Here is a 144,179-nt window from a genome sequence, read left to right as displayed (position 1 = left end):
AAGATCATGGAGCGGTTGGTTTTTGAGGGTGCTCACGAGCCATGTGCGGGACAACCAGGGGATCAGGCCCAGCCAGCACGGGTTCATGGAAGGCAGGTCCTGCTTGACCAACCTGATCTCCTTCTATGTCCAGGTGACCCGCCTAGTGGATGAGGGAAAGGCTGTGGATGTGGTCTACTTGGACTTCAGTAAGGCCTTTGACACTGTCTCCCACAGCATTCTCCTAGAGAAGCTGGCGGCTCACGGCCTAGACAGGTGCACTCTTCGCTGGGTAAAAAACTGGCTGGATGGCCGAGCCCAGAGAGTTGTGGTCAACGGAGTTAAATCCAGTTGGCGGCCGGTCACGAGCGATGTTCCCCAGGGCTCAGTACTGGGGCCGGTCTTGTTCAATATCTTTATCAATGATCTGGACGAGGGGATCGAGTGCTCCCTCAGTAAGTTTGCAGATGACACCAAGTTGGGCGGGAGTGTTGATCTGCTCGAGGGTAGGAAGGCTCTGCAGAGGGACCTGGACAGGCTGGATCGATGGGCCGAGGCCAACTGTATGAGGTTCAACAAGGCCAAGTGCCGGGTCCTGCACTTGGGCCACAACAACCCCAGGCAACTCTACAGGCTTGGGGAAGAGTGGCTGGAAAGCTGCCCAGAGGAAAAGGACCTGGGGGTGCTGATTGACAGCCAGCTGAACATGAGCCGGCAGTGTGCCCAGGTGGCCAAGAAGGCCAACGGCATCCTGGCCTGTATCAGAAATAGTGTGGCCAGCAGGAGTAGGGAGGTGATCGTGCCCCTGTACTCGGCACTGGTGAGGCCGCACCTCGAATACTGTGTTCCGTTTTGGGCCCCTCACTACAAGAAGGACATGGAGGTGCTGGAGTGTGTCCAGAGGAGGGCAACGAAGCTGGTGAAGGGCCTGGAGCACAAGCCTTATGAGGAGCGGCTGAGGGAACTGGGACTGTTTAGCCTGGAGAAGAGGAGGCTGAGGGGAGACCTCATCGCGCTCTACAACTACCTGAAAGGAGGTTGTAGCGAGGTGGGTGTTGGTCTCTTCTGCCAAGTAACTAGCGATAGGACAAGAGGAAATGGCCTCAAGTTGCGCCAAGGGAAGTTTAGATTGAACATTAGGAGAAATTTCTTTACTGAAAGAGTGGTCAGGCCTTGGAACAGGCTGCCCAGGGAAGTGGTGGAGTCACCATCCCTGGAGGTATTTAAAAGACGTGTAGATGAGGCCCTTAGGGACATGGTGTAGTGGGCATGGTGTGTTGGGTTGACGGTTGGACACGATCTTAGAGGTCTTTTCCAACCTGTATGATTCTATGATTCTATGATTCTATGACTTATAGGCAGACCTCTGTTTTCTGTAAGATGCAGAACCCTGTTGGAAAACTGGTGATATATCAGGGGGGCTTATTGGCTCAAACTTCATGGCTTGAAATAAATATTAAAATATTTAGTATTTAAAATATTTGTTTTTAAACTGGTTTGTTTCTTATATTTTAACAAAAACACAGTCTCCAAAAAAATCCAATCCAACTGATCAAACTATAGTTGAATGAATTTAAGAGAGAGCTTTAAGGCCACTCAAATGAAATAGCTGTATGCTCATTTATAATTTTTACAAATCCTACAGTCATAAGAAACAGTTCTGTAATAAAACCTTAGCTGCACTGAGGGTCAGCTTTAAAGGATTGTGTTTAGGTGTGAAAACCTAATCTCTTCAATATTTTATGGACATAGGGAGCGTTGTTGTAGCCTTGTACCTACTTTAATTCTCATACTCAGAAGTCATCTGTATATGCCCAAGCCCTAAAGAAATAATCAAATTGTCGTGATTTATGTTTTATTGGATAAAGACACATCTTGGCTCAAGTGGTTGGAAAAACTTGGATTGCATGGAGAGAAGTGTGGTATTGGGATTTGCATTCTTGAGTGTTTTGGTTTGGTAGATACCAGAAATTTGGAAGCCAGGATATTGCCGAAGCATATGCAATATTATGCATAAGAGGCTGGGAAATGAGTAGACTCTTCTCCAGGAACCTTGCTCAAGAGGGATTACTGACAGAAATGGGAGTCAGTAGATTTAAAAAAAAACAGAAGGAGAAAATAGCTGTTGTGGTTTAACCCATCAGGCAGCCAAACACCACACAGCTGCTTGCTCACTCCCTCTCCCACCAGTGGAATGGGGGAGAGAATTGGGAAAAAAAAAGTAAAATTCATGGATTGAGATAAAGACAGTTTAATAGAACAGAAAAGGAAGGGAAAATAATAATAGCAAAAATAATGGTAGAATATACAAAAAAAACAAGTGAAGCAACCGCTCACCACCCGCCGACCGACGCCCAGCCCATCCCGAAGCAGCGATCACCCCTCCACGACCAACCCCCAGTTTATGTACTGAGCATGACGTCATATGGTATGGAATACCCCATTGGTCAGCTGGGTTAGGTGTCCTGACTATGCTCCCTCCCAGCTTCTTGTGCACCTGGCAGAGCATGGCAAGCTGAAAAGTCCTTGACTTTGTGTAAACGCTATTTAGTAACAACTAAAACATCAGTGTGTTATCAACATTCTTGTCATACTGAATCCAAAACACAGCACTAGGAAGAAATTTAACTCTATCCCAGCCGAAACCAGGACAATAGCTAAAACCTTAATCAAAGCTGAAATTCTCTTGAGATGTCTTGAAAGAGAGTCCAGATGATTTTAGGCCACAGACACACTGCTGGCCAAAGCTGAGCCAATCAGCGACGTTGGTAGCACCTCTGTGATAAGATATTTTTAAAAGGGCAAAAACCACCGTACAGCAGCTGGGAGAGAGATGAGTGAGAAAATGTGAGAGAAACAACTATGCAGACACCAAGGTCAGTGAAGAAGGAGGGGGAGGAGGTGCTCCAGGCGCCAGAGTAGAGATTCCCCTGCAGCCCATGGTGAAGACCATGGTGAGGCAGGCTGTCCCCCTGCAGCCCGTGGAGGACCACAGTGGAGCGGATATCCATCCTGCAGCCCATGGAGACCACACACCAGAGTAGGCTCCTGGCAGGAACTGTGGCCCATGGAGAGTAGCCCACGCAGGAGCAGGTTTTCTGGCAGGACCTGTGACCCTGCGGGGGACCCATGCTGGAGCAATACGATCCTGAAGGACTGCACCCTGTGGAAAGGACCAACACTGGAGCAGTTCTTAAAGAACTGAAGCCCGTGGGAAGGACCCACGTTGGAGAAGGTCGTGAAGGACTGTATCTCATGGGAGGGACCCCATGCTGGAGCAGGGGAAGAGTGTGAAGAGGAAGGAGCGGCAGAGATGAAGCGTTATGAAATGACTACAACCCCCATTCCCCATCTGCCCTGCACCACTCGGGAGGGAGGCGGTAGAAGACTTCGGAGTGAAGCTGAGCCTGGGAAAAAGGGAAGGGTGTGGGAAAGGTGTTTTTAATTTGGTTTTTATTTCTCACTATCCTACTGTCGTGGTTTAACCCCAGCCAGCAGCTAAACCCCACACAGCCACTCGATCACCCCCCCAGCTCCGGTGGGATGGGGGAGCAAATCGGGAAGGCACAGGTAGGAAAACTCGCAGGTTGAGATAAAAACAGTTTAATAATGGAAATAAAACAAAGTAGAAGAGTAATATAAGCAATGATAACAATAACAAAAATAGAATATACAAAGCAGGCGATGCACAATGCAAATGCTCACCGATCGCTGACCCCGTGTCATGAATGGGAGGTGAGCCCCCCATCACCCCTGGTTTTTATACTGAGCATGATGTCCCATGGTATAGAATACCCCATTGGCCAGCTGGGTCCACCACCCGGGCTATGGTCCCCCGCCCAGAGCTTCCCCCTGCTCTTGGAAGGGCATGGGAGGATGAAGAAGAAAAAAAAAGTCCCCGGTGCAAGCACCACCCAGCAACAACGGGCCATCAACTGTCCTCTCATACCAAACCCAAAACACAGCACACCCCCCAAGCTACTGGGAAGAAAGTTAACTCTATCCCAGCCGAAACGAGGACAGTAAGAAACAATCAGTGCAGCTTCTCCAACTGAAGAGAGAAAATAATAATGATAATGATAGAATATACAAAATGAGTGATGCACAATGCAATAGCTCACCACCCGTGCTGACCGATAACCAAGTAGCGATCGCTACTTCCTGGATCACGCCAACCATTCATATACTGAGCATGATGTCACATGGTATGGAATACCCCGTTGGCCAGCTGGGCTGACTGTCCTGATTATGTTCCCTCCCATCTTGTGTACTTATCTCAGTCAGTAGGCATGGGAGCTGTCCTTGGACTAGGAGGGCACTTAGCAACAACTGAAAACATCAGTGTGTTATCAACATTCTCCTCATACTAAATCCAAAACACAGCATTAGGAAGAAATTTAACCCTATCCCAGCCAAAACCAGGACAAAGATGTTAAATATCGCCCAGGCAAATGGACCACTATGGAGAGAAGTGTGCAGTACCTGAGAGAATTAGGCGTGCTGGAGGTGGTTTATAGTGACCTGGATAACAAGCAAGTACCCAAAGGTCCAGATGAAGTCCAGTACACCTGGAATCGACTGCCCCAGGGGTGGAAACACAGCCCTACCATTTGCCATGGACTGATCCACACCGCACTGGAACAGGGTGAGGCTCCAGAATACCTGCAATACATTGATGACATCATCGTATGGGGCAACACAGCACAAGAAGTTTTTGAGAAAGGGAAGAAAATAATTCAAATCCTTCTGAAGGCTGGTTTTGCCATAAAACAAAGTAAGGTCAAGGGACCTGCACAGGAGATCCAGTTCTTAGGAATAAAATGGCAAGATGGACGTCGTCAGATCCCAATGGATGTGATCAACAAAATAACAGCCATGTCCCCACCAACTAGCAAAAAGGAAACACAAGCTTTCTTAGGCGTTGTGGGTTTTTGGAGAATGCATATTCCAAATTACAGTCAGATCGTAAGCCCTCTCTATCAAGTGACCAGGAAGAAGAACGACTTCAAATGGGGCCCTGAGCAGCGGCAAGCCTTTGAACAAATTAAACAGGAGACAGTTCATGCCGTAGCCCTTGGGCCAGTCCGGGCAGGACAAGATGTAAAGAATGTGCCCTACACCGCAGCCGGGGAGAATGGCCCTACCTGGAGCCTCTGGCAGAAAGCACCAGGGGAGACTCGAGGTCGACCCTTAGGGTTCTGGAGTCGGGGATACAGAGGATCCGAGGCCCATTACACTCCAACTGAGAAGGAGATATTGGCAGCATATGAAGGGATTTGAGCTGCTTCGGAAGTGGTTGGTACTGAAGCACAGCTCCTCCTGGCACCCCGACTGCCGGTGCTGGGCTGGATGTGGGTTGCACTGATCACACAACAGGCCTGAATAGGAAACCCCAGTCGCCCAGGAATCTTGGAAGTGATCACGAACTGGCCAGAAGGCAACGATTTTGGAATATCCCCAGAGGGGGGGGGTGACGCGTGCTGAAGAATCCCCACTGTATAATAAACTACCAGAAAACGAGAAGCAATACGCCCTCTTCACTGATGGGTCCTGTTGCCTTGTGGGAAAGCATCAGAGATGGAAGGCTGCTGTATGGAGTCCTATACGCCAAGTTGCAGAAACTACTGAAGGAGAAGGTGAATTGAGTCAGTTTGCAAAGGTGAAAGCCATCCAGCTGGCCTTGGACATTGCTGAACGAGAAAAATGGCCAGTGCTTTATACTGACCCATGGATGGTGGCAAATGCCCTGTGGGGGTGGTTGCAGCAGTGGAAGCAGAACAACTGGCAGCGCAGAGGTAAACCCATCTGGGCTGCCGCGTTGTGGCAAGATATTGCTGCCCGAGTAGAGAACCTGGCTGTAAAAGTACGTCACGTAGATGCTCACGTGCCCAAGAGTCGGGCCACTGAAGAACATCAAAGCAACCAGCAGGTGGACCAGGCTGCTAAGATTGAAGTGGCTCAGGTGGATCTGGACTGGCAACAGAAGGGTGAATTATTTATAGCTCAGTGGGCCCATGACACCTCAGGCCATCAAGAAGAGACGCAACATATAGATGGGCTTGTGATCGAGGGGTGGACTTGACCATGGACGCTATTGCACAGGTTATCCATGAATGTGAAACATGCGCTGCCATCAAGCAAGCCAAGCGAGTAAAGCCTCTTTGGTATGGAGGACGATGGTTGAAATATAAATATGGGGAGGCCTGGCAGATTGATTATATCACACTCCCACAAACCCGGCACGGCAAGCGCTATGTGCTCACCATGGTGGCAGCAACCACCGGATGGCTGGAAACATATCCTGTGCCCCATGCCACCGCCTGGAACACCATCCTGGGCCTTGAAAAGCAAATCCTATGGCGACATGGCACCCCAGAAAGAATTGAGTCAGACAACGGGACTCATTTCCGAAACACCCTCATAGACACCTGGGCCAACGAGCATGGCATTGAGTGGGTCTATCACATCCCCTATCATGCACCAGCCTCGGGGAAAATCAAACGATACAACGGACTGCTAAAGACTACGCTGAGAGCAATGGGTGGTGGGACATTCAAGCATTGGGACACACATTTAGCAAAAGCCACCTGGTTAGTCAACACTAGGGGATCTGTTAATCGTGCTGGCCCTGCCCAATCCAAACCCTTACGTACTGTAGAGGGGGATAAAGTCCCTGTCGTGCACATAAGAAATATGCTGGGGAAGACAGTCTGGTTTACTCCTGCCTCGGGCAAGGGAAAACCCATTCGTGGGATTGCTTTTGCTCAAGGACTGGGTGCACTTGGTGGGTGATGCGAAAGGATGGGGAAGTCCAGTGTGTACCTCAAGGGGATTTGATTTTGGGTGAAAATAGCCAATGAACTGAATTTTATGATGTTAATTGTTATATGATATTGTATATCGTTATTTCTATGGTTGCTATCAATGGTATAGCAGTAAAAATCATCCAGTTTAATGAAGAATGAACTAACTCTGATGAAACCGAGCAAAGTGCAATGATGATAGAACTGGATGAGTGCAGCAGTACCGAAATGAGAACTGGCTTCAGGATGCAACAATCCAACACCACCCACCATCTCTTCTGCCCTGAAAGACTGTTATGACAGATGGAGCCCAAAGTCATGGACTAAATGAACTCAGGGGACATTTGTCCTGGTTCCGGCTGGGACAGAGTTAACTTTCTTCCCAGTAGCTTGGGGGTGTGCTGTGTTTTGGGTTTAGTGTGAAAGAGCGTTGATGGCCCATTGATGCTTTGGCTGTTGCTGGGTGATGCTTGCACCGGGAGGGGGGAGCACAGTCGGGGTGGTGGACCCAGCTGGCCAATGGGGTATTTTATACCATGTGACATCATGCTCAGTATAAAAACCAGGTGTGTGGGGGGGCTTGCCCCCCATTCGTGACACGCGGTCGGCGGTTAGTGAGCAGTTGCATTGCGCATTGCCTGCTTTGTGTATTCTGTTATTGTTGTTGTTCTCATTGTTACTATTACTGTTCTACTTAGTTTTATTTCAATTATTAAACTGTTTTTGTCTCAGCCCGGGAGCTTTCCTACTTGTGCCCTCCCGATTCTCTCCCCCATCCCACCGGGGGGGGTGATCGAGCGGCTGCGTGGCGTTTATTTTTGCTGGCTGGGGTTAAACCACAACAGTCCTTTTTGGCGCCCAACGTGGGGCAGCGAAGGGTTGAGATAACGACAGATTATTTAGAGCATATTAAGGAATTTATATCTGTTAACATATTAATTTATTCTGCACCATGCTCCTGTTTTTACTGTACCTGTTAAAGATTGGAGTTGGGTTTTGTAGTCTGTTGTGCTCTGCCGTGATTAATGATGTTTTGCCTGGGAGATTTGTTACTAAAACGCCGGCATTGGGGGTTATTTGGTATTTGGGATTCGTAATGAAGCCGTTTCTGCATTTTGGGTACCACCTCATGGAGACCATTAGCAATTATACCTTTTCCTCTGAGAGATTTTTTATGGAGGAAATAGAGAATGGCACCCTCGCTACCTTCCTCTATGATGTCATCTCCTTTGTTAAAATAACTTGCCAGTACCTTGAACGTCCCTGGGTAGTTAAGATACATCTATTGGTACTCCTTGGGAATATTGTTTTGGTTTTATCCAAGGTTAGTAAGCAATTCAAGAATGTCATCCAGAGATCTGCCCCAAGGCTGGATAGTTATGAGTGGCAGGGCAAGTGGGATAGCATGGGCAAATGCCTAGGACGGTGGGCACCCCCAGTGTTCTGGAACTTTACCCCTGAACAAGTGCAGAACCCTGAAAAATTAGTAGAATATTTGGAAGAAGTATGCTGTCACCCTGGCCATTCTAGGGAGACGCAAATCACTACAATGTGCTGGGGCCTGGCCCACGCCTACCGAGCCCTGTTCAACACCACTCAGAACCCCCAAGGGGAAGGAAACGTCTCTGCAGCTGATGACAAAGCAACAGGCCCTGTGGCTACCCCACCCCCCACGACAAGCACAGCGGCTACCCCACCCCCCAGGGCAGGCACGGCAGCTACTCCGCCCCCTGTGACAGAGAACCAACCTATGCCGGTATCAGTTGCCCCTATACAAAAAAGAAAATGCACAAGAAAATCAGCTCGTCTAGTAAGGGATGAAGATGAACCAGGGCCATCACGAGAACAGGAGGAGGAGGAGGCAGAACCCGTAAATGAGATGGTAACCACCCGATCCCTATCCCTGGGTGAGCTGCGAGATATGCGAAAAGACTTCAGCCGTCGTCCAGGCGAGCACATTGTCACCTGGCTGCTCTGATGCTGGGATAACGCGGCCAGTAGCCTGGAATTAGAGGGTAGGGAAGCCAAGCAGCTGGGATCCCTTTCTAGGGAAGGGGGCATTGACAAAGTGATTGGACAAGGGGCACAAGTCCTCAGCCTCTGGAGGCGACTCCTGTCAGGTGTGAAGGAAAGGTATCCCTTCAAGGAAGATGTTATATGCCACCCAGGCAAGTGGACCACGATGGAGAGAGGTATCCAGTACCTGAGGACTCATTTCCACTGAGAGCAATGGGTGGTGGAACATTCAAGCATTGGGATACATATTTAGCAAAAGCCATCTGGTTAGTCAACACCAGGGGATCTGCCTATCGAGCTGGCCCTGCCCAATCAGAACTCTTACGTACTGTAGATGGAGATAAAGTCTCTGTCGTGCACATAAGAAATATGCTGGGGAAGACAGTCTGGGTTACTCCTGCCTCGGGCAAGGGAAAACCCATCCGTGGGATTGCTTTTGCTCAAGGACCTGGGTGCACTTGGTGGGTGATGCGAAAGGATGGGGAGGTCTGGTGTGTACCTCAAGGGGATTTGATTTTGAGTATATGAACTTAATTGTATGATGTTAATTTCTGTATGATATTGTATATCATTATTTCTATGGTTGCTGTCAATGGTATAGCAGTAAAAATCACCCAGATTCATGAAGAATGAAATCCGATGAAACCGAGCAAAGTGCAATGATGATAGAACTGGACGAGCGCAGCAATAATGGAATCAGAACTGGCTTCAGGATGCAATAATCCAACACCACCCACCATCTCTCCTGCCCTGAAAGACTGTTATGACAGATGGAGCCCAAAGTCATGGACTAAATGAACTCAATGGACATTTTAGAGGGATGGTCCATAGACTAAGGGAATGATATCTGTGTGTATATATCAAAAGACAAGAAAGGTGGTGGTGATTAATTGGAATGTACTGGAAAATGTGAGACCTAGGCATCACGTAAATGGTATGGAATAAGGGGTGGATACTGTCCTGGTTTCGGCTTTGATAGAGTTAACTTTCTTCCTAGTGCTGTGTTTTGGATTTAGTGTGAGAAGAATGTTGATAACACACTGATGTTTTCAGTTGTTGCTACGTACCCTGCTAGTCAGGGAGTTTTCAGTTTCCCATGCTCTACCAAACGCACGAGAGGCTGGGAGGGAGCATAGCCAGGACAGGTGGCCCAGCTGGCCAACAGGGTATTCCATACCATGTGACGTCATGCTCAGTATATATAAATAGGAGGCATGTTCCAGGAAGTAGCGATCGCTACTTGGTTATCGGTCAGCTCGGGTGGTGAGCAATTGCATTGTGCATCACTCATTTTGTATATTCTATCATTATCATCATCATTATTATTATTATTATTATTATTATTATTGTTATTGTTATTATTTTCCCTTCCTTTTCTGTTCTTTTAAACTGTCTTTTTCTCAACCCATGAGTTTTTCTGACTCTTACCCTTCCGATTCTCTCCCCATCCCACTGTGGGGTGGGGGAGTGAGCGAGCGGCTGCCTGGTATTTGGCTGCCTGCCAGGTTAAACCACAACAAACAATCTGTTTTCTGATCAGGCAAAAAAATTCATGGAGAGACTACTGGAATAGTCAGAGCTGACCTTTTAAATTTTCCATACATCCCATGAGTCAACCCATCCAGATTTACCTTGTGCAGGATGTGTAATGCTAGAAGCCTGCAGATCCAGATAATCCAAGGCAGTAAAACATTTGGATCTCAGAGTCAAACTAAAGTCAAGCACTTCAGTGCTCTGTGATAATCACTGAAAGTCAAGAAATTTCTGGGACTATGGAGGAAAAGCGTGGAATAGATTATATTACTACAGACGTTTCCAAGTGCTGAGGAAGTCAGTCATATATGTACAGAGAATGACAGTGCTTAGATGAATTTTTCTTTCTAGAAATGGGCATTCTTGAAGAAGAAAATGAATGTGCGAGGTAACTGGAACAAGCTAATATTGTCAGAAGAAAATGTTACTATTAAAGGGAAAGTCTTGGATAAGTACATGGGAAGAAACTTGTTAGGCCTAAGATATATAGAATGACATGTGCGAGCTTTAAGAATAGGAAATTGATGTGCTTTGGGGAATAGGAAATTGTTGTGCTTTGCCAAGGGGACTTGGTTTTGGGTGAGAATAGCCAATGAATTGCATTGTATGATGTTAATTGCTATATAATACTGTATGTCATCACTTCTATGTTTGCTATATGTCATATCAACGGTATTGCAGTAAGAAGCACCCATTTTAATGAAGAATGAACCTTGATGAAAACCAAGCACAGTGCAGCAATGATAGAATTTGACAAGCACAGCAGTGATCAAACCAGAATTGGCTTCAGCATGCAACAATCCAACACCACACACCATCTCTCCTGTCCTGAAGGACTGTCGTGACTGATGGAGCCCAAAGTCATGGACTGAATGAACTCAATGGACATGTGTGGACATTTTAAAGACATTTTCCATGTTTGGTCCATAGGCTAAGGGAATGATATCTGTGTATTCAAGGATTACCATCAAAGGATGGTAAGGGGGGTGGTGGTTAATGAGGTTGTATTGGATAGTGTATTACCTGAGCGTGACGTAAATGGTATGGAATAAGAGGTGGAGAATGTGCTGGTTGTGGCTGGGATAGAGTTAATTTTGTTTGTAGTAGCTAGTATGGGGCTATGTTTTGGATTTTTGCTGAAATAGTGTTGATAATATAGAAATGTTTTAGTTATTGCTGAGCTGTGCTTACACAGAGTCAAGGCCTTTTCAGCTTCTCATGCTCTACCAACTGAGAAGGCTGGAGATACACAAGAAGCTGGGAGGGGGCACAGCCAGGACAGCTGACCCAAACTGACCAACGGGGTATTCCATACCATATGACGTCATGCTCAGTATATAAACTAGGGGAAAGCTAGCCAGGGGGGCGCTGCTCAGGGTCTGGCTGGGCATCGGTCAGTTGGTGGTGAGCATTTGTTTTTGTTTTTGTTTTTTTTTCATTTGCATCACTTGTCTTTCTTGGGTTTTATTTCTCTCTCTTTTTGTTATCTTTCTTTTCATTACTTCTTCTTCTTCTTTTTATTATTATTATTATTATATTTTATTTCCGTTATTAAACTGTTCTTATCTCAACCCATAAGTGTTCTCATTTTTACTCTTCCAATTCTCTCCCCCATCCCACTGGGAGTGAGCGAGTGGCTGTGTGGTGTTTAGCTGCCTGCCAGGTGAAACCACAGCATTCAGAAATGCAGAGAAAAACGCAAAAGCAGTGCGGGCAGGGGCTAGGAAGGGGGCTGCTGCCCAGCATCCGTGGTGAGCAGCAGGAGGGACAGGAGCATCTGATGCTGCACTAATCCAGAACCTAGAGGCAGAGCTAAGATTTAGTGGCCATTTGCCACCATGAGCAACCGGTGCTAAGAAGCAATTACTGGTCTTCCCTTCTCACTGTAGCTCTGGTGTTGTCTGTCCCAAGGGGAGCCCAGCACTCCCTGAAAGATAACAAAATGTGGCGTCTTCTACCAGCACTGCTGGTTTGAGGGGATAACCCGTGCAGCACAGACACAGACAAAGCAGGTACTGTACAAAGCCGCTCTGTTTGACCCCCACATTTAAGAGAGAGGCGCAGAGGTCAGTGCGACTCTCGAACAAGTCCTGCAGCAGTTTCACACAGGAGAAAGTCTTGACCAACACAGCCCTGAGCCACCTGGGCAGACATATATGTACAAAGATGTATATTACATATAGTTACATATTTATGGATAAAAGTGTATGCATATAGATATACATTATTCAAAATTCAGGGGATAACAAGTAAGCTGAAATAAATTTGCATAAAATGGAAAAAAACCATATTATATATAGATAGATACACCCAAAGCTCATATGCACAGATATGTCACATTTTATGCATCTCTAAGACTTGCAACTACCAGGAGATTGGCGTATTTATACTCATAGCTACCTCAAGACAACATTAAAACTTATGAATTAGGATGCCCGGTCTTCCTTTATATAAAAGAGAGACTGTTTGGTGCTCTCTGTTGTCCTGGTTTCGGCTGGGATAGGGTTAAATTTCTTCCTAGTGCTGTGTTTTGGATTTAGTATGAGGAGAATGTTGATAACACACTGATGTTTTCAGTTGTTGCTAAGTACCCTCCTAGTCCAAGGACAGCTCCCGTGCCTACCGACTGAGCTAGGTACACAAGATGGGAGGGAACATAATCAGGACAGCCAGCCCAGCTGGCTAATGGGGTATTCCATACCATGTGACGTCATGCTCAGTATATGAAGGGTAGGCGTGATCCAGGAAGTACCGATCGCTACTTGGTTATCGGTCAGCGCGGGTGGTGAGCAATTGCATTGTGCATCACTCATTTTGTATATATTTTATCATTATCATTATTATTTTCCCTTTTCTGTTCTATTAAACTGTCTTTATCTCAACCCACGAGTTTTTCTCACTCTTACCCTTCTGATTCTCTCCCCCCGTCCCGCTGAGGGGGACGGGGAGTGAGTGAGCGGCTGCGTGGTATTTGGCTGCCTGCCAGGTTAAACTACGACAGTCCTTTTTGGCGCCCAACGTGGGGCTCAAAGGGTTGAGATAACGACACATCTGACCCAAACGGGTTAAAACAAATTTGTTATAAGCATTCATTATATCAGTTTAGTACTCGATGTTCACAACGTTGGTTTATTTGCTCTCAGAGTTGTTGGATCTGTTTTTGGAGTTGTGGTATGTAGCACCTTACTGGCTGTCTATACTGCTGATTATCAGTTTGTATGTGGGGTTGGTCATCTCGGGGAAATGGATTAAGGTCATTGCTTTGCTATACCGTGTGACCTGGCTTTATGGTATGGTAAAATTATTGGTCACGAGGTGTCGGAGTGACCAGGGGTCGGAGTGGGAGGCGATCCCGGAGTAATGATGAGTCCCAATATGGGTATGATCATTCTCGTTTATTTCAAAATACTGCGCTACTTTTATAAGCCAGCCACACTAACACGCGCACCTACGAATCCTCTATTGGTTTACAGTCAGCAAGCACACGAATCTTAATATACACAGATTGGTCAAAAGCAGGTGTCCACGCGAACGCTTTCCCCGCCTGCATTCCGTTACCTAATCTACTGATAGTTACATTCCTCAGCCTGCTTCCCTATTCTGCTATCGCTTCAGAGACTCTAAAACTACAATTGCTCTTTAGCAACCCTTAGCCTTATACTATTACTAACAAATCCTCAGTGCTTGGAATGTTCATAGGATGTCCGTTATTTAATAAAAATCCTTCCACAAATCCCCCTTTTTGTTTTTGAACAATCCAAGCCTGATTTATTACTTTCGATACAGCCTTTTTTATACAACTAAAAGCAATACAAAAGCATACACACAATATTAAGATGATAATCAATATACGCAAGCCTTCTTTTATCAAAGCTATCAGCCATTGCGGCAACCCTTAAAAATATTCATGAGCCATTCATCTAAAATGCCATGATTTTGTGGTATCATGCTTGCATGGTTTTTTAACCATTGTAATTGTTTATGTATAGACTCACCATGATCGGATAGGTTCATGCAACACATAAACTTTTCTACCCGGAAACCAGGCACGCCCACCAAACAGGTTCTGAAAGGCTCTGTTGCCGTAGCAAGAGACAAACAAAACGCAGATTGATCTGTTTTGTTTGCCCAGGTAACCCACATATTTTCCCTAGGCTCTATGTGATGTATGGACATGGTCACGGGGACTACCATCACTACTACTAATGTTCCAATCACCAGGTTTCGTAGTTGTTTTGCTTTACTTTCCATGTGAACCGCTTTTGACTTTTTTCTTTTGTTGCAACCCATTGGTTAAAGGGTACTTTCCAGATCTCTGGCACCAGGGTATGTCGCTTACACTCAACACCTAAAATAATAGGCAAGCAAGCTCTTTCAGCAGTTAATCTAGTCCACTGGTTACAGCTGATCTGATATGAAAGTGTGTTAGTTATCTCATGCCCAGTAATCAACAATATTTTAGTCAAATCAATTTCTTTTGATAACAGTGATCACACCATCGATTAGCGTGATTAAGCCGAACCCATCATTTTTTTCCCACATTGATAACATTCACATAACACCCAGGGTTTACATCGGTGACAGTCTTCGCATCTGATTTTGCCTTTTTCTATTTCATAAGGAGAGTTCATAACAACATACAGTCTCGGTCGTTACAATTCCTTTGATACATCTTCCTCTTCTTGTGAGAGTGCAGGCTTCACCGCTCGGCTAGGCACCCATATTGGTCCCTTATCTGTGGAAACACACATGTATCCTCTCCCATTAAATATTACCGAAACTGGGCCCAGCCACATGCCAGTGATTGGGTCTCGATACATTACTTTTAGTTTTGGAAGCGTTGTATGAGAGTTAAACTTAAGGTTTTGGTGATGTATTATAATCGATGGCTCTTCTCTGTCTCCCATCAGACACAAATAATTTAGAGTAAATAGGACTTTATGCAGTCTCATTTGCGGGTCCTTTTCTTCCTCCTTTTGCTTTGCTAGATAGTCCTTCAATACCTGATGCATGCGTTCTACAAGGCTTTGCCCCGTCGGTGAGTGTGGGATGCCAGTAATATGCTTGACCCCCCATCTCATCAGAAAGGTTCTCAACTTCTGACTGGTGTAAGCAGGGCCATTGTCTGTTTTCAGTTGTTCTGGCACACCCAACACTGTGAAGCAAGCAAGGAGGTGCTTACACACATGATGAGCTTTCTCACCCGATAAAGCCGTGGCCCATATTACTTTAGAAAAGGTATCTATGGTGACATGTACATATTTGAGCTGCCCAAATTCAGCAATGTGAGTGACGTCAGTCTGCCAGAGCTCTAAAGCCTTGAGACCTTTTGGATTAACGCCCAGCCCTATTCCAGGTCCATGATTTCCACACTTGGGACAGGCCTGTATGATAGAGCGAGCTTCGTTTTCTGATAACCCATATTGCCTTCTTAAACCCTTTGAGTTTTGATGAAATATTTCATGACCCTGCCTAGCTTGTAAAAATTTATCTACAGGTGGTACATGACACGCTGGACTGACAAGATTGTCCGCTATCTGATTGCCTTGTCCTAAACCCAACTCCCATTGATGGCTACGGATATGAATGACACAACACGGAGCCGCTCGCTGAGAGATAGTTGATCTTAATTGAATAAACAGTTTCCCTAGCTGAGGATTATTTGTGTCCCTAATCAGTGCGTCTTGAATTCTTGGTATAAGCCCAGCTACATATAGAGAATCAGTCACCACATTCAAAGGATGATCAAGCCAGTTCCCTAATGCCCATACCACCGCCATTAATTCTAAAGTCTGTAAGGTATCTCCAGCTTGCCCTTGCAAAATCTTTTTGCACCATTGATCTGTTTCCCACCATACGCATGCAGCTTGTCTAGAGCGTTTTCCCGCATCTGTGTATACCGTCAACCCCTCGAGTATCGGGCTAACAATCACTTTAGGTTTTTCTAGCCACTGATTTCGTTTTAGAATCTGCCACAATTTCCCTTAAGGTTGCTGAGAATGCACCTTTCCGCTAAATCCTAACAGAGATTCTTGAATGGCCAGCATGTGACGTATCCACCGTTCTAAATCTACAGCGTTAACAGGAATACTGATGTCTGCTGGTTCCTGTCCTGTCAGCTCTATAATTCGCGTTCTCCCTTTTCGGATTAATTCCCCTACGGCTTCAGGACGAGTTTGTATACTGCAACGTGGTTGTACCCATAAGAAAACCCATTCCAAAATTTGAAAAAGGGAGGAATTTGGCAAGTTATCATTACTCTTGTTGTCAATGGCAGTCACGGAGTTCATTCCCTGTTGTCCCTTCATCTCCCCCTTCTTGTTTTGCCATTGACATATAACGGCAAAAGGTGATTCTTCGGTGTTACAGATAAGCAAAGAAAGTGGCAGTTCAAGGATTCTTCTTGCGGTCCAGGCTATAGCAAGTTTGTTTATAATGTGCTGTAAGGCTACGTGGTGTTTGTCCATCATATGAATTTCAGCTGCAGGCTGAGTGCCTCGCAGTAATTCAGTTAGTGGTTTAATGTCTGCATCGGTAATGCCAGCGCAATTGAGAACCCATTGGATGTCGCCTAAGACCGTTTGCACATCAGCCAATGTTTTAAGTGGAGTTTTTAATGCTATTTTTTGAGGACGAATTTTTGCCTGTTCAATGGTCCACCCTAGGTATTTCCAAGGTGGAGACCTCTGGATCTTTTCTGGTGCAATTACAAGTCCCTTGCCTGCTAGCATGGTTGTTAATTGTTGTATATGATGCACTTCAAAAGGAACTTGTTGACAACACAAAATATCATCCATATAATGATAGATGATAGTTTCAGGCCATTTTTCTCTTATCGGTTGCAGTGCCCAGGCGACATATAATTGACACAATGTAGGAGAGTTTTTCATCCCTTGTGGAAGTACCACCCACTCATACCGTTCTGCTGGTGCTGCTTTATTTATCGAGGGTATGGAAAAGGCAAATCTCTGAGTGTCCTGAGGGTGCAGTGGGATTGTGAAAAAGCAGTCCTTTAAATCAACTATAAGTATATGCCAATTTTCAGGTAACATATTAGGTGATGGCATTCCAGGTTGTAAGGCTCCCATAGGCAACATTTGGTCATTTATTTTCCTCAAATCATGTAGTAAACGCCACTTCCCACTTTTCTTAGGGATGACAAAAATAGGAGTATTCCATGGACTGACAGATGGTTTGATATGTCCCTCTATAAGTTGTTCGGATACCAGTTGTTTAGTTATTTGCAATCGCTCTTTAGTCATGGGCCACTGGTCAACCCAAACAGGGTCATTGGAGATCCATGTTAACGGTGGGTTGGGCGATTGCTCCCCAGTGCCCATGACTAAAAATGGTTTGTAGTCAGCATTGCCCCGATCTGACTGAGAACATCACGTCCAATTAATGCTTCCAAATTTCCAGGGAGCGACAAAACATGGACCTTCAGTGTTGCCCTCTGGCCTTCTGGGAAACTCACTTGAACCGGTTTACTACTTATATATGAGGCCGAGTTCCCTCCCACTCCTGCAATTAATGCCTTTGGGGTTTCTATTTCCCACTGCAACGGCCAATTTGCTCGATTTATAATAGTTATGTCGGCCCCAGTGTCTAACATTGCATTTATTCTTATTGAAAGGTTATCCTGACTCAAAGTCACAGTTTCGAGTGGGCGATGGTCTAATTTTGTAGTGAAACATACAGCAGGTCCAGTAGAACCAAATCCTTTACACCCACATTCTTCCCAATCTTGGTTTGATTGACTTAAAGGATTTTTAAAAGCTAATATCTGGGCTATCCGACTGCCTTTTGGGATGAAGAGAGGAGGACTTATTGTATAGGCCATAATATGAATTTGACCAGTATAGTCTGCATCAATGACTCCAGGAATTACAATCAATCCTTTTATTCCTGCAGATCGACCTAAAAGGATTCCACCTATCCTATTACTATCAGCTACTAAAGGCCCTACTGCATTGCTAGGGATTTTGCACACTTCTGTATTGGTTAAAGTGAAATCTATTGTTGTTTCCAGGTCGACCCCCAAACTTCCTTTGGTGGCAGCCGAGTGTTTTTGTAAAAACCCTGATTGCTGCTGTCGTTTTGAGGGGGCATTTGTGTCTGCACACGGCCTCTCCTCGCGCTCAATTTGAAGTTTCCCGAACAGACCTTAGTAGCATGGGTATTTTTTTGACACTTATCACACCATACGGGAGCACGACAATTTCGCCTGCTATGCCCCTGTTCCCCGCAACGATAGCAGATGCCTTTAAAGGGCTGGACTATTCCTGGAGAGTGTTTTTGCCTAACAACAGCTGCTAATGGTTGTACTACTTCTTTGACAGCACTTTGCAGCACAGCTGCCATCGACTCATTTTGTTGTTGAACTCCTGCTCTTTCCACCCGAGAAAGCATTTCTTCCACTCCTGCCCCTTTGGGCAGACTGGCTAGAATGGCCTTGGTAGTGTTATTGGCGTTATCAAAGGCCAAAATTCTAAACGTTTGTTGTTTATTGTGCTCTCCCAAATCTGGGTGGTTCATTACTGCATCCCAAAGCCTATCAATAAAGTTGCTATACTTCTCAGTTGCACCTTGCGTCACCGAGCTGAAAGAAGGGGCTGCCGATCCTGGTAAGGAAAGAAACGCATCTAAAGCAAGCTTAGAAGATAACTGTAACATATTGACAGGAAAAGTTAGTTGGACATTTATATCCGCATAACGTCCCCCACCAATGAGCATTTCTGCTGTGATCCCATATAATGGATCCCCTTGTTGTTGATGTTGGGCAGCAGCATTCACCGCCCTGTGAGACCATGACGATCCCCATAACAAAAACTGTGTAGGTGTCAACAGAAGCCTCATCAGACTTTGGCAATCATGGGGACACATCAAATCAGCAGAGAAAATCCAAATAACGATCTGTCGTGAGGCTTCCGATTTAACACCATACTGCGATATAGTATTTTTGGCTTGTTGTAGAATCTTCCAATCATGCGGTTCCCATTTTCCTTGACCGTTTTCCTGTACCACCGGAAAGGCCATGGGGCCAATGTTGGATGCAACCCCGCACTGTCCATCCAAAATAGCATCCCGAACAACTCCACTCCATCGGCCGGGACGGGTAGCTGCGGTAGGTCCGGAGAAACAGGGTGGCAAGTTGTCTCTCGAACCGGCGGTTGACCAAGGTTCTCCTTTTTGCTGAGTCTGTGTAGTTAATTCCTTTAGTTGTTGCACAACCTCTTTTAACAGCTGATTAATACTGTCTGTTGACTTTTTCTCTTTTCCGCTGGATGGCGGTGTGGCTGCGCCGGAGGAATCACTGTAGAGAGGAGGGGCAGTGGGAGGAGGGCGGCACCTTTCCCCGCCTTGAATTGGGGGGGTGGGTGGAGCTGGCCACTCCTCCCCCTTCATGCCCGGCGGTTGCTCTTCTGCTTTTGTCCCACACTGCTGCTTTGCTTTAGCCCCGGCAACTTCCGGCTTTTCTAGCAAAGACGACATTACGACATTGGGCGTTTTAACCTCAGAGTCCTGCTCAACTTTATCACGCAATTCGGCAACAGTCTTACAGGTGGACCCCGTCATACCCTTCACAGCAGGCAGCCCAAAAAATCATGCGATAGGTCCCACCTTGGATTCCATGCTCTTAGACTTTTCCGGTATGGGGTCCGGAGCCAGCATCTGAGCAGCCGCACACGCCACCTCCGGTTCAGCTTTCATAGCTTTTAAAGTTTCTAGTACGTCTCCCCACAATTCTCTCACAGACTTAATCTCCTTCTCCAATTTGTCATCACCTTCAATAATCTTCTGCCACATTAGTTTCCCCAGCTCCCGCCATTCAGGCAGAGAAAACAACGTGTGAGTGTCTTTAAAATGTCCCAAACGTTGTCCTAACTTAATTAGCTTGATAAGCTGTTTCACCGTTGTCTCGATCCCTGTCTTAGAGAGTATGCCTGCGAGCAACGTAGCAGCTGCCTCACTTTCCATGATGGCAGCTCACCCTCTGGGAGGCAGTTGGCCACTCTGCACCGATATCTATTCTATCTGTTTGAGCAATAGAATAGTACTTCTCCCAGTCGCTGGTTTCCCACTCCCCTTCTCTTGCTGCTCTTACCGCAGTCTTGAAGAATTGTAGCTTGTAACCATCGACCTCTGGGTTACGAGCCCAGCACGTTTCCGCATCCTCTGCTACCAGATGTCGGAGTGACCAGGGGTCGGAGTGGGAGGCGATCCCGGAGTAATGATGAGTCCCAATATGGGTATGATCATTCTCGTTTATTTCAAAATACTGCGCTACTTTTATAAGCCAGCCACACTAACACGCGCACCTACGAATCCTCTATTGGTTTACAGTCAGCAAGCACACGAATCTTAATATACACAGATTGGTCAAAAGCAGGTGTCCACGCGAACGCTTTCCCTGCCTGCATTCCGTTACCTAATCTACTGATAGTTACATTCCTCAGCCTGCTTCCCTATTCTGCTATCGCTTCAGAGACTCTAAAACTACAATTGCTCTTTAGCAACCCTTTGCCTTATACTGTTGTTAAATCCTCAGTGCTTGGAATGTTCATAGGATGTCCGTTATTTAATAAAAATCCTTCCACAACGAGCCTGTACTCAGCACTGCCGTCATTCCTGTTCTTCGGGAGCTATCTTTTGGAAACTATTAATACTTACACTTCTTACGTCTTCACCTCAGAGGATGAATTTAGGGGGGAGACAGGATGGGACACTTTCTCTCACTTGTTCACCTTCCCTTCCATATCTTCAGAAACTCCTTTTTCTTCTATCCTCTTCATGAAGACGTCCACAATATTCCCTGAGAATTTTGAATATCCTTGGAATGTTCAAACAAGCATGATCATATTGCTATGTCTCCTGAATGTGGTTCAGGCCTTGTTTAGAGTTAAACAACTATTCAGGAATACTGTCCGGAGATCAACCCCAGCAACAGATACAGTGACTACTCAAACCCCCACGACAGGCACTGTAGCTACTTCAACCCACACGACAACCACTGTGGCTACTCAAAACCCTGTGACATGCACTGTGGCTACTTCAACGCCCACGACAACCACTATGGCTACTCAGACCCCGGCAACAGTCACTACAGTTTCTTCAACCCCCGCAACAGGCACTGCAGCTACTCAAACTCCGCCAACAGTCACTGCAGTTACTCCAACCAGTGCGACAAGCACTGCAGCCACTCAAACCCCGGCAACTGTGACTACAAGTACTCCAACCCCCGTGACAGGCACTGCAGCTACCCAAACCCTCGCGACGGGTACTACAGCTGAACCAGAGGACCAACCGTCGCTGGTATCCATCGCCCCTGTACAGAAGAAGAAATCTTTGAAGCGGAAGTCAGGTCGTTTAGAAAAGGATGATGGAAAACCAGGGACATCACGAGGAGGGGAGGAGGAAGAGGAAGAACTCATAAATGAGATGGAAACCACCTGATCCTTATCCCTGAATGAGTTGCGAGATATGCGGAAAGATTTCAGCCGTCGTCCAGGCGAGCATATTGTTACCTGGCTGCTCCGATGCTGGGATGATGGGGCCAGTAGCCTGGAATTAGAGGGGAAGGAAGCCAAACAGCTGGGATCCCTTACTAGGGAAGCGGGTATTGACAAAGCAATTGGAAAAGGGACACAGGTCCTCAGCCTCTGGAGGCGACTGCTATCAGGCGTGAAGGAAAGGTATCCCTTCAAGGAAGATGTTATATATCGCCTAGGCAAGTGGACCACTATGGAGAGAGGTATCCAGTACCTGAGAGAATTAGGCGTGCTGGAGGTGGTTTATAGTGACCTGGACGATGTCCGAACACCAAAAGATCCAGATGACATCCAGTGCACGCGACCCATGTGGCGGAAGTTGGTACGGAGCGCACCAGCGTCGTATGCCAGTTCATTGGCAGTACTGTCATGGAAAGAGGAAGAAGCACCAATGGTGGATGTCTTAGCAGACTTCGGGATTTCGAAGAAACTGTCTCCTCCTCCCTTGTCTCGGCTGTGGAGAAGCTGTCCCGGAAGGTCCAGCAACTCAAAGAGGATATGTCCTATTCTCCACCTGTACGGACCAGTATCTCAGCCATTAGGAGTCAGCGTTTTTCTCCTCAAGAGAGAGGATATAGAAAGTACACACCATGGGGCACCCTGTGGTTTTACCTGCGTGACCACGGAGAGGACATGAGGCAGTGGGATGGAAAACCTACCTTGACCCTAGAGGCACGGGTATGTGAGTTGCAAGGAAAAAAAATCACACAAGGGGGTTTTCCCAGGAAAAATGCTGCTCCAGATGGCAGGAAAAACCTGTCTCACGACGGTCCAGTTTCCAGTGCACAGTTCCCCAGACAGAGTAGAAGGGCTGATCTTACTTTGGATTGTAATTGCGATGAAGAAATTCTTAACTCACGTTTGCAAGAAGTGAGAGATGGATACTATGACCAGGACTAGAGGGGCCCTGCCTCGGGCCAGGTGGAGGAAAGGGACAAACGGCTTTACTGGACTGTGTGGATTCGATGGCCTGGCACATCAGACCCACAGGAGTATGAGGCTCATTGACGACATCATCGTGTGGGGCAACACAGCAGAAGAAGTTTTTGAGAAAGGGGAGAGAATAATTCAAATCCTTCTGAAGGCCGGTTTTGCCATAAAACAAAGTAAGGTCAAGGGACCTGCACAGGAGATCCAGTTTTTAGGAATAAAATGGCAAGATGGACGTCATCAGATCCCAATGGATGTGATCAACAAAATAACAGCCATGTCCCCACCGACTAGCAAAAGGGAAACACAAGCTTTCTTAGGCGTTGTGGGTTTTTGGAGAATGCATATTCCAGATTACAGCCTGATTGTAAGCCCTCTCTATCAAGTGACCAGGAAGAAGGACTTCAAATGGGGCCCTGAGCAGCGGCAAGCCTTTGAACAAATTAAACGGGAGATAGTTCAGGCAGTAGCCCTTGGGCCAGTCCGGGCAGAACAAGATGTAAGGAATGTGCTCTACACCGCAGCCGGGGAGAATGGCCCTACCAGGAGCCTCTGGCAGAAAGCACCAGGGGAGACTCGAGGTCGACCCTTAGGGTTCTGGAGTCAGGGATACAGAGGATCGGAGGCTCGCTACACTCCAACTGAGAAAGAGATATTGGCAGCATATGAAGGGGTTCGAGCTGCTTTGGAAGTGGTTGGTACTGAAGCACAGCTCCTCCTGGCACCCCGACTGCCGGTGCTGGGCTGGACGTTCAAAGGGAGCGTCCCCTCTACACATCATGCAACCGATGCTACGTGGAGTAAGTGGGTCGCACTGATCACACAACGAGCCCGAATAGGAAACCCCAGTCGCCCAGGAATCCTGGAGGTGATCACGAACTGGCCAGAAGGCAAAGATTTCAGAATATCCCCAGAGGAGGAAGTGACACGTGCTGAAGAAGTCCCACTGTATAATAAACTACCAGAAAACAAGAAGCAATATGCCCTGTTCACTGATGGGTCCTGTCGCCTTGTGGGAAAACATAGGAGGTGGAAAGCTGCTGTATGGAGTCCTATAGGACAAGTTGCAGAAACTGCTGAAGGAGAAGGTGAATCGAGTCAGTTTGCAGAGGTGAAAGCCATCCAGCTGGCCTTGGACATTGCTGAACGAGAAAAATGGCCAGTCCTTTATCTCTATACTGACTCATGGATGGTGGCAAATGCCCTGTGGGGGTGGTTGCAGCAGTGGAAGCAGAACAACTGGCAGCGCAGAGGTAAACCCATCTGGGCTGCCGCATTGGGGCAAGATATTGCTGCCCGGGTAGAGAACCTGACTGTAAAAGTACGTCATGTAGATGCTCACGTACCCAAGAGTCAGGCCACTGAAGAACACCAAAACAACCAGCAGGTGGACCAGGCTGCTAAGATTGAAGTGGCCCAGGTGGATTTGGACTGGCAATATAAAGGTGAATTATTTATCGCTCGGTGGGCCCATGATGCCTCAGGCTACCAAGGAAGAGACGCAACATATAGATGGGCTCGTGATCGAGGGGTGGACTTAACCATGGACGCTATTGCACAGGTTATGCACGAATGTGAAACGTGCGCTGCAATCAAGCAAGCCAAGCGAGTAAAGCCTCTTTGGTATGGAGGACGATGGTTGAAATATAAATATGGGGAGGCCTGGCAGATTGATTATATCACACTCCCACAAACCCTACAAGGCAAGCGCTATGTGCTCACCATGGTGGCAGCAACCACCGGATGGCTGGAAACATACCCTGTGCCCCATGCCACCGCCTGGAACACCATCCTGGGCCTTGAAAAGCAAGTCCTATGGCGACATGGCACCCCAGAAAGAATTGAGTCAGACAACAGGACTCACTTCCGAAACACCCTCATAGACACCTGGACCAAAGAGCATGGCATTGAGTGGGTCTATCACATCCCCTATCATGCACCAGCCTCCGGGAAAATCGAACGATACAACGGACTGCTAAAGACAGCACTGAGGGCAATGGGTGGTGGGACATTCAAGCATTGGGATACACATTTAGCAAAAGCCACCTGGTTAGTCAATACCAGGGGATCTGCCAATCGAGCTGGCCCTGTCCAATCAAGACTCTTACGTACTGTAGATGGAGATAAAGTCCCTGTTGTTCACATAAGAAATATGCTGGGGAAGACAGTCTGGGTTACTCCTGCCTCTGGCAAGGGAAAACCCATCCGTGGGATTGCTTTTGCTCAAGGACCTGGGTGCACTTGGTGGGTGATGTGAAAGGATGGGGAGGTCCGGTGTGTACCTCAAGGGGATTTGATTTTGGGTGAAAATAGCCAATGAACTGAATTTTGATGTCAACTGTTACATGATATTGTATATCATTATTTCTGTGGTTGCTATCAATGGTATAGCAGTGAAAATCACCCAGATTAGTGAAGAATGAACTAACTCCGATGAAACCGAGCGAAGTGCAACGATGATAGAACTGAACAAGTGCAGCAGTACCGAAATGAGAACTGGCTTTAGGATGCAACAGCCCAACACCACACACCATCTCTTCGGCCCTGAAAGGCTGTTATAACAGATGGAGCCCAAAGTCATGGACTAAATGAACTCAGTGGACATTTTATAGGGATAGTCCATAGACCAAGGGAATGATATCTGTGCGTGCATATATATATATGTGTGTATATATAAAGAAAGATAGTGGTGGTTAATTGAAATGTATTAAAAAAAGATGTGAGACCTAAGCACGACGTAAATGGTATAGAATAAGGGGTGGATACTGTCCTGGTTTCGGCTGGGATAGGGTTAGATTTCTTCCTAGTGCTGTGTTTTGGATTTAGTATGAGGAGAATGTTGATAACACACTGATGTTTTCAGTTGTTGCTAAGTGCCCTCCTAGTCCAAGGACAGCTCCCATGCCTACTGACTGAGCTAGGTACACAAGATGGGAGGGAACATAATCAGGACAGCCAGCCCAGCTGGCTAATGGGGTATTCCATACCATGTGACGTCATGCTCAGTATATGAATGGTAGGCGTGATCCAGGAAGTACCGATCGCTACTTGGTTATCGGTCAGCGCGGGTGGTGAGCAATTGCATTGTGCATCACTCATTTTGTATATTTTATCATTATCATTATTATTTTCCCTTTTTCTGTTCTATTAAACTGTCTTTATCTCTACCCAGGAGTTTTTCTCACTCTTACCCTTCTGATTCTCTCCCCGTCCCGCTGAGGGGGGACGGGGAGTGAGTGAGCGTCTGTGTGGTATTTGGCTGCCTGCCAGGTTAAACCACGACACTGTATATAAAAACTACATATACCAGATTTCACATAAACACACAAAACTGATAAACATCATGTTAATAAATAGCATATCAAAAAAATCTTTCAGCTGTCCGCTACTGCTTTTCTGAAAAGTGAGAGAAATTTTAATTTATTCTCTATCTGTCTGACTGCAAAATCAAAAGAAAAAAAAAAGGTTTTGTCTTGCAGTTCAAACAGCCATTTAATGTTTAACCAGCATAGTGCACCTTTGGTGCCGGACTGGAAGGAAAGCTGACTTTACGTCTTTGACACTGACCTTTAACATCGTGATTACATGGTTCCATATTCATGGAAATAACATCCTAACCATAGAATATATGATAATTAAATCTCTCTACACAATAAAAAATTTGCAAGATTATAATTTTTTGCTTGAAAAGCCCAGACCAGACAGAGCCCTGAGCCTGGCTCTGCTGAAATCAAGGCAGGGCTTGAGATGGGGCGATTCTAGTTGGAGAAAATCTGCTCCTGTAGCTACAGTCATGGCAGGTCCTTCATAGAAATCGTTCTCTCTTGGATTTGGACAACACCCAGCAGAATGGTTCAAATCACAGCAGGAATCTCAAGAGACTTTACCAAGAGAAGAATGTTAGCCGAGGCTATGCACATGCTTCAGCTCTATGCTCTGAAGCCACCGGGACTAACCACAATGTGTTAAACCAAAGGCACCGATAAGCGCCTGCAGGATCAGTGACTGAATTTCCAAAGTCAATGAAGTGACCGTCTCCATGGACAGAGTCATGCAAAATCTCTAGTGCTGATGTGATTCAGGCAGAACTCCTTTTAATCACAACAGTTTTGATGTGGGTTGGTGTCATGGTTTAACCCTAGCCGGCAACTAAGCAACACACAGCTGCTCACTCACTCCCTCTTGGTGGGATGGGGGAGAGAATCGGAAGGGTAAAAGTTAGAAAATTCGTGGGTTGAGATAAAAAAAGTTTAATAATTGTAATGAAATAAATAATAACAACAATAGCAACAACAACAACAATAATAATAATAATAAATTGTAATGAAAAGGAAAATAAGAAAGAGAGAGAAATAAAACCCAAGAAAGACAAGTGATGCAAATGAATACAATTGCTCACAACCAACCAACCGATGCCCAGCCAGTCCCTGAGCAGTGACCCCCCCGCCAACCTCCCCTCTAGTTTTATTGCTGAGCATGACGTCATATGGTATGGAATATCCCTTTGGTCAGTTGGGGTCAGCTGTCCCATCTGTGTCCCCTCCCAACTTATTGTGCACCCCCAGCTTACTCGCTGGTGGGGTGGTGTGAGAAGCAGAAAAGGTCTTGACTCTGTGTAAGCAATAACTAAAATATCCCTGTATTGTCAACACTGTTTCCAGCACAAATCCAAAACATAGCCCCATACTAGCTTCTATGAAGAAAATTACCCCTATCCCAGCCACAACCAGCACATTCTCCACCCCTTATTCCATACCATTTACATCATGCTCAGGTCCCACACTACCCAATACATCCTCAGTAACCACCACCCCTCTTCTCATCCTTTGATATAATACACAGATATCATTCCTTTAGCCTATGGACCAGCCTCGTGAAATGTCCACAAATGTCCGCAAAATGTCCATTGAGTTCATTTAGACTTTCGGCTCCATCTCTTATGGTGGTCACTCAGGACAGGAGAGGAGGTGCGATGCACGGAGTTACTGGGCACCAAAGCCAACTCAGGTCAGGTCACTGCTGCACTTGCACTGCTTCTTGTACGACTTGTCCTCCATTGGTTCAGGTGGTTCCTTGAGGAGAAGAATTGTGGAGTTGGGAGTTTTGGCCAAGATAAGACAGGAATTCAGCCTGTGCGCTGAGAACTAGCAGACGCGCACATACGCCTGAGATAAGACCTGAACACCTGGCTTAGTTGTCTCCTCTGTAAGGAAACTGAAAACATCAAGAGAATTATGTAACTGGTTAACCGTGAGAATAAGCGGATCTGAGAGCAGTCGTGTGGATCATTGCCAAAAGGAAGAGAGACTGTTTTTCTTAGTTAATAAGGGATACGAATTGGGTGATGATTGGGGGAGACAGCGGGACCTCCCCGTTATGGTAAAGGATATATTCTCCTGTATTGTAACAATAAATGATTCTGCGCATGCTTATGTGAGAGTCCGTGCAATCATACACCACAAATGGCACCCAATGTGGGGCACGATTGAAAAAAAAAAAAGACGACAACGACCTGAAGAAAGAAAGAAGGTCTTGAAGAAAGGAAATAGAAATATCCGGTGGTGTACCCCTGTTGAGCTGGACGGAGGATAAACGGAGGATCAACATATCGAGCTCAATTCATCACCGGTCGCAGGACGATTCAGGTGAGCAGCCGCGGGGAAGTTATACGAACTTTATACATTAGTCATGGGGCAGTCGGCATCTCAGTCACAGAAGCTTCAACTTGAAATATTTCAACGTATTTTAAAGGAACAAGGTTTTAAGGTCGCTCCAATACAATTGGTGAGACTCCTTGCGTGGGTCCGGGATCACTGTCCTTGGTTCCCTTCTGTAGGAACAGCCGGGTGTTATGATTTAAAGCAATGGCAAAAAGTGGGTGAGGAATTACAGACTAAACAGATTTTGCAACTAGAAGTTCCAGAGGGAATATTGATTACCTGGCGAGTTGTGTATACGGCTCTGCAAAAGTTACGCCCTGCCGAACAGGTGTTGCAAAATGTGACTGATCCAGCAATACCGGGGGGAGAATCAAAAGATGGGGAAGATTCATTTGAACTGTTGGCTCCTGATGAAACTGTAATGCCTCAGGCAGAGCCCCTGCCTCTGAAGGATCATTCGGAGCCAGACGATCCCTTTGACATGGGCTCGATAGACCCCGAACGAGAGCCTGATTTGTACCCTCCACTCACGCCAGTTAAAGCAATGGCTGCATCCGCGCCAACGGCAGATGAAATTTTACAGCGACAGAGACAAAAGACACTTTCTCGGTTGTCCGTCATGAAACCACCACCATTTGCGCCTCCCCCCCCCGAGGAGATCCGCTGCGGGGATCCGCGCACCCTCCCCACATATCAGCCTTTAGGTATGGTAGCGCCAAGGCTGTCCTTTGATGAGTGTCGTACGGAGGCATTAAAAAAGGGGGATATAACGCTTCTCCAGGCAATGCCTGTAATTTATCGACCTGGCAGAGCGCCAGAGTATGCTCATTTACCATATGAGGTGATTGAGGAGGTGCGCAAATCGATAAAGGAGTACGGGTTACAGGCTTCATTTACTATAAACTTATTGCAAGCAATAGGGGAATCGTATACGATGACTCCTTTAGATTGGAAGTCTATATTACACCTTGTTTTGTCAGCGGTGCAGTATTCTGTGTGGTTTTTTGAGTATCGTGAACTTGTTATTGCGAAGGTAATGGACAATTTGGACAATTTGCAACTACCCTATGGGCGAGATGAAATGTTAGGCGAAGGGAATTGGGCGTCACCTGCTGCACAAGCCGCCTTGCCCCGTGAACTGCTTACACAGGCGGTTGATTTGGCTATGAAAGCATTAAGGCGAGTGCCGGATTCTGGCAAGCCGGAATCATCATTTGCTACGATCCGGCAAGGGGCGCAAGAACCCTATGTGCAATTTTTAGATCGATTACAAACTGCTATACAACGTCAGATAGAGTCTCCTGAAGCCGCCGAGTTGTTGCTTTTTCAGCTTGCAATTGAGAATGCTAATTCTGATTGTAGAAAAGCTATAGATCCCGTTCGGAATCGGGCAAAGACTTGAACTGATTTGATCGGAGCTTGTCAAAATGTGGGGTCAGAACAGTTTAAAGCGGAGATATTGGCAGCGGCGTTGGCTCAACGACTAACGGTGGCTCGAGCGGCGACTAAGTGTTTTGTATGTGGCCAGGAAGGTCATATTAAAAAAGATTGCCCCAGAGCAAGACGAGGAACAAAGGGCCAAATTAAAGGTCTCGCTCAGCTGTGTCCTCATTGTCAGAAGGGATATCACTGGGGTAACCAATGTCGATCCAAATTTGATAAGGATGGTAACCTGCTCCCAGGACTGATGCGGGGAAACGGGAGGAGGGGTGCGAGGTCCGGTGTCCCGAGAACCTTCAACAGGACCCCGATTTCAGGGCCGGTGGCTCAAGCCTCAACCTGGGGGGTGAATTCGCACGAAGTAAATGTGAACAATTGCCAACCGTCCATGCCCTTAAGCCAGCTACGTTCGGAAGCGCCGGGTTGGATCTGGCCACCAGCCAATCAACAGTAATACGAGATCAATCTGTTAACATACTCCCCACCGGAGTGTATGGTCCTTTACCAGCAGGGTTTTGTGCCTTATTGATAGGACGTTCCTCAACCTCCAAGGCAGGACTTTTTGTTCTTCCTGGGGTGATTGATACTGATTATACTGGGGAAATTAAAATTATGGCTTGGACTCCTACTCCTCCGTGTACTATTCCCGCAGGGGAGCGCATTGCTCAGCTAATTTTGTTACCTAATGTTCAAAGGGAGAAGGGAGATCCTATATTAGGCCAGCAGAGGGGGTCAGCAGGATTTGGAAGCACAGGTTTGCCTCAAATATTCTGGACTCGAAAGATAACTACGGGTCAGCCTATGTTGATGTGTAAAGTAAATGGCCGTGCTTTTACTGGACTGGTGGATACAGGGGCGGATGTCTTGATAATTCAGAGATCTGAATGGTCCTCTGATTGGCCATTAGTACAAGTTTTTGCTGCCGTTACCGGAGTTGGTGGTACCCAAATACCATGGCAGAGCTTGCATTCTTTACTGGTGGAAGGTCCGGAAAATAAACACGCCATGCTGAAACGCTATGTTTTAAATGTCCCATGTACCTTATGGGGACGTGATCTGTTGCAACAATGGAATGTAGCACTTATGACACATTTTTAATGAAGGCCACTGAAGTACAGCCGCGCCTGAAACTGACTTGGCTTACAGACAAGCCAGTGTGGGTTGATCAGTGGCCTTTGAAAGGTGAGCGGCTAGAAAAAGCTTGGGAATTAGTACAGGAGCAATTACAATTAGGACACATAGTGCCATCCACCAGTCCTTGGAACATGCCTATTTTTGTCATACCTAAAAAATCAGGAAAATGGAGATTGTTACAGGATTTGCGAGCTATTAATGCCGTTATGGTATCCATGGGGGCCTTACAGCCCGGGACCCCAAATCCTACCATGATCCCTGATGATTGGCATTTAAAAGTTATTGATCTCAAAGACTGCTTTTTTACAATTTATTTACACCCAGAGGATTGTATTCGGTTTGCCTTTTCTGTTCCTACAATTAACAATGATCGACCTATGCAACGGTTCCATTGGGTTGTTTTACCTCAAGGCATGAAGAATAGTCCTACCATTTGTCAAATAGTGGTGGGAGAGGCACTTTTGTCAATTCGTCAACGGTATAAAAATATTGTATTGTATCATTATATGGATGATATCTTGTTGGCAGCTGAGACAGAATCATCTCTCTCTCAAATTTTTGAGTGTTTGTCCACAGAATTGCATCGATATGGATTTCAGATAGCAGCAGAGAAGGTACAGTCAGTTTCTCCTTGGAAATACCTAGGCTGGAAACTCTTCGAGTCACATGTGTGTCCACAAGCCTTGCGGCTTGCTACTACTGTAAGTACTCTGAACGATCTACAGAAGTTGTTGGGCACAATCAATTGGGTGCAACCTCTATTGGGAATTACCACCCATGAACTGTCACCCTTGTTCTCGTTGCTGAAAGGGGATCCTGATTTGGCATCCCCCAGATCTCTTTCGGAACCAGCCCAAGAAGCATTGCAACAGGTAATGGATAAAATTAATGATACCTTCGCACATCGAATCCGGCTATTGTTGCCAGTTTGATTGTTCCTTATTTACCACTCTCTTCAGCCATTTGCCTTACTGGGACAATGGGATGCTAGGGTACAAACTGAAAAGGATGCCTTACGCATTCTGGAATGGCTGTTTTTACCTCACTCCTTTAGTAAGACATTGACCACTGCAATTGAAATGATCTCTCATTTGATATCACAAGGTCGACTACGATGTCAACAATTGACAGGTCGAGATCCAGATGTTATGCATTTGCCTTTCACAGGAGATGAATTTTGGACATTATTACAAAACAGCCTGAGTTTTCAGATTGCAATGGCGGATTACGTTAATTCCATAGAACACAACTTACCACGCCATCAACTTTTGAATTCCTTACAGTCTCTACCACTACAGCCACACATACTATTAAGTTCTGTGCCTATTCCACAGGCGCAAACTGTTTTCATTGATGGATCTGGAAAAACAGGTAAAGCTGCAGTGGTGTGGAAGACGCCGGGAGGACGGAAAACGTCTGAACACCAAGTGGAGGAGGCAGATCAGGCCTCCTGGTCTTCGGATGTTACTTCTCTACCCGGATCTACGCAGGTAGTTGAATTAGCAGCTGCTGTTCGCGCTTTTGAATTGTTTTCTCAAATACCACTTAATATAGTGGCAGACTCAGCTTATGTCACAGGCATAGTACAGCGCATAGAGACTGCATTTATTCGAGAAGTAGATAATAAGCAGCTATTTTCTTTACTAATACAGTTAGCACAGCTGCTGCGTGTTAGACGATTTCCGTATTTTATTATGCATATCCGATCTCATACTAATTTACCAGGACCGCTCATTTCCGGTAATGCTGCTGCGGATGCACTCACTCTGATGGCAGTCCTACCTCGCCGTTTGGAACAAGCAAAATTATCCCATGAATTTTTTCATCAGAATGCTCGCTCCTTACGGAAGCAGTTTTCTCTTACAGCTGAACAGGCCCAGGACGTCGTTCGTGCTTGCCCGGATTGTCAGCGGCTCACGCCAATGCCAGTATTATCTGCTGTGAATCCCAGGGGACTGACTTCCAATGAACTATGGCAGATGGATGTTACTCATCTTTCCTCCTTTGGTCGTTTGCGCTTTGTTCATGTGTCTGTTGATATATGGGTTTTTGGTCTGGGTTTTTGGTCACAACGGCTCATACGGGTGAACGTGCTCGTGATGTTATCAAACATCTTCTTCGATGCTTTGCAGTATTGGGGGTCCCCCGTAAACTCAAAACAGATAATGGACCTGCCTATGTCTCTAAACGGTTGTTATTATTCCTACAGGCATGGGGCGTGTATCATGTTACAGGTATTCCGCATTCCCCCACAGGTCAAGCAATTGTGGAACGTGCTCACTCTTCCTTAAAGCTGATTCTTGAAAAACAAAAAAGGGGGAATCCGCTGGGAACTACGCCTCAGGAGATGTTAGATAAAGCCACTTATGTATTAAATTTTTTAAATTTGTCAGGGTCAAAGCAGCAATATCATTCGGCTGCTGACCGGCGTTTTCGAACAGGAGAGGTTACTGAAGTGTATCCGAAGGTATTTTATAAACACTTAGAATCTGGTCTATGGAAAGGTCCGGTTCCCTTGCTTACCTGGGGACAGGGATACGCTTGTGTTTCTCTTCCTATAGGCCCATATTGGGTCCCTGCGAAGAATGTCAAGCCAGCGCAAGTGTTGGCAGATGGCCCAGAAAAAGGACCCGAGGAAAAACAACGAGAGGATGCTGCTCCTACGACGGTTCGGTAATGCAATCAGGTCAACATTAGCAATATGGTCTACAGTGCTGTTTTCTGTTCAATCTTATCCCACAATAATGCTATGGGGAATTGGCACTACCATGATGTTTCAGCCTGTGGAAGCTCACGTTTATTGGGCACATGTGGTGGACCGTCCTTTTTTCCGACCTTTGACATGGTGGGACGTGTCGTTGCCGATTAGCAATAGTGATACTTTATGGTCAGGTGGTATTTAGATGCTATTGATAATGATATGTTAATTGGTGACTTTGTTCCTGATTTTCCGCAATGCATTCTGCACAAACTCTCATCGATCACACAGTTTGGCTGGAAGCCATGCTTGGGAGAACGGCCTCGAGAACAAAATTTAACCGTTGGTCGTATTATAGATTGGGGCCCGTATGGGTCATTTTGGGATCCATCTTTGTATCAATCTGTTTTGCCTTTTCAGAAAGCCAATCATTCAATAGTCTGGCACAATGGTGGGTCTGCAGGACCCATCCTGCAGATGGAGTATAATGGTTCATTTTCCCCTCCACAACCGAATGTGTGGCGTTTAGCTTTGCCCTTTTTTACGAGGCAACTATCTCAAGTATGGATTGTCAACAAAACACAAGCTAATCTGAGTATAATACATGAAATTAATGTGACGGTATGTACTACTCATCCTTATCTTTTTGCTATGACTTCGCATGTAAACATTACTCGATGTAATCACTCCTTTTGTATTCAGCTTTATTCTCCTTCTTGTAGAAGTTGTATATCTAAACATGATTTTAATGAAACTGCTTATATTTTTCCCCTTCGACGTCGGGCAGAACTATGGATACCAGTTAATTTAACCAGACAGTGGGAAGGGGAGGATGGTTTGGGTAGATTTGTTAGAATTCTAGTAGAAGATATAGATAAGTCTAAGAAAAGAGCAAAACGATTCTTAGGTTGGTTAATTTTTGCAATTATTTCTGCTGTTATTATTTTAGCAAGTGCCACTGCAGCTATCGCTTCCTTGACACAATCTGTAAAAACTGCACATGAGGTAAGTGAGGCATTAACCAATGTTAATAAAGAATTCCAAATTCAAGAGAAAGTTGATGAGGAGGTATTATCTCGGCTACAAGCCCTAGAGGCTACTGTGATGTGGTTGGGGGATCGGCAGGAAGCGTTAAAAACGAGAGTTAGTCTGCCGTGTGATTGGGAACACGTACACAAATCTTTATGTGTAACCCCCTTACCATGGAATTCATCACAACATGATTGGACTTTTATTAAGCGACATTTGATGGGAGCATTCGATTTGTCATTGCAGCGAAATATTCAATCTTTACACGATCAGCTGCAGGATCAGATTCACAGATTACAGGAATTGACTAGCCAAAGTGTGTTTGACAGGTTACAGCAAGACTTGTCTTGGATAAATCCAAAAAATTGGTTTAATGGCCTCAATCTACGCTTGTGGGTGTTTATTGGCATAGGGGCAGGAATGTTTATTTTGTTCCTAGTGTTCCTGCAGGTCCTTCGGTCTGCGATCCGCAACGTGCGCAAAATGGAAGCTCGCGTCATGGTGACCCTACTTACCAATGGGGTGGTGATAAACAAAAAAGGGGGAGATGTGGAGAAGAATTGTGGAGTTGGGAGCTTTGGCCAAGATAAGACAGGAATTCAGCCTGTGCGCTGAGAACTAGCAGACGCGCACATACGCCTGAGATAAGACCTGAACACCTGGCTTAGTTGTCTCCTCTGTAAGGAAACTGAAAACATCAAGAGAATTATGTAACTGGTTAACCGTGAGAATAAGCGGATCTGAGAGCAGTCGTGTGGATCATTGCCAAAAGGAAGAGAGACTGTTTTTCTTAGTTAATAAGGGATACGAATTGGGTGATGATTGGGGGAGACAGCGGGACCTCCCCGTTATGGTAAAGGATATATTCTCCTATATTGTAACAACAAATGATTCTGCGCATGCTTATGTGAGAGTCTGTGCAATCATACACCACAGTTCCTGCTATAGTAATTCCTACAACATGCAACTCAAATCATGGGTTACAAGAATTTAAAGGTATATCCATTACATTCCCCACCCCTGGTCCCTTTGGACCAGGCCATAAGTTATAACATTGCAATGAATTCCTCCTCTAGCCTCTAGCTTGGCTAGCAGTGAGAGGTTCCTGCTATAATACCTTTGATATATGGCAATCACAGCAGTGGTGACATACAGCATTATGTAACACTGCCATCATACAGCTCAAATCATGGGTTATTTTCACCCAAAATCAAATCCCCTTGAGGTACACATCGGACTTCCCCATCCTTCCGCATTACCCACCAAGTGCACCCAGGTCCTTGAGCAAAAGCAATCCCACGAATGGGTTTTCCCTTGCCAGAGGCAGGAGTAACCCAGACTGTCTTCCCCAGCATATTTCTTATGTGCACGACAGGGACTTTATCCCCCTCTACAGTACGTAAGGGTTTGGATTGGGCAGGGCCAGCTCGATTAACAGATCCCCTAGTGTTGACTAACCAGGTGGCTTTTGCTAAATGTGTATCCCAATGCTTGAATGTCCCACCACACATTGCTCTCAGTGTTGTCTTTAGCAGTCCGTTGTATCGTTCGAGTTTCCCAGAGGCTGGTGCATGACAGGGGATGTGATAGACCCACTCAATGCCATGCTCTTTGGCCCAGGTGTCTATGAGGGTGTTTCGGAAGTGAGTCCCGTTGTCTGACTCAGTTCTTTCTGGGGTGCCATGTTGCCATAAGACTTGCTTTTCAAGGCCCAGGATGGTGTTCTGGGCAGTGGCATGGGGCACAGGATATGTTTCCAGCCATCCGGTGGTTGCTTCCACCATGGTGAGCACATAGCACTCGCCGTGGCGGGTTTGTGGGAGTGTGATATAATCAATCTGCCAGGCCTCCCCATATTTATATTTCAGCCATCATCCTCCATACAAAAAAGGCGTTAGCCACTTGGCTTGTTTGCTTATGGCGCGTTTCACATTCATGGATAACCTGGGCAATAGGGTCCATGGTCAAGTCCACCCCTCGTGATGAGCCCATTTGTATGTTGCATCCCTTCCTAAATGTCCTGATCTGTCATGGGCCCAGCAAGCTATAAATAATTCACCCTTATGTTGCCAGTCCAGATCCACCTGAGCCACTTCAATCTTAGCAGCCTGGTCCACCTGCTAGTTGTTTTGGTGTTCTTCAGTGGCCTGACTCTTGGGTATGTGAGCATCTACGTGATGTACTTTTACAACGAGGTTCTCTACCCGGGCAGCAATATTTTGCCACAATGTGGCAGCCCAGATGGGTTTACCTCTGCGCTGCCAGTTGTTCTGCTTCCACTGCTGCAACCACCCCCACAGGGCATTTGCCACCATCCATGAGTCTGTATAGAGATAAAGTACTGGCCATTTTTCTCGTTCAGCAATGTCCAAGGCCAGCTGGATGGCTTTCACCTCTGCAAACTGGATCGACTCACCTTCTCCTTCAGCAGTTTCTGCAACTTGTCGTGTAGGACTCCACACAGCAGCTTTCCACCTTCAATGTTGTCCTGGTTTCGGCTGGGATAGAGTTAATTTTCTTCCTAGTAGCTGGTATAGTGCTATGTTTTGGATTTAGTATGAGAAGAATGTTGATAATACAATGATGCTTTCGTTGTTGCTAAGTAGTGTTTACCTGAGTCAAGGACTTTTCAGCTTCCCATGCTTGGCCACGTGCACAAGAAGCTGGGAGGGAGCATAGCCAGGACAGCTGACCCCAACTGACCAACGGGGTATTCAATACCATATGACATCATGCTCAGCATATAAAGCTGGGGGAAGAAGAAGGAAGGGGGGGATGTTCAGAGTGATGGCGTTTGTCTTCCCAAGTAACTGCTATGTGTGATGGAGCCCTTCTGTCCTGGGGATGGCTGAACACCTGCCTGCCGATGGGAAGCAGTGAATTAATTCCTTGTTTTGCTTTGCTTGCGTGCATGGCTTTTGCTTTACCTGTTAAACTGTCTTTATCTCAACCCATGAGTTTTCTCACTTTTACCCTTCGATTCTCTCCCCCATCCCATTGTGGGGGGAGTGAGCGAGTGGCTGTGTGGTGCTTAGTTGCCGGCTGGGGTTAAACCACGACAGATGCTTTCCCACAATACGACAGGATCCATCTGTAAACAGGGTATATTTGCTTTTCATTTTCTGGTAATTTATTATACAGTGGGGCCTCTTCAGCACGAGTCACCTCCTCTGCGATACTCCAAAGTTTCGGCCCTCTGGCCAGTCCATGATCAATTCCAGAATTCCTGGGCTGTTGGGGTTTACCATTCGAGCCTGTTGCGTTATCATTGCCACCCACTTACTCCATGTAGCATCAGTTGCATTATGTGTACAGGTGACCCTCCCTTTCAACATCCAGCCAAGCACAGGCAATCGAGGTGCCAAGAGGAGCTCTGCTTCAGTACCAACTACTTCTGAAGCGGCTCAAATTCCTTCATGTGCTGCTAATATTTCTGTTTCAGTTGGAGTGTAATGGGCTTCAGATCCTCTATCCCTTGCTCCAAAACCCTAGAGGTCGACCTCGAGTATCTCCAGGCTCTTTCTGCCAGGTGGGGCCGTTATCCCTGGCTGAGGTGTAAAGCACGTTTTTCACTTCTTGTCCTGTCCGGACTGACCCAAGGGCTACTGCCTGAACTATCTCCCGTTTAATTTGTTCAAAGGCTTGTTGTTGCTCAGGGCCCCATTTGAAATCATTCTTCTTCCTGGTCACTTGATAGAGAGGGCTTCCAATCAGGCTGTAATCTGGAATATGCATTCTCCAAAAACCCACAACACCTAAGAAAGCTTGTGTTTCCTTTTTGCTAGTTGGTGGGGCCATGGCTGTTATTTTGTTGATCACATCCTTTTGGGATCTGACGACGTCCATCTTGCCATTTTATTCCTCAAAACTGGATCTCCTGTGCAGGTCCCTTGATCTTACTTTGTTTTATGGCAAAACCAGCCTTCAGAAGGATTCGGACTCTTCTCTCCCCTTTCTCAAAAACTTCTTCTGCTCTGTTGCCCCACACAATGATATCATCAATGTACTGCAGGTGTTCTGGAGCCTCACCCTGTTCCAGTGCGGTGTGGATCAGTCCATGGCAAATGGTAGGGCTGTGTTTCCACCCCTGGGGCAGTCGGTTCCAGGTGTACTGGACGCCCCTCCAAGTGAAAGCAAACTGTGGCCTGCACTCTGCCGCCGAAGGGATTGAGAAAAACGTGTTAGCGATATCCATTGTGGCATACCATTTGGCGGCCTTTGACTCCTATTGGAGTTCTAGCATGTTTGCTATGGCAGCACTCAGTGGCGGTGTGACTTCGTTCAGGCCACAGTAGTCCACTGTTAGCCTCCACTCTCTATTAGTTTTTTGCACTGGCCATATGGGACTGTTAAAGGGTGAATGAGTCTTGCTGATCGCTCCTTGACTCTCCAGTTGCTGGATCAGCTTATGGATGGGAACCAGGGAGTCTCAGTTGGTGCGATATTGTCGCCGGTGCACTGTCATGGTAGCAGTTGGCACCTGCTGTTCTTTAACCTGCAGCAACCCCACCACAGACGGATCCTCTCAGAGACCAGGCAAGCTAGACAGCTTTTTAATCTTCTCCGTACTCAAGGCAGCTATACCAAAAGCCCACCTGTACCCTTTTGGGTCCTTGAAATACCCTCTCCTGAGGTAGTCTATGCCAAGGATACATGGAGCCTCTGGACCATTCACAACAGGATGCTTTTGCCACTCATTCCTGGTTAGGCTTACCTCAGCCTCCAACACAGACAGTTCTTGGGATCCTCCCGTCACTTCAGAAATATAGATCGATTCTGCCCCTTTGTAATCTGATGATGTTAGAGTACACTGTGCACTGGTGTCCACTAGAGCCTTATACTCCTGTGGGTCTGATGTGCCAGGCCATCGAACCCACACAGTCCCGTAAACCCAGTTGTCCCTTTCTTTCGCCTGGCCAATGGCAGGGTCCCTCTGTTCCTGGTCGGAGTCTTCATTACTTGATTTTTGTAACTTCAAAACAGAAGTCCCTTCATCAGGGTCAAAAGTACAATCAGCCCTTCTACTCTGCCCAACAGACACTGGAGCAGTAATTTTCCTGGATGGATGCCTTTTGGCTGTTGTTTTTCCTTGCAGTTCCTGTACCCGAGCTTCTAGTCTCCAGGTAGGTTCACCATCCCAGTTCCTCATGTCCTCCCTCTGGTCACGCAGGAAGAACCACAGGGTTGCACATGGTGTGTGCCACTGGTACCCTCTGCCTTGAACAGAAAAAGGCTGACTCTTAACAGCTGAGGCTTTGGTTGGAGTGCGTGAGGAAGACCTATCCTTCTCAGATTGCTCGGACAATTTTTGGGTCAGTTCCTTCACAGCCAAGACCCAGGCCTGCAGAGAGGAAGCGAGATTATCTTCGTATTATCAGAGTTGTCTGGCCAATCCATCCATAGTTGGTGCCTCCATGTCTGTCCAGCTCATTATCACCAGGGTGTTGGTGTATGACGTTGGTGCATTTTGTATAAACTTTCGCCACATGGACTGAGTGCACCGGATTTCATCCGGGTCTTTGGATACCTGGTTGTCATCCAGGTTGTTATAGATCACCTTTAACACGGCTAATTCCCTCGGATACTGGATACCTCCCTCAGTGATGGACCATTTGCTTCAGGAATTTGCAAGATCTTCCTTGAAGGGATACCTGACTACCCAAAGATGTTCAAGATACTGAAAAGTTATTGAAATGAGGGAGAAAATATGACAGAAGAAGGTGATGAAGGTGCCATTCTGTATTTCCTCCACAAAAAACCTCTCAGAGGAAGAAGTAGTGGTGATTAATTGGAATGTATTGAAAAATGTGAGACCTAGGCATGACGCAAATGGTATAGAATAAGGGGTGGATACTGTCCTGGTTTTGGCTGGGATAGAGTTAAATTTCTTCCTAGTGCTGTGTTTTGGATTTAGTATGAGAAGAATGTTGATAACGCACTGATGCTTTCAGTTGTTGCTAAGTACCCCGCTAGTCAAGGACATTCAGCTTAAAAACAAAACAAAACAAAACAAAACAAAACAAAACAAAACAGGCGCTGGGGGGGAGCAAAGCCAGACAGCTGGCCCAGCTGGCCAAGGGGGTATTCCATACCATGTGACGTCATGCTCAGTATATGAATGGTAGGCGTGTTCCAGGAAGTAGCGATTGCTACTTGGTTATCGGTCAGCGCGGGTGGTGAGCAATTGCATTGTGCATCACTCATTTTTGTATATTCTATTATTATTTTTTTTTTATTATTATTATTATTATTATTATTTCCCCTTTTCTGTTCTATTAAACTGTCTTTATCTCAACCCACGATTTTTTCTCACTTTTACCCTTCCGATTCTCTCCCCTTCCCACTGTGGTGGTGGGGGAGTGAGTGAGCGGCTGCGTGGTATTGGCTTCCCGTCAGGTTAAACCACGACAGTATTAGACAAGTAAGAGTTTAACAGATCTGGGACTGAATCTGTAAATCCAGTTTTTCAGCTCCCTTTTGAGAAAAGGGACAGCAGACCGAGACAGTGGTTTCATTGCTGCTCTTTATGTTTTGATTTTTTATTTTGATGCTGCTAAATAATTTTCACTTTTCTAAATGAGATAATGAAATCTGCAATAAGCCTGAATTTAAACTGTTGAATTAAGTTATAATTCTTTGGTGAGTAAAGGACCATAGACTGCAGAAGAGTGAAGTAGTTCCCCGCTCCCAGGCATAACTGCTCACATGAACACTAGATACAACGAGAGAGGATTAACAGGTCTGATCTTGCATGCCCTCTGCATACAGCTATGGTGTCCCTCATTCCATATGAATTTTGACATTACAAGGACAGTAGACTTGGGAATTAAATAGGTAATCCTCCAGATCCCCATCCACCTAAGGTACTGGCACTAAAAGAAAGAGTCTGGAGGCTAAAACACTAACACATTTAACCTAGAAGTTGCTTTTTGGAGCTCTTAACTCAGGTTTTTCAAGATCATACACAAGTGGAAAGATGAACATGAAATGACTCACCATCACCATCTGCTGAGGTGCAACCACTTTCCCCAAAAGTGGTGTGAAGAAACAAGATGAAAATGCTCAGTACTGTACTCATCTGTGTCATCCTGAGCATGCTGCATGTGTGTAGTATGTGTGTGTGTGAAACCTGCGCTCACTTACTTTATACTAGACACAGAACAAACCCATTGCCTGATAAAGAGACCGCAGGCAAAAAGAAATGTAAACATGCCAGCAAGGATGACTAGTGGCAGAGAGCAGGAAGCCAGAGTGAAGATATTTGCAGAGCTTTTACTTTGAAAAATGCTTCCCACTTCAAAACTAAGGACCTTCTGGATCAGGCCTATTGACTCATTGGGCCAAATTTGGTCAAGTCCAGTGGGTCGGGAGCATGTTTCATGGACTGTGCTCCTGTCTTGGCTAGTGGGATTTTTGCTGCTGATTTCCCTGAGAGCACAGTTTAGTCCTCACATCCACTTTCCTCTCAATGGAGGTACACAGGTCCAAGGGAGAAAAATCTTCCAGCTATGAAACACTAAGTGTAATTGCTATTATTTATTCTTTAAGTGTTGGCATAAAAAGAAGCGTGGCCAGCAGTTCGAGGGAGGTGATTCTGCTCCTCTACTGCACTGTCGTGAGTCCCCACCTGGAGTACTGCATCCAGCTCTGGGGTCCCCTGTTCATGAAGGACGTGAACCCGTTAGAGCGGGTCCAGAGGAGGGCCATGAAAATTATCAGAGGGCTGGAACAACTCTCCTATGAAGAAAGGCTGAGAGAGTTGGGGTTGTTCAGCCTGGAGAAGAGAAGGCTCCGGGGAGACCTTATTGTGGCCTTTCAATATATAAAGGGGGCTTATAAGAAAGATGGGGACAGACTTTTTAGCAGGGCCTGTAGTGACAGGACAAGAGGCAACAGTTTTAAACTGAAAGAGGGTAGGTTTATATTGGACATTAGGAAGAAATTTTTATGATGAGGGTGGTGAGACACTGAAACAGGTTGCCCAGAGAAGTTGTGGACGCCCCATCATTGGAAGTGTTCAAGGTCAGGCTGGATGGGTCTTTGAGCAACCTGATCTAGTTGAAGATGTCCCTGCTCATTGCAGGAAGGTTGGAATAGATGATCTTCAAAGGTCCCTTCCAACCCAAACCATTCTACAATTCTATGTAGTCCCACATAAGGCAATGCTGACCCAGAAAAGTTGTGATTTAAAAGACTAATCCTGCAAAACCTAGTTCCTGAGAACAAAGTGGTACATCTTATATTTTTTCAGGCTTTGGACAAAGCAGAGGCAGAAAGAAGAAGATAAAGAGGTGTTAAATATTTTCTTTGCACACTTTCTGTGGCTGTATACACCAATGCACACTAGAGCATAATGCAGGGCCATGTACATGGCTGACTGATGTGTCTAACTACTAGTGAGCTGAAGACCTGAAAGAGGAGAGCAAGCTCTGACACAGCACCAGCTGCACCAAAAAAGCTTTATGTCAGAGGCATAAAGGAAACCAAGGGCAAAGTTGGTAACAATGCCTGAGCAAACAGAAAAATGATGACACTATAATAAGGAGACTCAATATGGAAGCCACAACAGCTTTTTCATTTGCAAGGAAAGAATTTAAACCACTCACCAAAACGATGAAAGATCAGCCCTTGTGTCTAGAAAAGTGTCCTTCTCACCAGGACGTCAAGGACTGTCCTCCAGTGTCACTCGCTGTCCTGAGCAGGGGGCAGTGGGTAGCCAAGGGGGTGATTCTGGGCTCCCCTGCTCTGTTTTAATGGGAAGAAATGGCCCTCTTTCCACAAGAGCTCAGCGAAGCTGCCCGGAAGATGGACATCTCCCATACCTGTGTCAAGTTCCTCCTCATGGTGGGACCCTGAGGCTCCCTGCCAAAATGTTCTCTGAAAGCGCACAAAGCCTGAGTAGATACAGAAAAATGGGTTTGGATTCATCGGTCAAAATGTAGGTATTTACAGTGTATATTCCTATGTCGGAGCTTCTCATGCTTCGCTCCTGTCTAGCCAGCGGAGAGCATGATTCATCTCATCCTAACATAGACATTCAAAAGATGAAATATAAACCCTTTAATACATTTATTTCTCTCCATTGAATACAAAAAGAGCCCAAGGTGAGGCAGGGGTAGATGTCTGCTTGGCAGACCCCTACAATACCTCCCACCCACAAACAGGGGAGGGACCTGCCAGGCCACAGCAACCACCCATACAAAGCAGAGCAGGAGCTGGACATGGCGGGGTCAAGGAGCCACTGGAGTCAGCAGCGCCTTGGCCTGACCGGCCCTCACTCAAGAGCTTGACTTTACTTACAGAATTATTTGGGGCACTGCTCCATTCATACGATATACCTTCAAGAAATACCCTCTTTCAAAGGTCGAGTCATCTGGTGGGACTTTAGGAGTAGTTAGTCCTCATCTCTCCCTCCCGAGTTTCCTATGCTTGACCCAAGCTCATTGAAACCAAACTTGAATCAACATCCTGGTGACTTCACATCCATAAGGCCTACCCCCAGCTTGCTTTAGAAAAGTTTATTTAAGGATTTCAGCACCTGGCTTAATAATATTCAATATCATATTATTCTAGAAACCCTCAGGCTAATTTCTACCTCATTTTCAGCCAGAAATATCAATAAAGGAGGGCTCTCCCATGCAAAGTGATTGCTATCCAGAAATGATACCTTCTCACTTTAAATGTCTTGTTTATAATTGAGTGGGCTATCACTTTGATTTTTTTTTTTTCTTTTTTCCTGTTTCAGCTGGAGCAAACTAAAAGAAAAAGACTTTTCAGACATAATATTTTGGTTGAACCTGAACAATCTTATTATCAGAGCTGTGCCGCTCAGGGGATTTCCATGTTGTCATAGCTGCGTTTTGTCTGGGTGGGGAAATGAGGGACCACAGTGAAAAGAAAAAAGCTAGTATAGAGAAAAACCCTGAAGCAAAAGTACTTTTTATTTTACTTCTGGGTCTCTGCTTCAAAATTTGTTTGATTTCTAAGAGATATTTGAGTCCATCAGTCTCACCTTGTTGCCTTCCTCTAATGCCCTGGAGATAGGAAATCAAATTTGTGAGAGTCTAAATCTTAGGGCAGCTGAAGTGTTAGTTACCCAAGAGAGGCTGAAAGAAGACTGGATTACTTTTCATTTGCAATAAATGTACACTGCTTCTGCCTCCTAATTCAGGGTTCCACAAAAAAAAAAAAAAAAAAAAGAAAAAACAGTTTAAACAGGTAAGAGTTTTGATGGTCCAGCAAAAATGTACCTGTGCTTCATTGGTCTGCCAGCCCTCTTTGGGTCCCAACACTCTGCTTGGAGCTTCTGAGACACCCTAAACCCTCATACATTTTTGGCCATCAACAAAGTCCAGGTTACAACCCCCACGACTGGGGAAAGCAATTTTTTCAGTGCCATGTGGTTCACAAGTGCGTGCCGTCCATGTGGTGTTTCAGCCCCTCAGCACTTCCCACTAACCACTCCACGCGATCCGGTACCTTCTTGGATTATCACTTGCATTGCATCTGTTGATTACAACTAACCAAGCAAGTCATTTACAAGTTAGCATTTCTCTTTGCTTCTTATACTGTTTGTTCACTTGTTTTTTATTCTCCTGAGGACACAAAAGTCTGTTCTGATTCTGTTTTGGCTCCAGAAAATGGAAAAGGCTTCTGCATGTATGCTAGATTTAAGTCTGCCGTCAGTACCTTCTTAGAAAGATGAAGCTGGTAGAAACCATCCTTCTACCAGATATGCTTTTCAAATGTTCCAGTTCAGGGAGATCCCAGAGCATCTGTGGGAGCCGAGTGAAGCGGGTCCTCCAGACACATCCCAGTGTGCAGCGCTGGAGATGGGTCATGTAGACACTGATGGTTGGAGGATACAGACATCCTTGTGTTTGAGGAGCTCATTTGGTGTGTCCTGGTCAGATATCCATGGGTAAACCCATGGCCCAGCTTGGGACTGGGAGGGAACTTTTCTCATGTTGATCAGATTTGGCAGGATCTGTTGGGCTTCTTGACTCTCTCTATGGTATGGGGGTTCCTCTGCTCCTCGGGCTCTTAATAAATTACCTTGTTATATCACAGAATGAGGGTGCCGGTCCCTCTGCCTGACCTGAACTGACCTGACCCTCTCTGCACTGCTCCTCAAAGACGTGGGGAGCTGGAGGAGAGGATGGCACAATTTCCCTTCCCTTCTATGGGCCATGGATGCTGATTCAAGAAGGCTTTTTAACACCTATTTAGGTCCATCCTCCTTCAATACAACATTTAATTTGTGCATAACTTTAACATGCTTCTAAATCTCATTAAAGCTTCAAGAAAAAATACCCTAAAGACACTTTAAAAAAATCTGCCATAGGACGTTTCTTTAGATTATTGACAGAAAGACAAACTGGGGGATTCATACAGCTCTGAAACAGAATTTATGAAATTCAATAAACACTTGAAATTGAGATGTTAATACCCGTATTTGTATGTTACAGATTGATGCCTAAGACTAAAAAATGTGGTTATTACCATGGTTGTTATTACTTTTTATTGTTGTTGTTAGCAAAGTGTTTGTTAAAGTTAAGGCAAGTAATAAACTTGAATCTCATTAAAACATGTATTACCTGTATACTCAAATAGACTTTACACTTAGATTTTTTTTTTTTAACCAGATATGCCGGGAAGCAGAAATCTTCCGGCCAGCTTCAGCTGCGAGGAGAAGGACTTCTACATAAAAAAGGGATTCAGAATCTTTTTTTGTTGCTTCCTGACATTTCTTGCTCTGACCTGCTTTGAAAACTTCGTTCCACATATCTTCTAGAGGCATCTCTCACCAGCTCATCAGCTGAAGGACTTCATGCTAGCCTCAGGCTGCTCTAAGAATTATTTTGCTGGCCCAGGAGTGGGAGCCAGTATTGCTTAAGGCAACATTGCCATGGACAACATAACTTGAAGCCTTGGGTGGAGAGAGAGAGCGCAAGAGTAGACACTGCTGTTACTCAGATAAGAAACCAGCTCTGGTAAGAGTGTTGGAAAGAATGAAACCTTGAGATTAAATGGAGTTAATCTGGAAGATATTGTACTTCCTCCATCACCAAATTACATTGGTCTGCAGAGTACAATGAGCAATGCAGGGTGGAAGATACATAGTTCATCGCCATGTTGTCCTGAAGAAAGGGGCCATGTGTAACAGAGAGCAGAAATTTTTGACCCTTTCTTTGAACTTTCTTTGTCTTTGAGGTTTTGACACTAAAAATTACCGCTTTAAATTTCCTCCTCCAAGACTCATAAATTGGCACCATATTAACAAGGAGACCTGTTATACTGCGGGAAAGAATATAGAAAAGTTAGAAAAACATTGCTGGGTGAAGGGTAAAGCAGGAGGGACTGGTGTGCACTTTGGTCAGGCATTCAAATATTATGAGATCAGCCCTCAAAACTACAGGACAGGCTAAAAGAGGTGAATGATTTTTTTTTTTCCTAAGTAACAAATACAGCAACAGCAGTAACAAGAACAGCCATATTAATACTTCTGGGCTTCTTTTGTTTGCCTTCTAGTTTCTACATCTTTAGGGAGGGCTCAGGATCATATTTTCAGCTATTCTCCACAACAACCCGAGTTAAAGCATAGTCAAAGAAATGAAAGCTTATATTGTCTTCACATTAATTTTTTTTTGGTCTTAAAGAAACATATAAACTACTGCAAGACATATTACTCACTCATGAGATCTGGCAGGAGAGCACAAGTCACTGTGCTTGCTCAATGACATTTTTCAAACACAATGTTGGGCCAAAACCCTGCCATTGTGGTGACAATGAAGTATTTTGTGAATGTATTTTAATTCTGCAAAATACTTTAATCTGACCCCTGCAACTTTTAAATTAAATATGTTTGAACTTTCTTTCTTTTTAATTAATTTGGTTTTAAAATTTCCTTTAGTTTAAAAATCTGAATTACTAAAAACTGATTTGGTTTCAGCTGAATACATTCTTTAAGAATCTGTCCACCACAGCTCTGGCTGCTTTTGGATATTTAATATTTAGCCACGAGGTTCCTGCATGCTGACCCCATTCCAGACATAAAAGCCAAGGGGACGTAGGAGACTCCACGTCCGATGTATGACTAGTCCGTGACACAGACCTGAACTCTTTTGTAAGTCCCAGATGAAAAGCGAGCATAGACCTCAGCAAACAGGACAAAGGGAAGGAGCAAATAGAAGCAACATGATGACATGTCCCTGTAAAATGAAAGAAAATTTGAAGGAACAAGTCCTGACAGAAACCATCTTGAGAGAGTTAAGGCTGGTGGCATGTGTGAAAGAGCACAAGGAACCTGAAACAGCATTTGTAATATTTATGTTTAATGTGATCTGGATGTGGGGCTTCGCCACTGTCAGGTAAGCAGAAGGGTATGCACCCCAGCAGGCAGTGCTGGTGCAAGGGCGGCAGCACACCGGTTGCTTATCCTCTTCCCTCCCACTCAGGCAAGCACAAGATCCATGCCTGCCTGGGCATGTTACTGTGTGTAAGTACTACCGGTACTTGTTACTTTTGGCAATAGCTGTTATGATAATTATGAAAGTGGACAAAAGTGGAAGCTGAAACTTCAGGGAATAAAAGCGAGTGTCAAGTGCAGGGGGTGTGGCAGAGCCGGGGCGCCCACGGACCGGAGAGAGCTGCGGTAAGGCAGGATGTGAATGACCATGTGTGGTGGTGCATTCATACCCCCCCTTTCTTCCCTGGGCCACTTGTTGACCTTTGATGTTCACCTCGACTGCATTTAAAGAGACAGAACAGAGATATTCCGAGTGGGAAAAGGGACTATTGTCTTTAGTCCAAGCAGTGAAACAAGCTGAGAAAATACACCAGGAACAACCTGTACAAACCGGAGGTCCATTTAATTTATTAGAAGCAGTCCAGAAGGACTTGCACAAAAGCCTACAATCAGAAAATGGTATGCTTATTTGACAGGAATTGCAGAAGAAATGAGATTAACTGAAGGACATATTAAACTTTCCAAATTACAGATGCCTATAAATGCAGACCCATTAGCATTAAAACAATCTTTTAAACCCTCACCTATTTTAAACACACCTCCCTTTACCGAGGGAACACCATCAGAAGTTATTTGGTTTACTGATGCCTCAGCAAGGAGAATAAATGGCAGATGGCAATACAAGGCTGCTGCATTAAACATCAACACTGGCAAACAAATCATAGAAGAAGGTGAAGGTAGTGCACAAGTAGGAGAATTAAGGGCAGTTGTTCTAGCAGCACAAAACGGAGCAAAAGTTATCTATGTCGACTCCTATGCTGTGTGGGCAGGTGCCACACAGTGGCTTTGTCAGTGGGAAGTCCTGAACTGGGAAGTAAATAGATCTCCAGTTTGGAGATCTCAAGATTGGCAATTATTGCTTAAAATAGCCAGAAACACTCCATTCAAGATGGGATGGGTGAAAGCTCATGCCAAAAATAATGAACCAGCCACAAACTGGAATCAAAAGGTAGATGAATTGGCAAAAATTAGAAAAAAAAAGTAGGAAATTCCTTAAATTCTGAGTGGTATCGATTGGGAGAATGGCTACATCAAAAATTAGGTCATACAGGTAAAGAAGCACTTTATTTTGCTGCACAAAGTAAGGGTTGGCCCCTAGACAGGAAAACCTGTGAAATTATTCTTACAGAATGTCCTCAATGTAGATTAAAATTACAAACGAATCACCCTGCTAAAGCACCCCCCTTACATATCAGTCAGGGAAAGACTCTGTGGTCTACATGGCAAATTGATTACATTGGGCCACTAAAATCTTCTGCAGGATATCGATATATCCTCACAGGGGTAGAAGTAGTCTCCGGCTTGCTTATGGCAACTAAATGCCAAAAAGCTGATGGGAAAAACACAGTACGAGGACTATCTTCTTGGTTCTCTAGTCTACCTACTCCTGATGCTATCCAAAGTGATAATGGCACACATTTCACAAATAGGGAAGTGCAAGAATGGGCAAAACAGAAAGAAATTCAATGGGTATTCCACACCCCCTACTACCCCCAATCAAATGGGATGATAGAAAGAGCTAATGGCTTATTAAAAAAGAGCCTTAAGCCACATGAAGTCCGGTGGGATACACAACTTTCCAAAGTACTCCATCAATTAAATAATCGATATGGACCCACTGGAAGCCCTGTGGGCTGAGCATTCTTTGTAAAAGCTAAATCTAATACTCCCCCTACTGATGAAAGAAAATGTCCGCTAACATTACAGCCAGGACAACCTGTTATGGTAAATTTACCACAAATTGGAACTGTGCCTATGACTCTAACTAAACCCCATGGCCCACTTGCTTGGGAAGCTACTGATAGCAGTGGTGCAAAACATAGAATCAGTACTAGATGGATTTTTCCTTCTTTCTAAAAGGGGTAACCCGTTCGGCCTTCCCCACCGAAACGTCTTCTTTCTTTTTCTTCAACAGGAGAAGATGAACCTATACCGATGGCAACAACAATAGCAGCAGCATGTCCCCAACCCAATTTTGTTTTTCCTTTTAGTCGAGACAAGTATAATCCTCCCAATTCGGACACAAGATCCCTGGGACCATGCACTACTAAATTATACTGGAAGTCTGGGAACCCTACCAACAGATAAGACAAACCTGAACCTTGCTATTTTAGTTATACATGGGAATGAGGCATATCCAAAGGATGAAAGGAGATGGGAGACACTACACCAGAAAGAAATTAAGATATCTCACAATAACAATAGCATTCATCAAATATTATCACTTCAAGCCACACCAGGGGAAGAAATAAAAATAGGGTGCCATGCGATCAATGGCTGTACCCACAAAAAACCCCACTGAAATTAAAATAGACTACTGTCCTGGTTTCGGCTTGGATAGGGTTAAATTTCTTCCTAGTGCTGTGTTTTGGATTTAGTACGAGAAGAATGTTGATAACACACCGATGTTTTCAGTTGTTGCTAAGTGCCCTCCTAGTCCAAGGACAGCTCCCATACCTACTGACTGAGCTAGGTACACAAGATGGGAGGGAACATAATCAGGACAGCCAGCCCAGCTGGCTAATGGGGTATTCCATACCATGTGACGTCATGCTCAGTATATGAAGGGTAGGCGTGATCCAGGAAGTACCGATCGCTACTTGGTTATCGGTCAGCGCGGGTGGTGAGCAATTGCATTGTGCATCACTCATTTTGTATATTCTATCATTATTTATTATCATTATTTTCCCTTTTCTGTTCTATTAAACTGTCTTTATCTCAACCCACGAGTTTTTCTCACTCTTACCCTTCCGATTCTCTCCCCGTCCCGCTGGGGGGGCGGGGGGAGTGAGCGAGCGGCTGCGTGGTTTTTTGGCTGCCTGCCAGGAAAAACCACGACAGTCCTTTTTTGGCGCCCAACGTGGGGCTCGAAGGGTTGAGATAACGATAGATCTGATCAAAGTGTGTTAAGGCAAAATTGTTATAAGCATCCATTATATTGATTGGTCACAATGTTGATGTATTGGCTGTCAAAGTTGTGGGGCTGGCTCTCAATGTTGGGTCATGTAATACATTGCTTGCAGTATGTGTTCCCTTTTGTGCTGTTTATCATTATTCGGAACTGGGCCAAGATTATCATTTTGTTGCTGTTTTATGAGGTGATAAAATCATTGGTCGTAAGTCTAATCTGGTATCTGTACTCGGCACTGCCGTCATCTCTGTACCTCGGGAACCACCTCTTAGAAATTATTGGTAATTGCACTTTTTTCTCCTCGGAGAATGAATTTAAGGGGGAGACGGGATGGGACACTCTCTCCCACTTGTTCATCTTCCCTTCCATATCGTCAGAAACTCCTTTTTCTTCTATCCTCTTCACAAAGATGTCCACAATATTCCCTGAGAATTTTGAATATCCTTGGGATGTTCAAACAAACATGTTCATATTGCTATTTCTCCTGAATGTGGTTCAGGCCTTGTTTAGGGTTAAACAACTCTTCAGGAATACTGTCCAGAGATCAACCCTCAGGAACAAGAAAAGAGGGAGGGCAAGCAGTGGTGCCTCATCGGGGCGGGCGGAGCGGCGAGTCTCGGGGGCGGCTACAGACACAGTTGTTACTCAAAACCCCACGACAGGCACTGCGGCTACTCCAACCAAATGCAAATGGACCACTATGGAGAGAGGTATCCAGTACCTGAGAGAACTAGGCGTGCTGGAGGTGGTTTATAGTGACCTGGACAACAACCAAACGCCCAAAGATCCAGATGACGTTCAGTGCACGCGACCCATGTGGCGGAAGTTGGTACGGAGTGCACCAGCATCGTACGCCAGTTCGTTGGCAGTACTGTGCTGGAAAGAGGAAGAAGCACCAACGGTGGATGAGGTGGTTAGCAGACTTAGGGATTTTGAAGAAACTATCTCCTCCTCCCTTGTCTCAGCTGTGGAGAAACTGTCCCGAAAGGTCCAGCAACTCGAAGAGGGCATGTCCTATTCCCCACCTGTACGGACCAGTATCTCATCCATTAGGAGTCAGCGTCTTTCTCCTCAAGAGAGAGGATATTGAAAGTACACACCACGGGGCACCCTGTGGTTTTACCTGCGTGACCACGGAGAGGACATGAGGCAGTGGGATGGAAAACCTACCTTGACCCTAGAGGCACGGGTATGTCAGTTGCAAGGAAAAACAATCACACAAGGGGGTTCTCCCAGGAAAAATGCTGCTCCAGTTTTCAGGAAAAACCTGTCTCACGACGGTCCAGTTTCCAGTGAAAAGTTCCCCAGACAGAGTAGAAGGGCTGATCTTACTTTGGACTGTAATGAAGGAATTCTTGACTCATGTTTGCAAGAAGTGAGAAGCAGATACTATGACCAGAACTAGAGGGGCCCTGCCTCCGGCCAGGTGGAGGAAAGGGACAACCGGGTTTACTGGACTGTGTGGATTCGATGGCCTGGCACATCAGAGCCACAGGAGTATAAGGCTCTCGTAGACACTGGTGCACAGTGCACCCTGATGCCATCAAGCTATAAAGGGGCAGAACCCATTTGTATTTCTGGAGTGACAGGGGGATCCCAAGAGTTAACTGTATTGGAGGCCGAAGTGAGCCTAACCGGGAATGAGTGGCAGAAGCACCCCATTGTGACTGGCCCAGAGGCTCCGTGCATCCTTGGCATAGACTACCTCAGGAGAGGGTATTTCAAGGACCCAAAAGGGTACCGGTGAGCTTTTGGTATAGCTGCCTTGGAGACAGAGGAAATGAAACAGCTGTCCACCTTGCCCGGTCTCTCCGAGGACCCTTCTGTTGTGGGGTTGTTGAGGGTTGAAGAACAACAGGTACCAATCGCTACCACAACAGTGCACCGGCGGCAATACCGCACCAACCGAGACTCTCTGTTCCCCATCCATGAGCTGATTCGTCGACTGGAGAGCCAAAGAGTGATCAGCAAGACTCGCTCACCCTTCAACAGTCCCATATGGCCAGTGCGAAAGTCTAATGGAGAGTGGAGACTAACAGTAGACTACCGTGGCCTGAACGAAGTCACGCCACCACTGAGTGCTGCCGTGCCGGACATGCTGGAACTTCAATACGAACTGGAGTCAAAGGCAGCCAAGTGGTACGCCACAATGGATATCGCTAATGCGTTCTTCTCCATCCCTTTGGCGGCAGAGTGCAGGCCACAGTTTGCTTTCACTTGGAGGGGCGTCCAGTACACCTGGAACCGACTGCCCCAGGGGTGGAAACACAGCCCTACCATTTGCCATGGACTAATCCACACTGCACTGGAACAGGGTGAGGCTCCAGAACACCTGCAATACATTGACGACATCATCGTGTGGGGCAACACAGCAGAAGAAGTTTTTGAGAAAGGGGAGAGAATAATTCAAATCCTTCTGAAGGCCGGTTTTGCCATAAAACAAAGTAAGGTCAAGGGACCTGCACAGGAGATCCAGTTTTTAGGAATAAAATGGCAAGATGGACGTCATCAGATCCCAATGGATGTGATCAACAAAATAACAGCCATGTCCCCACCGACTAGCAAAAGGGAAACACAAGCTTTCTTAGGCGTTGTGGGCTTTTGGAGAATGCATATTCCAGATTACAGCCTGATTGTAAGCCCTCTCTATCAAGTGACTCAGAAGAAGAACGATTTCAAATGGGGCCCTGAGCAACAACAAGCCTTTGAACAAATTAAACGGGAGATAGTTCATGCAATAGCCCTTGGGCCAGTCCGGGCAGGACAAGATGTGAAGAATGTGCTCTACACAGCAGCCGGGGAGAACGGCCCTACCTGGAGCCTCTGGCAGAAAGCACCAGGGGAGACTCGAGGTCGACCCTTAGGGTTCTGGAGTCGGGGATACAGAGGATCCGAGGCCCGCTACACTCCAACTGAGAAGGAGATATTGGCAGCATATGAAGGGATTCGAGCTGCTTCGGAAGTGGTTGGTACTGAAGCACAGCTCCTCCTGGCACCCCGACTGCCGGTGCTGGGCTGGATGTTCAAAGGGAGGGTCCCCTCTACACATCATGCAACCGATGCTACGTGGAGTAAGTGGGTCGCACTGATCACACAACAGGCCCAAACAGGAATCCCCAGTCGCCCAGGAATCTTGGAGGTGATCACGAACTGGCCAGAAGGCAAAGATTTTGGAATATCCCCAGAGGAGGAGGGGACACGTGCTGAAGAATCCCCACTGTATAATAAACTACCAGAAAGCGAGAAGCAATATGCCCTGTTCACTGATGGGTCCTGTAGCCTTGTGGGAAAGCATCGGAGGTGGAAAGCTGCTGTATGGAGTCCTATACGCCAAGTTGCAGAAACTGCTGAAGGAGAAGGTGAATCGAGCCAGTTTGCAGAGGTAAAAGCCATCCAGCTGGCCTTGGACATTGCTGAACGAGAAAAATGGCCAGTACTTTATCTCTATACTGACTCATGGATGGTGGCAAATGCCCTGTGGGGGTGGTTACAGCAGTGGAAGCAGAACAACTGGCAGCGCAGAGGTAAACCCATCTGGGCTGCCGCGTTGTGGCAAAATATTGCTGCCCGAGTAGAGAACCTGACTGTAAAAGTACGTCATGTAGATGCTCACGTGCCCAAGAGTCGCGCCACTGAGGAACATCAAAATAACCAGCAGGTGGACCAGGCTGCTAAGATTTAAGTGGCCCAGGTGGATCTGGACTGGCAACATAAGGGTGAATTATTTATAGCTCGGTGGGCCCATGATGCCTCAGGCCATCAAGGAAGAGACGCAACATACAGATGGGCTCGTGATCGAGGGGTGGACTTAACCATGGACGCTATTGCACAGGTTATCCATGAATGTGAAACGTGCGCTGCAATCAAACAAGCCAAGCGAGTAAAGCCTCTTTGGTATGGGGGACGATGGTTGAAATACAAGTATGGGGAGGCCTGGCAGATTGATTATATCACACTCCCACAAACCCGGCACGGCAAGCGCTATGTGCTCACCATGGTGGAAGCAACCACCGGCTGGCTGGAGACATACCCTGTGCCCCATGCCACTGCCCGGAACACCATCCTGGGCCTTGAAAAGCAAGTCCTATGGCGACATGGCACCCCAGAAAGAATTGAGTCAGACAACGGGACTCACTTCCGAAACACCCTCATAGACACCTGGGCCAAAGAGCACGGCATTGAGTGGGTCTATCACATCCCCTACCATGCACCAGCCTCCGGGAAAATCGAACGATACAACGGACTGCTAAAGACAGCACTGAGGGCAATGGGTGGTGGGACATTCAAGCATTGGGATACACATTTAGCAAAAGCCACCTGGTTAGTCAATACCAGGGGGTCTATTAATCGAGCTGGCCCTGCCCAATCAAGACTCTTACGTACTGTAGATGGAGATAAAGTCCCTGTCGTGCACATAAGAAATATGCTGGGGAAGACAGTCTGGGTTACTCCTGCCTCTGGCAAGGGAAAACCCATCCGTGGGATTGCTTTTGCTCAAGGACCTGGGTACACTTGGTGGGTGATGCGAAAGGATGGGCAAGTCCGGTGTGTACCTCAAGGGGATTTGATTTTGGGTGAAAATAGCCAATGAACTGAATTTTATGATGTCAATTGTTATATGATATTGTATATCATTATTTCTATGGTTGCTATCAATGGTATAGCAGTGAAAATCACCCACATTAATGAAGAATGAGCTGACTCTGATGAAACCGAGCAAAGTGCAACGATGATAGAACTGAACGAGTGCAGCAGTACCAAAATGAGAACTGGCTTCAGGATGCAACAGCCCAACACCACACACCATCCTTCTTGCCCTGAAAGACTGTTATGACAGATGGACCCCAAAGTTGTGGACTAAAAGAACTCAATGGACATTTGTATATATTTATGTATATATATGTATGTATATGTATTATATGTATATATATGTATGTATATGTATTATATATGTATATATATATAAAAGATAGTGGTGATTAATTGAAATGTATCGAAAAATGTGAGACCTAAGCATAACGTAAATGGTATGGAATAAGGGGTGAATACTGTCCTGGTTTCGGCTGGGATAGGGTTAAATTTCTTCCTAGTGCTGTGTTTTGGATTTAGTACGAGAAGAATGTTGATAACACACCGATGTTTTCAGTTGTTGCTAAGTGCCCTCCTAGTCCAAGGACAGCTCCCATGCCTACTGACTGAGCTAGGTACACAAGATGGGAGGGAACATAATCAGGACAGCCAGCCCAGCTGGCTAATGGGGTATTCCATACCATGTGACGTCATGCTCAGTATATAAATGGTAGGCGTGATCCAGGAAGTACCGATCGCTACTTGGTTATCGGTCAGCGCGGGTGGTGAGCAATTGCATTGTGCATCACTCATTTTGTATATTCTATCATTATTTATTATCATTATTTTCCCTTTTCTGTTCTATTAAACTGTCTTTATCTCAACCCACGAGTTTTTCTCACTCTTACCCTTCCGATTCTCTCCCCGTCCCGCTGGGGGGGCGGGGGGAGTGAGCGAGCGGCTGCGTGGTATTTTGGCTGCCTGCCAGGTTAAACCACGACAACTACACTGATTTTTCTAAACGTAAAGACAATGAGAAATCTTGCTATAAAACACCAGAACCAAATTGTTGGTACAATTTCACTTTCACACAACCTGTACTCACATTTTGCTTCTGGAGTAATCGTGGTGTAGAACTGTTGTTTGATTTTATGATTAGTGAACGAAAAATTTGGAATTTGTGTACGACAGGGTGGCCGTGGGTTGATGCATACATACTTTTTAACATACTTACACCTGATCTAAATTTATCTGCAACAGCACTACACAATAACATCACCTTTCATAGGCAGGAATGGATTATTACAGATGAAAATGAAAATCAATAAATTCCATCCTTAAAGGCAACCAAAGGAGACACCATTTTGATAGGATGCCGAATTGAAAATCATACTAAATGTATGACAGCAACCTTACACATTGTTGTAAACAATGTTGAAGGAAAAGATGACATACATACCTGTCCTTTTAAACACAAATGCTGGTATACTTTTACTATATCCCATTCAGTACTCGTAATGTGTCTTTGGACAAACCCTAACTCTCATTCCAGCTTAGGTTTTCAATTCAGGATTGATACCGCACAACCACATTCACCAACTCAGCCTCCTATCACACTGTCTCCTCACATTTATAACATTGGTCCCTATATAATCAAGAACATAGGACAACAGCAAGTGCTATTTAATCCATCGTGGTCTCTAAAACGAGTGGAGCTATCAATGCAAGTTGATATCTCTACAATTAAACCTGCTTGCTCACCATTCCTGAATATGTCTTTTACAGGATGGTTAGCGTGGCTACATGGACGAACCCTCACCTCTCCAAAGCGATCGAGGAGAGATGTGACTGGCATCCTGGGAACGGGACTAGGAATATTGAACAGCATGGATGCTGAAGTTTTAGCAAACAAAATAAATTCGGCAACAAGTGATTTACATAAATTAGAACACCCATTACGATCTTCTTTGACAGCATTAGGAACGAGCCAGTGGCTTTTGGCTAATATATTGCCTACATGGGAAAGAATTAATGAAAAGGACCACCAACTAATCACAAACGCATTTGGCACAATTCAAAATAATATTTCTCTAGCTCTTAGCTGCATCCAGGCTCAATTATGGATACAATCTACCGTGGCAGCAATTATAAGGGAAGGTGATGAGGGCACCTTGCCCACTGAAATCCGAAAGGTAGTTTGGGATAATGCAACTAAATTTGAAAGGGAATTCCAGTCTTGGTGGCGTCTAGTCAATTTTACTTATGACTCCACTGACAGCAAAGTCACAGCTTTTGTTTTGACAATACGTAGTGCTTAGGTATATATCATATACCCAATCATTGCGCTGGGATTAAATCACAATGGAACGGTACACTATCCATTAGAACATAGAGTATGGGCCCAACAAAATGGGAATAAATGGCAAATTATTGATGTTGATGCATGTGTTGTGCGAGAACAACAGGGATTTATTTGTGCAAGCAATACCATTAAGGCCCAAGACATTTGTCTTGACACTAGACAAAATGTTTGTCATTTTGAAATACATCCTGATGAAACCCCTGAAACTGTAACTTATATATGTTGGAAATGGATGTGTTTGCATGAGAACTCTTTGTGGTTCTATATTTACAGACACCACCACTGTGGAAACATCTAACCACTCAAATATCTGTATTTGTAATTTTACCAAGATTATGGGATGCGACTTCAACTATTCAGCTCCTGTTACAACCCATCAGTTGCTACAATCAAGCTATGCATCTTGTCAAGATCTACTACCTACCCCCATTGGAATGAATCTTACATTAGTACGAAAACTGTTACAACATGATGAGAAGATACATCAAGTCCTAGAAAAAGGGAAGAAGGATGGAGAACATCACTGGTGGGATGTTTTATTTAGATGGTCACCAACAGTAACAGGAACTTTGAATTGGGTTTTACATCCCATGACAATTTTACTAATTTCTATTGTGCTATGCTTATTGTTGAACATTATTCTATGTGTTAAAGTGTGGAAAATAACTAAACAAATGGCACTAATACCAAAACCACCTCGCATATATAACCTTGCTTAATTTTTCTTAATAAAACCTTAATAGTTAAGTATATTAATAATTAAGTATACCAACCAAAAATTTCCCTCAAATTACAATTGGAATATGGCATTGATATGTTTATAGGGTTGCAAGAGGCGACCACACCGCCACTCTGTGATCAAGATGGATTGACTTTAGTCACGGGGTGGATTGTGGTGGTGCATTCATGCCCCCCCTTTTCTTCCCTGGGCCACTTGTTGATCTGGGCCGCTTGCTGATCTCAGAAATTTCCATGAAACCTCAGCCTTGGTGTATTGAAGTCTGGCAGTTGAGCACTCCTTGACTGTATCAGAAACTCTGCATAGCTGAGGATGGGAACATACTCCTACTGCCTGGCCCAGGTGTCCAGTAGAACAACACTGAAACCTTGAGAATTCTTTAGTAATTACCACCTGGGACTGTGGCCAGGATGGAAATTTACAGATGACTAAAGCCAACCATCTTGCGAACCTATAAACGGTGGTCCTAAGTGAGGCCCTTTGAGCTCTCCTGGACCGCAGCAGGCTGCACCCAGCATCTCCCTCTGAGTGGGACGCCTCTCAGAGCTTGCGATCTTTCAGGCCTACAATATTCGGAGGACCGCTGGGTCCTGGGTGAGTCCCTTTCGAAGCTCAACCCTTTTGCCCGTTGAGAGGGAATGCCTAGACATTCGACGTGAATATTTCTTCACTGAAATCGAGGGGAATTTTTAACAGGTATACCTTCTGTATATTTTTATATATATATATGTTTCTCTGTGTGTGTGGACTGATAGTAAGCATAATCTGTAATTAAGTTGTGATTGTCGTAGACTTACTAACTCACTTTGCAAATATTGAATTAGTTAATGATTAAGCGTTACTAAAGTTTGTAAATGATTAGTTGATAATTAAGTGTTGCTAAATTGTGAATGAAACCTAGACTGTCCCTGAAATATAAACCCTTAGATGATTTTCCTTTATATGTTTCATCCGTGTAAATAAGTAATAGAGTGAACCTTGCCATCGAATTCTATTAGGTCGCACCTTTATAAATCTCTATTAAAATCACTTTCTGCTAATATCTTTGATGGTGATTCTTTAAGCGGCCTCTAAACCACTCATTCGCGACACCGTGGCAGTCATGCTGAGTACCCCGCTGTGGGGCTGACCCTGTCAATGTTTGTCCCCTCATACCATTTCCGTGGGTTTTGTGCTGCATCCCTCGAACGCACCACTCCCGGAGAGAGGGACGAGCCCTCAGGGAGAGGCAGGTTCTCCAGAGACAGGTTTTTAGGAGGACGATGGGTTTCTAAAGCAAGGTTTGTGCTGTTTAGATGGATGTGAAGTGGACTTGGGTGGCAACTCAGGTGGATCAGGCTGCTGAAGGCAACCTTAAATATTAGCATAGATTCCCTTTGCTTCTACTTTCACATCTCAGTATGTATTGGTCTTCTAGTGGCTTAATGAGTAGCACTGAAAAGCCAGCTACAGCCATACTGATGGTTAACCATAGAGATAACAGAATTTATTGGTTAAAATTAGTGTGGTTGAATACAGCTTCATCAGTAAGGCTTAACTCATTAAAACATTTTTAAAGACTGTTTTTTAAAAAACATTTTAAATTCTTAAGCAAACGAGGACTAGATAAACATTAGATATCAAAAGGCCACAAAAGAGAGTAATAATTTAAATGTATTTGCATTTAAATATATCTTAAAATCTCTTTCCAGGTATGAAATCTACTTAGAAGTGGAGGAATGGAGAAAAAAACACAAGAAACTGAAATTGCAACTGAAAAAAACATATTATAAACAGACATTATCAAAGGTCCACCTTGTCTGGTCTCTCGGAGGACCATTCTGTTGTGCGGTTGCTGAGGGTCAAAGAACAACAGGTGCCGATCGCTACCACAACAGTGCACCGGCAACAATATCGCACCAACCGAGATACCCTGCTTCCCATCCATAAGCTGATTTGTCAACTGGAGAGCCAAGGAGTGATCAGCAAGACTCGCTCACCCTTTAACAGTCCCATATGGCCAGTGTGAAAGTCCAATGGAGAGTGGAGACTAACAGTAGACTACCATGGCCTGAACGAAGTCACGCCGCCACTGAGTGCTGCCGTGCCGGACATGCTAGAACTCCAATACGAACTGGAGTCAAAGGCAGCCAAGTGGTACGCCACAAATGATATTGCTAATGCATTCTTCTCAATCCTTTTGGCGGCAGAGTGCAGGCCACAGTTTGCTTTCACTTGGAGGGGCGTCCAGTACACCTGGAACCGACTGTCCCAGGGGTGGAAACACAGCCCTACCATTTGCCATGGACTGATCCACACCGCACTGGAACAGGGTGAGGCTCCGGAACACCTGCAATACATTGATGACATCATCATATTGCAAGACAGCAGAAGCTGTTTCTGAGAAAGGGGAGAGAATAGTCCAAATCCTTCTGAAATCTGGTTTTGCCCTAAAACAAAGGAAGGTCAAGGGACCTGCACAGGAGATCCAGTTTTTAGGAATAAAATGGCAAGATGGATGTCGTCAGATCCCAATGGATGTGATCAACAAAATAACAGCCATGTCCCCACCAACTAGCAAAAAGGAAACTAAAGCCTTCTTAGGCGTTGAAGAATGCATATCGCAAATTACAGTCAAAACGTAAGCCCTCTCTATCGAGTAACCCGGGAGAAGAACAATTTCAAGCCTTTGAACAAATTAAACGGGAGATAGTTCAGGCAGTAGCCCTTGGGCCAGTCCGGGCAGGACAAGATGTAAGGAATGTGCTCTACACCGCAGCCAGGGAGAATGGCCCTACCTGGAGCCTCTGGCAGAAAGCACCAGGGGAGACTCGAGGTCGACCCTTAGGGTTCTGGAGTCGGGGATACAGAGGATCCGAGGCCCGCTACACTCCAACTGAGAAGGAGATATTGGCAGCATATGAAGGGGTTTGAGCTGCTTCGGAAGTGGTTGGTACTGAAGCACAGCTCCTCCTGGCACCCCGACTGCCGGTGCTGGGCTGGATGTTCAAAGGGAGCGTCCCCTCTACACATCATGCAACCCATGCTACGTGGAGTAAGTGGGTCGCACTGATCACACAACAGGCCCAAACAGGAATCCCCAGTCGCCCAGGAATCTTGGAAGTGATCACGAACTGGCCAGAAGGCAAAGATTTTGGAATATCCCCAGAGGAGGAGGTGACGCGTGCTGAAGAGGCCCCACTGTATAATAAACTACCAGAAAATGAGAAACAATATGCCCTGTTCACTGATGGGTCCTGTCGCCTTGTGGGAAAGCATCGGAGGTGGAAAGCTGCTGTATGGAGTCCTATACGCCAAGTTGCAGAAACTGCTGAAGGAGAAGGTGAGTCGAGCCAGTTTGCAGAGGTGAAAGCCATCCAGCTGGCCTTGGACATTGCTGAACGAGAAAAATGGCCAGTACTTTATCTCTATACTGACTCATGGATGGTGGCAAATGCCCTGTGGGGGTGGTTACAGCAGTGGAAGCAGAACAACTGGCAGCACAGAGGTAAACCCATCTGGGCTGCCGCCTTGTGGCAAGATATTGCTGCCCGGGTAGAGAACCTGGTTGTAAAAGTACGTCACGTAGATGCTCACATACCCAAGAGTTGGGCCGCTGAAGAACATCAAAAAAACCAGCAGGTGGACCAGGCTGCTAAGACTGAAGTGGCTCAGGTGGATCGGATCTGGACTGGCAACATAAGGGTGTATTTTTTATAGCTTGGTGGGCCCATGTCTCCTCAGGCCACCAAGGAAGAGATGCAACATCTAGATGGGCTCGTGATCGAGGGGTGGACTTGACCATGGACGCTATTGCCCAGGTTATCCATGAATGTGAAACATGCGCTGCAATCAAGCAAGCCAAGCGAGTAAAGCCTCTTTGGTATGCGGGAGAATGGTTGAAATATAAATATGGGGAGGCTTGGCAGATTGATTATATCACACTCCCACAAACCCGACAAGGCAAGAGCTATATGCTCACCATGGTGGAAGGAACCACCGGATGGCTGGAAACATATCCTGTGCCCCATGCTACTGCCCGGAACACCATCCTGGGCCTTGAAAAGCAAGTCCTGTGGCGACATGGCACCCCAGAAAGAATTGAGTCAGACAACGGGACTCATTTCCGAAACACCCTCATAGACACCTGGGCCAAAGAGCATGGCATTGAGTGGGTCTATCACATCCCCTACCATGCACCAGCCTCTGGGAAAATCGAGCGATACAATGGACTGCTAAAGACTACGCTGAGAGCAATGGGTGGTGGGACATTCAAGCATTGGGATACACATTTAGCAAAAGCCACCTGGTTAGTCAACACTAGGGGATCTGTCACTCGAGCTGGCCCTGCCCAATCAAATCCCTTACGTACTGTAGATGGAGATAAAGTCCCTGTTGTGCACATAAAAAATATGCTGGGGAAGACAGTCTGGGTTACTCCTGCCTCGGGCAAGGGAAAACCCATCCATGGGATTGCTTTTGCTGAAGGACCTGGGTGCTCTTGGCGGGTAATGCAGAAGAATGGGGAAGTCCGATGTGTACCGTGAAAATAGCCAATGAACTGAATTGTATGATGTTAATTGCTCTATAATTCTATATGTCGTATCAACGGTATTGCAGTAAGAATCACCCAGATTAGTGAAGAATGAACTCTGATGAAACCGAGCAAAGTGCAACGATGATAGAACCGGATGAGCGCAGCAGTAATCGAACCAGAACTGGCCTCCGGATGCAACAATCCAACACCACACACCATCTCTCCTGCCCTGAAAGACTGTTATGACAGATGGAGCCCAAAGTCATGGACTAAATGAATTCAATGGACATTTTAGAGGGATGGCCCATAGACTAAGGGAATGATATCTGTGTGTGTATAGCAAAAGACAGGAAAAGTGATGGTGATCAAATGGAATGTATAGGAAATTTTGAGATCTGGGCATGACGTAGATGGTATAGAATAAGGGGTGGATACTGTCCTGGTTTTGGCTGGGATATAGAGTTAATTTTCTTCCTAGTAGCTGGTATAGTGCTGTGTTTTGGATTTAGTATGAGAAGAATGTTAATAACACACTGATGTTTTAGTCGTTGCTACGTAGTGTTTACACAAAGTCAAGGACTTTTCAGCTTCCCATGCTCTGTCAGGTGCACAAGAAGCTGGGAGGGGGCATAGTCAGGACAGCCAGCCCAGCTGGCCAATGGGGTATTCCATACCATATGACATCATGCTCAGTACATAAACTGGGGGTTAGTTGGGGAGGGACGATCGCTGCTTGGGGACGGGCTGGGCATCGGTCAGCGGGTGGTGAGCAGTTACATTGTGCATCACTCATTTTGTATATTCTATTCATTATTATTATTATTTTTATTATTAGTAGTGTTATTATTACTATTTTTCCTTCTTTTTCTGTTCTATTAAACTGTCTTTATCTCAATCCACGAATTTTACTTTTTTTTCCCGATTCTCTCCCCCATCCCACTGGTGGGGAGGGATTGAGCGAGCGGCTGTGTGGTGTTTGGCTGCCTGCCGGGTTAAACCACAGCAATCGCCCACTGAATTACATGGTCACAGTCTTACCTAACTTCATTTTGGAGCCGTTATTTCCCTGAGCTCAGAGCTTTATCCAAGAAAAGGGATGAGAGAGTGTAAACATTGTCCAGATGGTATACAAAAGCTGACTTCTGGGCATGTGAGGCTGCCGTTGAGCACACCTGTTTTGGTCATGTCCACTTGGGACTCTAATTGCTTAATCTCATGGGGTCGTTACTTGCCTTGCTCAGATGCCTTGCCTACAAGCTACAGTCAACCTCCCAGTTGCTTGGGCTGCCTACCTGGGATGCCTACCATGGGCTGAATGGATGTCATCACAGTTAAAAAGAAGTAAGTTTCATTAGGGAATACATTACCCAAAGTGGTTCCGATGAATAAAGCAAAGGGTCTTTATTCTGCTCTTCCTAACTCCAATGAGATATCAGAGGAAGGCTTATTTCCAATTTCAGCACTATGGTTTAAGAGAGATGTTGCCTATGTGGATGGAGTAGAACAGCAAAAGTGAAAGGAGGGCTGGAAATTGCAGTGCACGGGGAGAGGTGGAAAGGTAGCTCTCGGTACCTGCAAGGGCAGCACAAGCACGACAAGGTGAGCTGCAGTGGGAGGGCTCACCCATCTTATGCCCTCTTGAATGACCAGCATGGTTCTTGTGGAGAAGTCTGCCGGGTTCTGTGCAATGTCAGCATCACATGAACAGGAGCCAGTGTCCCAGACAGAAAGAAGACAAAAGGACTCACTGGTTTTTGGGTCTCTGCACATAGGCATGGTGCAGAACATACTGCCCTGAAGTTATACCTTCCTGTAATTTAGGGGGTGACCGCACCTACAGTATTACAGGGCTTTTTCCTTGCTGTGGGTACAGCGTAGGCCAAGAAGGAGCTTTTTGTTTGCTATTCACCTCACTGAACAATATAAGATCCGCTGGCAAGAGCTCTTTGCCGTCAGCAGAGCTGCATGCACTGCAGGAGGAGCTGACTACCTGCAGACCCTCAGACAGGCCAGGCAGTTCCCCTTCCTTCCCGGCTCCTGCAGCAGCTCCATTCTTGCACTCTGCCTTGCACAGGATCAGCCACTAAAATGTGTACAGGAAAATTAGGTATATGCTGGATCTTATTGCCTACCATGTGTGTGGATTAACATCACATACTCCTGTCTGGACTTGTGGGGATGGCACTGAGTTTTGTATGTAAGGCACAATTTTTATCTTAGCTTTCACTCCACGGTGGGTTATATGTAAGGAGTGTTGCCTTAAAAGTCCAAATGAAGGGAAAATGTCAAAGCCAAGTCATAAATTGATCAGAGTCATATGAACCTCTGCCAAGGCCTTATATGAAAGTGAAGCAACGCTGGTGAAAAACAGTAAACATGGATTGCTTACAGGTTATGGAGGCTGCCCAACCTTTCAGTGACCTTGGCCTGAGGTGGAGTTTGTAACAAAACATGAAAACAGGCATACCTCCCCTGGTTTCACTTTTCAAGGCAAACACTACAAGCCCAGCCTCAGCGCAGCCGAGATATAACTGTCACAGGAGCCATCGGCTTCAAAGTGTTTGTTCACAACCAGAATGTTCTGTACACCTGCACCAAATCACCTTTGCTTGAAAAAAAAAAAAAAGAAAAAAGAAAAAAGAGGGAGGGAAACAAAAATTTGAATATCGAGCAGTCAAAGAGAAAAAAAACCAAACCACAACAGACATCTGCTGCTGAAATGCACATTTGTTGTAACCCGAGATTCAGCTAGGAAAATGATCAGTAAGATACTAAGGGCAAGTACAGCAGAAAACAAAAGTGTGGAGGGATTTTTATTAAATAAAAATCATCCTATGAACATTCCAAGCACTGAGGATTTGTTAGTAATAGTATAAGGCTGCTAAAGAGCAATTGTAGTTTTAGAGTCTCTGAAGTGATAGTAGAGTAGGAAAAACAGGCTGAGGAATGTAAATATCAGTAGATTATGTAACGGAATGCAGGCGCAGGAAGCGTTCGCGTGGACACCTGCTTTTGACCAATCTGTGTATGTTAAGATTCGTGTGCTTGCTGACTGTAAACCAATAGAGGATTCGTAGATGCGCGTGTTAGTGTGGCTAGCTTATAAAAGTAGCACAATATCTTGAAATAAAGGAGAATGACCATACCCACATTGGGACTCCTCATTACTCCGGGAACGCGCTCCCACTCCGACCCATGGTCACTCCAACATCTGGTAGCAGAGGATGCGGAAACATGCTGGGCTCGTAACCCAGAGGTCTGGTAGCAGAGACTACAATTCTTCGAGACTGCGGTAAGCGCAGCGAGAGAAGGGGAGTGGGAAACCAGCGACTGGGAGTTGTACTATTCTATTGCTCAAACAGATAGAATAGATATCGGTGCAGAGTGGCCAACTGCCTCCCAGAGGGTGCGCTGCTATTATGGAGAATGAGGCAGCAGCTGCGTTGCTTGTAGGACTACTCTCTAAGAGAGGGATCGAGACAACGGTGAAACAGCTTATCAAGCTAATTAAGTTAGGACAACGTTTGGGACATTTTAAAGACACTCACACGTTGTTTTCTGTGCTTGAATGGCAGGAGCTGGGAGAACTAATGTGGCAGAAGCTTACTGGAGGTGATAAAAAATTTGAGAAGGACATTAAGTCTGTGTCAGACTTGTGGGGAGACGTACTAGACACTTTAAGAGCTATGAAAGCTGAACGGGAGGTGGCGTGTGCGGCTGTTCAGATGCTGGCTCCGGACCCCATGCCGGAACAGTCTAAGAGCATGGAATCCAAGGCGGGACCTTTCGCGCGATTTTTTGGGCTGCCTGCTGTGAAGGGTATGACGGGGTCCACCTGTAAGACTGCTGCCGAATTGCGCGATAGAGTTGAGCAGGACTTAAAAACGCCCGACAGTCTATGTTCGCCATCTTGCCCGACAATATCATCTGCGCCACAGCAGCCGGAAGTTGCCGGGGCTAAAGCGGAGCAGCAGTGTGAGGCGAAAGCGGAAGAGCAACCGCTGGGCATGAAGGGGGAGGAGTGGCCAGCTCCACCCACCCCCCCGATTCCAGGCGGGGAAACGTGCCGCCCTCCTCCCACCGCCCCTCCTCTCTACCCCCCCTTGCCACTCTCCAATGATTCCTCCGGTGCTGCCACACCGCCATCTAGCGGAAAAGAGAAAAATTCAACAGACAGTATTAATCAGCTGTTAAAAGAGGTTGTGCAACAACTAAAGGACTTGACTACACAGACTCAGCAAAAAGGAGAACCTTGGTCAACCGCCGGTTCGAGAGACAACTTGCCACCCTGTTTCTCCGGACCTACCGCGGCTACCCATCCTGGCCGATGGAGTGGAGTTGTTCGGGATGCTATTTTGGATGGACAGTGGGGAGTTGTATCCAACATTGGCCCCATGGCTTTTCCGGTGGTACAGTACAACGGTCAAGGAAAATGGGAACCGCATGATTGGAAGATTCTACAACAAGCCAAAAATACTATATCGCAGTATGGTGTTAAATCGGAAGCCTCACGACAGATCGTTATTTGGATTTTTTCTGCTGATTTGATGTGTCCCCATGATTGTCAAAGTCTGATGAGGCTTCTGTTGACACCTACACAGTTTTTGTTATGGGGATCGTCATGGTCTCAGAGGGCGGTGAATGCTGCTGCCCAACATCAGCAGCCAGGGGATCCATTATATGGGATTACAGCAGAAATGCTCATTGGTGGGGGACGTTATGCGGATATAAATGTCCAACTAACTTTTCCTGTCAATATGTTACAGTTATCTTCTAAGCTTGCTTTAGATGCGTTTCTTTCCTTACCAGGATCGGCAGGCCCTTCTTTCAGCTCGGTGACGCAAGGTGCAACTGAGAAGTATAGCAACTTTATTGATAGGCTTTGGGATGCAGTAATGAACCACCCAGATTTGGGAGAGAACAATAAACAACAAATGTTTAGAATTTTGGCCTTTGATAACGCCAATAACACTACCAAGGCCATTCTAGCCAGTCTGCCCAAAGGGGCAGGAGTGGAAGAAATGCTTTCTCGGGTGGAAAGAGCAGGAGTTCAACAACAAAATGAGTCGATGGCAGCTGTGCTGCAAAGTGCTGTCAAAGAAGTAGTACAACCATTGGCAGCTGTTGTTAGGCGAAAACACTCTCCAGGAATAGTTCAGCCCTTTAAAGGCATCTGCTATCGTTGCGGGGAACAGGGGCATAGCAAGCGAAATTGTCGTGCTCCCGTATGGTGTGATAGGTGTCAAAAAAATACCCATGCTACTAAGGCCTGTTCGGGAAACTTCAAATTGAGCGCGAGGAGAGGCCGCGTGCAGAAACAAATGCCCCCTCAGAACAACAGCAGCAATCAGGGTTTTTACAAAAACACTCGGCTGCCACCAAAGGAAGTTTAGGAGTCGACCTGGAAACAACAATAGATTTCACTTTAACCAATACAGAAGTGTGCAAAATCCCTAGCAATGCAGTAGGGCCTTTAGTAGCTGATAGTAATAGGATAGGTGGAATCCTTTTAGGTCGATCTTCTGCAGGAATAAAAGGATTGATCGTAATTCCTGGAGTCATTGATGCAGACTATACTGGTCAAATTCATATTATGGCCTATACAATTAGTCCTCCTCTCTTCATCCCAAAGGGCAGTCGGATAGCCCAGATATTAGCTTTTAAAAATCCTTTAAATCGATCAAACCAAGATTGGGAAGAACGTGGGTGTAACGGATTTGGTTCTACTGGACCTGCTGTATGTTTCACTACAAAATTAGACCATCGCCCACTCGAAACTGTGACTTTGACTCAGGATAACCTTTCAATAAGAATAAATGCAATGTTGGACACTGGTGCCGACATAACTATTATAAATCGAGCAAATTGGCCGTTGCAGTGGGAAATAGAAACCCCAAAGGCATTAATTGCAGGAGTGGGAGGGAACTCGGCCTCATATATAAGTAGTAAACCGGTTCAAGTGAGTTTCCCAGAAGGCCAGAGGGCAACACTGAAGGTCCATGTTTTGTCGCTCCCTGGAAATTTGGAGGCATTAATTGGACGTGATGTTCTCAGTCAGATCGGGGCAATGCTGACTACAAAGCATTTTTAGTCATGGGCACTGGGGAGCAATCGCCCAACCCACCGTTAACATGGATCTCCAATGACCCTGTTTGGGTTGACCAGTGGCCCATGACTAAAGAGCGATTGCAAATAACTAAACAACTGGTATCCAAACAACTTATAGAGGGACATATCAAACCATCTGTCAGTCCATGGAATACTCCTATTTTTGTCATCCCTAAGAAAAGTGGGAAGTGGCGTTTACTACATGATTTGAGGAAAATAAATGACCAAATGTTGCCTATGGGAGCCTTACAACCTGGAATGCCATCACCTAATATGTTACCTGAAAATTGGCACATACTTATAGTTGATTTAAAGGACTGCTTTTTCACAATCCCACTACACCCTCAGGACACTCAGAGATTTGCCTTTTCCATACCCTCGATAAATAAAGCAGCACCAGCAGAGCGGTATGAGTGGGTGGTACTTCCACAAGGGATGAAAAACTCTCCTACATTGTGTCAATTATATGTCGCCTGGGCACTGCAACCGATAAGAGAAAAATGGCCTGACACTATCATCTATCATTATATGGATGATATTTTGTGTTGTCAACAAGTTCCTTTTGAAGTGCATCATATACAACAATTAACAACCATGCTAGCAGACAAGGGACTTGTAATTGCACCAGAAAAGATTCAAAGGTCTCCACCTTGGAAATACCTAGGGTGGATCATTGAACAGGCAAAAATTCGTCCTCAAAAAATAGCACTAAAAACTCCTCTTAAAACATTGGCTGATGTGCAGACGGTCTTAGGCGACATCCAATGGGTTCGCAATTGCGCTGGCATTACCAATGCAGACATTAAACCACTAACTGAATTACTGCGTGGCACTCAGCCTGCAGCTGAAATTCATATGACGGACAAACACCACGTAGCCTTACAGCACATTATAAACAAACTTACTATAGCCTGGACTGCAAGAAGAATTCTTGAACTGCCACTTTCTTTGCTTATCTGTAACACCGAAGAATCACCTTTTGCCGTTATATGTCAATGGCAAAACAAGAAGGGGGAGATGAAGGGACAACAGGGAATGAACTCTGTGATTACCATTGACAACAAGAGTAATGATAACTCGCCAAATTCCTCCCTTTTTCAAATTTTGGAATGGGTTTTCTTACGGGTACAACCACGTTGCAGTATACAAACTCGTCCTGAAGCCGTAGGGGAATTAATCCGAAAAGGGAGAACGCGAATTATAGAGCTGACAGGACAGGAACCAGCAGACATCAGTATTCCTGTTAACGCTGTAGATTTAGAATGGTGGATACGTCACATGCTGGCCATTCAAGAATCTCTGTTAGGATTTAGCGGAAAGGTGCATTCTCAGCAACCTCAAGGGAAATTGTGGCAGATTCTAAAACGAAATCAGTGGCTAGAAAAACCTAAAGTGATTGTTAGCCCGATACTCGAGGGGTTGACGGTATACACAGATGCGGGAAAACGCTCTAGACAAGCTGCATGCGTATGGTGGGAAACAGATCAATGGTGCAAAAAGATTTTGCAAGGGCAAGCTGGAGATACCTTACAGACTTTAGAATTAATGGCGGTGGTATGGGCATTAGGGAACTGGCTTGATCATCCTTTGAATGTGGTGACTGATTCTCTATATGTAGCTGGGCTTATACCAAGAATTCAAGATGCGCTGATTAGGGAAACAAATAATCCTCAGCTAGGGAAATTATTTATTCAATTAAGATCAACCATCTCCCAGCGAGTGGCTCCGTGCTGTGTTATTCATATCCGTAGCCATCAATGGGAGTTGGGTTTAGGACAAGGCAATCAGATAGCGGACAATCTTGTCAGTCCAGCGTGTCATGTACCACCTGTAGATAAATTTTTACAAGCTAGGCAGGGTCATGAAATATTTCATCAAAACTCAAAGGGTTTAAGAAGGCAATATGGGTTATCAGAAAACGAAGCTCGCTCTATCATACAGGCCTGTCCCAAGTGTGGAAATCATGGACCTGGAATAGGGCTGGGCGTTAATCCAAAAGGTCTCAAGGCTTTAGAGCTCTGGCAGACTGACGTCACTCACATTGCTGAATTTGGGCAGCTCAAATATGTGCATGTCACCATAGATACCTTTTCTAAAGTAATATGGGCCACGGCTTTATCGGGTGAGAAGGCTCATCATGTGTGTAAGCACCTCCTTGCTTGCTTCACAGTGTTGGGTGTGCCAGAACAACTGAAAACAGACAATGGCCCTGCTTACACCAGTCAGAAGTTGAGAACCTTTCTGATGAGATGGGGGGTCAAGCATATTACTGGCATCCCACGCTCACCGACGGGGCAGAGCCTTGTAGAACGCACGCATCAGGTATTGAAGGACTATCTAGCAAAGCAAAAGGAGGGAGAAAAGGACCCGCAAATGAGACTGCATAAAGTCCTATTTACCCTAAATTATTTGTGTCTGATGGGAGACAGAGAAGAGCCATCGATTATAATACATCACCAAAACCTTAAGTTTAACTCTCATACAACGCTTCCAAAACTAAAAGTAATGTATCGAGACCCAATCACTGGCATGTGGCTGGGCCCAGTTTCGGTAATATTTAATGGGAGAGGATACATGTGTGTTTCCACAGATAAGGGACCAATATGGGTGCCTAGCCGAGCGGTGAAGCCTGCACTCTCACAAGAAGAGGTTACCTGGGCAAACAAAACAGATCAATCTGCGTTTTGTTTTGTCTCTTGCTACGGCAACTGAGCCTTTCAGAACCTGTTTGGTGTGCCTGGTTTCTGGGTAGAAGAGTTTATGTGTTGCATGAACCTATCCGATCATGGTGAGTCTACACATAAACAATTACAATGGTTAAAAAAACCATGTAAGCATGATACCACAAAATCATGGCATTTTAGATGAATGGCTCATGAATATTTTTAGAGAGTTGCTGCAATGGCTGATAGCTCTGATAAAAGAAGGTTTGCGTATATTGATTATCATCTTAACATTGTGCGTATGCTTTTGTATTGCTTTTAGTTGTATAAAAAAGGCTGTATCGAAAGTAATAAATCAGGCTTGGATTGTTCAAAAACAAAAAGGGGGAATTTGTGGAGGGATTTTTATTAAATAAAAATCATCCTATGAACATTCCAAGCACTGAGGATTTGTTAGTAATAGTATAAGGCTGCTAAAGAGCAATTGTAGTTTTAGAGTCTCTGAAGTGATAGTAGAGTAGGAAAAACAGGCTGAGGAATGTAAATATCAGTAGATTATGTAACGGAATGCAGGCGCAGGAAGCGTTCGCGTGGACACCTGCTTTTGACCAATCTGTGTATGTTAAGATTCGTGTGCTTGCTGACTGTAAACCAATAGAGGATTCGTAGATGCACGTGTTAGTGTGGCTAGCTTATAAAAGTAGCACAATATCTTGAAATAAAGGAGAATGACCATACCCACATTGGGACTCCTCATTACTCCGGGAACGCGCTCCCACTCCGACCCATGGTCACTCCAACACAAAAGGATGGCTCTGACCATGGACTTCTGGATGCGGTGGTGATACTGTTAGTCAGTGTCTACTATTTCCCCCCATGATCGACTGTCGTGGTTTAACCTGGCAGGCAGCCAAATACCATGCAGCCGCTTGCTCACTCCCCCCCACCCCCAGCGGGACGGGGAGAGAATCGGAAGGGTAAGAGTGAGAAAAACTCATGGGTTGAGATAAAGACAGTTTAATAGAACAGAAAAGGGAAAATAATAATGGTAATGATAGAATATACAAAATGGGTGATGCACAATGCAATTGCTCACCACCCGCGCTGACCGATAACCAAGTAGCGATCGGTACTTCCTGGAACACGCCTACCATTTATATACTGAGCATGACATCACATGGTATGGAATACCCCGTTGGCCAGCTGGGCTAGCTGTCCTGGCTGTGCTCCCTCCCAACACTTGTTTTGTTTTGTTTTGTTTTCTTGAGCTGAATGTCCTTGACTAACAGGGTACTTAGCAACAACTGAAAACATCAGTGTGTTATCAACATTCTCCTCATACTAAATCCAAAACACAGCACTAGGAAGAAATTTACCTCTATCCCAGCCGAAACCTATAAAGAATAATCCATGAAACACCTACTTCTTTTCTCAAGGAGACAGTGGTGAAAAACAGGGGAGATTTGGTGGTTTGGGACCTCTGCTCTCCACTTGCCACAACACAACTGGCTAAAAGAGCTGAGCCAGAGCAGCAAGGGAAGCCATCTGCATCTTGGCATAGAAGGAGAGCAGGTCCCTGCCCCTATAAGGAGTGGGAAAGGCCAGGGACTGAAGTGAGACACAGTGACACAGAGACAACGGGCCCTTCCACCCAGCTAGCATTGCTGTCTGGCCCAAGTCTAGCCAGAACACATATGCGTCCGAGTCCTTCAGGGCTTGCAACCTGCTCTAGTAAGGTTATTGCTATGCTATAAACGATACACTAAACTCACCAAAGTGCAACATTAGCATTCAAACATTCCCCGTGTCATGACATATGCTGTTCCTCGTTCCCAGAAACCATGCTGTATGGTCAGACCTTCACTTGGGCAAACCAAGGCCATCTTTAGCATTTGCATTTCCTTCCTTGAATGTTTCCATTCCCTGAATGTTTAATTTCCCTTCGAGTCTCGTATCCAGTAGATTTTACTAAACTTTCCTCCACAGACTCAGCCACACTTGAAGGAAAGCCAGGAGAAATTTTAACTGCTGGATGTTATAACCACTGAGAAACAGGAGTGTATAGTGAGATCCTCCACAATCACAGATACACCGCTTAGTGGATCAAGACCATTATGTTAATGTGTACAGTGTAACATTATAATTCCATATGCAAACAATCACATTTATAACATCAGTGAAAATTTTTAGTGCTTGTCAATGCTTCGCTTATTTGCTTTTCCACCAACACCTTATTTTGCATGCTAAAGCACTCAGTATTTGTGTATGTTTATGTGAAGTGAACTTTGCAGAGACAAGGGAGTTGCATTACAAATAGTACTGGAATCATAACTTTGCACTTCCACAGCTGTTACATTTAAATTTCTTAGCTTTCAGATTATTGCAGAGCGAAATTTTTCAAAGTGGAATCTTTCAGTTTAGCTCCCACTCTACAAAAAGATTTTCAAAGTACTAAAGTAAAAGAGAGGGAAAAAAAATCTCATTTCAGTGGGATTTGTCCTTCTCAGTCACTGGAAAGTTTTTGAAAATCCCATCATAACCCTTTTGTTACCTTCAGCCCCATAGCAAAGAGGATGTAGACACCATCACAAACATGCTTTGTAAAAGCAAAGTGGAATCATGCTATTTACAGCACACTGATTTGGGACTATTCATAACAAAACCCACAAAATCTTAGTTTTTAAGATAAGTAAATATTAGCTTCATTTCACAGAGAGGAAACTCACTTTGCAATGTGAACTATGAATCCTGCCAAAATCCTGATCCTTAGCAGCCTTTTTTGTCCACTTGTCCATCAAATTCAAATACCTGAAAAGGATCAGAAATTTGGAAGAGGAATTGGACACTGAACACTGTTGGTTAGGAAAGCACATTGGAAAGAGCACCAACATTTTACCAGAACTGCATGGTTTGGAGTACTTTGTATTTCTGCCCTACTGGAGACTTAATGAAGGCAACCTCGTTAGCAGTAATTAGTAGCTGAAGGCACTAGATGAATGAATATGCATTTCCAGTGAAGTAATGGTAGCTGTCAAACTGAGTTTGAGAAAGTCAGCATTTTAACCAACCACAATTTTACATCATGAACCATGATTTTATACTTAGTAAGTAATAACAATAACAATAACAAACAATAACAAAACCTTTCATTTCTGCTCCTTTCTGAAACCACAGAAAGTCTGTACCAAAAAATACGACTTCTTCTTAATCTTAAGAAATTTTCATTTGCACTTTTATGTCAGTTTCACTTTATTTTCTCTAAAATTGTTCACTCATGTAAAACCATGATGTAAACTCTGGATTTAACTATGTAGCTGAGCACAGCAACAAGGGATGTAGGGTGTGAAATGCACCATGCATCAGAACAGGACACGTGAACGTTCTGTCTCTGCCACAAATATGCAGCTTTGGGTCCTATATAGATATGTTGAATCTGTCCCAGGCACCTTTGCTAACAGTGGTTTACGCTGTCACAGAAGTGGTATTTTAACAAACACATACAGAATCTTGAAGTTTCCTGACAATTGACTCATATGCACATACAAACGAGAAAATGCTGTTCAGATAGGAAGCCATCAAAAAACTGTTTTCCTGTTTACATAGCAGAGACAATACTTATAGCTTGAAAAGTTTATTATAGTCCTGAATACTATGAAAATTCTCTTACTAATATAAAAATTACCAACACTTCATGTGCACTGAACACCTGAAATTTTCTGTTCCAAGATAAGAATACTCAGCTGATGAAACAGAGGGTTCAACAATAGCTAGTAACAGAGAAGATACCAGCATTGGGGACTATGGAGAGTTAAACCACTTTAACTGTTTTGAACTGGTTATTTAGTTGGGCTAGAAAGCCTCAGAACAGAGATTTTGGAAACAGAAGCAGATTTGATAACTCTTATACAGGGTTTCCCGTCTTCAAAGAGATACAGAAATTCATGTTACCATGTTTTGTTCCATGTCTTCTTTTAAACTCATTACCTAATAGACTGTTTTGTTGTGTAAAAATAAACAAAGGTACTTCTGAAAAAACATTAACCAATGTAGATTTTTTATTTACCCTAAAGATGTACGAGTGGTTCACTTAGGTGTGGGTGTGATGTGACACTTTTGCCTGTGGTTTATGTGCTAGAACTGTTTTATCTAATGAGCCACTAGCATGCAGGCAACCTGCTGCTGGTTGTACGTGTTGGGAATGAATGATTGTGGTCTTCATGTTTCTCATAGATCAGCACTCTACAGTTACTTAATTGCATAAGAGAAATCTCTGTCTTTTGAAGAAGTTTCACCTGTCACAGGTGAAAATTGAAAAACCTAATTCTTGGCAAGATGCAAAGTTTTCCCTTCCCTTCCCTTCCCTTCCCTTCCCTTCCCTTCCCTTCCCTTCCCTTCCCTTCCCTTCCCGACGTAACAGATGATAGTTTTCTTCCAAGCGTGCTAAGCATGAAAATCAGACAGACTTGTGCTGTTCTTAAAAAGTACAGACTAATCCTTCAAAACTGATTTGTCATTGTGTTAAATTTTGACCAAGATTTTCTTAAATAAGAACCTGAAGTCAGGCTCCTATGTTTCTATTTGCCTATCCTAGGGACACTTGACTGAAATAGAAGATAGGTGAAGATCAGTGCTCCAAATGAATATTCCCAATGCTACTGAGACTAAGAACATGTAGCTAAACCATCTAAGTCTGTCAAAGTCAATCAGGGTATGTTTACACTGGTACATGAAAGCTCAAGGTGAGGAGAGCTTGAGCACTGCACCCCAGACCTGTCACACTGCTGAACTGTGGGCTAACTCATTGCTCTCTTTAGGATCATTTGTTGTGGTTTAACCCCAAATGGCAACTAAGCACCACACAGCTGCTCACTCACTCCCCCTTGGTGGGATGGGGGAAGAGAATTGGAAGGGTAAAAGTGAGAAAACTCATGGGTTGAGATAAAAACAGTTTAATAATTGAAATAAAATAAAATAATAATGAAAACGATGATGATGATGATGATGATGATGATGATAATAATAATAATAATAGTAATGAAAAGGAAAATAACAAAGAGAGAGAAATAAAACCCAAGAAAGACAAGTGATGCAAATGAAAACAATTGCTCATCACCAACCGACCGATGCCCAGCCAGTCCCCGAGCAGCAGTCCCCGAGCAGCAGCCCTCTCGCCAACGTCCCAGTTTTATTGCTGAGAATGATGTCATATGGTATGGAAAATCCCTTTGGTCAGTTGGGGTCAGCTGTCCTGGCTGTGTCCCCTCCCAACTTCTTGGGCACCCCCAGCCTACTGGTTGGCAGGGTAGCGTGAGAAGCAGAAAAGGCCTTGACTCTGTGTAAGCACTGCTCAGCAGTAGCTAAAACATCCCTGAATTATCAACACTGTTTCCAGCACAAATCCAAAACATAGCCCCATACTAGGTACTATGAAGAAAATTAACTCTATCCCAGCCAAAACCAGCACACCATTGCAATGAGCTCTCTCTAATACAAAGCCAATGCCAAAATGATGTATGAATAAGCATGAATGTGTTGCAGTAGTTTTGACTCTGTCCACCCTCTGCAGTCCTCCAATGCTATTTCAGTAGTTATTGCATCATCAAACACCACTTCATGCTGCCATGTGTTACAGCTGGGAGTATCGCAAACCATATCTTCAGGTTCATGCTATAGAAACACTGTTCTGATGGACTGCCACACAGTCCTGCTTTGAACTGAAAAAATGCACAGAAAATATGCCACAGGCACCATGTGAATCCTGGAGCAGACTCAGGTTCAAGTGCGATGTAGTGTGGATGCAACCATTATGTTCTTGAGAGGTTAATCCTGCACAGCTTGGATGCCAGCCAGCCTGGGCTTAACATCAGGGCAGGATAGTCTTTGACAGTCTTTTATTTAGCAGTATAGACATAGCCTGGGCATCTTTCTACTGCCTGAGAGTAGGTCTCGGTGTCTGCTGAATACCTCAAGTAACATCCTTAATCATCTCCTTCCTTCTGTCTTTCTGTCACTCCCCTGCCCTTTCCCTTCTACCTACTTCAATGCAGTCTCTGGGATCTGTCAGCTTCTGTCCTTCCCCTCCTTTCTCTCTCAGTGATGCCCCTCAGGAGCACTACTCATTACTTTTGTCCAAAATGCTAGTTGAACCATAAAACAACTGAACAGCAGAGTTGAAGAGGAAAGAAAAATCAGAGCTTCCTACTACAATGCCACCACCACTTTTAAAATAACCTTTTTAACAGAAGAGGTTAACCGGACCTAACTTCATGTCCATTCTAGTCCTCCAGAGTAAGTTACAGACACTCCAAAGAAATAGAGATACTTACCCTTTCTGACTGCATGGAGGCAAGAATCTATGCAGAAAAAAATAAGTTCCTAATTAATGCTATTGACTCTGCATTTGAAAACCACACAAGATTATGTAAAAGAGGCTGGAGATGTCCTCCAGCACTGCAATAGTCTGACAAAGGTTGTCTTTGCCATCTTTTCAGATAGTAGGAAAAAACCTGAACTGATATGGAATTTCCTGAGGATATTTCAAATGTTTAAAATGTGTTAAACTCAAATATGTAAATTATTATATCTGAGTCACTGCTGCTACAGCAATTACTGAGACATTTGTTTCATTTGTTTTGGCTGTCTGAAAAGTTTCCAAAGCCCTTTACTTTTACATAAGCGTGACAATCAATTTAATGCAAGGACCTTTTAACCACAGTAACACATGATCTAAATTAGGTCAGCTTGTATTTGTGAGTGTGTTAGAAGTGTAACCTACTCAGATCACATTAGGTCAGCCCGCAGTGTCCTGCTTATTGAAATATGCCTCTAGAACAGGAGATACATTAACTGAGAAAGCCAGAGCAACTTGGAATGCACCATCTTCTGTTTCATATGAGTGTACCTAAATTTGGCCCTTATAAATGGAAGTGAGAAAACATACTGGCAACTTACCTTTCCTTAGACAGTGTAAGGTTATTCTTATCCCATATACCAATATTATGTATCTCCTCCTCTAATACTATTTACCTGTTTATTTCCATTGTATGTCTGGCTGAATATAATTGCTTAATCAGCCAAATTAAAATCATCAAGGGTATTCTACAATATATTCTCTGCTTGCACAGTAAAACCAGCAATATAAAACTTGCACTGTCTTCATCTTTAATTTTACATAAATATTCCAGTCTTTCTAAGTGTTAATTTTTCATGCTCATGCATTCTTTGGTTAAGGAGAAGCAATATGATAACATATATTGGAACTTTCTTTTTAGGTATACAGCTTCTTCCCTCACTAAGCCCTTAAACATGATGCTTTTGTTTCCCTAAAACATCTATGTGTAAGCTATGCTTATTGGGTATTTATGTTATACCATATATTCCTTTATTGATTAACATCTCTCTAATAATACAATGCTACTAGAATAAGATTAATTTAGTATCTTGCAGGTGCAGCTTAACTTCACTAATTACCTATAAAGACTTTTGATACTGACACATACAAATCTTTTAGCTTGTAAATACACGAATGCACTATAAGATCAGTATTCTTAGCACTTCACTACAGAAAACCTGTGGCATTCCTTATATGAAGGCAAACTATTTAATGTGCAAAAGTTTCTATGCCTGTAATAGAAATTAACAAAAGTTTTAGCCAGCCTTCCCCAAACCCTGCCTGGCCTCTGTTTTGTGTATGCTACGCTCATCTGAGCTAAAAGCCTTTTCGTGAGCAATAGCTTAACACAGCCAGCTCCATTAACACACCATCGTAACAGCGTTATCTTGAAAATCTCTGGTAAAATATTTTTCAAAGTATTGCGCAACTCCTGTCAAACAAATTTAATTCAATTTGATCTAATGTAAGAATTTGCAAACCCATGTTATGTGAGATTGAGTTTGTATTTCTAAATATAGAACAGGTGAGTAACTTTGTCCAGTTCTGTATCAACACTTGTCTGCAGATTAAAAAGGACCAATGAATAATGCAGATCTGAAAACCCGATTTACAGCGCCTAAATCCATTTAACAGCTTAGCCTGTTCTCTAACTCTGAGAGTGCTTAGACCACTTATATGCATATATAAAACCAGCATGAAGGTGAGCTCAGTGTTTCATAACTAAGCCTCCAAGAGCATTGATGTGATCAAGACCAGTTCTAATATTCTCAGGCAATGAATTAAACTACTAGAAGATAGAACATCCCCCAAATCCCCCCCAAGTCCAAGAAGAGCATAGCTGGTGTCAATAGTACATTTTAAAGAAAACTGCATCCATGTTCTGCAGTAAAATGGGCTCAATAATTTTCTAAGGGGGTGTTATGTTTTAAATCTTTTTAACATATTTGTTTATATTTGGCCTCTTCTACTTTAAAAACACATAAGAAAGCTTTGTTAGCAATTTATTGAGGAGATAGAAGGCGGGAGAAGAATTGTGAGTATTAAAATAATATCTGATTTCTATATAGGCTTAACAAAAGTTAAATGGTAAAGTTTGACCAAATACCTGGGATGCTTGATTCCAGAACATGAACTCAGTAATAAAAAGAAATGTCCATACAGACAAATGGGGAGAGACATCAGAAATGAAATTTATTTTTTCTCTATAAATGAAAGATTAAGAAATTAATTAAGTCATTGTATCTAGCTTCCAAAAGAAAGAAGGCTTTTCAGCTTAGAACACAAAGAATAACAAAGTCCAGGCACTGGAATGTGAAGTTAGAATTCAATCTGAACAAGAGCTGCACATTATTTAAAATGAGAGTAATTGTTAGAATAAATTGCTGTGTGATGTTCTGAACTCTCTTTCCCCTAATCTCTCGCAACCATAATTTGACACTTTTCTAAAAACCATCAAGAAGAATTATTAGGCTTTTTGTTGGGAACTTTAGAATGAAGTCCCTTGCAATCAAAGGCAAAATCTCCAGATGAAAACTTGGTTTAGTTTGAAATCAGTAACAAACAGTCCACTGATTTTAGTAGAGACAAAAATTCACCCTATGAATATAAATGCTCCAAAACAAACTGATGGCAGGAAAAAATCTTTGATTTTATCTGAGTATCAGCTCTTTTTTTTCTTTTTTTTGAGTTTGTAATCATGTTGATCCTTACCTTACCATTGGTTTTTCTCCTGGTTTGGGCTGGGATAGAGTTAAATTTCTTCCTAGTGCTGTGTTTTGGATTTAGTATGAGGAGAATGTTGATAACACACTGATGTTTTCAGTTGTTGCTAAGTACCCTGCTAGTCAAGGACTTTTCAGCTTCCCATGATCTGCCAAGTGCACAAGAGGCTGGGAGGGAGCATAGCCGGGACAGCTGGCCCAGCTGGCCAATGGGGTATTCCATACCATGTGACGTCATGCTCAGTAAATGAATGGGAGGCGTGTAACATGAAGTAGCGATCACTACTTGGTTATCCGTCAGCAGGTGGTGAGAAATTGCATCGTGCATCACACATTTTGTATATTCTACCATTACTATTATTATTATTATTATTATTATCCCTTCTTTTTCTGTTCTATTAAACTGTCTTTATCTCAATCCATGAATTTTACTTTTTTTTTCAATTCTCTTCCCCATCCCACTGTGGTGGTGGGGAGTGAGCGAGCGGCTGTGTGGTGTTTGGCTGCCTGCTGAGTTAAACCACAACAGTCCTTTTTGGCACCCAACGTGGGGCATGAAGGGTTAAGATAATGACAGATCTGACCAAAGTGTGTTAAGGCAAAATTGGTTATAAGCATTCATTATATTGATTTAATAGTCACTAGTCACAATGTTGATGTATTGGCTGTCAAAGTTGTGGGGCTGGTTCTCAATGTTGGGTTATGTAATACCTTGCTTGCAGTATAGGTTCCCTGTTGTGCTGTTTATCACCGCTCGGAACTCGGTCAAGGTTATCATTTTGCTCCACTGTGTAATACTTTTATGATATGATAAAATCATTGGTTGTGAGTCTAATCTGGTATCTGTACTCAGCATTGCCATCATCTCCGTACCTCAGGAACCACCTCTTAGAAACTATTAATAATTGCACTCTTTCCTCCTCGGAGAACAAATTTATGGGGGAGACAGGGTGGGACACTTTCCCCCACTCCTTCATCTTCCCTTCCATATTTCCAGAAACTCCTTTTTCTTCTATCTTCTTCATGAAGCCCTCCACAACAGTTCCTGAGAATTTTGAATATCCTTGGGATGTTCAAACAAGCATGTTCCTATTGCTATGTCTCCTGAATGTGGTTCGGGTCTTGTTTAGGGTTAAACAACTATTTAGGAATATCGTCCAGAGATCAACCCCGATGACAGGCAGTTTGGCTACTCAAACCCCTGCGACAGGCACTGCGGCTACTTCAACCCCCACGACAAGCACTGTGGCTACTCAAACCCCCGCGACAGGCACTGTAGCTTCTCCAACCCCTGCAACCGGCACTGTGGCTATGCAAACCCCCGTGACAGATACTGCAGTCACTCAAACCCTGGCAACAGGCACTGCAGCTATTCCAAACCCGGCAACAGGCACTACAGCTACCCAAACCCCAGCAACAGTCACTGCAGCTGAAGCAGAGAATCAACCCGTGCCGGTATCAGTTGCCCCTATACAGATGAAGAAATACACAAGAAAATCAGCTCGTTTAGTAAGGCATGAAGATGAACCAGGGCCATCACGAGAACAGGAGGAGGAGGAGGCAGAACCCGTAAATGAGATGGTAACCACCCGATCCCTATCCCTGGGTGAGCTGCGAGATATGCGAAAAGATTTCAGTCGTCGTCCAGGCGAGCACATTGTCACCTGGCTACCCGATGCTGGGAAAATAGGGCCAGTAGCCTGGAATTAGAGGGTAGGGAAGCCAAGCAGCTGGGATCCCTTTCTAGGGAAGGGGGCATTAACAAAGCAATTGGAAAAGGGACACAGGTCCTCAGCCTCTGGAGGCGACTCCTGTCAGGTGTGAAGGAAAGGTATCCCTTCAAGGAAGATGTTATATGCCACCCAGGCAAGTGGACCACAATGGAGAGAGGTATCCAGTACCTGAGGGAATTAGCCATGCTGGAAGTGATTTATGATGACCTGAACAACGAGCAGTTATCCAAAGACCCAGATGAAGTCAAATGCACCCGACCCATGTGGCGGAAGTTGGTACGGAGCGCACCACCGTCATATGCAAACTCATTGGCAATAATGACCTGGAAAGATGGAGAGGAACAAACGGTGGATATATTGGCTGGCCATCTCCGGCAATATGAAGAAAGTCTCTCTTCCTCCCTACGGGCCTGTGTCTCTGCTGTGGAGAAACAGTCTCGGGAGGTCCAGCAACTCAAAGAGGATATGTCCTTCTCCCCCCCTGCACGGACCAGTGTCTCAGCCATTAGGATTAAGCGTCCCTCCACTCAAGAAAGAAGATATCATGAATAGACACACTCCTGGGCACCCTGTGGTTTTACCTGCGTGACCACGGAGAAGACATGAGGCAGTGGGATGGAAAACCTACCTCGACCCTAGAGGCACGGGTATGTCAGTTGCAAGGAAAAACAGACACACAAGGGGGTTCTCACAGGAAAAATGCTGCTCCAGTTTTCAGAAAACACCTGTCTCATGACGATCCAGTTTCCAGTGCACAGTTCCCCAGACAGAGTAGAAGGGCTGATCTTACTTTGGATTGTAATGAAGGAATTCTTGACTCGTATTTACAAGGAGTGAGTAACGAATACTATGACCAGGACTAGAGGGGCCCTGCCTCCGGCCAGGTGGAGGAAAGGGACAACCGGGTTTACTGGACTGTGTGGATTCGATGGCCTGGCACATCAGACCCACAGGAGTATAAGGCTCTCGTAGACACCAGGGCACAGTGTACCCTGATGCCATCAAGCTATAAAGGGGCAGAACCCATTTGTATTTCTGGAGTGACAGGGGGATCCCAAGAGTTAACTGTGTTGGAGGCCAAAGTGAGCCTAACCGGGAAGGAGTGGCAGAAGCACCCCATTGTGACTGGCCCAGAGGCTCCGTGCATCCTTGGCATAGACAACCTCAGGAGAGGGTATTTCAAGGACCCAAAAGGGTACTGGTGGGCTTTGGGTATAGCTGCCCTGGAGACGGAGGAAATTAAACAGCTGTCCACCTTGCCCGGTCTCTCGGAGGATCCTTCTGTTATGGGGTTGTTGAAGGTCCAAGAACAGCAGGTACCAATCGCTACCACAACAGTGCAACGGCGGCAATGCCGCACCAACCGAGACTCCCTGATTCCCATCCATGAGGTGATTCGTTGACTGGAGAGCCAAGGAGTGATCAGCAAGACTCGCTCACCCTTTCACAGTCCCATATGGCCAGTGCGAAAGTCCAATGGAGAGTGGAGACTAACAGTAGACTACCGTGGCCTGAACGAAGTCACGCCGCCACTGAGTGCTGCTGTGCCGGACATGCTAGAAGTTCAATACGAACTGGAGTCAAAGGCAGACAACGGGTATGCCACAAATGATATCGCTAATGCGTCCTTCTCCATCCCTTTGGCGGCAGAGTGCAGGCCACAGTTTGCTTTCACTTGGAGGGGCGTCCAGTACACCTGGAACTGACTGTCCCAGGGGTGGAAACACAGCCCTACCATTTGCCATGGACTGATCCACACCGCACTGGAACAGGGTGAGGCTCTGGAACACCTGCAATACATTGATGACATCATTGTATGGGGCAACAGAGCAGAAGAAGCTTTTGAGAAAGGGGAGAGAATAGTCCAAACCCTTCTGAAGGCCGGATTTGCCATAAAACGAAGTAAGGTCAAGGGACCTGCACAGGAGATCCAGTTCTAGAGAGGTGATCCTGCCCCTGTACTCGGCACTGGTGAGGCTGCACCTCGCATACTGTGTTCAGTTCTGGGCCCCTCACTACAAGAAGGACACTGAGGTGCTGGAGCGTATCCAGAGGAGGGCAACGAAGCTGGTGAAGTGCCTGGAGCACAAGTCTTATGAGGAGCGGCTGAGGGAACTGGAGTTGTTTAGTCTGGATAAGAGGAGGTTGAGGGGAGACCTCATCGTGCTCTACAACTACCTGAAAGGAGGTTGTAGCGAGGTGGGTGTTGGTCTCTTCTGCCAAGTAACTAGCGATAGGACGAGAGGAAATGGCCTCAAGTTGTGCCAAGGGAGGTTTAGACTGGACATCAGGAGAAATTTCTTTACTGAAAGAGTGGTCAAGCCTTGGAACAGGCTGCCCAGGGAAGTGGTTGAGTCACCATCCCTGGAAGTATTTAAAAGACCTGTAGATGAGGCGCTTAGGGACATGGTGTAGTGGGCATGGTGGTGGACACGATGATCTTAGAGGTCTTTTCCAACCTTAATGATTCTATGATTCTATGATTCTTGGGAATAAAATGGCAAGATGGACATCGTGAGATCCCAACGGATGTGATCAATAAAATAACAGCCATGTCCCCACCAACTAGCAAAAAGGAAACACAAGCTTTCTTAGGCGTTGTGGGTTTTTGGAGAATGCATATTCGAAATTACAGCCTAATCGTAAGCCCTCTCTATCAAGTAACAAGGAAGAAGAATGACTTCAAATGGGAGATAGTTCAGGCAGTAGCCCTTGGGCCAGTCCAGGCAGGACAAGATGTGAAGAATGTGCTCTACACCGCAGCCGGGGAGAATGGCCCTACCTGGAGCCTCTGGCAGAAAGCACCAGGGGAGACTCGAGGTCGACCCTTAGGGTTCTGGAGTCGGGGATACAGAGGATCCAAGGCCCGCTACACTCCAACTGAGAAGGAGATATTGGCAGCATATGAAGGGGTTCGAGCTGCTTTGGAAATGATTGGTACTGAAGCACAGCTCCTCCTGGCACCCCGACTGCCGGTGCTGGGCTGGATGTTCAAAGGGAGCGTCCCCTCTACACATCATGCAACCGATGCTACGTGGAGTAAGTGGATGGCACTGATCACACAACGGGCCCAAAAAGGAATCCCCAGTCACCCAGGAATCTTGGAGGTGATCACGAACTGGCCAGAAGGCAAAGATTTTGGAATATCCACAGAGGAGGAGGCGACGCGTGCTGAAGAGGCCCCACTGTATAATAAACTACCAGAAAATGAGAAGCAATATGCCCTGTTCACTGATGGGTCCTGTCGCCTTGTGGGAAAGCATCGGAGATGGAAGGCTGCTGCATGGAGTCCTATACGCCAGGTTGCAGAAACTGCTGAAGGAGAAGGTGAGTCGAGCCAGTTTGCAGAGGTGAAAGCCATCCAGCTGGCCTTGGACATTGCTGAACGAGAAAAATGGCCAGTGCTCTATCTCTATACTGACTCATGGATGGTGGCAAATGCCCTATGGGGGTGGTTGCAGCAGTGGAAGCAGAACAACTGGCAGCGCAGAGGTAAACCCATCTGGGGTGCCGCGTTGTGGCAAGATATTGCTGCCCGAGTAGAGAACCTGACTGTAAAAGTACGTCACGTAGATGCTCACGTACCCAAGAGTCGGGCCACTGAAGAACACCAAAACAACCAGCAGGTGGACCAGGCTGCTAAGATTGAAGTGGCTCAGGTAGATCTTGACTGGGAACATAAGGGTGAATTATTTATAGCTCAGTGGGCCCATGACGCCTCGGGCCATCAAGGAAGTGATGCAACATATAGATGGGCTCGTGATCGAGGGGTGGACTTGACCATGGATGCTATTGCCCAGGTTATCCATGAATGTGAAACGTGCGCTGCAATCAAGCAAGCCAAGCTTGTAAAGCCTCTTTGGTATGGAGGACGATGGTTGAAATATAAATATGGGGAGCCTTGGAAGATTGATTCTATCACGCTCCCACAAACCCGACAAGGCAAGCGCTATGTGCTCACCATGGAAGAAGTAACCACAGGATGGCTAGAAACATACCCTGTGCCCCATGCCACTGCCCGGAACACCATCCTGGGCCTTGAAAAGCAAGTCCTATGGCGACATGGTGATGTAGTAGGTACTGTACCTACTATTCCATACTGCTTGCTTCTGTAATTCTACTGTTCGCTTCTGTAATTCTAAACAATGAAGACTTGTTGCTTAGAAGTTAGGTAACTAGCAGGTGTTTTGTTTGCAGGTGTGTAGAATTGTAACTAGTCTAAATTGTGTATCCTGGAAGCATTGTTAGACTCTAGTGAAGAATAACCTTGGAAACTATAAACAAACGTGGTCCAAGCATGGCTCAGGGACAAACTGCGACCCTATAAGGTAAAGAGGAAATAAGTTCATGAAGAGGTCACTACCCTGACGACCACCAGAGACCACCCGAGACCCTCAAGGAGACCCTAAAGGCTTTAGTGCTCATGTGTTTAAGATGATGTAATATTATAATGAGTTCTCAGAAATGTAATGAATATGAAAAAGAGAAATTTTAAATATGTATGAGAAGCATGGATATAAACAGAAAAGTGACTAGACCAGGTGTGCTTGATTTGTGGCAAGTCCACCGAGCACCCAGGCCTGAATAAAACAATATCTCTCCTGAGCATGTGGAATTGGTTACTTGCACGCCGGGCACGAATCCGCTTTTCGAACAACAGTTTTTGGCGACCCAGGTGGGACTGCTGTGAAGCCTTGCCCGGAACGACTTGCTGGCTCTTGGTGGGGAGACCCTGCTCTCTGGACTCCAGCGCGCACCGACCTTTTGGTCGGGGACTCCGTGAGTATCCTCCCCAACCAGAGCAGGTGAGCGACTCAACAGTGCAACGCTAAGGTAAATGAGTGTCCTGGTTTCGGCTGGGATAGGGTTAAATTTCTTCCTAGTGCTGTGTTTTGGATTTAGTATGAGGAGAATGGTGATAACACAGTGATGTTTTCAGTTGTTGCTAAGTGCCCTCCTAGTCCAAGGACAGCTCCCATGCCTACTGACTGAGCTAGGTACACAAGATGGGAGGGAACATAATCAGGACAGACAGCCCAGCTGGCTAATGGGGTATTCCATACCATGTGACGTCATGCTCAGTATATGAAGGGTAGGCATGATCCAGGAAGTACCAATCGCTACTTGGTTATCGGTCAGCGCGGGTGGTGAGCAATTGCATTGTGCATCACTCATTTTGTATATTTTACCATTATCATTATTATTTTCCCTTTTTCTGTTCTATTAAACTGTCTTTATCTCTACCCAGGAGTTTTTCTCACTCTTACCCTTCCCATTCTCTCCCTGTCCCGCTGGGGGTGGGGGGAGTGAGCAAGCGGCTGCGTGGTATTTGGCTGCCTGCCAGGTTAAACCACAACAGTCCTTTTTGGCACCCAACGTGGGGCTCGAAGGGTTGAGATAACAATAGATCTGACCAAAGTGTGTTAAGACAAAATTGTTATAAGCATCCATTATATTGATTGGTTACAATGTTGATGTATTGGCTGTCAAAGTTGTGGGGCTGGCTCTCAATGTTGGGTCATGTAATACCTTGCTTGCAGTATGTGTTCCCTTTTGTGCTGTTTATCATCAGTCGGAACTGGGCCAAGATTATCATTTTGCTGCTGTTTTATGAGGTGATAAAATCATTGGTCGTAAGTCTAATCTGGTATCCGTACTCGGCACTGCCGTCATCTCTGTACCTCGGGAACCACCTCTTAGAAATAATTAGTAATTACACTTTTTTCTCCTCAGAGAATGAATTTAGGGGGGAGACGGGATGGGACACTCTCTCCCACTTGTTCATCTTCCCTTCCATATCGTCAGAAACTCCTTTTTCTTCTATCCTCTTCACAAAGATGTCCACAATATTCCCTGAGAATTTTGAATATCCTTGGGATGTTCAAACAAGCATGTTCATATTGCTACTATGTCTCCTGAATGTGGTTCAGGCCTTGTTTAGGGTTAAACAACTATTCAGGAATACTGTCCAGAGATCAACCCTCAGGAACAAGAAAAGAGGGAGGGCAAGCAGCGGTGCCTCATCGCGGTGGGAGGAGCGGCGAGTCTCGGGGGCGGCTACAGACACGGTGGCTACTCAAAACCCCACGACAGGCACTGCGGCTACTCCAACCCCCACGACAACCCCTGTGGCTACTCAAACCCCAGCAACAGTCACCGTAGCTTCTCCAACCCCTGCGACAGGCACTGCAGCCACTCAAACTCCAGCAACAGGCACTACAGTTACTCCAGCCCCCGCGACAGGCACTGCAGCTACCCAAACCCCAGCAACAGGCACTACAGCTGAACCAGAGGACCAACCCTTGCTGGTATCCGTTGCCCCTGTACAGAAGAGGAAATCTTGGAAGCGGAGATCAGGTCGTTTAGAACGGGATGATGAAAGACCAGGGCCATCACGAGGAGAGGAGGAGGAAGAGGAAGAACTCATAAACGAGATGGAAACCACCCGATCGCTATCCCTGAGTGAGCTGCGAGATATGCGGAAGGATTTCAGCCGTCATCCAGGCGAGCATATTGTTACCTGGCTGCTCCGATGCTGGGATAATGGGGCCAGTAGCCTGGAACTGGAGGGGAAGGAAGCCAAACAGCTGGGATCCCTTGCTAGGGAAGGAGGCATTGACAAAGCGATTGGACAAGGGACACAGGTCCTCAGCCTCTGGAGGCGACTGCTGTCAGGTGTGAAGGAAAGGTATCCCTTCAAGGAAGATGTTATATATCGCCTAGGCAAATGGACCACTATGGAGAGAGGTATCCAGTACCTGAGAGAACTAGGCGTGCTGGAGGTGGTTTATAGTGACCTGGACAACAACCAAACGCCCAAAGATCCAGATGACGTTCAGTGCACGCGACCCATGTGGCGGAAGTTGGTACGGAGCGCACCAGCATCGTATGCCAGTTAGTTGGCAGTACTGTCCTGGGCAGAGGAAGAAGCACCAATGGTGGATGTCTTAGTTAGCAGACTTGGGGATTTCGAAGAAACTATCTCCTCCTCCCTTGTCTCGGCTGTGGAGAAGGTGTCCCGGAAGGTCCAGCAACTCGAAGAGGGTATGTCCTATTCTCCACCTGTACGGACCAGTATCTCAGCCATTAGGAGTCAGCGTTTTTCTCCTCAAGAGAGAGGATATCGAAAGTACACACCACGGGGCACCCTGTGCTTTTACCTGCGTGACCACGGAGAGGACATGAGGCAGTGGGATGGAAAACCTACCTTGACCCTAGAGGTACGTGTACGTGAGTTGCAAGGAAAAACAATCACACAAGGGTGTTCTCTCAGGAAAAATGCTGCTCCAGTTTTAAGGAAAAACCTGTCTCACGACGGTCCAGTTTCCAGTGAAAAGTTCCCCAGACAGAGTAGAAGGGCTGATTTCACTTTGGATTGTAATGAAGGAATTATTGACTCATGTTTGCAAGAAGTGAGAAGCGGATACTATGACCAGAACTAGAGGGGCCCTGCCTCCGGCCAGGTGGAGGAAAGGGACAACCGGGTTTACTGGACTGTGTGGATTCGATGGCCTGGCACATCAGATCCACAGGAGTATAAGGCTCTCGTAGACACTGGTGCACAGTGTACCCTGATGCCATCAGGCTATAAAGGGGCAGAACCCATTTGTATTTCTGGAGTGACAGGGGGATCCCAAGAGGTAACTGTATTGGAGGCCGAAGTGAGCCTGACCAGGAAGGAGTGGCAGAAGCACCCCATTGTGACTGGCCGAGAGGCTCCGTGCATCCTTGGCATAGACTACCTCAGGAGAGGGTATTTCAAGGACCCAAAAGGGTACTGGTGGGCTTTTGGTATAGCTGCCCTGGAGAGAGAGGAAATTAAACAGCTGTCCACCTTGCCCGGTCTCTAAGAGGACCCTTCTGTTGTGGGGTTGTTGAAGGTCCAAGAACAACAGGTACCAATCGCTACCACAACAGTGCACCGGCGACAATATCGCACCAACCAAGACTCTCTGTTCCCCATCCATGAGCTGATTCGTCGACTGGAGAGCCAAGGAGTGATCAGCAAGACTCGCTCACCCTTTCACAGTCCCATATGGCCAGTGCGAAAGTCTAATGGAGAGTGGAGACTAACAGTAGACTACCGTGGCCTGAACGAAGTCACGCCACCACTGAGTGCTGCCGTGCCGGACATGCTAGAACTTCAATACGAACTGGAGTCAAAGGCAGCCAAGTGAAACGCCACAATTGACATTGCTAATGCCTTCTTCTCCATCCCTTTGGCGGCAGAGTGCAGGCCACAGTTTGCTTTCACTTGGAGGGGCGTCCAGTACACCTGGAACCAACTGCCCCAGGGGTGGAAACACAGCTCTACCATTTGCCATGGACTGATCCACACCGCACTGGAACAGGGTGAGGCTCCGGAACACCTGCAATACATTGATGACATCATTGTATGGGGCAAGACAGCAGAGGAAGTTTTTGAGAAAGGGGAGAGAATAGTTCAAATCCTTCTGAAGGCCGGTTTTGCCATAAAACAAAGTAAGGTCAAGGGACCTGCACAGGAGACCCAGTTTTTAGGAATAAAATGGCAAGATGGACGTCGTCAGATCCCAATGGATGTGGTCAACAAAATAACAGCCATGTCCCCACCAACTAGCAAAAGGGAAACACAAGCTTTCTTAGGCGTTGTGGGCTTTTGGAGAATGCATATTCCAGATTACAGCCTGATTGTAAGCCCCCTCTATCAAGTGACCAGGAAGAAAAACGATTTCAAATTGTGCCCTGAGCAACAACAAGCCTTTGAACAAATTAAACGGGAGATAGTTCAGGCAGTAGCCCTTGGGCCAGTCCGGGCAGGACAAGATGTGAAGAATGTGCTCTACACCGCAGCCGGGGAGAATGGCCCTACCAGGAGCCTCTGGCAGAAAGCACCAGGGGAGACTCGAGGTCGACCCTTAGGGTTCTGGAGTCGGGGATACAGAGGATCCGAGGCCTACTACACTCCAACTGAGAAGGAGATATTGGCAGCATATGAAGGGATTCGAGCTGCTTTGGAAGTGGTTGGTACCGATGCACAGCTCCTCCTGGCACCCCGACTGCCGGTGCTGGGCTGGATGTTCAAAGGGAGCGTCCCCTCTACACATCATGCAACCGATGCTACGTGGAGTAAGTGGGTCGCCCTGATCACACAACGGGCCCGAATAGGAAACCCCAGTCGCCCAGGAATCTTGGAGGTGATCACGAACTGGCCAGAAGGCAAAGATTTTGGAATATCCCCAGAGGAGGAGGTGACGCGTGCTGAAGAAGCCCCACTGTATAACAAACTGCCAGAAAATGAGAAGCAATATGCCCTGTTCACTGATGGGTCCTGTCGCCTTGTGGGAAAACATCGGAGGTGGAAAGCTGCTGTATGGAGTCCTATACGCCAAGTTGCAGAAACTGCTGAAGGAGAAGGTGAATCGAGCCAGTTTGCAGAGGTGAAAGCCATCCAGCTGGCCTTGGACATTGCTGAACGAGAAAAATGGCCAGTCCTTTATCTCTATACTGACTCATGGATGGTGGCAAATGCCCTGTGGTTGTGGTTGCAGCAATGGAAGCAGAACAACTGGCAGCGCAGAGGTAAACCCATCTGGGGTGCCGCGTTGTGGCAAGATATTGCTGCCCGAGTAGAGAACCTGACTGTAAAAGTACGTCATGTAGATGCTCACGTGCCCAAGAGTCGGGCCACTGAAGAACATCAAAACAACCAGCAGGTGGACCAGGCTGCTAAGATTGAAGTGGCTCAGGTGGATCTGGACTGGCAACATAAGGGTGAATTATTTATAGCTCAGTGGGCCCATGATGCCTCAGGCCATCAAGGAAGAGATGCAACATACAGATGGGCTCGTGATCGAGGGGTGGACTTGACCATGGACGCTATTGCACAGGTTATCCATGAATGTGAAACGTGCGCTGCAATCAAGCAAGCCAAGCGAGTAAGGCCTCTTTGGTATGGAGGACGATGGTTGAAATACAAGTATGGGGAGGCCTGGCAGATTGATTATATCACACTCCCACAAACCCGCCACGGCAAGCGCTATGTGCTCACCATGGTGGAAGCAACCACCGGCTGGCTGGAAACATACCCTGTGCCCCATGCCACTGCCCGGAACGCCATCCTGGGCCTTGAAAAGCAAGTCCTGTGGCGACATGGCACCCCAGAAAGAACTGAGTCAGACAACGGGACTCATTAGAGTCGTGCTCATAAGAAATATGCTGGGGAAGACAGTCTGGGTTACTCCTGCCTCTGGCAAGGGAAAACCCATCTGTGGGATTGCTTTTGCTCAAGGACCTGGGTACAATTGGTGGGTGATGCGAAAGGATGGGCAAGTCCGGTGTGTACCTCAAGGGGATTTGATTTTGGGTGAAAATAGCCAATGAACTGAATTTTATGATGTCAATTGTTATATGATATTGTATATCATTATTTCTATGGTTGCTATCAATGGTATAGCAGTGAAAATCACCCACATTAATGAAGAATGAACTGACTCCGATGAAACCGAGCAAAGTGCAAGGATGATAGAACTGAACGAGTGCAGCAGTACCGAAATGAGAACTGGCTTCAGGATGCAACAGCCCAACACCACACACCATCTTTCTGGCCCTGAAAGACTGTTATGACAGATGGACCCCAAAGTTGTGAACTAAAAGAACTCAATGGACATTTGTATATATTTATGTATATATATGTATGTATATGTATTATATGTATATATATGTATGTATATGTATTATATATGTATATAAAAGATAGTGGTGATTAATTGAAATGTATCGAAAAATGTGAGACCTAAGCATAACGTAAATGGTATGGAATAAGGGGTGGATACTGTCCTGGTTTCGGCTGGGATAGGGTTAAATTTCTTCCTAGTGCTGTGTTTTGGATTTAGTACGAGAAGAATGTTGATAACACACTGATGTTTTCAGTTGTTGCTAAGTGCCCTCCTAGTCCAAGGACAGCTCCCGTGCTTACTGACTGAGCTAGGTACACAAGATGGGAGGGAACATAATCAGGACAGCCAGCCCAGCTGGCTAATGGGGTATTCCATACCATGTGACGTCATGCTCAGTATATGAAGGGTAGGCGTGATCCAGGAAGTACCGATCGCTACTTGGTTATCGGTCAGCGCGGGTGGTGAGCAATTGCATTGTGCATCACTCATTTTGTATATTCTATCATTATGTATTATCATTATTTTCCCTTTTCTGTTCTATTAAACTGTCTTTATCTCAACCCACGAGTTTTTCTCACTCCTACCCTTCCGATTCTCTCCCCGTCCCACTGGGGGGCGGGGGGAGTGAGTGAGCGGTTGCGTGGTATTTGGCTGCCTGCCAGGATAAACCACGACAGGGGGGAATTGATGTAGTAGATACTGTACCTACTATTCCATACTGTTTCCTTCTGTAATTCTACTGTTTGCTTCTGTAATTCTAAACAATGAAGACTTGTTGATTACAAGTTAGGTAACAAGCAGGTGTTGTGTTTGCAGGTTTGTAGAATTTTAACTAGTCTAAATTGTGTATCCTGGAAGCATTGTTAGACTCTAGTGAAGAATAACCTTGGAAACTATAAACAAACGTGGTCCAAGCATGGCTCAGGGACAAACTGCGACCCTATAAGGTAAAGAGGAAATAAGTTCATGAAGAGGTCACTACCCTGACGACCACCAGAGACCACCCGAGACCCTCAAGGAGACCCTAAAGGCTTTAGTGCACATGTGTTTAAGATGATGTAATATTATAATGAGTTCTCGGAAATGTAATGAATATGTAAAAGAGAAATTTTAAATATGTATGAGAAGCATGGATATAAACAGAAAAGTGACTAGACCAGGTGTGCTTGATTTGTGGCAAGTCCACCGAGCACCCAGGCCTGAATAAAACAATATCTCTCCTGAGCGTGTGGAATTGGTTACTTGCACGCCGGGCACGAATCCGCTTTTCGGACAACAATGGCACCCCAGAAAGAATTGAGTCAGACAATGGGACTCATTTCCGAAACACCCTCATAGACACCTGGGCCAAAGAGCATGGCTTTGAGTGGGTCTATCACATCCCCTACCATGCACCAGCCTCCGGGAAAATCAAACGATACAACGGACTGCTAAAGACTACGCTGAGAGCAATGGGCAGTGGGACATTCAAGCATTGGGACACACATTTAGCAAAGGCCACCTGGTTAGTCAGCACTAGGGGATCTGTCACTCGAGCTGGCCCTGCCCAATCCAAACCCTTACGGACTGTAGAGGGGGATAAAGTCCCTGTCGTGCATATGAGAAATATGCTGGGGAAGACAGTCTGGGTTACTCCTGCCTCGGGCAAGGGAAAACCCATTCGTGGGATTGCTTTTGCTCAAGGACCTGGGTGCACTTGGTGGGTGATGTGAAAGGATGGGGAAGTCCGATGTGTACCTCAAGGGGATTTGATTTTGGGTGAAAATAGCCAATGAACTGAATTGTATGATGTTAGTTACTATATAATACTGTATGTCATCACTTCTATGGTTACCATATGCCATATTAACAGTATTACGGTAAGAATCACCCAGATTAATGTAGGATGAACTCCAATGAAACTGAGCAAGGTGCAACGATGATAGAACCGGACAAGCGCCCAGAACTGGCCTCAGCATGCAACAGTCCAACACCACACACCATCTCTCCAGCCCTGAAAGACTGTTATGACAGATGGAGCCCGAAGTCATGGACTAAATGAACTCAACGGACATTTTAGAGGGATGGCCCATGGACTTAAGGAATGATATCTCTGTGTATGTATATATATATAAAAGGCAGGAAAAAGTGGTGATGACTAATTGGAATGTATTGGAAAATGTGAGACCTGGGCATGATGTAGATGGTATAGAATAAGGGGTGGATATTGTCCTGGTTCCGGCTGGGACAGGGTTAACTTTCTTCCCAGTAGCTTGGGGGGCGTGCTGTGTTTTGGGTTTAGTGTGAAAGGAGCGTTGATGGCCCATTGATGCTTTGGCTGTTGCTGGGTGATGCTTGCACCGGGAGGGGGGAGCACAGCCGGGGTGGTGGACCCAGCTGGCCAATGGGGTATTCTATACCATGTGACATCATGCTCAGTATAAAACCCAGGTGTGGGGGGGGGGCTCGCCCCCCCGTTCGTGACACGCGGTTGGCGGTTGGTGAGCAGTATCATTGAGCATCGTCTGCTTTGTGTATTCTGTTATTGTTGTTGTTCTCATTGTTATTCTTACTGTTCTACTTCGTTTTATTTCAATTATTAAACTGTTTTTATCTCAACCCGGGAGTTTTCCTACTTGTGCCCTCCCGATTCTCTCCCCCATCCCACCGGAGGGTGGGGGTGAGCGAGCGGCTGTGTGGGGTTTATTTACTTGGCTGGGGTTAAACCACGACACCCTCCCCTTCCCCATATGCCTGTGTGCTACCTGTCCAGCCTTCTCGTCTCAGGGATCTCCTGAAATGTTCTCCTGCTCTTACACTAGTGACTGCTTCTTATCTCCCCTGCGCAGAACTCTACCTTATCATTCCAGGTCCCTTTTACTTTGTATTGGGGCACACTATTTCCTTCTTTCAACTCTCATCAATTTTCAGTTTGCTACTGCTTGATAGCTATAATATCCATGAAGTTCTGCAGTGGATCAGATTATGAGTTCAACAGCTATAATGGTGTAAGTAAAAAAAAACTAATCGAGCACAGAATGTCATTTGCTAGAAAAGCAGCAATTCATGATTAACCAGGATATAATTAAACTTCTTCAGATGAAAATGTACTCCTATCTATAATTAGGCAAGAAAAGTTTTAGCTCTCTATGTATATATGTATATATGTATGTGTACATATGTCTACATATATACATATTCGTATGCATACACATATTGGTAACAAAGAAAAGATGAACCACTGTTATGAGAAAAAGAAGAGAGGAAAAATAGTCTTTGCCTAAGTAAGTTAAACTCTGAAGTGGGCATGGGCACATTCTTTGTTACTGACAGGTGCTGCTGCTGCTTTTTAATTAACAGGTATGATATTCATAATGCAAGATAAGTACAGGTTTTTCTCAAAGTACAGACAACCACTTGTGTTATGTTAATGTAGCAAGGCCATGAGATAGAAGCCTGTCAAGCCTTGAGCTACTAAGTCAAAGCTCTGCTATTATGAAGTGTAAGGATGTCTAAAGATGTTGCTGCTGAAGCCATGACAGTGAGAAATCTTGAATGTAAAGTGACTACAGAAGACAAAGGAAATGAAATTTAAACTGTTTCAGATAATCTTTAAATTAAGAATAGAATATTCAAAGGTCGGGAAATTCCCCATACATATACCTTTACAACATGAAAGCTTCCAAACTAAATGTAGGTAGTGATGTTTTATTTCTATTTTCTTTGTTATAACTCTGTTGAATCAATTTCTACATAAATTAATGATAAAGAGCATAATGCATGTATGGCAAAGTCAGGAGAAATCTAGCACAAATTTAAAAGTGACAGTGTGTCGTGGTTTAATCTGGCAGGCAGCCAAATACCACGCAGCCGCTCGCTCACTCCCCCCCACCACAGTGGGACGGGGAGAGAATCGGAAGGGTAAGAGTGAGAAAAACTCGTGGGTTGAGATAAAGACAGTTTAATAGAACAGAAAAGGGAAAATAATAATAATAATAATGATGCTGATAATGACAGAACATAAAAAATGAGTGATGCACAATGCAATTGCTCACCACCCGCTGTCGTGGTTTAACCCCAGCCAGCGAATAAACCCAACACAGACGCTTGCTCACCCCCCCACCCAGGTCCCTGAGCAAAAGCAATCCCACGAATGGTTTTTCCCTTGTCTGAGGCAGGAGTAACCCAGACTGTCTTCCCCAGCATATTTCTCATATGCACAACAGGGACTTTATACCCCTCTACAGTCCGTAAGGGTTTGGATTGGGCAGGGTGTCGTGGTTTAACCTGGCAGGCAGACAAATACCACGCAGCCGCTCACTCACTCCCCCAGCCCCTCAGCGGAACGGGGAGAGAATCGGAAGGAAAAGAGTGAGAAAAACTCATGGGTTTAGATAAAGACAGTTTAATAGAACAGAAAAGGGAAAATAATAATGATAATGATAAAATATACAAAATGAGTGATGCACAATGCAATTGCTCACCACCCGCGCTGACCGATAACCAAGTAGCGATCGGTACTTCCTGGATCACGCCTACCCTTCATATACTGAGCATGACATCACGTGGCATGGAATACCCCATTAGCCAGCTGGGCTGTCTGTCCTGATTATGTTCCCTCCCATCTTGTGTACCTAGCTCAGTCAGTAGGCATGGGAGCTGTCCTTGGACTAGGAGGGCACTTAGCAACAACTGAAAACATCAGTGTGTTATCAACATTCTCCTCATATTAAATCCAAAACACAGCACTAGGAAGAAATTTAACCTTATCCCAGCTGAAAGCAGGAAACGGCCAGCTCGAGTGACAGATCCCCTAGTGTTGACTAGCCAGGTGGCCTTTGCTAAATGTGTGTCGCAATGCTTGAATGTCCCACCACCCATTGCCCTCAGTATAGTCTTTAGCAGTTCGTTGTATCGTTCAATTTTTCCAGAGGCTGGTTCATGATAGGGGATGTGATAGACCCACTCAATGTCATGCTCATTGGCCCAGGTGTCTATGAGGGTGTTTTGGAAATGAGTCCCATTGTCTGACTCAATTCTTTCTGGGGTGTCATGTCGCCACAGGACTTGCTTTTCAAGGCCCAGGATGGTGTTCCGGGCGGTGGCATGGAGCACAGGATATGTTTCCAGCCATCCTGTGGTTACTTCCACCATGGTGAGCACATAGCACTTGCCTTGGCGGGTCTGTGGGAGTGTGATATAATCAATCTGCCAGGCCTCCCCATATTTATATATCAACCATCGTCCTCCATACCAAAGAGGCTTTACTCGCTTGGCTTGCTTGATTGCAGTGCATGTTTCACATTCGTGGATAACCTGTGCAATAGCGTCCATGGTCAATTCCACCCCTCGATCACGAGCCCATCTGTATGTTGCATCTTTGTCAATGCCTCCTTCCCTAGAAAGGGATCCCAGCTGCTTGGCTTCCCTACCCTCTAATTCCAGGCTACTGGCCCCGTTATCCCAGCATCAGAGCAGCCAGGTGACAATGTGCTTGCCTGGATGAGGACTGAAGTCTTTCCGCATATCTCTCAGCTCACCCAGGGATAGGGATCGGGTGGTTACCATCTCATTTACGGGCTCTGCCTCTTCCTCCTCCTGTTCTCGTGATGGCCCTGGTTCATCTTCATCCCTTACTAAACGAGCTGATTTTCTTGTGCATTTTCTTTTTTGTATAGGGGCGACTGATACCGGCATGGGTTGGTTCTCTGTCGCAGGGGGCGGAGTAGCTGCCGTGCCTGCCATGGGTGGTGGGGTAGCAGCTGTGCTTGCCAGGGAGCGGGGTGGGTTAGCCGCTGTGCTTGCCGTGGGGGGTGGGGTAGCCACAGGGCCTGTTGCTTTGTCATCAGCTGCAGTGATGTTTCCTTCCCCTTGGGGGTTCTGAGTGGTGTTAAACAGGGCTCGGTAGGCGTGGGCCAGGCCCCAGCACATTGTAGTGATTTGCGTCTCCCAAGAATGGCCAGGGTGACAGCATACTTCTTCCAAATATTCTACTAATTTTTCAGGATTCTGCACTTGCTCAGGGGTGAAGTTCCAAAACACTGGGGGTGCCCACCGTCCTAGGCATTTGCCCATGCTATCCCACTCGCCCTGCCACTCATAACTATCCAGCCTTGGGGCAGATCTCTGGATGACATTCTTGAATTGCTTACTAACCTTGGATAAAACCACAACAATATTCTCAAGGAGTACCAATAGATGTATCTTAACTACCCAGGGACGTTCAAGGTACTGGCAAGTTATTTTAACAAAGGAGATGACATCATAGAGGAAGGTAGCAAGGGTGCCATTCTCTATTTCCTCTGTAAAAAATCTCTCGGAGGAAAAGGTCTAACTGCTAATGGTCTCCATGAGGTGGTACCCGAAATGCAGAAATGGCTTCATTACGAATCCCAAATACCAAATAACCCCCAATGCCAGTGCTTTAGTAACAAATCTCCCAGGCAAAACATCATTAATCACTGCAGAGCACAGCAGACTACAAAACCCAACTCCAATCTTTAACAGGTACAGTAAAAACAGGAGCATGGTGCAGAATAAATTAATATGTTAACAGATATAAATTCCTTAATATGCTCTAATTAATCTGTTGTTATCTCAACCCTTCGCCGCCCCACGTTGGGCGCCAAAAAGGACTGTCGTGGTTTAAGCCCAGCCAGTGAATAAACCCCACACAGCCGCTTGCTCACCCCCACCCTCCGGTGGGATGGGGGAGAGAATCGGGAGGGCACAAATAGGAAAGCTCCCGGGTTGAGATAAAAACAGTTTAATAATTGAAATAAAATGAAGTAGAACAATAAGAATAACAATGAGAACAACAACAATAACAAAATACACAAAGCAGGCGATGCACAATGCAACTGCTCACCGACCGCGTGTCACAAATGGGGGGCGAGCCCCCCCACACACCTGGGTTTTATACTGAGCATGATGTCACATGGTATAGAATACCCCATTGGCCAGCTGGGTCCACCACCCCGGCTGTGCTCACCCCTCCCCGGTGCAAGCACCACCCAGCAACAGTCAAGGCATCAATCGGCAATCAACACTCCTTTCACACCAAACCCAAAACACAGCACACCTCCCAAGCTACTGCGAAGAAAGTTATGTCTGTCCCAGCCGGAATCAGGACACCCACACTGACCAATAACCAAGTAGTGATCGTTACTTCCTGGATCACACCTACCATTCATATACTAAGCATGACGTCACATGGTATGGAATATCCCACCGGCCAGCTGCGCTACCTCTCCTGGCTATGCTCCCTCCCAATGCTTGTGGGGGTTTTTATTGTTTTTTTTTTTTGTTTTTGTTTTGTTTTGTTTTGTTTTTAAGCTGCATATCCTTGACTAGCAGGGTACTTAGCAACAACTAAAACCAGCAGTGTGTTATCAACATTCTCCTCATACTAAATCCAAAACACAGCACTAGGAAGAAATTTAACTCTATCCCAGCCGAAACCAGGACAGTATCCACCCCTTCTTTTATACCATTTACGTCATGCCTAGGTCTCACATTTTCTAATCCATTCCAATTAATCACCACCACCCTTCTTGTCTTAATATTTATATATACACAAAGATATCATTCCCTTTGTCTAAGGACCATCCCTCTAAAATGTCCATTGAGTTCATTTAGTCCATGACTTTGGGTTCCATCTCTCATAACAGTCTTTCAGGGCAGGAGAGATTATGTGTGGTGTTGGATTCTTGCATCTGGAAGCCAGTTCTGATTACATTATTGCCGCCCTCGTCTGGTTATATCATCGTTGCACTTTCCTTAGTTTCATCAGAGTTCATTCTTCATTAATCTGGGTGATTTTTACTGCTACACCATTGAGAGCAAGCATAGAAATAATAATATACAATATCATATAACAATTGACATCATAAAATTCAGTTCATTGGCTATTTTCACCCAAAATCAAATCCCCTTGAGGTACACACCGGACTTACCCATCCTTTCGCATTACCCACCAAGTGCAACCAGGTCCTTGAGCAAAAGCAATCCCACGGATGGGTTTTCCCTTGCCAGAGGCAGGAGTAACCCAGACTGTCTTCCCCAGCATATTTCTCATATGCACGACAGGGACTTCATCTCCATCTACAGTACGTAACGGTTTTTATTGGGCAGGGCCAGCTCGAGTGACAGATCCCCTGGTGTTGACTAACCAGGTGGCTTTTGCTAAATGTGTATCCCAATGCTTGAATGTCCCACCACCCATTGCTCTCAGTGTTGTCTTTAGCAGTCCGTTGTATCGTTCGATTTTCCCAGAGGCTGGTGCATGGTAGGGGATGTGATAGACCCACTCAATGCCATGCTCTTTGGCCCAGGTGTCTATGAGGGTGTTTCGGAAATGAGTCCCGTTGTCTGACTCAATTCTTTCTGGGGTGCCATGTCGCCACAGGACTTGCTTTTCAAGGCCCAGGATGGTGTTCCGGGTGGTGGCATAGGATATGTTTCCAGCCATCCGGTGGTTGCTTCCACCATGGTGAGCACATAGCGCTTGCCTTGTCAGGTTTGTGGGAGTGTGATATTATCAATCTGCCAGGCCTCCCCATATTTATATTTCAACCATCGTCCTCCATACCAAAGAGGCTTTATGCACTTGGCTTGCTTGATGGCACCGCATGTTTCACATTCATGGATAACCTGTGCAATAGCGTCCATGGTCAAGTCCACCCCTCGATCACGAGCCCATCTGTATGTTGCATCTCTTCCTTGATGGCCTGAGGCATCATGGGCCCACTGGGCTATAAATAATTCACCCTTATATTGCCAGTCCAGATCCACCTGAGCCACTTCAATCTTAGCAGCCTGGTCCACCTGCTGGTTGTTTTGGTGTTCTTCAGTGGCCCGACTCTTGGGTACGTGAGCATCTACGTGACGTACTTTTACAGTCAGGTTCTCTACTCGGGCAGCAGTATCTTGCCACAATGTGGCAGCTCAGATGGGTTTACCTCTGCGCTGCTAGTCGTTCTGCTTCCATTGCTGCAACCACAACCACAGGGCATTTGCCACCATCCATGAGTCAGCATAGAGATAAAGTACTGGCCATTTTTCTTGTTCAGCAATGTCCAAGGCCAGCTGGATGGCTTTCACCTCTGCAAACTGACTCGATTCACCTTCTCCTTCAGCAGTTTCTGCAACTTGTCCTATAGGACTCCATGCAGCAGCCTTCTATCTCCAATGCTTTCCCACAAGGCGACAGGACCCATCAGTGAACAGGGCATATTGCTTCTCGTTTTCTAGTAGTTTGTTAGACTGTGGTGCCTCCTCAGCACGCGTCACCTACTCCTCTGGGGATATTCCAAAATCTTTGTCTTCTGGCCAGTTCGTGATCACTTCCAAGATTCCTGGGTGTCGTGGTTTAACCTGGCAGGCAGCCAAATACCACGCAGCCGCTCACTCACTCCCCCCACCCCCAGCGGGACGGGGAGAGAATCGGAAGGGTAAGGGTGAGAAAAACTCGTGGGTTGAGATAAAGACAGTTTAATAGAACAGGGAAAAAAAGGGAAAATAATAATGATAATGATAAAATATACAAAATGAGTGATGCACAATGCAATTGCTCACCACCCGCGCTGACCGATAACCAAGTAGCGATCGGTACTTCCTGGATCACGCCTACCATTCATATACTGAGCATGACATCGCATGGTATGGAATACCCCATTAGCCAGCTGGGCTGGCTGTCCTGATTATGTTCCCTCCCACCTTGTGTACCTAGCTCAGTCAGTAAGCATGGGAGCTGTCCTTGGACTAGGAGGGCACTTAGCAACAACTGAAAACATCAGTGTGTTATCAACATTCTCCTCATACTAAATCCAAAACACAGCACTAGGAAGAAATCTAACCCTATCCCAGCCGAAACCAGGACAGTATCCACCCCTTATTCCATACCATTTATGTCGTGCTTAGGTCTCACATCTTTTTTTAATACATTTCAATTAACCACCACTATCTTTCTTTATATATACACACATATATATATATGCACACACAGATATCATTCCCTTGGTCTATGGACTATCCCTCTAAAATGTCCACTGAGTTCATTTAGTCCATGACTTTGGGCTCCATCTGTTATAACAGTCTTTCAGGGCTGAAGAGATGGTGTTCGGTGTTGGGCCGTTGCATCCTGAAGCCAGTTCTCATTTCGGTACTGCTGCGCTCGTCCAGTTCTATCATCGTTGCACTTCGCTCGGTTTCATCGGAGTTAGTTCATTCTTCACTAACCTGGGTGATTTTCACTGCTATACCACTCCTATATCATAGAAATAATGATATACAATATCATGTAACAGTTGACATCAAAATTCAGTTCATTGGCTATTTTAACCCAAAATCAAATCCCCTTGAGGTACACACCGGACCTCCCCATCCTTTCGCATCACCCACCAAGTGCACCCAGGTCCTTGAGCAAAAGCAATCCCACGGATGGGTTTTCCCTTGCCAGAGGCAGGAGTAACCCAGACTGTCTTCCCCAGCATATTTCTTATGTGCACGACAGGGACTTTATCCCCATCTACAGTATGTAAGAGTCTTGACTGGGCAAGGCTAGCTCGATTGGCAGATGCCCTGGTATTGACTAACCAGGTGGCTTTTGCTAAATGCGAGTCCCAATGCTTGAATGTCCCACCACCCATTGCTCTCAGTGCTGTCTTTAGCAGTCCGTTGTATCGTTCGATTTTCCCACAGGCTAGTGCATGGTAGGGGATGTGATAGACCCACTCAATGCCATGCCCTTTGGCCCAGGTGTCTATGAGGGTGTTTCGGAAATGAGTCCCGTTGTCTGACTCAGTTCTTTCTGGGGTGCCATGTCGCCACAGGACTTGCTTTTCAAGGCCCAGGATGGTGTTCCGGGTGGTGGCATAGGATATGTTTCCAGCCATCCGGTGGTTGCTTCCACCATGGTGAGCACATAGCGCTTGCCGTGCCGGGTTTGTGGGAGTGTGATATAATCAATCTGCCAGGCCTCCCCATATTTGTATTTCAACCATCGTCCTCCATACCAAAGAGGCTTTACTCACTTGGCTTGCTTGAATGCAGCGCACGTTTCACATTCGTGGATAACCTGTGCAATAGCGTCCATGGTCAAGTCCACCCCTCGATCACGAGCCCATCTATATGTTGCATCTCTCCCTTGATGGCCTGAGGTGCCATGGGCCCACCGAGCTATAAATAATTCACCCTTATGTTGCCAGTCAAGATCCACCTGAGCCACTTCAATCTTAGCAGCCTGGTCCACCTGCTGGTTGTTTTGGTGTTCCTCAGTGGCCCAACTCTTGGGCACGTGAGCATCTACGTGACGTACTTTTACAACCAGGTTCTCTACTCGGGCAGCAATATCTTGCCACAATGCGGCAGCCCAGGTGGGTTTACCTCTGCGCTGCCAGTTGTTCTGCTTCCACTGCTGCAGCCACCCCCACAGGGCATTTGCCACCATCCATGAGTCATTATAGAGATAGAGTACTGGCCATTTTTCTCGTTCAGCAATGTCCAAGGCCAGCTGGATGGCTTTCACCTCTGCAAACTGACTCGATTCACCTTCTCCTTCAGCAGTTTCTGCAACTTGGCGTATTGGACTCCATACCGCAGCTTTCCACCTCTGATGTTTTTCCACAAGGCGACAGGACCCATCAGTGAACAGGGCATATTGCTTCTCGTTTTCTGGTAGTTTATTATACAGTGGGGCCTCTTCAGCACACATCAACTCCTCCTCTGTGGATATGCCAAAATCTTTGCCTTCTGGCCAGTTCGTGATCACCTCCAAGATTCCTGGGCGACTGGGGTTTCCTATTCGGGCCCGTTGTGTCATCAGTGCGACCCACTTACTCCACGTAGCATCGGTTGCATGATGTGTAGAGGGGACGCTCCCTTTGAACATCCAGCCCAGCACCGGCAGTCGGGGTGCCAGGAGGAGCTGTGCTTCAGTACCAACCACTTCCAAAGCAGCTCGAACCCCTTCATATGCTGCCAATATCTCCTTCTCAGTTGGAGTGTGGCAGGCCTCGGATCCTCTGTATCCCCGACTCCAGAACCCTAAGGGTCGACCTCGAGTCTCCCCTGGTGCTTTCTGCCAGAGGCTCCAGGTAGGGCCATTCTCCCCGGCTGCGGTGTAGAGCACATTCTTTACATCTTGTCCTGCCTGGACTGGCCCAAGGGCTACTGCATGAACTATCTCCCGTTTAATTTGTTCAAAGGCTTGTCGTTGCTCGGGGCCCCATTTGAAGTCGTTCTTCTTCCAGGTCACTTGACAGAGAGGACTTACGATCTGACTGTAATTTGGAATATGCATTCTCCAAAAACCCACAACGCCTAAGAAAGCTTGTGTTTCCCTTTTGCTAGTTGGTGGGGACATGGCTGTTATTTTGTTGATCACATCCATTGGGGTCTGACGACGTCCATCTTGCCATTTTATTCCTCAAAACTGGATCTCCTGTGCAGCTCCCTTGACCTTACTTTGTTTTATGGCAAAACCAGCCTTCAGAAGGATTTGAATTATTTTCTTCCCTTTCTCAAAAAATTCTTCTGCTGTGTTGCCCCATACAATGATGTCATCAATGTATTGCAGGTGTTCCGGAGCCTCACCCTGTTCCAGTGCGGTGTGGATCAGTCCATGGCAAATGGTAGGGCTGTGTTTCCACCCCTGGGGCAGTCGGTTCCAGGTGTACTGGACGCCCCTCCAAGTGAAAGCAAACTGTGGCCTGCACTCTGCCACCAAAGGGATGGAGAAGAAGGCATTAGCAATGTCAATTGTGGCGTTTCACTTGGCTGCCTTTGACTCCAGTTCGTATTGAAGTTCTAGCATGTCCGGCATGGCAGCACTCAGTGGTGGCGTGACTTCGTTCAGGCCACGGTAGTCTACTGTTAGTCTCCACTCTCCATTAGACTTTCGCACTGGCCATATGGGACTGTTGAAGGGTGAGCGAGTCTTGCTGATCACTCTTTGGCTCTCCAGTCGACGAATCAGCTCATGGATGGGGAACCGAGAGTCTCGGTTGGTGCGGTATTGCCGCCGGTGCACTGTTGTGGTAGCGATTGGTACCTGTTGTTCTTCAACCCTCAACAACCCCACAACAGAAGGGTCCTCTGAGAGACCGGGCAAGGTGGACAGCTGTTTCATTTCCTCTGTCTCCAAGGCAGCTATACCAAAAGCCCACCAGTACCCTTTTGGGTCCTTGAAATACCCTCTCCTGAGGTAGTCTATGCCAAGGATGCACGGAGCCTCTCGGCCAGTCACAATGGGGTGCTTCTGCCACTCATTCCCAGTTAGGCTCACTTCAACCTCCAATACAGTTAACTCTTGGGATCCCCCTGTCACTCCAGAAATACAGATGGGTTCTGCCCCTTTATAGTTTGATGGCATCAGGGTACACTGTGCCCCGGTGTCCACGAGAGCCTTATACTCCTGTGGGTCTGATGTGCCAGGCCATCGAATCCACACAGTCCAGTAAACCTGGTGGTCCCTTTCCTCCACCTGGCTGGAGGCAGGGTCCCTCTACTTCTGGTCATAGTATCCATCTCTCACTTCTTGCAAACGTGAGTCAAGAATTTCTTCATTGCAATTACAATCCAAAGTAAGATCAGCCCTTCTACTCTGTCTGGGGAACTGTTCACTGGAAACTGGACCGTCGTGAGACAGGTTTTTCCTGACAACTGGAGCAGCATTTTTCCTGGGAGAACCCCCTTGTGTGATTGTTTTTCCTTGCAACTCACGTACACGTGCCTCTAGGATGAAGGTAGGTTTTCCATCCCACTGTCTCATGTCCTCTCCGTGGTCACGCAGGTAAAACCACAGGGTGCCCCGTGGTGTGTACTTTCTATATCCTCTCTCTTGAGGAGAAAAACGCTGACTCCTAATGGCTGAGATACTGGTCCGTACAGGTAGAGAATAGGACATATCCTCTTTGAATTGCTGGAACTCCTGGGACAGTTTCTCCACAGCCGAGACAAGGGAGGAGGAGACAGTTTCTTCGAAATCCCGAAGTCTGTTAACCACCTCATCCACCGTTGGTGCTTCTTCCTCTTTCCAGCACAGTACTGCCAACTAACTGGCATACGATGCTGGTGTGCTCCGTACCAACTTCCGCCACATGGGTCGGGTGCACTAGACGTCATCTGGATCTTTGGGTGTTCGGACGTCGTCCAGGTCACTATAAACCACCTCCAGCACGCCTAGTTCTCTCAGGTACTGGATACCTCTCTCCATAGTGGTCCATTTGCCTAGGCGATATATAACATCTTCCTTGAAGGGATACCTTTCCTTTACGCCTGACAGCAGTCGCCTCCAGAGGCTGAGGGCCTGTGTCCCTTTTCCAATTGCTTTGTCAATACCCACTTCCCTAGTAAGGGATCCCAGCTGTTTGGCTTCCTTCCCCTCTAATTCCAGGCTACTGGCCCCATTATCCCAGCATCGGAGCAGCCAGGTAACAATATGCTCGCCTGGACGACGGCCGAAATCTTTCCGCATATCTCGCAACTCATTCAGGGATAAGGATCGGGTGGTTTCCGTCTCGTTTATGAGTTCTTCCTCTTCCTCCTCCCCTCCTCGTGATGTGCCTGCTTTTCCATCATCCTTTTCTACACAACCTGACTTCCGCTTCCAAGATTTCTTCTTCTGTACAGGGGCGACGGATAGCAGCGACGGTTGGTCCTCTGGTTCAGCTGTAGTACCCGTCGCGAGGGTTTGGGTAGCTGCAGTGCCTGTCGCGGGGGTTGGAGAACTTGTAGTGACTGTTGCCGGGGTTTGAGTGGCTGCAGTGCTTGTCGCACTGGTTGGAGTAACTGCAGTGACTGTTGGCGGAGTTTGAGTAGCTGCAGTGCCTGTTGCGGGGGTTGGAGTAACTGTAGGGACTGTTGCCGGGGTCTGAGTAGCCATAGTGGTTGTTGTGGGGGTTGAAGTAACCACGGTGCCTGTCGCAGGGGTTTGAGTAGCCACCGTGGTTGTCGTGCGGGTTGAAGGAGCTACAGTGCCTGTCGTGGGGGTTTGAGTAGCCACCGTATCTGTTGCTGGGGTTGATCTCCGGACAGTATTCCTGAATAGTTGTTTAACTCTAAACAAGGCCTGAACCACATTCAGAAGACATAGCAATATGAACATGCTCGTTTGAACATCCCAAGGATATTCAAAATTCTCAGGGAATATTGTGGATGTCTTCATGAAGAGGATAGAAGAAAAAGGAGTTTCTGAAGATATGGAAGGGAAGGTGAACAAGTGGGAGAAAGTGTCCCATCCTGTCTCCCACCTAAATTCAACCTCTGAGGTGAAGACGTAAGAAGTGTAATTATTAATAGTTTCCAAAAGATAGCTCCCGAAGAACAGGAATGATGGCAGTGCTGAGTCCAGGCTCGTGACCAATAATTTTATCATAACATAAAGCCAGGTCACACAGTATAGCAAAGCAATGACCTTAATCCATTTCCCAGAGATGACCAACCCCACATAAATACTGATAATCAGCAGTATAAACAGCCAGTAAGGTGCTACATACCAAAACTCCCAGAACAGATCCAACAACTCTGAGAGGAAATAAACCAACATTCTGACCAGCGACTACTAAACTGATATAATGAATGCTTATAACAAATTTGTTTTAACCCGTTTGGGTCAGATGTGTCGTTATCTCAACCCTTCGAGCCCCACGTTGGGCACCAAAAGGGACTGTCGTGGTTTAACCTGGCAGGCAGCCAAATACCATGCAGCCGCTCACTCACTCCCCCAGCGGGACGGGGAGAGAATCGGAAGGGTAAGAGTGAGAAAAACTCGTGGGCTGAGATAAAGACAGTTTAATAGAACAGGGAAAAAAAAGGGAAAAAAATAATGATAATGATAAAATATACAAAATGAGTGATGCACAATGCAATTGCTTACCACCCACGCTGACCGATAACCAAGTAGCGATTGGTACTTCCTGGATCATGCCTACCCTTCATATACTGAGCATGACGTCCCATGGTATGGAATACCCCATTAGCCAGCTGGGCTGGCTGTCCTGATTATGTTCCCTCCCATCTTCTGTACCTAGCTCAGTCAGTAGGCATAGGAGCTGTCCTTGGACTAGGAGGGCACTTAGCAACAACTGAAAACATCAGTGTGTTATCAACATTCTCCTCATACTAAATCCAAAACACAGCACTAGGAAGAAATTTAACCCTATTCCAGCCGAAACCAGGACACTGGGCGACTGGGGTTTCCTATTCGGGCCCGTTGTGTGATCAGGGCGACCCACTTACTCCACGTAGCATCGGTTGCATGATGTGTAGAGGGGACCCTCCCTTTGAACATCCAGCCCAGCACTGGCAGTCATGGTGCCAGGAGGAGCTGTGCTTCAGTACCAACCACTTCCAAAGCAGCTCGAACCCCTTCATATGCTGCCAATATCTCCTTCTCAGTTGGAGTGTAGCGGGCCTCGGATCCTCTGTATCCCTGACTCCAGAACCCTAAGGGTCGACCTCGAGTCTCCCCTGGTGCTTTCTGCCAGAGGCTCCAGGTAGGGCCATTCTCCCCGGCTGCGGTGTAGAGCACATTCCTTACATCTTGTCCTGCCCAGACTGGCCCAAGGGCTACTGCATGAACTATCTCCCGTTTAATTTGTTCAAAGGCTTGTTGTTGCTCAGGGCCCCATTTGAAGTCGTTCTTCTTCCGGGTCACTTGATAGAGAGGGCTTACAGTCAGGCTGTAATCTGGAATATGCATTCTCCAAAAACCCACAACGCCTAAGAAAGCTTGTGTTTCCTTTTTGCTAGTTGGTGGGGACATGGCTGTCATTTTATTGATCACATCCATTGGGATCTGACGACGTCCATCTTGCCATTTTATTCCTCAAAACTGGATCTCCTGTGCAGGTCCCTTGACCTTACTTTGTTTTATGGCAAAACTGGCCTTCAGAAGGATTTGAATTATTCTCTCTCCTTTCTCAAAAACCGGTACCCTTTTGGGTCCTTGAAATACCCTCTCCTGAGGCAGTCTATGCCAAGGATGCACGGAGCCTCTGGGCCAGTCACAATGGGGTGCTTCTGCCACTCATTCCGGGTTAGGCTCACTTCGGCTTCCCTACGAGAGCCTTATACTCCTGTGGGTCTGATGTGCCAGCCATCGAATCCACATAGTCCAGTAAACCCAGTTGTCCCTTTCCTCCACCTGGCCCGAGGCAGGGCCCCTCTAGTCCTGGTCATAGTATTCATTACTCAGTCCTTGTAAGTACAAGTCAAGAATTCCTTCGTTACAATCCAAAGTAAGATCAGCCCTTCTACTCTGTCTGGGGAACTGTTCACTGGAAACTGGACCGTCGTGAGACAGGTTTTTCCTGAAAACTGGAGCAGTATTTTTCCTGGGAAAACCCCCTTGTGTGATTGTTTTTCCTTGCAACTCACATACCCGTGCCTCTAGGTTCAAGGTAGGTTTTCCATCCCACTTCCTTATGTCCTCTCCTTGGTCACGCAGGTAAAACCACAGGGTGCTCCGGGGTGTGTACCCACAATATCTCTTCTCTTGAGCAGAGGGATGCTTAGTCCTAGTGGCTGAGATACTGACCCATGCAGGTGGCAAATAGGACATATGCTCTTTGAGTTGCTGGATTTCCTGAGACAGATTCTCTGCAGCCAAGATAAGGGAGGTGTGGCATTTGACAGATACAGGTACAGCCTTTTTCATAACAGGGCAGGCCTACCATCTTTTTCTCTATTGCTTCTCTGCTTTGCTTCTCCCTTATATCTTCCTTCCGGCAACCATCACATGTCTGCTCACAATTCCCTTCACCTGTTTTGGCTCTTGAATCAGCTGGTGCTCATTAGGCCATCTCTTAATTCTTCTCCACAGGAGGAAGAGATACTTTCTTTGTATGGCCCGAGTCTGCCAACCACATCATCCACCGTTGGTGCTTCTTTCTCTTTCCAGCACAGTACTGCCAATGAATTTGCAATACGACGTTGGTGCGCTCCGTACCAACTTCCGCCACATTGGTCGCGTGCACTGGACTTTGTCCGGATCTTTGGATATCTGCTGGTTGTCCAGGTCCCTATAAACTACCTCCAGCACGGCTAATTCTCTCAGGTACTGGATACCTCTCTTCATAGTGGTCCATATTCCTGGACGATATGTAACATCTTCCTTGAAGGGATGCTTTTCCTTCACGCCTGACAGTAGTTGCCTCCAGAGGCTGAGGACCTGTGTCCCTTATCCAATCGCTTTGTCAATGCCCCCTTCCCTGGAAAGGAATCCCAGCTGTTTGGCTTCCTTCCCCTCTAATTCGAGGCTACTGGCCCCACTATCCCAGCATCGGAGCAGCCAGGTAACAATATGCTCGCCTGGATGATGGCATATCTCGCAACTCACTCAGGGATAAGGATCGCTTGGTTTCCGTCTCATTTACAAGTTCTTCCTCTTCCTCCTCCCCTCCTCGTGATGGCCCTGCTTTTCCATCATCCCTTTCTAAACGACCTGACTTCCGCTTCCAAGTTTAATAGAACAGAAAAGGAAGGGAAAAACATAATAATAACAATAACTGACTATTCAAAACAAGTGATGCACGATGCAACCACTCACCACCCACCAACCAATGCCCAGCCCGTCCCCAAGTGGCAATCGCCCCTCCCTGACCACACCCCAGTTTATGTACTGAGCATGACATCATATGGTATGGAATACCCTGTTGGCCAGCTGGGCCAGCTGTCCTGGCTATGCTCCCTCCCAGCCTCTTGTGCACTTGGCAGAGCATGGGAAGCTGAAAAGTCCTTGACTACTGTAAACACTACTCAGCAACAACTAAAACATCAGTGTGTTATCAACATTCTTCTCATACTAAATCCAAACCACAGCACTATACCAGCTACTAGGAAGAAATTTAACCCTATCCCAGCCAAAACCAGGACAGCGATACCAGTAGATGCAGCAGTTAAAACAACTGTTGTTATACAGAATGTATAAACACAGGAATATGGAGAACTGCATTGATGATAATATCCTTGCATACAGGGATTAGTGAGTGTCTTATGAGAGTATTGTGTCCAGTTCTGAGCACTTCAGGAAAAAGCTGAAGGAAAATTTGGTGTTAGGAAGACCTGTCTTACTGAGTGAGAACTTTAAAGCCTTAGATTTAGTTTACTTGTTCAAAAACATGATAAAATTATAATTTCATAGTTGACTACTATTATCTGCATGGGAAAGGATTTCTGATAATTCATTTTTGTAAACAAAAGCAGGCAAGATCTGCTCACTGGAAGTTGGATTTAGACAAATTTACATGTACATCTTGAACGATAAGGACAGCTAATTTCAGGGGTGCAGTAGTTCCCATGGACAGTGTTGTGCTGCAGGGCAGACCACATCATCATGACAGTCTTTTCTGCCTTATAAAATCTTAGGTTATGTTTACAATGCGCAGTGCATCACAGGTTAGAGACACCTCAGCTGGATCTAGGAGTGAACCGCAGTGGTGATACAGTTGTGCTGACACAGAGTCCATCTAAGCTCACCTCCTATTACAGTAAATTAGGTGGATCAGAACTGTACGCTAATAATGCTATATAGCATCCAGCTTTCGTAACTACAGCTTTATAGTATTTGACATGGCGCCTGTACCTCTAATCTTCATTGGACTGTGCACTGAGAATATTGCTGGGTCAGAGGATTCAGTTTCCATATTACATTGAAAGCTCAGCATATTTGGGAGCAATTTTTTTGGCTGTACCCTTCATCCAGTTCTCCCCTTCAGCTAGGATGAAATTCTCACTGAATCAGATTATCTTCTTTCTTACATTTTTTACATATTGCTATGATGCAAATCTCTTTATTTTTTTGATCTTTTTGCTGATTTGCCTCAGTGTAAAGCAAAGGAGAGCTGGAAAGGCTTGTTAGTCCCATACTGCTACACGTTAGAAACTACACTGCCACAGCAGTCCCTCAAAAAGAATTGCCATGGAAAAAATAATAATAATATGTCAAACAGTCTTTCTGCTATGCCCTGTAGTCCTGCTTAACCCTATACCTGAAGGTTTCCATTGAGCAGACACCATGCTCTAGATTTCAGTCCTATTTCACCTTTCTTTTTTTACATTTTTAACACAGACCAATTTAATCCTCTAGAGAAAGAAAGGCCAATTGTATTCAGTTTAGGGTTTTAGTCTGCTTTGATCAGCATGGATAATGAGCCATTTAAAAATGAAACAAAAAATATGAAACAGATAAGAACCTCTCCCTTGAGGTGAACGAGGTAGCCAGCGGGTCTGCGTTAGCTTGGTAGCTCATCTGTTTTATTTAGTTGGCTGAAGAGTGTCCTTTGCGCTCTGCCCCCAGAGGAGCAGGGCGAAGCATTGTGCGTTCGCCCTGTGGTAAAGGTTGTTGCACACTGCTTTTGGGGGAGCCGGCGGGGAAGAGCGGCTCTGCCCCAGAGCAGCTGCGCGCGGTCAAAGGGAAATGTCGGGAGCATGAGGCGAGGCAGGGAGGGATGGCAGGAATCAAAGTGAGCCAGCAAGCAAGGACTTTGCAACAGGAATATAGACAGTGAAAGCAGATAGCAGCAGGCCTTAATGGAGATTAAAAGAAAGAGAATTTCTGAAGGACACGGAGGGAAGAGTGGAGCCCATTGCAGGTGGCTGGGCTGAGAGCAAGCCTGGAGAAAGGGTCCTATGTTACTCTGGAGAATATTTGAAATTTGATGGAGTTTCTCCATTTCCAAACATGAAAAATGTAAAATGTGAAACCATCTCTGGGTGTTTTTTAAATGCTCACTGTAACGAGCATTATTATAATAATATTATAATAATATATAATAATAATAATAATAATAATAATAATAATAATAGAATATACAAAATGAGTGATGCACAATGCTAATTGTTCACCACCCACCGACCGATACCCAAGCAGTGATCGCTACTTCCTGGACCACGCCTCTTATTTATATGCTGAGCATGACGTCACATGGTATGGAATACCCCATTGGCCAGCTGGGCCAGCTGTCCCGGCTATGCTCCCTCCCAGCCTCTTGTGCACTTGGCAGAGCATGGGAAGCTGAGAAGTCCTTGACTACTGTAAACACTACTCAGCAACAACTAAAACATCAGTGTGTTATCAACATTATTCTCATACTAAATCCAAAACACAGCACTATACCAGCTACTAGGAAGAAAATTAACTCTACCGCAGACGAAACCAGGACAACTAGCTATGTTCCTGTTAATACAGGCCAAGATGCTGTTGACTTTTGGTGCCAGGGCATACTGCTGGCTCATGTTCAGCTTGCTGTCCAAGATCCCTAGGTCCTTTTCAGCAGAGCTGCTCCCCAGATGGAAAACCCCCAACATTTATCATTGCGAGAAGTTACTCCTTCCAAAGGTGCAGCCCTTTGCATCTGTCCTTCTTGAATTTGCAGGGATGTCCTATGATGAGATGTCAAACTGCAGAATCTTCATTATACATAATACTTAAAAATAAAACAAAATATTTTATTTCCCACTGTCAAAGAAATTTTGTAAAATCGGGAATGAAATAAAATTGCTTTTCTACTTACAAATGAGCATATTTGTTATAGAATCTGTTAGAGGTAACAAAAGCAGTACCAAAGCAAGCAATTTGTACTGATAAAGTGAGCAATATTACATCTTTTGAAATTTTCTGGTTGCTGTTGTTTTAATTTCGTAACTATAATATTACAAATAAGTTTGTGCAGTATGCTTGATTTTCAGATTGTATCTACCATTCTGTGCTCCTTTCAACGGTTTGGAGAACTTATCTTTGGCAGTCTTCACGCATTAAGAAAATTGAGCATAGCTAAGAGGCTTTTCATTAAATGGCTTGCTTCACTTTTGAAGAATACGAAACGAAACCATGGCTGAACCTCATGCTCAGTGGAAATTTTGAGGTATGGATCACAGAGCACATTGAGGAACTTTTCTTGCTATTATGGTGACAATGTGACATCACATAGCCACATTTTAAAGCAAAAAAAAATACTGTCTTTAAAAGCGTTCTGGTTACTTGTAAATTTTTGAATCTTCCTGTATCAGACTCTGCTTCCTGAGGGATGTTCCTGGGGGGATTCTTCTTATGTAAAGGAATGGATCACGGCCCTGAAATGGACTAGTATGGAGCCTGGATTCTTTACAGAATGAAACGCTGAGCTAGATTTATGCAGAGAGATTTTATGTGAGTCAATAAAAGTGTAGGAGACTTCCTAATTCAGCAGTACTTTTTGTTTTGTTGGGTTTTTTGAAAGAACATTTTTGCAGGGATGGAATACAAGTAATTTTAATTATGATAAGAATATTGTTAATATAAACTCCCTTGCACATATGTTTAAGTATTTTGCTGAATCAAACCAGGGAAAGGAAGCTTTAAATGTTTTGTGTAGTTGTTACCAGGGTACTGCCAAATGCAGAAAAAAATACCCCAGAATGACAGAGCAGTGTTCAGCTCTGAATAGGCATCTTGGAAGTATTTACTTATTAATTATGTTTCTAAGCTAGTAAGACAATGTAGAATGCACAAGGTTTGCTAACGTCTTGGGCAGGTGACAGATTACAAATTAGAAGGTATACTGAATTCAGATAATCACAGATACCTACTTCCAGACTTCAGAAAACTTGAAACTGTAGATCAGAAGAATGAGTACCACTGAAAACTGAGGATTTATTAGACATCTCAATGTTGAATTACAGAGGAATGAGTTACAAAGACTGTTCTAAAATTTATGTTAAAAAGTTCCATGAAAAAATACAGTTCCTATCATTTTATAGTTAGCCATCGCTAGCCACAAGAGAATGGAAAAGTTGAATAAAACTGCAAGGAAACACAAACTTTGTATTAACAAGAAAATTTCTATGAAAACTATTCCAGAACAACTTCCAGGAAAGCCAGTAAGAGTCATACTGGATATAGAAAAAGAAACAACCACTTCAGCAGTAAATAAGGAGAGTGTTTCACCAAGACTCTGCTTAATCTGCCACAGAATGCAACATCAGCTAGGTGTCATCATGTGCCATAGCGATTTTTAGACAAACACCTATCATATGTGAAAACCTGCAATATGTGTGTGGAGTATATGGTGTCCTTTAATACACTGTGCTGATTCAAAAAGGAATTTTAGTCAATTACTGAAAACAATTGTGTGGAACCCCACTGTAAATTCTAGTGAATACTGATATTATGTGCAGAATTAGCAGTGGAACCACAAATGGTGTAGCCTACCTTACTGCTTCATTTGAGGTCTGCTCAGTGCAACATGATGGGAGGGGAGATTACTGGGGAGCAGCACCCTGTGCCACCCACACCCTTGGACTGTGTGTGGTGCTGCACTGGAGAAAGAGCCTGCAGATTTTTAGTGGGTGATAGCAGAGTTGAGCTGTAATGGAAGGTTAGAAATAGAAAGGTTGGATAACAGAGTCATCATATCTGCTGCCAACAAGCACTCTATTTTCATGTACATGATGTCCTTTTGTTAGTTTATCCTGATCTTAGAGAAAGCAGTGTTTTAATTTACTTATTAGCTATGAACTGCAACACGTTTTTAAAAATTAATTAATTACAAAATTTAATTCATTAAAAATTAATCCATTAATAAACTATACACATTAACAAAAGGTGACCAGATATCTTAGCTCACTTACAAGAATTGGACATACTCTGTTCTTATACAAATTATTAATGAACACAGTATCAGCTCTATACAAGTTCAGAAATCAGTTTCATTTTATTTAGAAGTATCATCAGGTTATTTAATATGAACTAAACATAACTTTCCCTGTTTGTTTGGTGTTTTTTTTAATTTAAAGTAACAGAAAATGTATAATTGCTATGGGATTTGGCTCTTGCAACAATAAACAAATAATCCTTTCCCATGGAAGGGAGGATCGGAGATCTAGGACACATTTCTTTCTTACAAACTTAAAAAAAAAAATTTCTTAATGTTCATGAACCACAATTTTTCATATATTGATGTCTTTACATGTGGTGTTTTTTCCATCAGTTGACTGTCTTTGTTCAACTCTTTGGAGAAAGATTTTAATATCCTATGAAAAGGAAAATGAAATGTTAAAAGGTCATTTCATATAGCAGTCCGATCTACCTTAAAACTTGTAATACTAATGCCTGTCTTTCCATGGGGTGAGCTTTCTAACTAGTGACTAGAAGAGTTTGATGAAGAACTAACTTCAGTGGAGATGTATTACTATAAATTACACTTTCCCTAGGTTACATAAGATGTCTCCCAGAAAGGCACTAAAACTAGCACTGTCATTCAGCTTAAGCACTAATGAAAACGTAAACATACAGTGACAACTGCAGAAAGAACATTCTTCATGGCAAATTCTAAGAGAGTTACTGATGCATCACTAATATCACCGAGATGATTGTCCTGGTTCCAGCTGGGACAGGGTTAACTTTCTTCCCAGTAGCTTGGGGGGTGTGCTGTGTTTTGGGTTCGGTGCGAAAGGAGCGTTGATGGCCCATTGATGCTTTGGCTGTTGCTGGGTGATGCTTGCACCGGGAGGGGGGACCACAGCCGGGGTGGTGGACCCAGCTGGCCAATGGGGTATTCTATACCATGTGACATCATGCTCAGTATAAAAACCAGGTGGGGGGGGGGGGGGGGGCTCGGCCCCCGTTCGTGACACGCGGTCGGCGGTCGGTGAGCGGTTGTGTTGTGCATCGTTTGCTTTGTGTATTCTGTTATTGTTGTTGTTCTCATTGTTATTATTACTGTTCTACTTCATTTTATTTCAATTATTAAACTGTTTTTATCTCAGCCCGGGAGCTTTCCTACTTGTGCCCTCCCGATTCTCTCCCCCATCCCACCGGGAGGGGGTGATCGAGCGGCTGCGTGGCGTTTATTTTTGCTGGCTGGGGTTAAACCACGACAATGATGTTTTCATGTTATCCACACAACTTCATTGCCTTCAGTGCTTTTACAAAACTACAGTGTGTTAAAATGCAATTCTTAAAGTAAGCAGAGATCTTAAGCATCTGCTTAAACTTCTCAGTAAAGAGAGGTATTGAGACTGTTGTTTAAACCAGCAAATATTATTCAGAACATACAGAGACAAATTTTTCAATAAAGTTTCTTTTTTTATATGTCATATTTCAGGCTGAACTTAAACAACACTTCAAGGAAATGGAAATAAAAGCAAATAGATAACTGTAACATTTGGAATAAAACATACTCACATTTAGACATCATAGAGTTAAATTTTTGCACAGTTCTTCATTCTTTATAACACATTGTTTGATTTGTTAATTTTCAATAATTTTGTATTAGCACAATCTTCTCTATTTCCAACTTCAGCAATACTATCCATTGTGTAAATAGGATGAATAAGGAATTTGTGATTTTAAAAACTAATGTGCTGAATGTTTACTACAAAGATTAATAAGAATTTAACATTCTAGCATTTTCTAGTATTGTCAGTAAACACATTTTTCCTTTAGGAGAATAATTAACAGGCAGAATTTTTATAAAATAAATTAGTTTAAATTCAAATACATACTCCAATATGTATTTTATGCATATTTTGAAGATACAGATTTTTTTCAAAAGCAGAAACTGCCTGTATGTAATGTAATGATGTCTCACGTGCCTTGCAAAATATCAGGTGCATTTCAGTGAATACAGAACCATGTTAAAAGATAATTTTACTAGTCCTTTGTTTTAGAAGGTAGTGCTAACATTTATCTTTGAGTCTAAGAAATACTTCAGTTTAATGAGGCCTTTTTCAGCACATATTGAGTCAGAAAAAGAAGTTTCAATTCCGGTTTGACAAAAGTAAATGTTAGCAAGTAGAACCTTCAGCAAGTTCGTTATCAGTACTTATCATTACCACACAAAGTAGATGAGGATCTCAGTAAACTGTAGTGCTTCTGGCATGATAGAATGTGAATTTTATTATGAGAGTTCTAAATGTAAAGTACAAGTCTACGTTCCTGTAAAAAATAAGTTTGAGAAAGCTACTTCTGATCATTGCGGAACAAATGATATATAGAGACACATCCAATACTATCATTGTGTTCATGTGTGCGGGAAGTGAAAATTTTATGCTCTAGCAATGCCACAGAAATATATGTTAAATATATGTCTAAAAGTAAGAATGGTATGACTGAAAATTATAATCTGATGCAGAAAAGAGAGGGACAAAACAGCGTTTAAGAATGTGTTAAGAATGAAAAAAAGTTTCCTCTGGGCAGATTTTATTTATGTAACTACCAGTTTTGCAAAGGAAACCAAAACTAAATAACCTCAAAACACTGGAGAAATAGTACCCCAACAGATTTACTATGTCTGTGTTTAATGAAGCAAACTTATTGTTTCTGTTACATGAATAGATATTTTTATCATTTTTTAATGTAAGAAACAGTATTTTTCATGTATATTTGCATTTCCTAAGATTTTTTTGATGGAATACATGATAAAGAGAAGCATAACATAGATCTCTTTTAAACTAGGTATTTAAACACTGAGTTAAATTTTCCTTCTCTTGCACATTGGGACATTTAAAACACCACATGAAAAAGGTTTCTCAAGTTTCATAAGTATTACAACTACTGTCTATGAGTAGACAGTGATTCAGCAGTGCTTTTTTCTGCCAAAGCATTAAGTATTGACTATGAACTATATGGTCCACCTCATAAGCCTTACTGAACAGAATCTGTATGAACTCTCCCTAGACAGAAAACATTTTTACTCTGTTAAATGATACATAGTAATATTAAATGGCTGCTGTGAGCATAAACAGTTTTTTTTATAATTGTTCAACATACTAATAAATGCTTTTTTGATAAAGACATGTTAACTATACATTATTAGAAATCCTATTTCAGTGGAACTCCAATTTGAATGAATATCTGAGTAATGTTACTCAAATGATTAACAAAACCAACAACAATAACAGCAGTAATAATATGACAATTAATTTAGAAGGAACAAGCTTGATGCAAGGGCCTGTGTTAAATGTATTCAAAACACAGACATATAGGAATACAATGTGATATCCCTATCTTCAAAACTAGAGTTTTTTTAAAAAGGAACTAAGCAATGGCAACCAGACTATTCAGGATTTGAAAGCAGGATAAAAAATGTAACATAACATTATCAAATGCATAATAGTTTTGATATCAACAAACTGAATGCTAATTATTAAACTACCTTGTTATCCTCAGGAATTATAAGAATGTTGTCCACTCAAAATAACAGATTAGTGCAAACATCAGAAGTAGAATATATCCTAGACTCTTTATTTAAATTTATCACGATCAAAACACAGTTACTAAAATGTGTTGTTTCTGTATTACTGTATCTGTGACAGTCTCAGGATAGAAGGTAAAATTTGTAACAAGGAATAATAACAGGCCTGAAGAAGACCCCTTAATAGACCAACCTTACTAGACCAACCTATGCAGTGGAAAAAGCAGAATTGCTTACTTCTTCCAGCTGAATCAGTTGGTCTAATAAAAATATTGTCATTTATTATTAAATTTATTTAAAGACAATTTCATTCAGAATGTAATGCAGTGCATTCATAAACACACACTCACATATAGGTGTGGTCTAACTATTTTAAAGGAATAAACTTTATCTGAGAAGTGAAAAAACTGTGTTGATAATGGCAGACCACTTGAAAGTTCTAGTCAGGACCAGAAAAACTTCTAACCAGGATAGAAAAGACCAGATGAAAAAGTAATAGAATTTCCAACCTTATTCATTTGTTGGCATTTGTACTGAGGCTAACAGAAAGATCGTCATCATGTAGGATGTTACCAGCCCACTGGTATATGAACTGAGAAAACAAACTCCCTTCAAAAGACAAGCATATATCTCACCTGGAGATAATATTTTTATCAGAGATAGTATTGGTTAAAATTGAACAGGTCATTGTCCCAAATGAGTGGTTTAGAGGCCACTTAAAGAATCACCGTCAAAGGTATTAACAGAAAGTGATTTTAATAGTATCTTATAAAAGCGCGACTTAACAGAGTTTGATGGCAAGGTTCACTCTATTACTTACTATGCAGATAAAGTACACAAAGTAAAATCATGTTATAATTGAGCTAGAATGATTTGTACAGAGACCGAGGATGAAAAGGGTAAGGGAGGCCCTCCCGTTGAGTCACGAGGTTCAGAGTAGACCTGGCTGGATCCAATCTGTCTCAGACTTGGACAACGGTTTATGTCTAATATGAAAAGGGTAAGGAGACCCTCCTGTTGAGTCACGAGGTTCAGAGTAGACCTGGCTGGATCTACCCCTACTCCTGGACTTGGTCAGCGGTTTATGTCTAAGGGATTATATGTGTTTAGCAGCAGTCTAAGGTTCATTCACAGTTTTAAGGTGGATCACAAGATTTTAGCAGCACTTAATCATTAACTAATTTAACATTTACAAAGTAAGTTAGTAGAGTCTACTACAATCACAACAGTGACTTAATTACAGATTATGCTTACTATTAGTTCACACACACAGAGAAGTATATATAAATGTACAAAAGGTACCTGTTAAAAATTCTCCTCGAGTTCAGTGAAGAAATATTCATGTCAAATGTCTTGGCATTTCTCAAAAGGTGAAGGGTTGAGCCTTGAGGAGTGAAGGGTTTCAGCCCAGGTCCCATCGTCAGCTTTCGGCGACGGTCCTCCGAATATCGCAGACTCGAGAGGTCGCGAGCTCTGAGAGGCGTCCCACTCAGAGGGAGATGCTGGGCGCAGCCTGCTGTGGTCCAGGAGAGCTCAAAGGGTCTCACTTAGGACCACCGTTTATAGGTTCGCAAGATGATTGGCTTTAGTCATCCATAAATTTCCATCCTGGCTACAGTCCCAGGTGGTAGTTACTAAAAAATTCTCAAGGTTTCAGTGTTGTTCCACTTGAGCTACAACTCAGATAAAGGTATCAGGGGATGACACCTGGGCCGGACAGCAGGAGTATGTTCCCAGCCTCAGCTATGTAGAGTTTCTGATACGGTCAAGGAGCGCTCAACCGCCAGACTCAGTACACCAAGGCCGAGGTTTCATGGGAATTTCTGAGATCAACAAGCGGCCCAGGAGAGGGGGGAAATGCACCACCACAGTCATCAAGAGGCCAAAGGAATCTGGTGCCCCAACGCAAATTTTAAAAATTGTAAGCTAGATATTCCATTTATAGTTTTTAGCAAAACATTTTATTTTTCACTGTTTATGACTGCAGTAGTAGAAACATTTTAACCTTAGAAACCACACCCTAAGTTGCTATATTTATCTTGTAAAAGATCTCAGAATAACAGCACTGTGGTGATAGAGATTTTTATAGTCTGATGAATATATTATGAATATAATTAAGAAATAGCAAGTTACTCCTGGAGTATCATGTATCTTATTCAGATTTACAGTTTGTGGGACACTATGTGCCCCTGGTGGTGACCAACTCAAACTTGTGAAGACTGTTTATGTTTGATCTTTGGGCATGCGAATGCAAGCATCCTTGCATCTTTTCTCACATCATTTTCTTACACTCCATATATCACGTATTTTTGCCATAGTTCGACACATTTAATAGGTTGATACTGTGCCCCAAACTTGCCTTATGTGCAACTGTTTTAATGTACATTTACACTTAGGTGCGGGTAACAGGGAAGCTCTAGAGTATGGCAGGGAAGAACATTTGAACCTGTACTACCTCTGCATGCCCTTTTCTGCACCCTGGTTGGCCTGGGATGGAATGTGTTCTATCACATATCCCATAGTGTCTCGCAGTAAGATCCTGTTGGGAAGATAATTCAACCAGGCTCCATCCTATGGGTGGGGGAAAAGGCAATGTCACATGTGACAAGGCAGCTGAAAACCTGTAGGCAGCTATAGACCAGCAAGACAGGTATAAAAAAAATAGGTCAGGAAGCAGTGCAGTCTTTGATGGACGAGTTTTCATGGAAAACAAAACAACTGATCTAATCTACAACCTTCTATGTTGTATAACTCATCTACACTGCAAATAGGCAACATCTAAAATAATTAATGTACATGTCCTGGTTCCGGCTGGGACAGAGTTAACTTTCTTCCCAGTACCTTGGGGGGTGTGCTGTGTTTTGGGTTTGGTGTGAAAGGAGCATTGATGGCCCATTGATGCTTTGGTTGTTGCTGGGTGACGCTTGCACCGGGAGGGGGGAGCACAGCCGGGGTGGTGGACCCAGCTGGCCAATGGGGTATTCTATACCATGTGACATCATGCTCAGTATAAAAACCAGGTGTGTGGGGGGGCTCGCCCCCCGTTCGTGACACGCGGTCGGTGGTCGGTGAGCAGTTGCATTGTGCATCGTCTGCTTTGTATATTCTGTTATTGTTGTTGTTCTCATTGTTATTATTACTGTTCTACTTCATTTTATTTCAATTATTAAACTGTTTTTATCTCAACCCGGGAGCTTTCCTACTTGTGCCCTCCTGATTCTCTCCCCCATCCCACCGGAGGTGGGGGTGAGTGAGCGTCTGTGTGGGGTTTATTTGCTGGCTGGGGTTAAACCAAGACAGTACATTTCTGGGACAATGCAAATTTCAACATGTGTACTGTCCTGGTTTCGGCTGGGATAGAATTAAATTTCTTCCTAGTGCTGTGTTTTGGATTCAGTATGATAAGAATGTTGATAACACACTGATGTTTTCAGTTGTTGCTAAGTACCTTGTCAAGGACAACTATCCTCTGCTACCAAGCTAGACTGGGAGGAGGGAACACAGCCAGGATAGCTAGCCCAGCTGGCCAATGGGGTATTCCATACCATGTAACGTCATGCTCAGTATATGAATGGTAGGCGTGATCCAGGAAGTACCGATCGCTACTTGGTTATCGGTCAGCGCAGGTGGTGAGCAATTGCATTGTGCATCACTCATTTTGTATATTCTATCATTATATTATTATTTTCCCTTTTCTGTTCTATTAAACTGTCTTTATCTCAACCCAGGAGTTTTTCTTACTCTTACCCTTCTGATTCTCTCCCCATCCCATGGTGGTTGGGGGGGGGAGCGAGCGAGCGGCTGCGTGATATTTGGCTGCCTGCCAGGTTAAACCACAACATTACTTACAAAGTTCTTGGTCTCAGAAAGCAATGCTTACAGGAAGCTTGTATTCTTTATACCTGTTGATCAAGTCTTGAATGAAAGGATGTTTCAAAAGGAGTGCAATTGGAATGGGTGTCAGATCTTCAGTGCCTAATTCTTTGTATATTTTGATCCTAGAATCATAGAATCATTAAGGTTGGAAAAGACCTCTAAGATCATCGAGACCAACCGTCAACCCAACACCACCATGTCCACTAAACCATGTCCCTAAGCGCCACAACTACACATCTTTTAAATTGATGTGTGAATTGATGGAAGTACCTGCTAGCAAATATAGTCTTCTAAAATCTTATGATCTATCTTAAGGTTGTGAATGAATCTTAGACTGCTGCTAAACACATATAATCCCTTAGACATATACCGTTGACCAAATCTGGGATTAGGGGTAGATCTAGCTGGGTCTACTCTGAACCTCGTGACTCGACGGGACGGTCTTCCGTAACCTTTTCATTCTCGGCCTCTGTATAAATCATCCCAACTCAATTCTAACACGATACCCTGGTTTCGGCTGGGATAGAGTTAATTTTCTTGCTAATAGCTGGTATAGTGCTGTGTTTTGGATTTAGTATGAGAATAATGTTGATAACACACTGATGTTTTAGTTGTTGCTGAGTAGTGTTTACATCAGCCAAGGACTTCTCAGTTTCCCATGCTCTCTTCCTTTGTATGCTTCATCCATGTAGTAAGTGATAGAGTGAACCTTGCCATCAAACTCTGCTAAGTCGCGCTTTTATAAATTTCTGTTAAAATCACTTTCTGCTATACCGTCAACAGTGATTCTTTCAGTGGCCTCTAAACCACTCATTCGCGACAGGTGGTTACAGCAATGGAAGCAGAACAACTGGCAGCACAGAGGCAAACCCATCTGGGCTGCCGCATTGTGGCAAGATATTGCTGCCCGGATCGAGAACCTGGCTGTAAAAGTACGTCACGTAGATGCTCACGTACCCAAGAGTTGGGCCACTGAAGAGCATCAAAACAACCAGCAGGTGGACCAGGCTGCTAAGATTGAAGTGGCTCAGGTGGATCTGGACTGGCAACATAAGGGTGAATTATTTATAGCTAGGTGGGCCCATGATGCCTCAGGCCATCAAGGAAGTGATGCAACATATAGATGGGGTCGTGATCGAGGGATGGACTCGACCATGGACGCTATTGCACAGGTTATCCATGAATGTGAAACGTGCGCTGCAATCAAGCAAGCCAAGTGAGTAAAGCCTCTTTGGTATGGAGGACGATGGTTGAAATATAAATATGGGGAGGCCTGGCAGATTGATTATATCACACTCCTACAAACCCGCCAAGGCAAGGGCTATGTGCTCACCATGGTGGAAGCAACCACCAGATGGCTGGAAACATATCCCGTGCCCCGTGCCCCATGCCACCACCCAGAACACTATCCTGGGCGTTGAAAAGTAAGTCTCACGGCGACATGGCACCCCAGAAAGAATTGAGTCAGACAACGGGACTCATTTCTGAAACACCCTCATAGACACCTGGGCCAAAGAGCATGGCATTGAGTGGGTCTATCACATCCCCTATCATGCACCAGCCTCCGGGAAAATCAAACGATACAATGGACTGCTAAAGACTACGCTGAGAGCAATGGGTGGTGGGACATTCAAGCATTGGGACACACATTTAGCAAAAGCCACCTGGTTAGTCAACACTAGGGGATCTGTCACTCGAGCTGGCCCTGCCCAATCCAAACCCTTATGTGCTGTAGATGGAGATAAAGTCCCTGTCGTGCACATAAGAAATATGCTGGGGAAGACAGTCTGGGTTACTCCTGCCTCTGGCAAGGGAAAACCCATCCGTGGGATTGCTTTTGCTCAAGGACCTGGGTGCACTTGGTGGGTAATGCGAAAGGATGGGGAAGTCCGTTGTGTACCTCAAGGGGATTTGATTTTGGGTGAAAATAGCCAATGAACTGAATTGTATGATCTTAATTGCTATATAATACTGTATGGCATCACTTCTGTGGTTGCTATATGTCATATCAACGGTATTGCAGTAAAAATCACCCAGATTAATGAAGAATGAACTTTGTTGAAACCGAGCAAAGTGCAGTGGTGATGGAACCAGAACTGGCTTCAGCATGCAACAATCCAACACCACACACCATCTTTCCTGCCCTGAAAGACTGTTATATGAGAGATGGAGTCCAAAGTTGTGGACTAAATGAACTCAATGGACATTTTAGAGGGATGGCCCATGGTCTAAGGGAATGATATCTGTATGTATATATATCAAAAGACAAGAAAAGTGGTAGTGATTAATTGGAATGTGTTGGAAAGTGTAGGACCTGGGTATTATGTAGATGGTATAGAATAAGGGGTGGATACTGTCCTGGTTTCAGCTGGGATAGAGTTAATTTTCTTCCTAGTAGCTGGTATAGTGCTGTGTTTTGTATTTTGTATGAGAATAATTTTGAGAACACACTGATGTTTTAGTTGTTGCTAAGTAGTCTTTACACGAAGTCAAGAACTTTTCAGCTTCCCATGCTCTGCCAGGTGTACAAGAAGCTGGGAGGGGGCACAGCCAGGACAGCTGACCCAAACTGGCCAACGGGGTATTCCATACCATATGACGTCATGCTCAGTATATAAACTGGGGGGAGTTGGCCGGGGGCAGCGATCGCTGCTCGGGAGCTGGCTGGGCGTCTGTTGGCAGGTTGTGAGCTGTTGCTTCACTTTTTTTTCCTAGGTTTTGTTCCTCTCTTTGTCTCTCTCTTGTTGTTTTCCTCTTCATTACAATTTATTATTATGGTTGTTATTTTTGTCATTGTTACTGTTATTACTATTATTATTATTATTATTTTATGTCAAGTATTAAACTGTTCTTATCTCGACCCATGAGTTTTCTTACTTCTGTCCTTCCAATTCTCTCCCCCATCCCACTGTGGGGGGGAGGGTGAGCAAGCAGCTGTGTGGTGCTTAGTTGCCGACTGGGATTAAACCACGATAGGAGAACTTTGCTAAAAGACGAAAAATGTATTCTTAATATTCTTACATGAAACTTGTTTCCTGAAAAACCTTGCTGAACTGTGCGACGGTTTAAATAGAAGCTGTCTTTAACGAAAAGAATGGATCAAAGAATTTTGTAATTTTCCATGTATTCGGGGTATGAAAAACAATCTTCATTTGCAAAAATTCCTTATTGGAAAAATTCTAGAAATATTTAATTAAAGTAGAGCTGGTGAGTGTGGCGATTAAGGGCACGGACTCCATCTGAGAGGGAACGAAGACGAAGACGAAGACCTTTATTATGCAGCACAAGCGCCTTTTATACCTCACATTATGCCACATATACACTTCAAAGAATCCCCTAGTACATCCCCTAAGCAAAGGTCATCTCTAACTCGTGATCGACACTCTTCTGCTAATTTCCTTATCTTTTGTCACGCCCTCAGAACCGCGAGCTGTCACATCTTACCTCCCTTTTTCGTACGGCTTCTTTCACTTCCCATCTTCCCACGGCTTCTTGTTTACCAACGCTATGATACTGCTTGTACTCTCAGACATTGATTCCTCCACATCTCCCCCTTTTTCTTTTACAACAAACACTGAGCTAATTGACTTTTCTATCATTCGTTTTACACATTGCCACAAACATGGTACACACACAAGAATACATTCAAATACAATCAAACGTATAATTCCCAGTTCAATCAAACTCCTTACCCATTTTGCCAAGCCCCAATAATTCTATCTCTTGTGGCTCTACACTCAGGGCCGGACGGTACACCAAACATCCATCCCAATTGTCAGTCACATTGCGGCCGCCATTACAAAGTGTTGCATGCGGCTCCGTGAGACCTAGGGTCCAATTGTCCCACGGGAGTCCCACTAAGCAGGTGGAAAAAGGATCTCCAGGCGACGAGAGCGAAAGGCAAATGGTGTCCTGGCCTGTCTGATTCGCAAGGGCGATCCAGACGTTCTCTTTGGGCTGCGGTGGGGCCCAAAACGCACTTACGCCTGCGACAACGGTGAAAAAGACGGCTTGACGAACCGCGCTGGTACCCATCTTGGTCCTCGATCTGTGGAGACACAAGCGTACCCTCGACCCCAGGTTATCAATGAAAATGGGCCTTCCCACTCATGAGATTCCAGGTTTCTCACCTTTACCCATGCCTTGCCCCTTATGATTGCCTCACGACCTTCAACAGAATCAAAATGTCTGCAAATCAGGGGTCCACCTTCCTCAGCCCACCGATTGAGAAAATTAAGAACATAAAGGCTTTTGCCAATCTTTCCTGTGGGGTTAAGTCCCCTACTCCTCCTTTTTGTTTTGTTAACATGTCTTTGAGCGAACGGTGCGCGCGCTCAACAATGGCTTGCCCTGTGGGGCTGTGTGGAATTCCCGTGATATGAGTGATTCCCCACGTTTGCAGGAAGGTCCGTGTGGCTTGGGCAACGTACCCGGGGCCGTTATCTGTTTTTATTTTGCTCGGTACTCCGAGAATGGAAAAAGCAAGAAGAAAATGTTTTCGGACATCCCGGGACTTTTCCCCAGTGTGGGTTGTGGCTGCAATTGCTCCCGAAAATGTATCCACTGAGACGTGGACACATTTGAGTCGACCAAAGTCGGGAAGATGTGTAACATCAGTCTGCCAAAGTTCGAGCGCCTGCAAGCCATGAGGGTTGACTCCCCCCAGCTGTGGAGGGCCCGCACACTGGCACTCAGGTCATGCAGTGACAATTTGGCGTGCTTGTGTAAGTGGTAAATGAAACATTCTAGCCAAGGCCTTAGTGTTCTGATGATAAAAGTCATGTGAACGCCTCGCTTGCTCAAATTTCCCCGGGACAACAACAGGCCCTGCAAGCGAATCAGCCAACCGGTTTCCCTCAACCAGGGGCCCTGGCAATGCAGTATGAGATCTGATATGCAATATAAAAAAAAAGGATGGATCCTTCGATGAATGCATTCTCTGAGGGTTTTAAACAGAGCAAAAAGCTGGGCATTATTTACATCTTTCAAATGAGCAAACTCCATGCGGGACACTACCCCTGCAACATATGCAGAGTCAGTCACGATGTTGATGGGGCATTGCCATTTGTCAAACACTCGTACCACTGCCGCCAACTCCACGATTTGTGGTGAACCTTCTTGTTTCCGAATATCAGATTGCCATTGATCGTGGTCGTCTTTCCAGACAAGGACAGACTTACCCGTGCGCCCGGACCCATCCGTGAAGACCGTTAGAGCGTCCAAAGGGGTCAAGCTACATTTCGGCAATTGCTGCAGTGGTAGCGGGGACTGCAGCCATTTATGACTGGGTGGGTGAATAGAAATCGCTCCTGTAAAACCTTCCATAGCCATTTGAAAAGGTACAGACATTTGCATCAACCAAGTTAACATAGGCATCACGACAGGAATGTAAATGGTATGCGGCTCTTTTCCGCACAGCGCTATCAACCGTTGCCTCCCTCTCATAACCAGGGATGCAAACATTTCTGCTCTAGTGGTGATGGTTTTTCCAAATTGATGGGGAAGAAACACCCATTCTATGACCAACAACTGTTCGCCGCTGGGTATTGGCTTCCATTGAAACAACAAACCATATGGTTGGAAGTCAGTGTTCACTATTGCTAACTGAAAAGGAAGCTCTGGATCACAGCGCTGTGCTTGCCGAGCCGATATCATTGTAGCAATCCGCTGCAACGCTTGCTGAGCCTCGGGGGTTAACGTTCGTCGAGACCCCAACGCAGGATCACCTTTTAGCAAATTAAACAGAGGTCTCAACAGCTCGTTGTTGATTCCCAACAGAGGCCTTACCCAATTGATGGTTCCCAATAATTTCTGCAAATCAGTCAGGGTGTGGACCTGACTACTGATCTTGAGCCCTTGCGGTATCACAGTTTGCTCAGTAATGCGCCACCCTAGATATTTCCAGGGAGCGGTCTGCTGCACCTTTTCTGGGGCAACTATCAAGCCGTTGCGCTGGAGGCTCGTTACAACAACCTCCATGGCCCCTCGTATCATGGCCTCAGAGGGGGTTGCTACAAGGATATCATCCATATAATGATAAATTACAACTTCAGGCAATTGGGCGCGGGCTGGACTAAGGGCCCGTGCCACGAACCATTGACATATGGTGGGACTATTTTTCATGCCTTGCGGGAGCACCGTCCAATGGTACCGTTGACTCGGCTGGGCTACATTGGTCGCGGGTACAGTAAAAGCAAACCGCGGCGCGTCATCTGGGTGTAGCGGAATGGTAAAAAAACAGTCATTAAGGTCTATTATAGTGATGTGCCAGTTCATAGGTATCATGGTTGGTGAAGGGAGACCTGGCTGTAGAGCTCCCATGTCCTCTATAGCCTCATTTATACATCTTAGATCGTGAAGGAGCCTCCACTTTCCTGATTTCTTCCGGATGACAAAAACTGGTGAGTTCCATGGGCTCGTGGATGGCACAATGTGCCCAGCACGCAGCTGCTCAGCAACTAGGTCCTGCAAGTGATGCAGCTTGTCCGTGGGGAGGGGCCACTGATCCACCCATATAGGCTTTTCACAGGACCATTGCAACTTCAGGGTGTGCTGCCGATCAGTAGCCCCTAGGATAAATTTGTCCCCAGCATGATTGCCCACTGTGACAAACAGTCTCGTCCCCATAGCGTGAGAGGAACCGGAAGAACGAACGGTCGGACATTGGCCCGCCGACCCTCCGGTCCCTCGATTTGAATTAATTGAACACTCTGCAGTGGTGCTGTTTGCCCTCCGATACCTGTAAGGGCAATCGGGACCTGTTTCGTCGGCCATTGAGCTGGCCAGTGTGACTGCGCAATGACTGTCATGTCAGCTCCGGTATCAATAAGGCCGCTGATGCGCACAGACTGCTGAGGGTCACCACCTGACAGGCAGCAAGTCAGTTGCGGTCGCCCCGCAGCGACAGGCTGCGTCCACCACAGTTGTGGCATGCCGGTGGAACCAAAACCTTCACCCGCCCATTCCTGAGGCTCCGCCGCAGGAGGGGCAGCTCGAAAGTGGACGAGCTGTGCTATTTGAGCTCCTGCCAGCACGTAACAGGGCGGAGTAGGCGTCCACAACATGATTTTAATTTCTCCCTTATAGCCTGCATTGATAACCCCAGGGAGAACGAACAAGCCCTGTAACGTGGCAGATGAACGTCCCAATAAGAGCACACTGTAACCGCCACCTAGCGGCCCCCACACTCCGGTGGGCACCGCTTGAACAGCCGTAGAAGTCAGGTTCACTGGGTGGGAGGGGGCCAAGTCCACGCTGGCACTTCCCTGTGTCCGGGCGGATAATTCGGAGGCACGGATGCCGGCGGGGGGCTGGGGGCAGCTTGCATCATCGCATGGGGGGCTGCTTGTGTCATCGCGTGGCCCCTCCCCGCGCTTCTGCGACTATTTCCCTGGATAGGCTGACCGTCTTTATCATACCGCGACCGGCATTGATTCGCAAAGTGCCGGCCCTTCCTACATTTTGGACACGTTCCCAGTTGTGAGTCAGCCAGTTCCCGTCTCCACCTGCCTGCCTGCAGGCACTGTCTCTTAAAGTGACCAGGACGGCCACAGGTGAAGCACGTCTGTTGACTAAACTTAATGTTTGCAAAAGCAGCAGCCATCGCCACAGCCTGGTGCTCCGTGGTCCCCACACGGTTGCATTCCTCTATCATTTCAACTACCGTAGGGTTTTTTAACGGACGGAGCACCTTCTGGCAATCCGCGTTAGCGTTTTCAATCGCCAATTTTTGTAATAATATTTGCCGCGCTTCCTCATTCTCTACTTGTTTGCCCAAAGCATCTTTTAATGTCTCGATAAATTTCATATACGGTTCCTGCGGTCCCCGCCTAATATTAGTAAACCAGCGTTGGGGCTTCCCTGCATCGGGGACCTTCATAAATGCTAGGTAGGCAAGATTCTTTGAATCATTTAGGGCTTCCATCGGGAGTTGTGCCTGGGCATGGGCAGTGGCATATCGACCCTCTCCTACCAATGCGTCAACTCCCAAGAATCTCAGTGGATCTGCCGCGAGCCACCCCAAATAGTCCAGGACTTTGGCCTCACAGAGTCACCGCCACTCCCCATTCCAGAGCATAAACTGAGCAGAGGAGAGCAACAATTGCGCCAGTGTTTTACAATCGTGCGGACATAACGTATAACTCCTCATGACTGACCCTAGCATGTTCGCAGAGTAGGGGGCACTGAGGCCAAATTCAATCACTCCCCTTCTCAACTCCTTCACTACTTGGAAACTCAGAGCCTCCCACCGGGGCCTGTGATGAGCTTCGTAAATCACCGGGAACGCCCGGACCTCGCGGAACTTAACCGCGAGGTCAGAGTCCCCTTCTTTCTCTGCCTCCCTTTGAATCCCCTTCCACACATCATGCAGATGCAGGGGATATAAATCCAGCTCTTTCCCTGGGTCGACCGGCCCCGGATCGAATGGTTTGGGATCATCACTGTCGCTACCCTTCTCCTCCCAGGCAGCCACCACTCCAGCCTCAGTGGTCGGGGGCACAGAAGGCTCTTTGGCCACAGATGCACTCCCTCCTGAGTTTTCACCTCTCAGCTTGTCTTTAGCACTGACATGCTTTTTTAGGGTCTCATACAGAGTCCTCCAAGGCGCTAGCAGCCCTGCAGCCACCGAGTCCGAACGAGTGGCAGCATCCCAAAGCTGGGTGCCTGCTTCATCCCAAATTTTTAGGTCATAAATGTTAGTAGAATCGACTCCCTTAACGGTGGTTGTCACCCACTTCAGGAGTCGTCTCAAGTCCCCATAATCCATGGTTACTTGATATTTCTTCAGGATCAATTCCATGGTCCTGCAAACAGTTTTTTCCTCCTTTGTCATGTTTGAACCCATGACTACCGTCCCTCGCTGCTCACCTCTGTCCTGCAGAGACGATTACGCGACGTCGCTATCCTGTTTCCTTTCAACAGCTTTTATCCCGTTTCCTTTCAACAGCTTTTATCCCGTTTCCTTTCAACGGCTTTGCAGTTCAGCGGGGCTCGCCACTGGATCGGCAATTGCCAACTTTATGGCCCTTCAGACAGAGTGTCCCTGTTCGGGCGCCATTTGTGGTGATTAAGGGCACGGACTCCGTCTGAGAGGGAACGAAGATGAAGACGAAGACCTTTATTATGCAGCACAAGCGCCTTTTATACCTCACATTATGCCACGTATGCACTTCAAAGAATCCCCTAGTACATCCCCTAAGCAAAGGTCATCTCTAACTCGTGATCGACACTCTTCTGCTAATTTCCTTATCTTTTGTCACGCCCTCAGAACCGCGAGCTGTCACGTCTTACCTCCCTTTTTCGTACGGCTTCTTTCACTTCCCATCTTCCCACGGCTTCTTGTTTACCAACGCTATGATACTGCTTGTACTCTCAGACATTGATTCCTCCACAGGTGAGCCCAAACTAAAATACTTATTTCTGTTTGGGGCAAATTTTTTGTCTTATAGGTACAGTGTCAAGCAAGTTAATAGTAGTCAAAGTGCTCACAGAATAGTTTCTTTAGAACAGGAAGGATTTTCACTCGAAATTAATTTATGGGGAAAGTAGGAAATGAAATTAAAAAGTAAGCTTAATTAGCCTGATTTGTGTAACTATGGATAAGATAGATATTAGGCCTTCAATTTCCTGAAGACAATTTTCACTAGAAAGCACCCTCAAAAAACAGAACATTTAAAATTCAGACTGAATTTCTGAATGTGAATAAACCCACCAATACATCATTCAATTCAGAGAGTTTGACAAAAGAACATTATTCAAAAGAGAAAAGAATTATAACCTGTATATAGTATTCCTGTGTAACAAAGCCTGATCCAGCTACATCAAAAGACTTGAAGCTATGTAGAGTTTTGAGAAGTTGTGTCACAGATGGCACTGGCCAAGGCTGTGCTGCTGCTAGCAAGAATCTGCGCCAGTCAGTAAGTTCTGAGTTCACTGTGAATGCAGATGCCAGATTTTGTAACTATAAAAATAAAATAATAAATATTGTCAAATATGCATGCATAAACATACATTTTCTATATACTGTGTATCCTTAGGTCTTTTTCCTGTTTAGGATGGACAAGGTTCTGCAGTGAGATTTCAAAGATGTATAAAGGACAGGGAGTTCTTTCTACTTCTTCCTTGTCTGCTTCGATGCAGTTATACCAATACATTTATGAAATTTACAGCTTATAGTTACTTTACAGTCTTTCCAATGCAAGCACAAGCATAGTTCTACTTAGTAAATAAGAGCCTTCATATGGCAAAACCACTGATCTTTTTCCCACAGCCCACAAATGCTTGTGCCCCATGTCCTCATGACAGAAGCATCTGTGGTTCATCCCAAACCCTTGGAACACTGTTTCCCTCAAACATAAACATAAAATAACCACCCTTTTGCCTCTTCTCCCTGTACAGTAAACAGCTGAGTCCTGAGGGAAAGTAAGATCCTTACAAATTAAGACCAAGACTCTGATTTCATTCAAAATGCATAGCTAGCTCTGTATCACTAAATAAAACAGGCCACAGACCTCTGTCTGTCACTGAGGCCAATTGGCATGTGCAGTTGGTATCCATCTAAATAAATACTTTGACTCCCTAAATAGGGGTCTATATCTAAGCTGCCTGTGAGATAACAGTATGTGCTAACCCCCGAACCATGCTCCATCTGGGAGAGCGCTAGGAATTGAACTGACAATTTAGCAGCATGAGTACAAAATCTAGTAAATGCTTAAGCCTGTGCCTTGGCCCTATTTTGCTTACTCTTACAGGTGTCCACCATGTGGCTTTTCTCTGCTCCAGCATTATTTTCAGTTAGAAAAAAGTAGTAGTAGAAAAGCTGCTTTGCAGCTTACCATGTGTCTTTTTACCACTGAAGACGTAGTATGTGGATAGCAGGGTGGGGTACAGAACACAAATAGGGGAATATATGTAAGATCTCCTGACACAGCATTGGGAAGGTGGTATCAGATGGAGAGAACAAAACTGGCACAGTTCATTTCTGCACTGTTGGTGTGGTGAGAACCTACTATGTACCTCTATACTATATTCCACCCCACATCCAGATTTTCTTGTCAAGGGAAGTGTCTGGTTTGCTCCAGACTGAAGCAATGTGTTTACAGGAATAAGGGCCTGGGGCAACACAGTGAGACGATTTGATAATGTTGTAGATGCCACCTGCCCTAACATTGGCAGGTACAGTACCGCTTACTATAATTTGAAAACTTATTTGAAATTCTATTAATTCACACAATGCAAAGATGAAAAGGTGAGTTCAGTTCAGAATAGCTTGTGCAGAATAAACATATACCTTAGCTTATGCTTCATTCATTTCCTGTTGTATGCAAGTTCTTGCTTTCACTATAAATTTAAAAGTCTCATTTTAAAATGGAGCTTTTAAGGAAACACTTTTTAAGGAAATTCTTTTATTAAAAAAAAAATAATACTTATAAGCACTAAAAGTTCTCAAAGAATAAAGAACATAGGATACATGCACATGTGCTCTATTAATAAACTGAATGATTGACTCATAGTTTTCCCCATATAATTAATTTCCTGTGCTAAGATTAAGTTTTTATATACTGATGATGACAGCTGTGCCTATTTTTCACAAAATTCAGTGGAAATCCATCACTCAGCAACTTTAAAATGGTTTATTCATGCAACTCAACTGTGTGAAGAATATTTGAATAAAGCTGTTTCCCTCATGTAAAATCCAATTAAAATCTTAATGTGAATCATGGCTTACTGTCAGAAATAATTATCATAATATGCTAAAACAAGTAAACCTTTTCCCATAGGCTTATCAGCAACATCTGAAAGTAAAATGAATTAGAGAATTCAGTGATGGAAGATTTGGAAAGACTAAATTATAATTTTTCATGTTCCTAAATCTGAAAATCTTGGATAAATAAGTTTAAGGTCATACAGCTCTAGATTTTATCCTCCTATCTTGGAACGAAGAACATAAACAGTCTTATTTTAAGTCCTGGAAGTGAATTTTCAATGGTGTCTAAGGAACTGATATAATTTGAAAATCATAAATAAATAGAGTGCTGACATAAGCATTTAATTTCTGGCACAGTGGCTTCCAGAATCTTTCTCTAGCGAAGCAGAATAATTTTAAGGAAAAACTGATAATGCCCTATAATAGTTATTCTCTTGACTTTGTCATAGTAAGGACAATGCTGTATCTTCTACACAAATCAATACTTCAGTTGAAATGAAAACAGGTGTTAACTTATGTCTAAAAGTGTTAAGTTCATCCATGCATCAGGAAGGCAATTTGTTCCAAGATTCAAATTAATCAAGTCAATAAAAATGTCAATAAATAGTTTCTTTTGTATAAAACCTGATAAAATAAGTCAATATAAAAATATATATATTTACCGTTTTAAATAGACTTCTTTTGTTAAAGGAAATCTGTTTTTTTATTTTAACGGCCATATGGGAAAATTATTTATTTTGCTGTTATGTACTATTGATAGCAGTAATATCTTTCAAGCCAAACATAAAATTTTCTCATTTAAAATAAATCATGTGTGGGCTGTCTAATAGCAAAACGTCAAATATTCCAATACACCGCAATTCTTTTGATACTTGTCCTGATTTGCATTGTGATCACTAACCCATCCTCACACAGTCAACACTGACAGTTAATGAGTAGTTCACAAATACCAATAATACACATTCTGTGTATTGAATACCTACCAACCTTTTCTTTCACTGTGCCCTATTTTAATCAATCATAAATTGTGGTGTATGATTGCACAGACTCTCACATAAGCATGCGCAGAATCATTTATTGTTACAATATAAGAGAATATATCCTTTACCATAACGGGGAGGTCCCGCTGTCTCCCCCAATCATCACCCAATTCATATCCCTTATTAACTAAGAAAAACAGTCTCTCTTCCTTTTGGCAATGATCCACACGACTGCTCTCAGATCCGCTTATTCTCACGGTTAACCAGTTACATAATTCTCTTGATGTTTTCAGTTTCCTTACAGAGGAGACAACTAAGCCAGGTGTTCAGGTCTTATCTCAGGCGTATGTGCGCGTCTGCTAGTTCTCAGCGCACAGGCCAAATTCCTGTCTTATCTTGGCCAAAACTCCCAACTCCACAATTCTTCTCCACATCTCCCCCTTTTTTGTTTATCACCACCCCATTGGTAAGTAGGGTCACCATGACGCGAACTTCCATTTTGCGCACGTTGCGGATCGCAGACCGAAGGACCTGCAGGAACACTAGGAACAAAATAAACATTCCTGCCCCTATGCCAATAAACACCCACAAGCGTAGATTGAGGCCATTAAACCAATTTTTTGGATTTATCCAAGACAAGTCTTGCTGTAACCTGTCAAACACACTTTGGCTAGTCAATTCCTGTAATCTGTGAATCTGATCCTGCAGCTGATCGTGTAAAGATTGAATATTTCGCTGCAATGACAAATCGAATGCTCCCATCAAATGTCGCTTAATAAAAGTCCAATCATGTTGTGATGAATTCCATGGTAAGGGGGTTACACATAAAGATTTGTGTACGTGTTCCCAATCACACGGCAGACTAACTCTCGTTTTTAACGCTTCCTGCCGATCCCCCAACCACATCACAGTAGCCTCTAGGGCTTGTAGCCGAGATAATACCTCCTCATCAACTTTCTCTTGAATTTGGAATTCTTTATTAACATTGGTTAATGCCTCACTTACCTCATGTGCAGTTTTTACAGATTGTGTCAAGGAAGCGATAGCTGCAGTGGCACTTGCTAAAATAATAACAGCAGAAATAATTGCAAAAATTAACCAACCTAAGAATCGTTTTGCTCTTTTCTTAGACTTATCTATATCTTCTACTAGAATTCTAACAAATCTACCCAAACCATCCTCCCCTTCCCACTGTCTGGTTAAATTAACTGGTATCCATAGTTCTGCCCGACGTCGAAGGGGAAAAATATAAGCAGTTTCATTAAAATCATGTTTAGATATACAACTTCTACAAGAAGGAGAATAAAGCTGAATACAAAAGGAGTGATTACATCGAGTAATGTTTACATGCGAAGTCATAGCAAAAAGATAAGGATGAGTAGTACATACCGTCACATTAATTTCATGTATTATACTCAGATTAGCTTGTGTTTTGTTGACAATCCATACTTGAGATAGTTGCCTCGTAAAAAAGGGCAAAGCTAAACGCCACACATTCGGTTGTGGAGGGGAAAATGAACCATTATACTCCATCTGCAGGATGGGTCCTGCAGACCCACCATTGTGCCAGACTATTGAATGATTGGCTTTCTGAAAAGGCAAAACAGATTGATACAAAGATGGATCCCAAAATGACCCATACGGGCCCCAATCTATAATACGACCAACGGTTAAATTTTGTTCTCGAGGCCGTTCTCCCAAGCATGGCTTCCAGCCAAACTGTGTGATCGATGAGAGTTTGTGCAGAATGCATTGCGGAAAATCAGGAACAAAGTCACCAATTAACATATCATTATCAATAGTATTTTTTGATGCCAACCCAGGAATGGTGACCATAGTAAGGTTCGCCCGTTTTCCATGTGACACTGCTACTAAGTGTTGCTGTTTTTCAATGATCACACAATACTCTGACTTATTATCTACGGTAAGACATAATGGAGGAAAATCAGAAACAAACATTGTGTCATTAGCATAATATGTATCATTTTTCCCATCTAGAGATGGGGGAACCCAAATGCTACCTGACCATAAAGTATCACTATTGCTAATCGGCAATGACGCATCCCACCATGTCAAAGGTCGGAAAAAAGGACGGTCCACCACATGTGCCCAATAAACGTGAGCTTCCACAGGCTGAAACATCATGGTAGTGCCAATTCCCCATAGCATTATTGTGGGACAAGATTGAACAGAAAACAGCACTGTAGACCATATTGCTAATGTTGACCTGATTGCATTACCGAACCGTCATAGGAGCAGCATCCTCTCGTTGTTTTTCCTCGGGTCCTTTTTCTGGGCCATCTGCCAACACTTGCACTGGCTTGACATTCTTCGCAGGGACCCAATATGGGCCTATAGGAAGAGAAACACAAGCGTATCCCTGTCCCCAGGTAAGCAAGGGAACCGGACCTTTCCATAGACCAGATTCTAAGTGTTTATAAAATACCTTCGGATACACTTCAGTAACCTCTCCTGTTCGAAAATGCCGGTCAGCAGCCGAATGATATTGCTGCTTTGACCCTGACAAATTTAAAAAATTTAATACATAAGTGGCTTTATCTAACATCTCCTGAGGCGTAGTTCCCAGCGGATTCCCCCTTTTTTGTTTTTCAAGAATCAGCTTTAAGGAAGAGTGAGCACGTTCCACAATTGCTTGACCTGTGGGGGAATGCGGAATACCTGTAACATGATACACGCCCCATGCCTGTAGGAATAATAACAACCGTTTAGAGACATAGGCAGGTCCATTATCTGTTTTGAGTTTACGGGGGACCCCCAATACTGCAAAGCATCGAAGAAGATGTTTGATAACATCACGAGCACGTTCACCCGTATGAGCCGTTGTGACCAAAAACCCAGACCAAAAACCCATATATCAACAGACACATGAACAAAGCGCAAACGACCAAAGGAGGAAACATGAGTAACATCCATCTGCCATAGTTCATTGGAAGTCAGTCCCCTGGGATTCACAGCAGATAATACTGGCATTGGCGTGAGCCAATCCGGGCAAGCACGAACGACGTCCTGGGCCTGTTCAGCTGTAAGAGAAAACTGCTTCCGTAAGGAGCGAGCATTCTGATGAAAAAATTCATGGGATAATTTTGCTTGTTCCAAACGGCGAGGTAGGACTGCCATCAGAGTGAGTGCATCCGCAGCAGCATTACCGGAAATGAGCGGTCCTGGTAAATTAGTATGAGATCGGATATGCATAATAAAATACGGAAATCGTCTAACACGCAGCAGCTGTGCTAACTGTATTAGTAAAGAAAATAGCTGCTTATTATCTACTTCTCGAATAAATGCAGTCTCTATGCGCTGTACTATGCCTGTGACATAAGCTGAGTCTGCCACTATATTAAGTGGTATTTGAGAAAACAATTCAAAAGCACGAACAGCAGCTGCTAATTCAACTACCTGCGTAGATCCGGGTAGAGAAGTAACATCCGAAGACCAGGAGGCCTGATCTGCCTCCTCCACTTGGTGTTCAGACGTTTTCCGTCCTCCCGGCGTCTTCCACACCACTGCAGCTTTACCTGTTTTTCCAGATCCATCAATGAAAACAGTTTGCGCCTGTGGAATAGGCACAGAACTTAATAGTATGTGTGGCTGTAGTGGTAGAGACTGCAAGGAATTCAAAAGTTGATGGCGTGGTAAGTTGTGTTCTATGGAATTAACGTAATCCGCCATTGCAATCTGAAAACTCGGGCTGTTTTGTAATAATGTCCAAAATTCATCTCCTGTGAAAGGCAAATGCATAACATCTGGATCTCGACCTGTCAATTGTTGACATCGTAGTCGACCTTGTGATATCAAATGAGAGATCATTTCAATTGCAGTGGTCAATGTCTTACTAAAGGAGTGAGGTAAAAACAGCCATTCCAGAATGCGTAAGGCATCCTTTTCAGTTTGTACCCTAGCATCCCATTGTCCCAGTAAGGCAAATGGCTGAAGAGAGTGGTAAATAAGGAACAATCAAACTGGCAACAATAGCCGGATTCGATGTGCGAAGGTATCATTAATTTTATCCATTACCTGTTGCAATGCTTCTTGGGCTGGTTCCGAAAGAGATCTGGGGGATGCCAAATCAGGATCCCCTTTCAGCAACGAGAACAAGGGTGACAGTTCATGGGTGGTAATTCCCAATAGAGGTTGCACCCAATTGATTGTGCCCAACAACTTCTGTAGATCGTTCAGAGTACTTACAGTAGTAGCAAGCCGCAAGGCTTGTGGACACACATGTGACTCGAAGAGTTTCCAGCCTAGGTATTTCCAAGGAGAAACTGACTGTACCTTCTCTGCTGCTATCTGAAATCCATATCGATGCAATTCTGTGGACAAACACTCAAAAATTTGAGAGAGAGATGATTCTGTCTCAGCTGCCAACAAGATATCATCCATATAATGATACAATACAATATTTTTATACCGTTGACGAATTGACAAAAGTGCCTCTCCCACCACTATTTGACAAATGGTAGGACTATTCTTCATGCCTTGAGGTAAAACAACCCAATGGAACCGTTGCATAGGTCGATCATTGTTAATTGTAGGAACAGAAAAGGCAAACCGAATACAATCCTCTGGGTGTAAATAAATTGTAAAAAAGCAGTCTTTGAGATCAATAACTTTTAAATGCCAATCATCAGGGATCATGGTAGGATTTGGGGTCCCGGGCTGTAAGGCCCCCATGGATACCATAACGGCATTAATAGCTCGCAAATCCTGTAACAATCTCCATTTTCCTGATTTTTTAGGTATGACAAAAATAGGCATGTTCCAAGGACTGGTGGATGGCACTATGTGTCCTAATTGTAATTGCTCCTGTACTAATTCCCAAGCTTTTTCTAGCCGCTCACCTTTCAAAGGCCACTGATCAACCCACACTGGCTTGTCTGTAAGCCAAGTCAGTTTCAGGCGCGGCTGTACTTCAGTGGCCTTCATTAAAAATGTGTCATAAGTGCTACATTCCATTGTTGCAACAGATCACGTCCCCATAAGGTACATGGGACATTTAAAACATAGCGTTTCAGCATGGCGTGTTTATTTTCCGGACCTTCCACCAGTAAAGAATGCAAGCTCTGCCATGGTATTTGGGTACCACCAACTCCGGTAACGGCAGCAAAAACTTGTACTAATGGCCAATCAGAGGACCATTCAGATCTCTGAATTATCAAGACATCCGCCCCTGTATCCACCAGTCCAGTAAAAGCACGGCCATTTACTTTACACATCAACATAGGCTGACCCGTAGTTATCTTTCGAGTCCAGAATATTTGAGGCAAACCTGTGCTTCCAAATCCTGCTGACCCCCTCTGCTGGCCTAATATAGGATCTCCCTTCTCCCTTTGAACATTAGGTAACAAAATTAGCTGAGCAATGCGCTCCCCTGCGGGAATAGTACACGGAGGAGTAGGAGTCCAAGCCATAATTTTAATTTCCCCAGTATAATCAGTATCAATCACCCCAGGAAGAACAAAAAGTCCTGCCTTGGAGGTTGAGGAACGTCCTATCAATAAGGCACAAAACCCTGCTGGTAAAGGACCATACACTCCGGTGGGGAGTATGTTAACAGATTGATCTCGTATTACTGTTGATTGGCTGGTGGCCAGATCCAACCCGGCGCTTCCGAACGTAGCTGGCTTAAGGGCATGGACGGTTGGCAATTGTTCACATTTACTTCGTGCGAATTCACCCCCCAGGTTGAGGCTTGAGCCACCGGCCCTGAAATCGGGGTCCTGTTGAAGGTTCTCGGGGCACCGGACCTCGCACCCCTCCTCCCGTTTCCCCGCATCAGTCCTGGGAGCAGGTTACCATCCTTATCAAATTTGGATCGACATTGGTTACCCCAGTGATATCCCTTCTGACAATGAGGACACAGCTGAGCGAGACCTTTAATTTGGCCCTTTGTTCCTCGTCTTGCTCTGGGGCAATCTTTTTTAATATGACCTTCCTGGCCACATACAAAACACTTAGTCGCCGCTCGAGCCACCGTTAGTCGTTGAGCCAACGCCGCTGCCAATATCTCCGCTTTAAACTGTTCTGACCCCACATTTTGACAAGCTCCGATCAAATCAGTTCAAGTCTTTGCCCGATTCCGAACGGGATCTATAGCTTTTCTACAATCAGAATTAGCATTCTCAATTGCAAGCTGAAAAAGCAACAACTCGGCGGCTTCAGGAGACTCTATCTGACGTTGTATAGCAGTTTGTAATCGATCTAAAAATTGCACATAGGGTTCTTGCGCCCCTTGCCGGATCGTAGCAAATGATGATTCCGGCTTGCCAGAATCCGGCACTCGCCTTAATGCTTTCATAGCCAAATCAACCGCCTGTGTAAGCAGTTCACGGGGCAAGGCGGCTTGTGCAGCAGGTGACGCCCAATTCCCTTCACCTAACATTTCATCTCGCCCATAGGGTAGTTGCAAATTGTCCAAATTGTCCATTACCTTCGCAATAACAAGTTCACGATACTCAAAAAACCACACAGAATACTGCACCGCTGACAAAACAAGGCGTAATATAGACTTCCAATCTAAAGGAGTCATCGTATACGATTCCCCTATTGCTTGCAATAAGTTTATAGTAAATGAAGCCTGTAACCCGTACTCCTTTATCGATTTGCGCACCTCCTCAATCACCTCATATGGTAAATGAGCATACTCTGGCGCTCTGCCAGGTCGATAAATTACAGGCATTGCCTGGAGAAGCGTTATATCCCCCTTTTTTAATGCCTCCGTACGACACTCATCAAAGGACAGCCTTGGCGCTACCATACCTAAAGGCTGAT

Source organism: Calonectris borealis, chromosome W, assembly GCF_964195595.1.
Source record: "Calonectris borealis chromosome W, bCalBor7.hap1.2, whole genome shotgun sequence".
In the NCBI taxonomy this organism is placed as follows: Eukaryota; Metazoa; Chordata; class Aves; order Procellariiformes; family Procellariidae; genus Calonectris; species Calonectris borealis.
The sequence above is the reverse complement of the archived record's forward strand: the minus strand, read 5'-3'. Positions refer to the sequence as shown.